The sequence below is a fragment of the Corythoichthys intestinalis genome, chromosome 2 (assembly GCF_030265065.1).
Source record: "Corythoichthys intestinalis isolate RoL2023-P3 chromosome 2, ASM3026506v1, whole genome shotgun sequence".
Classification (NCBI taxonomy): Eukaryota; Metazoa; Chordata; class Actinopteri; order Syngnathiformes; family Syngnathidae; genus Corythoichthys; species Corythoichthys intestinalis.
In genome coordinates this window covers 29,647,606-29,790,850 of record NC_080396.1, presented here as the reverse complement: position 1 = coordinate 29,790,850, position 143,245 = coordinate 29,647,606, and the positions used below count along the sequence as shown (strand labels likewise).

Sequence of the window (143,245 nt, the reverse complement as noted above, 5' to 3'; positions counted from 1 at the left end):
AAAATGGTCCTGTGGAACACTGGCATCCAATACACAGTTGACTGATTGCATAAAGTGTTTCTTCTCAGTACCTGGCGGGGCAGCTCTGCAAGGCTTATGCGGTAATGCCAATGATCCAGCCTCTTCTCCAACACCCGTGTCTGATAGCCGAAGCAGTCAAGGGTAGGTGCCACTAATGTGTAACCAGGGGTGAAAGTGGGCCGGAACAGTCCAGAACGCCATTCCGGTATAAGATTCGGGGCGGAACGGAGTTTGATCCAGCAAATATGACGGCAACTTTCAAAACAAAAAAAAACTACCAGGCTGCCACAAACGCATCTCATCTTCAAGAAGAAAACAATCTACTAACGTCAGATTTACATACACAAGTGTTAACAACAAGCAAAATAAAGTGCTTGTGTAGCATCATCCGTTTTTGCCGATATCTATTATTTATTTATTCCACGAACGGCACAGACATTTCCCCAGCTGCTGTAGTTATCGGAGACTGACAAGTCGCTTCGATGTGCCCATACGCGCAGCAAAGCAAACTGCCCTGGACTCAATTGTCCGTTCAATTGGTTGACATACTGACATGCGATGAACAGAGATCATTAGCTCTGATTGGTTCAAATGCACGTTTTCTGGAACAGCAGAAAAGAAAAAAGAACAAGCTGAAGCTTGTTGAATTGATGCGATAAAAAAGGGCAATGCAACAGAGAATTGATCAGATCTTTAAGAGAAAGGAAAGAGATGAAGAGGCTTACTTATTTTTATTTGCCCTGATGGGGATGTTCAGAGCATCTATCCTGTCAATGTGCACTTTGGACTTATTTTTGTTCATTTATGTTAGGCTACTTATTTATTTCCTTATAATTGAAAAAAAAAAATGTTGCAAATGTTTGCCTGATCTTCAAAATATGTTCCATTTCACTGTGCATAATACAAGTCATTTGTACCTTATTGTGTGACTGTTGTTACTCATATCTTTATTATTTAAAAAACGAAAAGTAAATGTTTACATTAGCTTCAATTTTAATGTACTTCCAATGTTCCTTAGTAGTTAAAATTGGGTTTTGCATTTACATGTGAGGAAATGAGGGAAAATTAAAATTAGGAGGTGGAGGTTGGGGTTACTGCTGTTTTTGTTGGATTTTAATCAAAAAAATATATAGATATAAAAAAGAATGAAAATAAATTATATTTTTGTATGGGTTATAGAAATTATTTCTTCTTTGTGCCTGTCCCCCAGATGTGAAATAATGCCCCGAGCTGATAACCTGACCGTCAACAGTGTGGTAGGACAACAACGGTAAAAGCGTTCATTTCCCAGAGCATCAATCATGGTTTCTTCATCATGGCAACCCATACTATTCCTCTGTGCATGTACAGCTGCTCCTTGCTTAATTCAGCCGAGTTTGCTGCATGCCACAACAAAGTCCCCGTCGAACCACACATCGATGCATGCAATCTCACCTTGAGTGCCTACCCTATGGTGGACAACCTCAAATGCCAGTTCTTCGAGGCTTATGCCCAAGTCTGCAAGATGCAGTATGACATCGACGTGGAAGACTGGAGGTCTTCCTTTGGCTGCCAGAAGGGTGAAAAGTCAAAAATTCTGCTCAGTAGACATACCAAACTTTTCACTGTGAAAAATGAATCCCTTTCAAGCATTACAATTTTCTTTTTAAGTGTTAAATAGAATTTTATTAGAAACCTGTTCATCTATTCGCAGATAATAATATGGCATATTGTCATAACCACGAGTGCAACGCTAATGAGTTCTGTGGCGACTCCAAGTTTAAAAAACATGCCTGTCTCTGCCGAGCCATATTCGCCTCCGAATACAACTTGAAAAAGACTCTGGGTAGGAAAAACATTATCTGCTTTTGTTTAATGCCTCAGCTAACCCTCCTTTTTGATCAGGTGACCCTCCCACATGCCGAGAGGGTGCAGGAACGGTCTCCTTGATTGGCTGCCTGCTGGAAGAGAAAGGCATCGACTACAAGTTGTTGCACCTCAACAATGAGACCTGCAAAGGCGAAAGGGACAGTGACACTCATTTGGTGACCTTTACGTTCGACTCACTCGACAATTGTGGGACAGAAACAGAGGTGGGTCAGCAAAAATTTATCAGGCTTATCACCTTTTGCCCACACGGATGAGCAATCTTTCTGCTTTTGACAGGGGAACAACACTTTACGCAACAGCATTATGACTGGTAATAATAATAGAAATAGACTCATCACTCGCAGCAACGTACATTTGGACATCACATGCAAATACAATAAACCAGAAGTCAAAACACTGCTCCTTCAAGTAAAAGCCACGTGAGTGGAGCATTTCATTGCAGCTCAGGAGCGTTACATTGCAGCTCAAACTCGGGTTACAGTCAAACATCTGACTACTTGTATCCCTGTGTGTGTGTTTCTTTTGCAGATCCGTGGCCCGTCAATTGCTATCAAAGACCATGAACTACAGTCTGGTCATGCAGGCGTACACGGACAGCGATCGTCAATTGCCGATACAGCCAAACGCACAATTAGATCTGAATCAGCTGATTTGGATCGAGCTGAGCTTAGATGAGATGACTGAGGATGAGTTGAAATTAGTGACTGAAACTTGCTGGGTGACGGAACAACCAGCACCCAATGACACTACTAGATATGACCTCATCATTGATGGGTGACGAAACACTCTCTACAAACTGAAGTGTGTCCGAATCATTAGACAGCACTTTGACAGACTTATTTTCTTGGTTCTGAGCAGCTGCCCGAACCCTGAAGATGGCACGGTGGAGACACACAACAACGGATTGGGGAAATCAAACTACTTCTCATTTCAAATGTTCCAGTTTTTGAATAGCACAAGCTTCTACCTGCACTGCGATGTGGATCTTTGTTATAAGTCGCAGTGTGAGCCTGTGAGTTGCATGCACATGCATTCTGTCCACTATTTTGAGAACAAAAATGTGCAGCGTTTCTTTCCTTGTCCCAACAGACCTGCAATGGCAATCCAAACAGAAGACGTAGAGCACTCAAGAAGAAGAAATTTGGAGATTTACAAGAGGGCTTAATCTCATTGGAGTGGCTGAATTAGGGTATCTGCTCAAGGACGGCTTTCATCCGTCACATTCTCCTTATATTTGTCAGATGTGAAGAGAAGAAACTGTGTCTGAGAGTAGAGAAATAAAACCTGGTTTTGTGTTCTCTGGTAAGTTTTGGTCTAACCCTTTAAGTTAAAGATGGGTTGATGGCCAGTAATTGATGACTACAGTTTCACAAATGAATTAAGTGTGGTTCTGGTGATTAGGGACAAATATTTATTGATGCTTCTTTCAAAGTTATATTAATCAGCAATGTTTTTACAATTAGCCTGTTATTTTTATGTGTGAAGTTATGCTTATATACTGTATTCTATATAAATATAGAATCTGTTTTAAAGAAACCGTCATGAAAAATTGATCGACAATGTCAGTCATCATAATAAAATGATATGGTGGTAGCAAAAATAAGCATGTGTTTCTTCGCGTACCCGCACAGCAATGACATGCATAGGGAACATGAACCAAGGAGCATGAACAATCCCAACAAATTCTGAGAAGTATGATCTCCCCCAATTATGGCATCATTTGTGCATTGTGTATCAGAACTGTTAGACAAATTACATTTTTCCCCCTTAGCGGATGATGACAAGACAGACAAAAGATGCAAAAATAGCCCCCTCACCCCACAGGCTCCACATTTGGATAGTCATTTCTTGATTAATTTTGGGGGGATAAAAAAAAAAGACTGCAGCTAAAACTATTTTTTTTCTAACATGATGTATGATTTTCTGAAAATTAAATAAAATACAGTAGTTATAGCTACAATCTCTTTTATTCCGAAAAATAAAATCAAGAAATGATGCCTGTCCAAATTTGGGGCCTTTTTTGGGGGGTCACCTTGTATACATCTGAAGATCTCTCTGCAGTGATCCTACATGTGGGGAGATAACAGTATTGGTGGGCACAGTGGCAATCTTGAAAATGGCAGCAGGCAAGGCAAAACATTGCAAAGAAATGAGACTGAAAACACCTGTTTGACTATAACGAACTAAACCATTTGTGTTATGCCATTTACAGGGCGCAAAAGATGCCTTATTTAGCCAATCAGTAACATGATGATATTGAGTTGAAGTACTTTTAAAAAACCAAATTGCTTTACAAGGATAGCCAAGACATGATATTCTTATGATAAAGTGATTTAAAATAAATAAATTAATTAATTAATTTTAAAAAAATAAATAAATTGGACCTCTTCCAAGAAGGACATGCGGTCAGGTGAGCAGGCACGGACCGGCCCATCTGTTTAGTCTGTCAATTTGCAGATGGCCTGGCTATTTATTGGCCTGTATGGTCCGTGTACCTTTTGGCCATTTTTTTTTCCTTCTAGTTTTGGAAGACAAAAAAACGAATGTTGAGCCCAAATCCACTTTTTGTTCACATATGTGTCATCATGTGGCATCATTATTAAAAACAAAAAACGAGAAAAGAATCGTCTCCCGTTTCCTGATTAAAAAGTGGTAATTCAGTAACTGAAACCGAGCCTTAAATCGTTTTTCCAATATTAGTTTATTGAACCAAAGTTTAAAAAATTTAAAAAAAAAAAAAAAAAAGAAATACTCCTGATATTTTTATTCCACCAAGTTCGCTTTTAAAATGAGCCAGGCCCGGCAGACTTTCTTCTTCTTATAAAAAGACAATACCCTGCTGCAGCCGCATTATATTCATAAGAAGAAAAAGAACTTCATCTTCTGGGTCACGGCTCATTGCAAAACCTATTAAATTTTAGAAAATATCACTGTTTTTGTAAAGAAAAAATCGCTAATTTGTATTTGCACGATGTTAACGCCTCCTGTGTCAACAGTTAAACTTTTCCATTGCAATAGCACCTTATTTAATGTGACCTGTTGGCAAGTGAGGTCTCAGTTGGTGACCATGTTATTAGGGGAAAAAGAAAACCCAACATATATATTTAATACATACATTTAATTTAAAGTTAAATATGCTACTGTTTCAATATGTTTTACTTATTGATTTATTTTTAACAAAACAATAAAAACTCAGCACCTCACACCCCGCGCCATTGGTCTACAATGCATGTTTTGGGGATGTGTGAGGAAACCGGAGTACCCGGAGAAAAGCCACTCAGGCACGGGGAGAACATGCAAACTCCACACATAAAGGCCGGTGCCCGGGATTCAGACCATGATCTCAGAATTGTGAGGCAGACGTGCTAACCACTCATTCACCATGCCTAATGATGACAATCATGATAACATTGTTGGTAGTTTTGCATGTAATGCAAATGCCATCACCTATAATATTCCTTTCTTTATTATTAAGGACTGAGCACCAAGTGGTGCAAGAGCCCTATTGTAATGCAAATGATTATTTTTAGGGCCCGAGCACCAAGTGGTGCGAAACCCTATTGTAATGCATAGGATTATTATTATTATTATTGCCATTATTATTATTATTATTATTATTATTATTAGGGCCTGTGCACCGAGTGGTACGAGAGCCCTTTTGTAATGCAAAGGATTATTAGGGCGCGAGCACCAAGTGGTGCAAGAGCCCTGTTGTAATGCAAAGGATTCTTATTATTAGGGCCCGAGCACCAAGTGGTGCGAGATCCTTTTTTGTAGAACCCTCTTCAAAAGGGTTTTTTTTCACGTAGGTGTGTGAATGTATCTCATCTCAGGATATACAAATACATTCCCACCAGCAGGAGACCCAGGGACTACCCAGGACACGCTGGAGAGACTATGTCTCTTGGCTGGCCTGGGAACGCCTTGGGATCCCGCCGGAGGAGTTGGTTGAAATGGCTGGGGAGAGGGAAATCTGGGCTTCCCTGCTGTTGCCCCCGCGACCCGACCCCGGATTAAGCAGTAGGTAATGGATGGATAGAAGGATGGATGGATGGATGGATGGATGGATGGATGGATGGATGGATGGATGGATGGATGGATGGATGGATGGATGGATGGATGGATGGATGGATGGATGGATGGATGGATGGATGGATGGATGGATGGATGGATGGATGGATGGATGGATATACAAAAAATCTCTGTCAACCATCCCAACACAAAAGAGGTTCATCACAAAAAAAGAGGTGAGTTTGTGCACATGTTTCTCATGGGATGATGAGAGGGGGATGATCTGCCACGTGCCCTGAGCTGCATGCCGTCAGAATTGTGTGACATCCGAATTGAGGCAAACTGTGAGGGCCCGTTCCGTCCTGCTTGCAGGCCTAGTTAAACTTATTCTCCATGTTTTTTTCAGCGCACCGCCCAGACAACACCCTTTGACCCACCGAGTTCGATGAGATCATTCAAATACTAAGATGCCAAAAAATACAGTCGAGGTACAGACACAAATGGATTACATGAAGTGGAAGGGAAAGACCAACAGAGGGTAGTAAGCCTCTACCTGTCCCTTTTGCTCCCTTGCCTCACTGCACTTCTCTGCCCCCTTCATTATTTTTTCAAATAAATCAGGGGTGGGCAAACTATTCCACAAATGGCCACAGTGAGTGCAGGTTTTTGTTCATACCCATCACGAGGACAGCCTTTCACCAATCTGATTTCTTACAAGTGCAATCAACTGATTGCCGTTAGGTGCTTCTTGTTTCCACTGAAACCTCATTGGTTAAACTGTCTGTGCTGAATCAGTTGGAACAAAGACCAGGACCCACTGACGCCCTCGAGGACCGGTTTGGCCACCCCTCAAAAAATAGCATTACTGTATAGGCAAGGGTGCACATATTTTTTTGCCCAGGTTCTCAGAGGAGGACCTGGAGATGTGACTTGGTCCTCATTGAGCTTGGGAGCCGACCCGCCTGATGCGATAAAATTATGACAAGCTTTACTTAGAGCCAATTACCTTTAATTAATTATATTAACAATTAATGCTTGATTAGCATCAACTGGCACAACAAAATTACCATTACTTTGAAGTGAAATGTAAAGAAATAAACATAAAAGCACTACTAATTCAAAATAAAGGGCATTATGCGGCTCCCACATTAACGCCGAGCCTTTGTAAAAGTGGGATGTCCTCCTCATAAGAGCTCATTGAACGTGCATGTTTAGCTTTGTGAAATGCGAGAAAAAACACGTTTGTCAGTGCAGGGCGATGTTCTTCATTAACTTTATTCCGCCACTTGTCATAGGGCGAGTGGGGTGCTGTCTGACATCGATAGTTTGCGTAATTGCCACATGCTCTGTTTTTTTCGTGCTTTTCAAGGTTTGGATGGCTGAAATTCTTTGACCCTACATAAAATGCGCTGCTCTTATCAGCGACATTGGGATTCTCACGGCAAATTTTGTACCACATTTCCGTGCGAGCATCATTTGCTTCTAGCCATGGTACCTCCTGCAGCCACATTTCAGCAAAAGTCCTTTTTTTTTCGGTAGCTCCGGTGACGTCTCTGTCATCTGTCTGTCTTTTGACGGGGGTGGGGGAACACGGAAATAATTACTCAGTGGGGCCTGCCTCTTTGACATTTTGAGAAGTGATTTTCTCGTGTCCGCCGCAAATGCAGAGGTCAGCCATCGGTACGCAAAAGCGAATGGAAGCCGTTGAGGGCCAGCGCGTTTGTCTAAGTCTTATTATGTGAACCCCTGTGTATAGGCTACATTTAGTAACCTACCTGTGACTGCATCATTGGCAGAGGCAGACAGATGAATAAAGTGTTAAATAATGTGTTGGTGAATCCAATCTTGATGCTTTAGAGGTGCATTCACCTGACTTTCACGCAGGCAGCACGGAATCGATTCCCATTAAGTGTGTTTGTGGGTACAAGTGTTTGTCTGTCTCTCTGTGTGTGTAGCCCAGGGGTGGGCAAACTTTTCCACAAAGGGCCTCAGTGGGTGCGGGTTTTTGTTGCAACCCATCAAGAAGACAGCTTTTCACCAATCTGGTGTCTTACAAATGCAATCAGTTGATTGCAGTCAGGTGTTTCACGTTTTCCCGGACCTCTCATTGGTTAAACTGATTGTGCTGGATCAGTTGTAAAAAAGACCAGGACCCACTGCGGCCCTTGAGGACCGGATTGCCCACCTCTGTTGTAGTCCCTACTATACATTGTTCTATGTACAGAACGTAGTGCATTCTCATGCAAGCAGCATTCAAGTACACACCACTATCTAATGTACAAGAATATGCAGTGCCCATGGCTTCATCCTTATGATCTACACCAGGGGTCAGCAACCTTTTTGGTGTGGAGTGCCACTTTCAAATTTTCTTGTCAATCAGTGTGCCACCCCAAGATTAATGACGCGCATCCGAATTTTTATATTCAGCAGAGCTGTAATTTTACTCCAAATAAAAAAAAAAAAAACATGGACATACATTTAATTTGTATAACTACCATTCGTCTTCATCAATTAACTAAAAACTAATGCATATTGTCGAAAATATCAAAACTTGAAAATAAGTGCAACAGTAATAAAAGCTGTACAGCTGCACCATTTTATGCAAAAATATCACACACACACACACACACCCCAGCACGCAAAGGGGAACGGGTGTGATTCTCAGTGCAGGTCTCTCACAGTACAGAGAGCCTTCAAAGTCAGAACAGCCGACTCTTACATTTTGTCTTGTTCACTAGCAACTTAAACAGTGAATTATATGCACAATTTTAGATTTTATATTACAAATATAAAAGATACCTACTTTAATGTGTTCCTTGGCCCTGCTTTCTATGAATTTTCATGTTTTGTCTCGTAGTGGCGTTTGACACTTGTTGTGCGACACACAACTCTCTCGAGGCATAATGCACAAAAAGAGCTACCAGAAGTAACCAGGCAACCAGTTGTTACCGGTATCCCCAAGGGGCCGCTGTCCCCTACAATATGATCGGCTTGCTAGTTAAGCGTAGAAGAATTGGGCGTCTGGGCGAGAAAAAGAGAGGGAGCGAAGGAAGGTGTTGAGAGAGAGCGGAGAGCGCCGTGAAAAGGAGAGAAGAGGCTGTGTCCCCCGCTGGTTTTTGTTTTGTTTAATAAAAGTCTCCAGTAAAACGCCATCCAACGCGTCACAGTGTTTTTATACACATTGCCACCTCTCCGAAGTAAGCACCGGATGAATCGACGGCAACGAGCCACGTTAATCGCCGGTCCATTCCATACTACAGTGCAAGCATCGCTTCACCCGCTGCCCTGACCTGACGGCTGGCAATCGGGGTCCAACCGGAGTGTTGCGATGCGCCGGGAAAGGGGTGTACAGCCCCGTATCTTAAGCGACCGGCCTCCGCGCCGGGGCGAGGGTGTGACATCGGGATCTCAATTCAAAGTTAAAGCGACGGGGCTCCCGGCGCGGACGCCGGCAAATCGCCGGCTGTCTACTCGCTTACTGGCCCGCCGGCCTCCACGCTGGGGCTTGGAGTAACAGTACCAAAAAGTGCAGATTGGTAACACTGTGTACTTCCACAAACTCTCTGACTGGTTGGCTTCGTGACACGTTAGTAGCGGGTGCTGAATTGAGCGCGCAGAATTGAGCGCGCAGAGGAAAAAAAAAAAAAAAACGAAGAGCGCAGGAATCGAGAAATTGAAGAGCTGCAAGGGTGCTCAAAATCCATAATTGTTCGCAAATAACGCTATAGGCAGAGGGGTCGGGAGGGACGCTCCTGTAAAGCCCTAAATAACAGGACGTGCAACTAAAAATGTCTTAATTTCAGGTAAAAAAAAAAATATATATATATTATTTTGCCATGCGCTCGCGTGTCACTGGTTAACACTTCGCGTGTCAGCACTGGCACGCGTGTCATAGGTTGCCGACCCCTGATCTACACATAAACCTCATGTCTCTCAATAATTTAAACTGTGCTTTTCTTCCTAAATGTCTTCCTCTTCCCTCGCCCCAAGTAAACCCTTCTTAGACCATTATCACCCAGAAAAAGAAAAATGTATGTTTATCTTTTAATCTATCACATACATATCTATATCTGCCGGCATCACTCGAGAGGAATTGATTTCAGTTCGCGCATGTACAGTAGCAATCCGTCGCGATCTGGTAGCCAAATTGAGTAGGGTGAATACCTGTCCGGTTTTAGGATGGACACTTAGCCTTTTCAGTAATGTGTCTGGCATCCGGCACAACCCATTACCCGGACGCACGGGAGGGTTTGGTCTCAACATTGGTAGGGACGATATAACAGCATAACCTGCATGTACACTATTTGCTGAGGACGGGCCATTGATAAGACCAAACGAATTATTGAACGGTGGTCTGGGCCACATTTCTCACGAATATGAACCTCATTAATTGATAGGCGAAATGATCAAAGCAAAATAAATCTTTTATACTAACTTTTATGTGTATTGGTTCACATGATACAATGTTTGATTCAAACCTTTGTTTTCAAAAACTACTAAAGAAACATTTTGAAGTGCAAGTCCCTTTATTAGAAAAACAAAAACAAAAAAAAACGGGGAGCTACCCAAGAATGAGTCAACTTCTAGGGGGACACTGGAACACCCCTAGACTCAAACTGAGGATGGCGTGGCTCAGCACTAGTGTAGTTGTTCTGCAACCCAGAGGTTGTTGTTTTGTTCATTCTCCCCACCGATGAACTCGCCTAAGTATCCTTGAGCAAGATACTGAACTGCGTCACCAGTAGGTAGGTGAGGATACAGTGTAAAGTGCTTTGAGGGCCTTAAAGGTGGAAAGGTGCATACAAGTACAAGAGTATTGTAATAGAAAAGTGATTTGGGGGGGGGGGGGAATCATGAAAAATATTTTAGATATTCAAGGCTCGATCTACATCTGAAACACAAACACTGAGTCTCAGGGTGCAGTCAGACAATATCTGACTTTTTTCGGGGGGGAACCCACATTTCAGAATGTGACTCCAATACTGTATATCACATTTTACAATTTAGTGGGCGTTTACTTTAATCATTCAAGCCATTGGTCAACAATCGCGTATTGCACGAATGCTATTTTCAGACCGTGACGTCGCATCGTAAACCGGAAGTGGGACGTTATAGACCCACCCTCGCATAGAAACAATGTTATTTCTGCTACTTTTCTCCGGTAATCTTTCAAAAACAAACATGCCGATGACACCTTGCTTTTTTGGAACTATTAGAAACGACTGTAGACATTACGACATATGAAGGATGTTTTCTTCATACGTTTCCCGAAACCAAAAACTCAGAGGAAAAAATGTGAAGAACTTGCCCGGACGTTTAATGCCAGATAGGTGAAGGCAGGGTGAAGCCATTCACATTTCATATGCAATAAACATTTTGTTGGGGTACTCCTTCAGAGAACAAAGGGGTAAGCCTCGTTGATATTTTTAACTTATTTTTTTAGCGTGGCGTTGTGCCGTGCTGCTACTGTCTGACAATGAATGACCTGAAAAGAATTAAAATGGTATCTGACTGCCACTGTTACCTTTTCTGTTGTGTAAAAAAAAAGGATAAAGAAATTATAGAATTAATATTTGTTATTAATGAAAAAGTTAAGTGTTCGTTGGCTCTCAACGAGTAGCATTTGCGATCGCTGCACAAAAATAGCAATGTAAAATTGCGCAAAAGAACGGTCAGAGACGTAAGACAACCAGAGGATATTATATATAAGATAGACAGGGCATGTGGTGGTAAAGGATAGATTGTTGAAACAGGAGAATGTCATTGTCAGTCACGCAAGAAAAAGGTGTCAATAAAAAAGCTAAGGCTATGCTTAAGTCGGCTCGTTTTTTTCCCCCATCTTTTTCAGAACTCGAAACTCTAGCCATCTCTTTAACCGAACATTTTTATGTCCTTCCACATCTTTACTAGTGAATTTGGCACCAGGGACATCATTTTCGGACAGAATTGGTAGGTTTAGCTCTGTGAACATCTCCTTCGTACACAATTTCCATTCATTTCCTATTGGGGACAAAAGGTATCGTGTCCCCCATAGCAACATTAGCTAACGTAATGAATATTAATGAGCGGAAGTGACGTGTAGCGTGCTGTACGCCATTCTGGGGGTTGTATGTGAGTTACCCTGATTTGATTATCAAAGACTTGAGCAAACTAAGGGGGATCATGTTGCACCTTTGTGTTCTTCAAGGGATTGATATATGTGGGCTTACTTTTATGACACCAAATGGTATATGTCAGGGCTCGGCAACAAAAAATGTTGAAAAAGCCACATTGGACCAAAAACAAATATGTCTGGAGCCGCAAAAAAATAAAAGCCTTACATTAGCCTTATAATGAAGGCAACACATGCTGTATATATCTGTATTAGCTATATTAGCCTACTATCAAAATGCCTAAGTTGGCTAAAATAACATAATTAGGCTTCATGATTAATGTTTATTTTCCCTGCAGTGCATCCAATGCACCACGGGACCATTCTGTTGAATGATGCCACCTCAAGTTTAACGTCATTACAATATGAATGAATTGTTTCATTGCTTTTATAAAATTAAAGAAATGCAATAAAGAAATCCGATTTTTGATGTCATTTTTATTTTGAGGTTTCGAAAAACAACAAAATGGAACGTGCATAACAAACCGCTTATCTAGGCATGTCTTTGATTTTCTGTATGATCTCAGTTTTGTTTTTAAGTCTGCAACTAGGTGTTCTGATATTTTGATGAATGTTTCCTTAATGTACTCACCATCTGTGAACGGTTCTCCACGCTCTGTTATCTCCTGGGTTGCAACAAAACAGCAGTAGTTGAGTTTGGCGATGCAATCCACTTCTTAAATCTATTTTTGTGCTCCTCTAAGTTCTTCAGAAGTAATTCAATCAAATTTTCTCTCACTCTCAACTGGGTACTCGGCTGCAAGGCCTAGCATATGCCTTCCCTGGAAATGTCTTTCCACATTACTAATTTTGTTATTTGACAACTTTTCAAACACAGAGCAAACCTTCAGGTAATCCTTCCGCATTGATTCGATCCAAGAAACGTTGAATCCTCTGTTCTCCTCAGTTATTTTTCTCTTTTTCACTTACGGATTCATGGGCCATCACACGGCCGCAAGTTTGTTTACAATAGCCACCTTCCTGGCATCCCGCCCTGCTGACGTGTGTCACAGGCTATGAGGCAAGTCTTCGTTGACAGAAATGTTGAAATTTAATATTTATCCTACACATTTTTACAGCATTGGAAAACGATAAGAATGTTTGTGTCATTTTTGTCCTCCTACAGAAACCATTTCAAAAAGAAAAATATATTTCCCTCCATCTTTTTCCATTTTCAAACATTTTTGAAAATTTTCCAGGGAGCCACTAGGGCGGGGCTAAAGAGGCTCTTAGAACACGGGTTGCCGACCCCCGGTAATTGTTCAAACTAACCAGAATGTGAATGCATGATTGCTTTGACGGAAAATAAAGGCCTACATAATCCATACAAGTGAACATAAATGTGAGTACATAACATTATGTTACATTATTTTTGCCCAGTCTTTATTTTTTTGTTCACAAATTAGGAAGTATTGTTTGATTCCCGAAGATTTTTTGAATCTTTTTGGATCAAATCTGATTCCATTAAAGGATTATTCAAAGCGGAAGACAAATGAGGACCCCTCAGGTTGATTTTTCTTACATTGTTAAGGATCTTGTCAAGAATGCCCTATTATTTTTTTCATGTTTGGTAAAAATAATTTATACATATATATATATTTTTTACTTTTATAATAACCAACCATGGGTTTCAGAAGAATACTTCAAGCATATTTGCAGTAGAATGTGGTTTAAACTGGATGGCCAACTTTTTTGTGGGTGGTGGACATTGCGTATTTTTTACAAATTCAGCCAGCGGTAACATTGTTACAATTTTTGCACATTTGAAAACCTGTCAAAAATGCGGTCCAGTACGTTGACTATATGTAATTAAAACTGGTTGTGTCTGGTTTGTGGTCACAAACCTGTTTTTAAAATCCCCATCTCGTCTGAGTACTGGTACAGAGGGGGCAAGTCCTTTATTTTTCCTGTTTACTAAAAAATGTGCACCTGAGAAGCAATCTTTTATCCACGCATATGAAGATACGACATGGGTGCCCAAAATTACCTAAAAGTATGCAATGATTGGGCAGGCTCTGGTTGTTTGCGTGGCAATTTGTCCTTTCAACACTACGACTTCATGATACCATCTCTTGTAATATTACAAGTATATGACACAGTGACCATAGGAAGTGACCACAAAAAATTGAGCTCAGTATTATGATATTTTGAGATATATTCTAATTATTTTTTTCAGCGAATGGTCACACTGTAAATTACAAAAACGACTCCCTTTTACCATAAAGAAGGTGAACACTTTTCACCTGTGCTCTCTCCTGATCTCTTGCGCACGTGTCCTCTGCGACGGCCCTTCTCTCATCAACATCCCTTCCCCCCTGCCTCTGTGACATCACTCGTGGTGATGTGTTTCCCTGTGGCTGTCCCCCCCCCGCCCCCCTCCCTCTGAGCTCTCTCAATTGTCTTCCTTAGAGGAGGAGTAAGAACCCGCCTCCCCTTTCATCCCTTTAGGTTCCTTCTTCATCGAATAAACTAGACTGCCTAACAGTGGTCCAGAAGGCATTGCTTTCTGTCTGTTATTTCTGTGGGCAGAAAAGCACAAAACAGGCACATGGGATGGCGAGGATAGACGGTCAAACAGTTTAGTTAATGCAGGCCTGGGGGTCCTTGGTGTGGAGACCCTGGGCGAAGGTACTAAATGACAAGAGGCGTAAGTTTCTAGGATAAAGCAAAAAGGTCGATGCTCATTTGAGTACACTTTGAAATAAATATTCACAACGCGAGACAGCACTAACAGTGGACTAAAAGAGGCAATCCAGCCACATGGTGGTGCTATGGCTGGTTTATGTAGGCAGTTGATGATGATTGCTGACACCTGCTGTTGCTCCACCCGTCAGGTGCTGGTCCAGTAATTGGATGACAGACACACCCACACACTCGCCTAGCCCGGGGCCTGACACTGTCTACCAATTCATGTCTTCATTTTAACAATTGTACCTCTGTACATGTGACATTGGCAGTGAAAATAAAAACATCTGAAATTCTGGTCCATCGCCAGAATCAAACCCTATAAAGCATTCATTTTAACTGCAGAAGTGGAGAACATAACCTCCCAAAACAGATAACTGAAAGAAGCTGCAATAAACTATGAATCCTTTGCACTGTTGTATATTCTGTATATTCCAAAATATTTTCACAGCAGTCATGTGAAAAATGGAACCCTGTGTGTTTCCCAACATATTTGGTCATATGGATATATAATATCAATTTTAACCGTCTTGAGAGATTTAAGTAATAGACCTAAAAAAACTGGAAAAAAAAGATTTTTTTAAACCTTCTGTGAAATGTAATTTTGAATAAGTGCAATTTCTGTTGAGGAATAAATTAGTACACCTCCACAATCAATCCCACTTGAAATGGTTAAAATCACACACAGGGGTATATGGTTAGAACATAATTACCCAGTGTTTTAAAGGAGGCTTGTCTTCTTTAAACCTCACATTTAGTTTGGTGTGCCCCTGACTATTGAAGTGAGAGAAAACACCATGGTGAGATCAAAGATCAGCTGTCTGAGGCCTTCAAAAAGAAGATTGTAGGCGCTTATGAGTCTGCTAAAGGATTTGAAAAGATCTCAAAAGAATATAAAATCAGCCATTCCACTGTCGGGAAAATAGTCTACAAGCAGAGGACATTCAAAACAACTGCCAACAAACCCAGGTCTGGCCGACCAAGCATGTTCATCCTGAAGATGCTAGAAGTCTCCAAAACCCCTAAATTGTCAGCACGGGACCTACAGAAGGCTCTTGCTACTATTGATGTGAAAGTGCATGCCTCTACAATCAGTAAGAGAGTTCACAAGTTTACCCTTCATGGGAGGTGTGCAAGGAAGAAACATTTGCTCTCTAAGAAGAAAATGAAGGCCAGACTGAAGTTTGCCAGAGTGAATGTAGACAATGACCAGGACTTCTGGAATAATGTTCTTAGGACAGATTAATCTAAATGTGGACACCAGAAAAGAGGACATGTTTGACATAAGCCCAACATAGCATTCCAGTTAAATAACCTCATACCAACTGTGAAGCATGGAGGTAAAAGTGTCATGGATTGGGGATGCTTTGCTGCAGCAGGACCTGGCCAGCTCACCATCATAGAATCCACCATGAATTCTATCGTGTATCAGAGGGTGATTGAGGAACATGTGAACTCATCTGCGAAAAAATCCAAGCTGAAGCGAAACTGGACCCTGCAACATGACAATGACCCACAACATCCAACAAGGACTCGTTGAAAAGGAAGAAATGGAGACTCCTGGAATGGCCGAGTCCATGCCCAGATCTTAATCACATTGAGATGCTGTGGGGTGACTTGAAACGGGCTGTACATGCAAGAAACTCCTCAAACATCTCACAGCTGAAAGTATTCTGCGTTGAGGAGTAGGGCAAACACTCTTCAGACTGATGTGAAATAACTGGTATTGGCTACAAAAAGCATCTCACTGAAGTTATTTCAGCCAAAGGGGGTAACACTAGCCATTAGGTCAGGGGTGGGCAAACCGGTCCTCGAGGGCCACAGTGGGTCCTGGTCTTTGTTCAAACTTATTCAGCACAGACAGTTTAGCCAATGAGGTATCAGTGGAAACAAGAAGCACCTGACTGAAATCTACTGAGTGCACTTGTAAGAAACCGGATTGGTGAAAGGCTGTCCTCATGATGGGTATGAACAAAAACCCGCACCCACTGCGGCCCTTTGTGGAATAGTTTGCCCACCCCTGCATTAGGTGGTAGAGTGTCCTAACTTTTTCCTCAGTTAGAATATGCATTTTTGTTGATATATTGGGTTTAATGAGTAAAACAATGTTAATTTTTGTTGTTTGCCTGAAATTAAATCACTTTCTTTTGCAGCAATAAAGAAAAACAAGATCAAACATTGGTATGTAAAAAATTCTTACTAATGAACTGTATATATAATGGGGTGTCCTAATTTTTTCACATGACTGTAAGACACAAAAGTAGCTACTTAATGTTGTATTTAAAAAATGAAGTAACTCAACTTAAAAGTGCAATATACTGTAAGTACAGCATTCACAAATGATGATTGTCAAATGATGTAATTAAAAAATTCACAGTGAACACTTCTTCTCCTGGGAAGAGTGTCAAAAGCATCGTGTCAGTTACCAGTACTATGCTTTTCTGCCAAGCCAGTTTGGGAGGTCGGAATATTCTAGGTATTTGTCCAGTGGCGTGCAGCTAGTGGGGGGCGTGCATTAAAAATCATGGCATAAAAGCAGATTTCCCGAGACAAAGCAGGAATCTAAAGAGACTTCACGTATCTCCACTCACCTGCACGTGGTAAGTCGAGCACTCTGCGTGAATTGGAGCGATGCAAAATCAATGGTTTAATTGAGAAGTGTGTCCAAAGGATATGTATGGAAAAGATGCCTACTGCAGCATCATGCAGTTGTTAACTAGTGGTGGGAATTAAAGAGTAATTTACAATTAAACGTCGCTGTTATATCAATAACATTTTCATTTTCAATGAAAACCTTCTGCCATTTACTTTGTATTATGGTTTCACAGTATGGGTAATTGATGAAGGTAAACTTAAATTCTCTAAGGACTTTAGTAAGTTGACATATGCCGTATGTAATAAATGTACTGTTTATACATAATAAATATATATTAAACAATTGGTTGTTTCAAGGTGCAGATATGAAAGCTGGATCTCATGTCAGATCAAATTACGACAATATTTCAGTGATGAAGGCCAATAGGTTACTTCTGCTGGCAGGTAAGTGAACGTCAACATCACTTTTCCGGGTTTTTTTCTGAACAACTGTTCACCACATTGCCAATGATTAAAAGGTCCAACTTGAATAGGTACTAATTTTGTTTTTTTGTTTTTCTCTTAATGCAGCTATAATCAGCAGCCAGTTGGTCCAGACTGATGCAGTTATACCTTTAACTCCTGTCAGCCTGAACCCGTGTTCTATTAGAATTTTTGGGCAAATGAAAAATGATTTAACAGTGAGTTCCCAACACGCTGCTCCCCATGACATGCAATAAATATTGTACGAGTAATTTGAATCGAATTTAATTAAAATGGTAATTAAGTTTTCTTTCCTTATAGATCAGCTCAGCTGATGGGTCAACTCAATTCTGCTTTACAGACGCAATCGTCACTGAATGCATTGAAATCTCTGGTGCCGATGAGGACACTGTGCAGACAGAGTTTGGGGTAGTCGACAGTAGAGTAGAACAATTGGTTAAGGCAAATCTGTCTCAGATCGAAGGCAATGCGACCTGCTTTTTGAAAAGCGACTTGCTCACTTCAGGCCAACTAACTGTGAGTCATTTAGGCTCAGATGTGCCGAATTAATTATTACCGATTACATTTTGTTGTTAGTCTTTCTATATTTCCGCAGAGAACTGTTACTTTTATAAGCTTTGGACCCCAAACGGTAATGAGTGTGACTCTGACATCAAATACCGACCCATTTGTTGTAAGTATGTACAGCTTATGCTGATATACCTTCATTTAACGGATCAAAAACTAACAAATTCACTATTTAACATACTAAATCTGCTAGAAATCTGAAATGTGTGAGCGTAGCAATCAAATTAACTTTGTTGCCTAAATCAGCTGCTCTTGTTAACTGACACATTTAACCGACAGAGGCTGCTACTGATTTTCCGCACCAGGATTGCTTTCAGAGAGGCTCTATAAAATGGTGTGCTCAACCACCAGTGCGTGCTCTCGTCTCCGCAGGCCTCTTAGCAATTTGTGTTTCTATGAGCATCTCTGTTTGTCTGTCGAAAATTTTATGCTGATTTTGGCACACAGTAACTATTCAGTGTGAAATAGAGTCGAGAGGTTTGTGGCGGATTTCATCAATGAACAATAACAACAATAACCCAAAACCCTGAAATAGGACGCGAACCCAGCACCGTTTGGAACACACATCCATCAACACTTAGTTCGGTGGGGGAATTGTGTTTGAATCATCACAACAGTGGATATGGGCCAAGGTCTTCAATTTCCAATTTCCAAGCTCTTGCTGACTTTAACACTGGTGAAAATTCTTAACTTAAATACATAAATACTTGGATTTGGCGTATCTGTGGGTCACTTCTTTGAAACCACTCTAAATGACCATGAAGAAAAATGCTTTATAGTAGCAGACAATTGGCAAAAACAAACAACCCAGCACACTTTTTGGTCCGTTAGATCGAAGTTTAACCATTGCCACCAGGTTGCCCAATGAGTGAAGCATTCTGATAGTCCGAGTGCCAATGTAAAAATGTAACACGGTACAACTGCCCTTGATGCCCCCGAAAAAGGCAATTGAAGTCAAGGAGGTCAACTTTACCAAGACTGCTGGGATTGAAACAAATTACATGGACCTCAGTGGTTGCAGGTCCCAGGGTATGTATATCGCTGCAGAGGGCCTCCAAACACTAAAGAAAGCATGTCACGCCAACACAAATGACATATAACACTGACCCAATCTTTTTCAATTTGCAGGAGAGATCCTCCTTCCGGGTTCATATAGACAGAGCACATCAGGAGATTGCACAATCATATCATGCACCAATCAGGGTCAACTCATTAACGAAACAACTTGTGGATCAATGGAGACTTGCGTTGCTAACACGTAAATAATTTTGCTGTCTGGTTCATATGGTTATTGTTATGCCGATTACCGATCCAAAGTTCTTGAGCTGGTAAATGTGTGAAGTGCCTTGAGATCACTAGTGTTGAAAATGGGGCTGATCAAATGACATCGATTAGTAAATTATTAGGCTTTATTACCCTGCATGGCTGACTTGGTTGTATCTCATTTAGATGCAAGCCAACGTACCGCGTGTGCACAGTGACCAGCGGCGAAGTGATCCAGTTCTTTGGCCAAGTGTCTACAGTTAGCGACCGCTGCCTTTACAGCCTGCTTGAGCCAGACGATGACAGCTTTAAGCTGTTGGCGGCTTTTGAGGATCGTCGTAGTCAGATACTTACCTTCTTGGATCACTTCGATTTGGTGCTATTCAACAACACAATTACTCTTGAATCAAGTGGAAGAGTTCGGGTAAGAAGATAACCAGTATGCTGATGTTGATAACTCATGTAGATATGAACTTGCCTGGCACAACCAGACTATTCTCCCTGTATTTTTCAAACACTGTGTGAAATAGTCTGGGACCCAGCCCATTAACGGCCTCTCAAGCAAGGTACAAAATCAATCGTCCAATCAGATTCGTTTATTTGCGTGACGTGTTTTTAACGAGTAACGTCACTCTTGCACACCAAAAGTCGTGTCTACAAAAACACAGATAACGAATGGGAGAGTCGAGAATATGTTCCAGTCCGCGGTAAAACCAGTTTTAAATTACCAAAAACACACCGAAACAAGTCATTGACAACAGTCAACATGGCCCGCGCTAGCCATGTTGAATAAACTTCTCCATTCTCCGCTCACGCTAATTACTTGTCGCTTTAACAACGTCACGTCTGCCCGTCGTTGATTGGTCCACTCCGCTGTCCATTTGCTGTGGCTTGCTCCACCCTCGGAATTTGATCCGCCGGACGGTCACCAGACTCAATCGCTGGAAGAGCGGTGAGTCTGGTATTCCAGGCAAGATATGAACAAGGTCAGCATGAGATCTCATCTAACTCAAAAGCATAAGGTCAACATGGGCCATGGCATACTTTCATTCAATTAAATATTTATTGACAGTATTTACACCATGAGTTCATTTAGGATGTTGTGACCTTGCACACGTTCAATTTCACAACTTTCAACAGTTCCGGAAAGGTTTTGATTTATTGTTCAAAACTGATGGAAAAAGCCCAGTCTTCTTTCCGATTAAAAGCCTATATTTTACTCATGAAGGCAACTGGATTTCCACCAAGAATCCCACATCATCAAAGAGCGACAAAAGATAATGCATTACTAGTTTGTAAAAGCTTTTTATACAAGGCGCGCTTCCAAACTGCCACACCAACATACTTCTGAATTTACATCCACCCCCGCGCGCAAAAAAAAAAAAATCAGATTTAATAATATTAATCGCATGGGCACAGTTTGTCATTTCAGTACTTTTCCCTGCTTACTTACTAATCAATAACAGTATGTCCCAGCGTTGCTTGGGTTTGTATAACGTGAACACAATACAACTGAATAGCAGATAATATATACTTTCCTTAGAGATACAGTTGTAATGTAGTAATAGTAAAAGGACAGCATAAACGGGTTAATGCGCAATCGCTTTTCCAACACTGTGTACAGTATTGTGGTGAGCGACGTGGAGATGAATGAGAGACAATTTTAGGGTTTCACTCTTGCTGCTCTTGTGCCCCATACACCGCACGGCCCCAAGAGACAGTATATTTTTTTAACAAAAAAAAAAAACAGTACAGAACAACAGCAACCATCACTCTCAATCAAAGTTGCCACAACTGCTCATGAACCATTGTGGGCGTAACACATAATAAATAAAGAGTCGCTATAATATGAATATCCAGCCAAAAAAAATCCCTTAGTAACATTCCCGAAAATGTTGTGGTAAGCCTACCTAAGTGTGTCAGTCATGTGGACCCATGTGTAGTGCAAGGAGCGAGGAGGTGACAAATTGGATGGTTTCCAAACCAGATAACTCTTTAGCCTCGCATGCAAACAGCACTTGACTAATTGGCTGCCGTTGGAGACGATAGACAATCCATTTGAACTGCCAGCCCTCTTAGTTCAAATAGCATGGACATCTATCTCCTCCATTGGGGCAAACAAGTTAAAAAATATAATGAATATATTTAGCATGATATCACTGAAATCAAATCTGCCCAGTGCTTCTTCTTATGATGCAGCTAAATGGCCAAATACAAACACTTAGTCCTGTGGCCACTGAGGTCTTAAACGGAGTGCTGCTTTCCAAAGACCAGACTGGCGTCACTTTGGTTATTTCAAACAGTGACGTTTTAATCTTCTTTGATGGCTCCACCGGGTACATTAAAGGTATGTGGAGTACAAAAAGTGTTCTGTTAAGTACAAAAAGTGTCCTGTAGAACACTAACATCCAATACGTAGTTGGCTGATTGCATTATGCTTCTTCTTCTCAGTACCTGACGGGGCGGCTTTGCAGGGCTTATGTGGTAATGCCAATGATCCGGCCTCTTCTCCAACACCGGTCTCTGATAGCCGAAGCAATCAAGGGTAGGTGCAGTGGCGCCACCAGGGGGTGGCCAGGGGTGGCCACGGCCACCCCTATAAATTGGTTGGCCACCCCACTGGCCACCCCACTTGCCAGTATATCGTTAGATTGTTGTAGCATCAGTTATGCAGTTCATCCCAAATGAATGCATTTATTTTGTTTTGTTAAATGTAGGACTGTCAAATTTATCGCATTAACAGGCGGTAATTAAATTTTTTTAATTAATCACGTGAAAATATTTATTGCAATTAACGCATTCGCAGTACGACTCATTCACGCATTGCCGCAAACAGCCTACAATGGCGTTGTTTTACTTCTATACAGAGATAAGAGGCAGTGTCAAGTGAATGGAGTAGATAAAAGCATTCATTGGGGCCGTGCTTTTAATTGGCAAAAGCTTTGTCATCTCTTCCACAGCAACTATAAATATTGTGGGAAGCGACGTGGGGAAGAATGACAGGAGTCGATCTTTTTCTTAACACCCTGTAGTGTACCCAACGCAGAGAAGATATAGCATTTGCAGCCATCACACACAGTCATGCTTGCACCACTTCCCATCATGCATTTGGGCAGAACAGTTAAGTCGCTACAGTATCATTTACTGAAAGCTCAACAAATACACTAGATGGCAATATTTAGTCACAATATACAAACTCACATTTATCCTTTAAGAATTACAAGTCTTTCTATCCGTGGATCCCATTCACAGAAAGAATGTTAATAATGTTAATGCCATCTTGTGGATTTCTTGTTATAATAAACAATTACAGTATGTTGAATGTATATATCCGTCTTGTCTTATCTTTCCATACCAACAATAATTTAGAGAAAAATATGGCATATTTTAGAGGTGGTTTGAATTGCGATTAATTACGATAAATTAATTTTTAAGCTGTGATTAACTCGATTAAAAATTTTAATCGTTTGACAGCCCTAGTTAAATGTACACCTTATGCCTAATATATACATAACACAATAAAACAGAATTGTTGTGGAACTCAAAATGTTGACTGGACAGTTACGGACTATGCACATTAAATCATTAGTAACATCAAATATTACACAATACACCAAAGTATATCAGTAGTCGTGTCCTTAAGTCTTTCTGATAGTTTTCCCCTGACCTTTTTACTGCAATAATATAATGAAAACCTGAAATTATAGCTTTTGGTTTTGGCCACCCCAAGATTTTAAGTGGCCCCATCTGGCCACCCCTATGAAAAATTTCTGGAGGCGCCACTGGGTAGGTGCCACTCTACAATGTGCAACACATCAAAAGCAGTAAGCTATCCATGGGGCTGAAGTATATCCTCTTTGTGCCCGTCCCCCAGATGTGAAATAATGCCTCGAGCTGATAACCTGTTCGTCAACAGTGTGGTAGGACTACAACGGTAAAAGCGTTCATTTCCCAGAGTATCAGTCTCCTGTTTTTTCATCATGGCAACCCTCACCATACCTTTGTGAATGTACAGCTGCTCCTTGCTCAATTCAGACGAGTTCGCTGCATGCCACGACAAAGTCCCTGTCGAACCACACATCCACGCATGCAACCTCACGCTGAGTGGCTACCCTATGGTGGACAACCTCAAATGTCAGTTCTTCGAGGCTTATGCCCAAGTCTGCAAGATGCAGTATGACATCGACATGGATGGCTGGAGGTCTTCCTTTGACTGCCAGAAGGGTGAAAATTTGAACATAATGCTCAATAAACCTTTCACTGTGAAAAATTATTCCCTTTCAAGCACAAAGCTGATTAATAGGATTTTAATGCAAACCTGTTCACAGATAACAATCAGGCGTATTGTCAGAACCATGACTGCAATGCTAATGAGTTCTGTGGAGAGTCCAAGTTCAAAAGAACCACCTGTCTCTGTCGAGCCATATTTGCCTCAGAGTACCACTTGAAGAACACTTTGGGTAATGAAAAACATTGATTACCTTTTTTTACGCAAAGGTAACATCAAACATTAATTCCTCATTTAACACTCGTGTTTGATCAGGTGACCCTCCCACATGCCAAGAGGGTGGAGGAGCAATCTCCCTGATTGGCTGCCTACTGGAGGAGAAAGGAATCGACTATCACTTGTTGCACCTGACCAATGAGACCTGCACAGGTCAAAGGGACAGTGACAGTCACTTGTTGACCTTCAACTTTAACTCAACCGACACATGTGGGACTGAGACCGAGGTAGGTTAGCAACACATGGTCGAGTTGACGTGAATGCGACATTTATCGGACTTATTGCATTTTCGGGTTGCCTGTGACAAAAAAATTGTACATTTGTACATCATCATTTTTATGTTTTTCTGCGCTTGACAGGTGAACGAAACCTTTGTGGTTTTCAAGAACAGCATTGTGACTGGTAAACCTCAAATTAATCGACTCATCAATCGCAACAACATCCAGTTAAACATAACATGCATGTACAGGAAGCCAGAAATCAAAACACTGCTCCTTCACGTTAAAAGCACGTGAGTTGAGCAGTACATTGCAGCTCAAAACGGGTCATCTTTAACATCTGGCGACTCCTATCTCACCTGGCTTCTCGTATCTCCGTGTTTCTTTTTTTGCAGCTCTGTGGTGCGTCAAATGATATCACAAACAGGAAACTATGCTCTGTTTATGCAAGTGTACATGAACAGCGAGCGCACTGAGTTGATGAAGCCGAACACAGAATTGGAGTTGAATCAGCAAATTTGGATCCAATTGAGCATAGACGGAATGGATGGGAGTGTGGTCAAATTAGTGACTAAGTCTTGCTGGGTGACGGAACAACCGGCACCCAGCAGCACTACGAGATATGACCTCATCATTGATGGGTGAGGACCAACTTGCTACAAACTGAGACGGGCTTGCCCGTAGCAAACATGTCAGACCAATTTTAGTTTCTCACATTTGTCTCCTTTCCCTAAGAGGAGCAGCAGTCGACTAAAAACAGAGACAGGACATCACATGGTCAAATCAGATGGATTGAGAAAACCAGAGTTGAACAATCCTTGAGAAGTAGGAACAACATATGAGACCCTTAAGTCTTATCTGTTTCTCTTACTGCTCAAATCTTGTGTTCTCAAATCTCAGTGATGTCTTGATTGTATTTTAACTCGTTTTTTGGTCCCAAGGTACCCGTAAAAAGTTAATTTAGAAAAAAAAAATAATCACAGAATTAGAGAAATAGGAGAAGCTCAAATTGATCTTATATGTTTGCTTTGGGTGTCTCAAGAGAGAGCACCTTATCAGATTTTTCTTGGTTCTGAGCAGCTGCCCAAACCGCGAAGATGGCACAGTGGAGGTACACAACAACGGATTGGGGAATAACAATTACTTCTCATTCCGAATGTTCCAGTTTTTGGACAGCTTGAGCTTCTACCTGCACTGCAGTGTGGACCTCTGTGTAAAGCAGCAGTGTCAGCCTGTGAGTTGCATGCATATTTACTCTCCCTGTTGTTCTGAGAGAAACAACAGTTTTTTTCCCCATTATCCCAACAGACCTGCAATGTCATTTCAAAAAGAAGACGTAGAGCCCTAAGGAATAATATGTCTGGGGATTTACACAAAGGCCTAATCTCATTGGAGTGGATCAATTAGGTACCTGTTCAAGAACCGCCCTGATCGGTCACATTTTTCTTAAATTTGTCAAATATGATGAGAAGATATCATTTTTGAGAGTTAGCCACTAATACCAACTTTTGTTCTCTCAGGTAACCCAGTTGGTCGATGAAGAGTTTGGGGCTTACAAACATCTTACAAAATGAGCTTGCTATGGTTCATGATTAGTGGCATATCCCATATATTTAGGAGATAATCTTTTGTTTTTGTGTTTCAGTTAATTATTGTCGCTTCTTTCAAAAATGTAATCTACAATTACTTTAAATTATTCTACGTCATAAATAGAGAACCTATCTAAAAACTGTCATAAATTGATTGATTGACAATGTCCATCACAATAATAAAATGGTATTGGTTGCAAAAATATGTGTCTTCCTTTGGGAATCGAAACTTCCAGATCAATTATGTTTTTCAACATTTGCGAATGATGACATGATACACACAAAAAAAGACATAAAAACGGAGGATATCAATGAAGTTTGAGATCCTGATTAATTTGCTGACACATCTCTTGAGGGGGGAAACAACAGGCATAGCAGTGACATGCGGGAAAATGAACTGAGGAACATGAAAAACATCAACATAATCAGAATTCTCCAACCATGGCATTTTTTGAAGATTTTTACTCACTTTAGATTACACTACTTATTTTATTTATAAACCTTGTACAGTACATCTATTTTTAATATTTTACACTTAGGAATGCTTGTGCTCATAGGCGGAGTTTGACTTTTGTGGCGGGGGGCAAAACATGTTGATGACCCCGAATCAGTGTCAGCAATAAAATTAACTTACAAGATATATGCTTGGATAGTAGCTTAGCCCATGCTCATACATACAGGCATCCCAGCTGTGCGTGTGTGAGCGCTTGCGTTTTCTGTTTTACCTAGTGGAGAAGTAGACGCAACATCATTTTCGACTGAATATTCCAGCCAGGAATATTTATGATAATATGTTGCAAATGAGCATTTTAATTGTTTCCCATCATTTTTTGAGGGGAATTCTAACTCAGGCTGCTTAAGGACTGCAATGGTTTTGGCCAAAGATCATTGTCCATTGAATATGGTACGCGCAGTGGTGGCTCTGTTGTACAATTAACGTCTTTAGTGGGGCAAACTGAGACTCAGCTCACCATTATGGCGGTGTTCTTTGGTGTTTCGTGGTCCACATCTTCAATCCTTGGTTCTCGCTCAGCTAAGCTTTTTCAAAGCATAGGTTTGAAAAAATTATGTATATCCATCTTGCCTCTTCTGTCCGCAGGTGGTTTTGGCTAAGCAAAGCAAATGAGCGTCTCTAAGGTGCTAGTCACATGATCTGTTCAAAAAATAATTTTGACTAATATTTATTTTTTTTGTTCATTTCATTCATTCTTTTTCTGTTTTATTGCTTTAAGCCTACAGCTTTTGTAGACAACATTTTACCAGCAAAGTCTTAATTTTAAATTCATATAGGCCTATATAGGAAAGTCAAGTACATGCAATGACATTTACGGCCAGTGGGGGGGGCTATGTCCCTCCCGCGTATGCTTGTGCTGCTGCGAATTTTCCCTATGGGGATCAATAAAGAATTACATTGAAGTGATGCTAATAAGAAAAAATCTACTTATATAAAATACTGGACGAGCACTGTATTTCTTATTCGTCAAGCTATTTATTCATTTTTGACTAAAAGAAATTGGCCAATTGAACTCCAAAAGCTTAAACCAAAACCCCTGATCCAGAGAATGTAAGAAGAAACTCCAAAAGCTTAAACCAAAAACCCTGAACCCGATAATTTAAGAACAGAGAAGAAATAGTTATCAGTTTGGAATAACTAAAATCAGCATTTAATAACTGCAATCTGTATTTTTCTTACATTGTTTTTGTCTGACATTTACATTTGTTGAGCTATTTCAAACACTACACTGGTACAAGTATGTAAACAAATTCAAAATGAACGGCAGCCTGGCTCCATCCCTAAACGTCTCATCAGCTCAGAGACATGAAAAGCACTATTGAGGAGCACGCATGTGCTCTGTTGGCTAACTCAGCACATTTGGGCAATTAACCGATAAAAAAATACAAGTGCGCAATGAATTAATGTTTTCAGCTCTAAAATAACAAACCGAGCACTGAGGATCGATGCGTACACATCCTAAGAATATAGTGTAAGGAAGACGCAGGCTTTTGCGCCCCCCTCCGGCAAAGGATCAGAGTCTGTTAGGCTGGTGATGGCAACCTTTGCCAGCAAAGTTATACAGTGGGGCAAATAAGTATTCAGTCAACCACTAATTGTGCAAGTTCTCCCACTTGAAAATATTAGCGAGGCCTGTAATTGTCAACATGGGTAAACCTCAACCATGAGCGACAGAATGTGGGAAAAAGAAAAAAAAAAAAAAACAGAAAATCATCATTTGATTTTTAAATAATTTATTTGCGAATCATGGTGGAAAATAAGTATTTAGTCAATACCAAACGTTCATCTCAATACTTTGTTATGTACCCTTTGTTGGCAATAACAGAGGCCAAACGTTTTCTGTAACTCTTCACAAGCTTTTCACACACTGTTGCTGGTATTTTGGCCCATTCCTCCATGCAGATCTCCTCTAGAGCAGTGATGTTTTGGGGCTGTCGTTGGGCAACAGGGACTTTCAACTCCCTCCACAGATTTTCTATAGGGTTGAGATCTGGAGACTGACTTGGCCACTCCAGGACCTTGAAATGCTTTTAACGAAGCCACTCCTTTGTTGCCCTGGCTGTGTGTTTGGGATCATTGTCATGCTGAAAGACGCAGCCACATCTCATCTTCAATGCTCTTGCTGATGGAGATTTTTACTCAAAATCTCTCAATACATGGCCCCATTCATTCTTTCCTTTACACAGATCAGTTGTCCTGGTCACTTTGCAGAAAAACAGCCCCAAAGCATGATGTTTCCAACCCCATGCTTCACAGTAGGTATGGTGTTCATCGGATGCAATTCAGTATTCCTTCTCCTCCAAACAGGAGAACCTGTGTTTCTACCAAAAAGTTCTATTTTGGTTTCATCTGACCATAACACTTTCTCCAAGTCCTCTTCTGGATCATCCAAATGCTCTCTAGCAAACCGCAGACGGGCCTGGACGTGTACTTTCTTCAGCAGGGGGACACATCTGGCAGTGCAGGATTTGAGTCCCTGGTGGCGCATTGTGTTACTGATAGTAGCCTTTGTTACTGTGGTCCCAGCTCTCTGTAGGTCATTCACTAGGTCCCCCCGTGTGGTTCTGGGATTTTTGCTCACCGTTCTTGTTATCATTTTGACGCCACAGGGTGAGATCTTGCATGGAGCCCCAGATTGAGGGAGATTATCAGTGGTCTTGTATGTCTTCCATTTTCTAATAATTGCACCCACAGTTGATTTCTTTACACCAAGAGTTTAACCTATTGCAGCTTGTCTTCCCAGCCTGGTGCAGGTCTACAATTTTGTCTCTGACGGACTGAGTTTGTGGACAGGTGTCTTTTATACCAATAATGAGTTCAAACAAGTGCTATTAATACAGGTAACGAGTGGAGCCTCGTTAGACCTCGTTAGAAGTTCGACCTCTTTGACAGCCAGAAATCTTGTTTGTAGGTGACCAAATACTTTTTTTCCCACTCTAATTTGGAAATAAATTCTTTAAAAAATCCAACAATGTGATTCTTTCCCCTCATTTTCTGTCTCTCATGGTTGAGGTTTACCCATGTTGACAATCGCAGGCCTCTCTAATCTTTTCAAGTAGGAGAACTTGCACAATTGGTGGTTGACTAAATATTTATTTGCCCCACTGTACTTGCGGCTGGAGCTGTACCTACCATTCTACAAAGAAAAACGAATAAAAATAAAAATTATATTCAATTGGGTTTAAAAATAAAAATGAAAATAAAATAAAAAAGCATCATTGGTGGCTTGTGGCCTTTAGAGACAGCCAGCCACGGCTGATGGTCTTTGAAAAGTTTGTCCCACCCCTGCATCAGTATCTACAACTCACACATACCAACTGCACTAATAGGTGAAATAAATATCTTTTATTATTCTTCACCGTCATATTAATGAACACAGAGCTGTCACATTACTGCAGAATTTGGCCAAAAATGTTTAACGGCACTACTGCATCGGTCTGGACGAACCATGCATAAAATTTCCCATGTGAAATAAAAAATATATATATTAAAAAATTATACATACCACTGATATACAGATCTGATATAAACAGGCGTATTGGTTACAAACCAATTAGAATTATAAACATGGCTTCTTTTACAAGACATACACAAACAGACTTTAGAAAAACAAAAAGATACATTTGGATTTACATTTGTACAAGATTTTCATCATCAGTGTCAGCCGCATAAGCTTAGAACACTGGCTCTAAGCTATTTGGGAGGCCCCAATTGAGCGTACACAGTAGTTACACATGCACTCACTCATTCACTAATACTGGAAGCCAAACGTTAATTGTGGCAAGCGAAGCAAACGGACACTTTACAATCATCGCAACACAACGCACTTGTGTAAGAAACAAAATCAACGTGCAAATAAAATGGAATTGTATGTATGTGTATATATATAAATATATACTGTATACATTATATAAATTATATACACACACACACACACACACACACACAATTAAAATCTTAAGAGCATGAAAGCATCATCCTGGGTACGTTCCCGGTCTAGTATGAGTAAAGTTTCCGAGTGAATGCAGAGCTGTATTCGGGTCACATCTAGAATTATGGCGCTACCATTGACAGCGATAGGGGTCCAATACATTTGAACTGGGAGGGTCTGGCAGTGAATGATCACTATCGCCGTCAATGGCACTGAAACAATCATTTACTGACAGACCATCTCGGTTCGAATTTGGGCGTCTATTGCCGTCGAAAGTAGCGAAGGAGTTCAAAGCAGCTATGGATCGGCAGGTGTTCCCATTTGCTGAAGGGAACATTGAAGGCATTTGAAGCCAGGTCAAGAGGCACAATCAAATGTGATGTGACAATGAGTGATCGTCCAGCAGCAAAGCCGAGCTGGAATAGGTTTCCTCCAGAAACGAATGTAAAAATATGACTACTCATACAGTTAATTCATCCAGGCAATGTTGAGAAACGAAAAAGGCACAAAGCAAGATGGCGACATAAGAGGGCGAGATGAAGGCAGGTGAGTGGAGTGTCAACTGCATGTTTGTTCCCCATTTTTGTTTTTGTTATTAGCAGCAAGCCCTGGTCATCAAAGGCGCGAGACTACATTCTGGGGTCGGGTTCGCGACGTAGACACCATCCCGCAGCACAACAGGATACATTTGAAGAGAAAGCGTTTATATTAAAAAAAACAAAAACGGAACCGTTTCCTAAGAATTCATACTGTCACAAGGGAGGAGTTGAGAAATCCTCACTTGAGAAATTAAGGTGCAAAAATAGAAGACCTGCGTCTTCTGCAGTTTTATACAAAGGCCCGGAAGCACCAAACCTTCTTCCTGGTCCAATATGGTGACAGCAAAGAAGCCCAGCTCCGCCAAAATAGCAGGAAGTTAATGTACAAAGATGTGCCTTAGCAGCTCGTCGGCACATGGGCGCTGCTTGGTCTCCACGAAGATACGTTTGAGGAATTCTCTGCAGTGGTCCGACACGTGGGCAGGTAACACGGGATTGGTGGGCTGCGTGGCAATCTTAAAAATGGCCGCCATAGCTTCAAACTCCGCCCAGGGGGGTCGTTGGGTCAACATCTCAACAACAGTGCAGCCGACACTCCTGATAGAACGGTTAACACAGACACGAAACGGCTCAAGATCCTCACTTGTATACATCATTCAAATCAACACAAAACAAATTGAACAGCTAATTTTTATCTATGAAGTGTTTTTTGTGTCAATCATAACCAGAGGTGGAAGGAGGAAATTGTCATGCGGAACAAAAATGTTGTGCGATCGTACCAGATGTCAGCCTTCCTGCCGTAGCCCTCACCACTGATTACTTCTGGACTCATCCAGTATGGCGTGCCCGTCACCGACTTGATCCCCGTTCCTGACAGACAAATGGTCTGCAGCCTCCGACTGGCTCCGAAGTCACCCAACTTGACATTTCCTACAGAGTCTCGCAGGATGTTGGCCCCTAGAGACAATAACTTTCTTCATTTGCCCATTCTCAAACAGACTTAACTCATTGGCTGCAGTATCATTTGATGCCAGCCCACCCAGTTCAAATGGCAGTAAGAATATCTTTAACACCGTTCATGATTCATTTGAATAATAAGTGCCCACTCTGTGCGAGACTATCACTTCTGGACACTGTGCTTTTATGTTACATATCTATAAAAAAAAATACATTTTAACATACATATTACCGAACATTATTTAGATTACCCTCTATACATGGGTATGAAAACGTTTGAGAACCTCTAACAATTTCCATTATTTTCATTGAAAAATCATTTGGTGTTTGGATCAGCAACCTGATATGCATATATAAATTAGGGCTGTCAAAATTATCGCGTTAACGCGCGGTAATTAATTTTTTAAATTAATCACGTTAAAATATTTGACGCAATTAACGCATATGTCCCGCTCAGTATTCTGCCATTTGGCAAGTTTTACAGCAAGGCTTTTTGTGCTGCAGCACAACAGCGAACTCTTGTGGTCACTTTGCGACATGGTTTATTTTTTTCTTGCCAGTTCATATGGCTGCACAACGTCTCGGGCTGACGCCTACGTTGTAATGTTGTGCTTATATGATCCTTGGACAAGATTTGTCCGTAAGTATGGTTGTTGTAAAGAATGTACAGTGCTGCTCGAAAGTTTGTGAACCCCACAGCGATGGTCAGATTTTTTGTAAAAAAAACTAAAATAACCTTATTAAATGTTAAGTTATACCCAAATCCACAATACTGACATTCCAAATAATGGACTGAAACAAAAGAAATAGTTATATTGTCATTCTTTATTTAACAAAAGTGGTTGATTTAAGAAAAACTCAGATATCATGTGTGCAAAAGTATGTGAACCCCTTCAGTTAATAGGATATTGCGCCTCCTTTTGCAGACATTACCTCAACCAAACGGTTTCTGTAGTGACTAATCAGTCTCTCACATCTACTTTGGGGGATTTTTGCCCATTCTTCCTTGCAGAACGCAGTCAGTTGAGAGAGGTTTGATGGGCGTCTGGCATGAACTGCTCGCTTCAGGTCCCGCCACAGCATTTCAATGGGATTTAGGTCAGGACTTTGACTGGGCCAGTCCAGAACACGAATCTTCTTCTTTTTCAGCCATTCCTTGGTTGTATTGCTGGAATGCTTTGGATCATTATCATGTTGCATGATCCACCTTCTGCCAAGCTTTAACTTCAAAACAGATGGCGTCAGGTTATGTTCTAGGATTTGACAATATTCCTCAGAATTCATGATTCCCTGGACTATGTGGAGTTGTCCAGGTCCTGAGGATGAAAAGCAAGCCCAGATCTTGACATTCCCACCTCCATGCTTCACTGTTGGGAGAAGGTTCTTTTGGTGGTATGCAGTGTTGACTTTTCGCCAGACATGGCGGTTTTGGTTGTGACCAAACAGTTCAATTTTGCACCTACATCAGATGATGAAAACTCTTTTTAATTTAGTCTCGACAACACAACTGTTAAAAAAAACAAACAAAAAAACTACTGAATTGATTGATTAGGAAATCAGGTTGAAATAATAGAAAATTCCAAAATGTTGAGGGGGTTCACAAACTTTTGAGCAGCACTGTACATATTATGTTAGTAAGCGAAATGTTCTATTTTTTGTATGAGACGCTTTTTGTTTATGTTTAGTGAACCTGTATAGCGTGCTAAGCTAACATTGTTGCTAAAGCAATGCTTGTGTACTTTTTTTTTTGTAGTTTTATGACGGTCTAAAGAGGACAATGGTTTGAGGCTATTTTATTAATAAATCAGATGAAAAAGGAAGAAGTCTGATTATTAAGGCGTCGTTCACTAGCTGTCTAGCTTTGGAAAAAGTAGACGCTTCGGAGTGAGGACAGCATAGACAGATTTAAATGACAGTAGAGTGAAATGCCCACTACAGTCCTTATGTACCGTATGTTGAATGTACAGTGGGGAGAACAAGTATTTGATACACTGCCAATGGATTTTCCCATTGGCAGTGTATCAAATACTTGTTCTCCCCACTGTATATATCCATCTTGTGTCTTATTTTTCCATTCCAACAATTTATTTTACAGAATATATATAATTTACAGAAAAATATGGCATATTTTATAGATGGTTTGAATTGCGATTAATTACAATTAATTAATTTTTAAGCTGTAATTAACTCGATTAAAATTTTTAATCGCTTGACAGCCCTAATATAAATATATAATATATATAATATATAAAAAAAACTGCTTGACAGAGTAATAGTGCAGAAAATGTGCAATATGCTTCAAAACAAGATTACACAGGTGAAAAAATGTGAGCAAACTTGTAACTCATGTTGCACGCAATAATGAGAAAATGTGTGACTTTAAGATGGCTGATTGCAAGTTTGTGTCACTGTTTGAATCGCTAGCGAAAAGAAACTAAATTAACTTGAATGAAAAGGTTGTTCGACATCATGGTTGAAGGCAGGGGTCAGCAACCAGCAGCTCTAGAGCCACATGCGGCTCTTCAGCACTGCCCTAGTGGCTCCCGGGAGCGTTTTCAAAAATGCTTGGAAATGGAAAAAGATGGGGTAGGGAAATTATACATATACATACATATATATGCTAGGGCTGTCTAACGATTAAAATATTTAATCGAGTTAATCACAACTTAAAAATTAATTAATCATAAAATAATCGCAATTCAAACCATCTATAAAATATGCCATAGTTTTCTGTAAATTAATAAAAATGAAAAGACACAAAACGGATATACACATTCAACATACTGTACTTGTTTATTATAACAATTAATTAATAATTAATTAATTAACATTATTAACATTCTGTTAAAGTGATCCATCGATAGAAAGGCTTGTAGTTCTTAAAAGATAAATGTTAGTACAAGTTATAGAAATGTTATATTAAAACCCCTCTTAATGTTTTTGTTTTAATAAAGTTTGTAAAATTTTCAATCAAAAAATAAACTAGTAGCTCGCCATTGTTGATGTCAATAATAATTATGGTGCTAAAACCATAATTTAACCATAAAATCAGTCGCACCCAAGCGCCAGCAGAGGGCGACAAAACACCATTAAACACAAGTAACAAGCACATAGCATCCGTCAAATATTTTAACGTGATTGATTGAAAAAATTAATTAATTTTGACAGCCCTAATATATGTGTGTGTATATACAGGTATATATATTTTTAATATCAGGCATGAAAATGGGTCAGGGGTTAAAAAGGTGAGAAAGGTGTGGAGGAAATATGTTCCGGCGTTCTGCCAAAATGTCCGCCGTCGGCAAAACGTCCTACATGTGGCGAATTTGACCATTTTAATTTTTCACATAAGGCTTAATATTCGAGTTAACGGGGGTTTAATTAGTTGAAGGAGTTGATTTCAACCACCATTGACTCGCGCTAGCTTAGCCACTCCGGAGCCCTGAAACTTACAAATAACTGTCAAACTGCACAGAATTTGTTCAAATCATTTCCAACTACTAATTAAACCCCGGCTAACTCAAAGATTAAGCCTAATGTAAAAAATTCTGAACTTCCCCTTTAAAATAAAGACCATTGAATATGGCCCTTAAAATGTTGTCTATAAAAGTTTTAGAGCAATAAAACAAACAACACGAATAAAATGAACAGGAATCCTTCAAAGTATTTCATAAGGGGTCCAAATTATTTTTCGAACAGATCATGTGACTATAGAACCTTAGAGACAGCCGTTTGCATTGCTTAGCCAAAACTACAGCTGAGGAGGCAAGATGGATATTTAGAATTTCTTTAAACCTAAGCTTTCAAAACCCTCAACAACAACTGAGCTTGAACCGAGGATTGAGCACGAGCAGTATCAAAAAGTCCTGGCTGTCGTGTTACCTGTTGTGCTGTAATTCCAAGTGGTGCTTGAATTGGATGCTTATAGCGGTGGACAGTCTTTTTGAGCCAGCGCAAAGTTTGCAGCGCACGGAGATATTTTTGTTATCTTTACTGGACAAAAATGTGAAGTAATGGCTGTGTTTCCAGTGTGCAAATGCAGCCGTTTGTAGTATATCTCCTGCCTATTTCATTGCATCCTGGCGAGGTAGCAAGGCTATGTTGTTTTGGCCGCAAACTCCCAGCGCTCACGCATCATGGTAATACACGTGACCCTTTTTGTTCCATCCCCGATTAAAAAATGTGACATGTGATGTCACTCCCATGACTACAGTATTCTTCATTCTACACACATTATGGGGCAATAACAAAATAGTAACGCACAGGCATCAAGGAAAGTAATTTTACTCAGATTACTGATTTAGAAAAATGAACGCGTTAGATTGTTCTTTACTGAAAGAAAGTAATCAGATTAGTTACGCATTACGATACCGCGTTATTGACAACACTGCTTTTATATTACCGTTAAATACACAAGCTTGACGCTACCTTAACGGGAGCTATTTTTTCACCGGACGCTCCGGTGTAGGCTCACTATCCTATTCCCCTCACTATCCACTCGCTCTCGCTATATGATTGGCCAAAGAGTCGAAATGCTCTCCCGTGATTGGCCGAAGAGTCGAAATGCTCTCCCATGAAATGCCTGTTTAAAAATGTTCCCGTTGTTACTTGTTGCGTTCGTTTAAAAGTGCTCATTTAAAAAGGAAAATCGATGGATGATACTACACACAGAGCGTATTATTAACAAATGCTAAAGTTGTATATTCATATAGCGAGAATAAGGAACGTCACTGACAAGCGCAGGCCCCCGCGAGTGGATAGTGAGGGGAATAGGATAGTGCGCCTACACCGGCAGTGTTCAACGCAAGCTGCAACGAACGGCAGTAACTTTGTCATACCACAAAATATGAAAACGAAAACCATTACTCACTAAATTCAATATGCTGGCAAATGCATTCCTCTAAAAACAATTGGGAGTGATACTTTACCTCCTCCAGCGAATGTGAATTTGTGCTCAGTACAAGATCATCTGTCGCAATTAGCGATCTTTGACGTTCTTTTTTTTTTTTTTTCCTCCCCGCATACAAACTTGTTTCTCTCTCAGCGGCTGTGATTAACCTCAATGAAGTTGCTGTCCTAGCTAAGCCTTGCCTATCATTCATCTTTGTAAGTTTTTAGTAACTTTGTGTATTGAATTTGAAAGGAAAATGTGTGTTTTGTTTTTGACGAACTTTTTCATGAAGCTAAACTGTTGAAGCTACTCACATGTGGAAAAATACGAAACTACAACGTTTTAAATGTATTCATTTGGTATATTTCAGTTACCACGATTTGAGAGATCAATAAATTGAAGAATTTACGCCTTGCGTTTGGAGTGCTTGTTTTTGGGCTTGCTGGAATAGCGTCACTGACACACGCAGCATCAAACAGGGGAAGGGGTAAGCGCTGCCGCGCCAAGCTAATTCTGGCTGCATTTTTGACACATGAAAAATAACGAATACGTACTACTGTATGACGGAAAATTTTAGTGGTTTTGTAACCGCGACGTTTTCATAGCATGGTAATCCGTGAAGGTAACTGGCACATGCCTACTAACGACCCCCCCCCCCCCCCCACTAAAAATTTTTCTCCTCGGATTTACACGATTCACGTAGGTCATCCTTTTTGACTTCAAAACGGCGAATTTCGCCGAAAGGTGAGAGATTTTCATGCCTGTAATATGGTTGTCTGTAGGAGGACAAACCTGACACAAACATTCTTCTAATTCATTAATAATGTAATAAAGTTAAGCTTGAGGCTGCATCGTACGTTTTTGCGGCTCCAGACATATTTGTTTTTTTGATCCAACAAGGCTGTTTCAACATTTTGGGTTGCTGACCCCTGGTTTTAGGGAAGGCTACAAAAGTTATCTCAGACAGTTCAGCTCTCACTATGAGGAACATAGTGAGGAAACGGACGACCACAAAGACAATTCTTGTTAAGACAACTACTTTCATTTTGCTGACTTTCAACAGTTAATTGTCAATATGAGTGCATACTGTACGTGTGCAAATCTAGCCATCTACCCCCTCAAAAAATATGGGCATTTCTGTTATTCGTTTAATCAGACAACCTGCAAAGTTTTCAGACTTGCTAGTTTTAAGTTTCAGACATTTAACATGCTTATTATTATTAGAGCTGGGAATCTTTGGGCACCTAACGATTCGATTACGATTACGATTCAGAGGCTCCGATTCGATTATAAAACGACTATTGATGCACCCCCCTCCTTTTTTTTTTTTTTTTTTTTTTTTTTTTTAAATAAAGTTTTGTACATTAGTTCCAAAATTGTTCAAAAATACTCTCAGGCTAAACCAAACTACTATTTCAGTATCAAGTTAACATATAGCAGTAAACAAATATACAAAAATAACATTAAATAAAAAAACTCCAGTCCCCATTCTGTATCAGCAGCTTTAAACTACATTCAATTAATTTAATGTTGTGAATCAACCATTAAAGTTGTTAAAATTGCTCCCGTTATTCCATAATTTCCCTTTTGTCTACTTTTGACATGTGAAAGTTTTAAAACTATTTTAAAGATAGAGTCAAGTCAATATTTTACCGATTTAGGAGTATTTTAGATAAAAAGTTAATTAGGTTTGCTTGGAAGGTTCGCTACAACAGCATTGCAGGGATGCTTTAAGATGGCGGCCGTTTACTAACGCCCGCATCTAGCTTTTTGCAGATGTGCTGCTACCGCTACCGAGTAGTATAATCCATCTAGTCCTATATAAATGATATCTACCGTAACATTATGTAACTTAGCTGTACTTGTAGCAGCTTTTCGGCAGCAGTCAGGTATGTTGTTGTGTTTTTTGATCTCGTGGCATGAGTTGAGCTAGAGCCGTGAGTTGAGCGTTGGCATTACCCGAGGGGCCGGTTAATGAGAAGCATAATGTTTAGCTAATCCCGCTCCGTTCCGTCCCGAAGTCCGCGCGGCGCGCTGAGTGTGTTGTACTTCCGCTTTACTTGGCATATTTCAATAATCGGAATTTGGATGTTTGTGAATCGTTCTCGAATCTTCCACGGCCGAATTGCGAATAATCTAAGAATCGGAAATTTTGCACACCTCTAATTATTATATGCTTATAAATTTGCAAAATCCATTAATATGACAGTCATCCAATATTTTCTACCATACCTTTGATATCCCTGTGAACAATCATGTTGCTGTGCAGGTAGGAAACTCCCTCAAGTATTTGCCTGGTGTAACGACGCGTCACGTTCTCCGTCAGTGCACCGTAGGACTTCACTTGGTCCTTTATGGAACCCTAGGGATATGGAGCAATCCTCAGTGGAGCATTCACAAGGAATCCCAAATTTGTCAGAACAGTGAAAACTCACTCCAGGCATGTATTCCATGAAGATGGAGAGCGTTCGCTCCATGGAGTCTCGCAGACAACCGTAGTACTGGACAATACGTTCGTGACAAAGGTTTTTTAACAGCTGGATTTCACACTCCAAAGCACTCACCTCCTATTCGGGACACAAGAACAATTCAAGCATTACTTTTAGATGTAAAGGAACAATAAAGGCCAAAGAAGCATTCTGACCTTGCTCGTCTCTGGACTCTCTGGATCGAACTGGACCTGTTTGACTGCTAGTTCTCGTCCAGTATCTGCGTCGTAGCAAAGGAAAACCCGTCCGAAGGCGCCCTGCCCGAGAAGCTTCCCAAGTCGCCAGTTGGTGGGCGCGCGTGGAGCTGAGCACACAAAATGTTACTCATATCTGGGAGTAAGGTTTACTTTGTTATGTAAGGTTAAACTCACAGCGGCTGGGCGGGCTGATGTCCATGACCGACAGGCTCGGAGTGCTGGACTGGTTTGTCTCAATATCACTTCCCCTGCGAGGCCGCCTGGCAGGCGCGGCGCCGTCTTCCAGGTCGGGGGTGAACACGCTGCTGCCGCTGCTAGTGCTGGGCGACTGCTCAGTGGGACTGAAGCTGACAGGAGAGCGGAGACCGTGTGCCTGCGTTCGCCGAGCACGAGGGAAGGTCTTCCTCCCTGACGCACGAAGAAGGAGATAATTTCCTGCTTGTGGTATATCGTTCACATTTTCAGGGGAAAAAAGCGAATGCTAACCATCACTGTAATCTTGCAGGCCGAAGGGAACGCCGTATCGCCGAGGGTACGTGCCTCCTTTTCCAGACTTGTCGAAGACAGGGATGTCGTATTCTGGAGGGATAGGGACACAATAAGAGCATTGTTTGTGACAGAACCTACATCTCACGCACACGTTGTGCACCTGGAAAATCCTGATGGTTGTCAGGGTAACTCTGTGCTCTTGGCATCCTTGATTTTGGGTATTCACTGTTTAACATGAAAAGGTCTCAATACACGTACATTACTATAGCCGTTCACGGCAGCATGCTTAAACCTAAATGTATCCACCTGTCCAATGGGCTATCTAAAGAAGGACAACTTCCAGACGCAGAGTTCTCCGGGCTGCTCATGCTCAGCGGGTCCAGCATCTGAGGAGAAAAAGGAATGCCCCACTTATATTTCCTGCTTGTGGAGTAGTGCACGCTTTTGAGAGATAGGGCACCTGGTCCATGCTCTCTGGAATGAACTCTCCTTCGCTGTTGATACTAGTGAAGGAACCGTTTCTTGCCACTTGCTGGAGTGCGTCAGGAATGTATCCGGGTGGAGGAGAGCTTCGGTCCGTCGAATGAGACCCTGAAGAGCAAGGACAAAACCGTTACTTTAGATATCAAATCATCACACCAACAGACTGGATTCACTGAAGGTCAAATTTTGTAAACCTAGGTAATGTAAGAATTAGGGATGTCCCTAATCCCTGATTATCTGTAAGAATGAGGGATGTCATTAATTTTTACAGTTGGGGTTGTAAGGTTTTTTTCTGATTTTTTTTTCTATTGTCAAAAGAAACAAAAAATGTATTGTAATTCGTTATTAAATAAATGAACAAATTGCCGAGGTATCGGATCGGTGTTGACAAATCCTCAAAATCAGGTGATTCGGACAAAACTTCAGTGCAAAATTATGTGTTTGTGACAAATCTACTAAGGACGATTTTGAACACCACCATTGTAATGGTCATTCTCTAACCTAGTGATGCCAACATGCTCTCCTTGTCTGCCACTCTGAATCCTTTGTTGTCCAACTCCTCGCAGGAAGGCAGGAGGCCCAGATTGCAAGAAGAGTTCTGGAAAAAGAACCAGAACCACAAAATTATTAAGAAAAAAAAATAGTCTTGGAGGGAAAGGTTGTCATAAGGTTCAACCCTAAAGACCTGCGAAGAGATCTGCAACACCAGGAGGATTTTCAGACTCTTCATGTGAACACTTCGATCTAGCAGCTCCACGGCCTTGTCCAGGTCATCTTGAACGGTAAGCGGAATCACCAGCTGTAGAAGTCAAGCAGCCAAGTTAGCGTGGAGAGCTAAAGGTTCAAGGGAAAACTGGTCTTGTCTCTACCTCGTTGTTGCTGTAGTGAAGGTCCATAGCCTGACCGAAAGCCACCTTTGCTTTTTCTCTCAGGTCGTCCAACTTGATGGGCCGAGAGAATTGCAAAATCCTGAACGGAAGAAGAGGAAAGGTCAATGTCAGGGAGTCTACAGTCACAGAGGAACAAAAATTACCAAGCCAGTTTGAGCTTTACCTCTTCTCTCCTTTGAATTCGAATTTCACTCTGACGTCATTCTGTCCAAAAAATCAAAGTCAAATCTCAGAAAAATAACATGCTGCCTTCTAGGCATTTTAAAATAAAAAAATTCTTAAAGTCATTCACTCTCATTGACAACGAAATCTAAGCGGATGAGTTAATTGTAAAGTGCATGTTAATCATAACTTCTTCCACTAATTGGAAATAACCCCAAATAAATTCATTTTCTGACAGTGAGGGTTTACCAAGTTCTTGGGAGAGGAGGCTTTGGGTTTGCCTAGGTCCGACAGGAACCCAGCAGGACGACTGGACCGGTGAAGTTCTGCCAGGTCCTGCATGATTGACTGCAGCGCCTCCTGCTCATCTGCCCATTTAGTTGTGAAAGGAAATTAACAGTCGTTAAAACAAAATAATTCATGTAATTTTTTGGCCGTGCGACTTGAGGGGTGTGTGACATTAAAAGTGAATTCATTCTTGTGTTGATTGGTTTACATTTTATGCAACGTCTTCAGTAAAGTACTTTGTTACAACTTTGTTGTAAACTGTAAGTACTGTATTTTTCGGACTATAAGTCGCACCGGAGTCGCATTTTTGGGGGAAATTTACTTGATAAAATCCAACACATAGAACAGATATGTCATCTTGAAAGGCAATTTAAAATAAAAATACAATAGAGAACAACATGCTGAATAAGTGTACAGTATGATAATGTTACATGATGAATGAACAACGAAATGTGAACGTGGTCGGTATGTTAACGTTACATAGCTATTAAGAGTTATTCAGACAACTATAGCATAAAGAACATGCTAACAAGTTTACCAAACCATCAGTGTCACTCCAAAACACCAAAATAACATTTGAAATGATATAATCTGGCAACTCTTTTCTTTATTGTATTGATATTTATTATCCAAAGCTATTAGTAAAACTCAATGTTCAATGGTCACGAAGTTCACTGGCAGTGACGGGGATTAATTTAATGGTTTCTTTTTGTTGGTTTTCTTTTTGTTTCTTGTTTTTTTTTTTGTTTTTGTTTTTTTCATTTTATTTTATTATTATGATTATTCTTTTATTTATTTGTGTGGGTGTTGGATGTCAGTCCCGCTTTTCATCACATTTTGTCTTTTCCTTTTTGAACTGGAAATCCATGCACAACTAGTGTGAAATTTTGGAAAATAAAGAGATTTTGATCTAGAAATGATATAATAATGTGTTAATAATTTTGCATATAAGTCACTCCTGAGCATAAGTCGCACCCCCAGCCAAACTATGAAAAAAATTGCGACTTAAATACGGTATATATCAGTTAGGTGGTGGTTCCACTGAACATCAATGCAGAGTTTTTGTTACATCTCATTTGATTAATGCCAACTTTGAACAATACTGCTAGCCCTCCCATTTAAAATGGATTGGACACCTATCACTGTCAATATCAGTTGTCATATAAAATGCATTTTTACATACCCATCATAATGGCACAACTTTTGACCCAAAGTGGCCAGGAAAGAGGATTCTCCCATCAAAGGGATACCTTCCTCCTGTAAACACAAGTTAGGGTAAGACAATGAAACAACACTGCTTCTGCATGCAGGACCATCTTAACGTGCACAGTGTTCATCTTCGATGGAAAAAGCACATATCCCTTTTTAATATGTTGTGTGAAAAATATGTTTTCCCGATCAGAAAATCTGTAAGCATTGGTCAACAACTCCCCTCCAAGTCATGGACTAATTTGACATACAGTGGGGAGAACAAGTATTTGATACACTGCCAATGCGTTTTCCCATTGACTGTGTATCAAAAAACTTGTTCTCCCCACTGTATGTTACTTTCACATTAGAAATTGCAATCCATCAATGTGTGCTTGAAAATACACAGGCGCAACATTGCGTTGTCTGTATTTGTACATAAGCTTGTTTTTTTTTTAAATTAAGTTTTAGCAGCCAATTGCAACACTATCAGCTCTTTATCAAAGACTGCTTGAAGCTTGTTTAGGCAAAAGAAAGCACTGAAAAATTATCAACTGTCATTTGTATGTCATATTAATACATAGCTTGAAAACAAAACATTGAAAGGCTAATGTTTTTTGAATATTTGTAATGGGAGTAACTGAGTCAACTCCCTTGTTCTGTGGCTAAGTATGAACTGTTTAATTGCTGGCCATTTCCCACGGGTTTATTAAAGGGATCCACCGATAGAAAGACTTGTAGTTCTTAAAAGATAAACGTTATTATGAGTTATTTGATATTTGAAAAGCCCTCTTGATGTTTTCATTTTTATACACTTTGTAAAATTGGTTTAACTAGTAGGTCACCATTGCTGTTGACATCGCAGGGCGGTGACATCACATGGTTACGCTGCCCGCCTTCCAGAGTATGACTAGCAACATAAACATGTCAACAGTTCAACCCTTTCAATTTGAACCTGAGAGAATCATTAATAAGCATGACAGTACTGTCGATATTTCACAAACAAGCAGCAAAAGCAAAATGAACAGGAAAGATGGATGAGACGAGACGAGAGTAGTGGGGAAAAAAACGGAGTTCTGTCAAATTGTGCTACATTGGTGAAAGGTGTTACAAGAGGCAAATTTGACACCCAAAGTACTACCGTCCGCTTTCAACTTGTTTTGTTTAGATCCATACAGACAGAACATACAAAAGATGCCTTAAGAAAATACTTAAACGTAGTAATATCAAATAAGGGTGCTTTAAATATTAGAGGCATACGAAATTTCCGATTCTTAGATTATTCGCGATTCGGCCGTGAAAGATTCGAGAACGTGTCACAAACAACCAAATTCCGATTATTTAATTATGCCAGGTAAAGCGGAACTATAGCACAGCACGGTCTTTGTGACGCAATGAGGAACGGACCGAAAGTAAATATCATGTTCAACTCATGCCGCTAGATTAAAAAAAAAAAAAAAGACCTGACTGCTGCTGACAGCCTCTACAAACAACGCCCAGTGCTACAAACTGAGGCAACATAATGCTACGGTAGATATCGTATGCGTGTAGAACTAGATGCGAAATGACAGACCCTGCGTCGTCAGCACATATATAGAGAACTAGATGCACAATGACAGACTTGCCGGCATTAGTAAACAGCCACCATCTTATAGCAGTAGACCTCTCTGGAAGGCTCTGTTGTAGCAAACCTAATTAACTTTTTAACTAAAACAGTGTTTTTCAACCTTTTTTTGAGTCACGGCACATTTTTACATTGGAAAAAATCTCGCGGCACACCACAAACCAAAAATGTTCCAAAATTATTTTCTGTACAGTATATTTAATTATAATTTCTCAGTATTAGAGGTGTGCAAAATTTCCGATTCTTAGATTATTTGCGATTCGGCCGTGGAAGATTCGAGAACGATTCACAAACATCCAAATTCCGATTATTGAAATATGCCAAGTAAAGCGGAAGTACAACACACTCAGCGCGCCGCGCGGTCTTCGGGACGCAATGAGGAACGGAGCGAGAGTAGCTAAACATCATGCTTCTCATTACCCGGCCCCTCGGGTAATGCCAATGCTCAACTCACGGCTCTAGCTCAACTCCTGCCACGAGATAAAAAAAACACAACAACATACCTGACTGCTGCCGAAAAGCTGCTACAAAGTACATCCACATAATGTTACGGTAGATATCATTTATATAGGACTAGATGCAATATAGATTCGGTAGCGTTAGCAGCACATCTGCAAAAAGCTAGATGCGGGCGTTAGTAAACGGCCGCCATCTTAAAGCAGTACACTTCCCTGCAAGGCTGTTGTAGCGAACCTTCCAAGCAAACCTAATTAACTTTTTATCTAAAATACTCCTAAATCGGTAAAATATTGACTTGAATCTATCTTTAAAATAGTTTTAAAACTTTCACATGTCGAAAGTAGACAAAAGGGAAATTATGGAATAACGGGAGCAATTTTAACAACTTTAACGGTTGATTCACAACATTAAATTAATTGAATGTAGTTTAAAGCTGCTGATACAGAATGGGGACTGGAGTTTTTTTATTTACTGTTATTTTTGTATATTTGTTTACTGCTATATGTTAACTTGATACTGAAATAGTAGTTTGGTTTAGCCTGAGAGTATTTTTGAACAATTTTGGAACTAATATACAAAACATTTATGAAAAAATAAATGAATAAAAAATGTTTTTAAAAAGGAGGGGGGTGCATCAATAATCGTTTTATAATCGAATCGGAGCCTCTGAATCGTAATCGAATTGTTAGGTGCCCAAAGATTCCCAGCTCTACTCAGTATGCATACTTACTCAGTGTAAAACTTGAGCCTGTTTAGATGAACACAAAGTCGATATCCTTATTCTTCAAGAGCTATCAGTCTTTCTCTGTTTTTATTTTATTTTTTTTTATAGCAGTTAGGCTTGAAAAAGCTCAGAATTATCAGACAGGGGGACTTGAGCAATGTCTTTAATCGCATCAGGGCCGAGCATCTCGCACACAATGGCTTTGCAGGCAGGTAGTATTAATGTGTCTGTCACAGTGTGGTATTTTTTGGATTTAGCAACAAGTTCAGCAACAAGGTAACTGGCTTTGAGGCCTTTGTAGTTTTTCTCACAAAAGTTGCCCGTTTCTCTGTTTTCATGAAGGCGAACAAAATAGCCCATCGACTTGTTTTGAAGCGATGGGTTTTTCGTTTGGAGTTGATGTTTGGAGCAATTTTAACAACTTTAACGGTTGATTCACAACATTAAATCAATTGAATGTAGTTTAAAGCTGCTGATACAGAATGGGGACTTGAGAATTTTACTGTTTTGAACTGTTAACTTGATACTGAAATAGTAATTTTTGTCAGCCTGAGAGGATTTTTGTACAAATTTGGAACTATTGTATGAAACATTAAACGCGAGGAGGTGGGGGGCGGGGGGGGGTCATCAATAATCGATTTATATTCGAATCGTAGCCTCTGAATCGTAATCAAATCGTTAGGTGCCCCAAGATTCCCACCTTTATTACCTCTATTAAATATGTTACGTGAATAATGAGGTCAACAGATTAACAATCTGCTTTAAAGCTGTCACTAGAAAACACGATGCTTAAAGGTATGAAAGGGAAACACATACAAAAAGTATTTTGAGGCAATGAAAAAGGTAATAAAAGACTCAATAAAAACACAAATGGTAAGTACTCTGTGATTTTAACCAATGAGCACATGTATTAGACACGCCGCGTAGAAGGAATTGCAGTAACCCAGTAGTATTCGTTGAGTGAGTGACAATCTACGTCATCACCCTTAGTGTCCATTGCAGGTATAAAACATGGCGCTAGGCGATTGCTTCAAAATCAGATTGATATTGTCGAAAATGAACGCCAGTCTAATCCAATATAGCAGACTGACGTTGAAAAGATTTTGGATCAACATTCCGCTGTTGATCTTCTATCGTTGAATAAACGTCACTTTTGAACCCTCAATTGATGTTGTTTTAACATTGAAATCCTTACAAAACCTAAACGTCATTTCGTTTTTTAATTATATTGATTATCGCTGAATTAATGTTATGTTTTTGAGCAAAACACCCGCTCATCCATAATTCAATGACTTTTCAATCTTTTTCCAGATCAATCATAAATCAACTATTTGTCAACATTAGATCACCAACTATAAAACAATGTTAACTAGAGGCGTGCGAAATTTCCGAATCTTAGATTATTCGCGATTCAGCCGTGGAAGATTCGAGAACGATTCACAAACATCCAAATTCCGATTATTGAATTATACCAGGTAAAGCAAAACTAAAACACAGTCAGCGAGGTCTTCAGGACGCAATGAGGAACGGACCAAGAGCAAATATCGTGTTCAACTCATGCTGCTAGATAAAAAAAACAAAAAATACCTGACTGCGGCCGACAGCTGGTTCAAACAACGCCCAGTTGCTAGTTGCTACAAATATACGGCCACATACGGCTATAGTAGATATCACATATTTGCAGAACTTGATGGTAAATGACAGACGGCGGCGGTGTTAGAACATATAAAAAGAACTAGATGCGAAACGACAGGCTTGCCGTTTAGTAGTTGCCGCGTTGTAAACAGCCGCCACCTTAAAGCAGTAGACTTCTCTAGAAGGCTCGGTTGTAGCGAACCTAATTAACTTTTTATCTGAAATACTCCGAAATCACCAAAATCTTGGCTTGAATCTACCTTTAAATAATGAAACAGTTTTAAAACTTTGACATGTTATAAGTAGACAGAAGGGAAATTAAGGAATAACGGGAGCAATTTTATCAAATTTAAAGGTTGATTCACATCATTAAATTGATTGAATGTAGTTTAAAGCTGCAGATACAGAATGGGGACTTGAGTATTTTATTTAATGTTTTTAACTGTTAACTTGATACTTAAATATTAGTTTGGTTAAGCCTAATAGGATTTTTAAACTATTTTGGAACAAATGTACAAAACATTAAAAAGGGGGGGGGGCATTGGGTGACATCAATAATCGATTTATAATCGAATCGGAGCCTCTGATATCATAATCGAATCGTTAGGTACCCAAAGATTCCCACCTCTCATGTTAACCCAACCATCGCCTGACATACCGTAGAACAATGGTGTTTCAACGTCACGTGACGTCTAAAATTTCGATATCAACCATACTGATGATTTTGATGGGGGGGAATACGTTTATTCAATGTCGGTCTGCTATCTGGGATCTTACCAAGCGTAATGTACAAGAGTGAGCTTGTCAGTGGAAAAAATGAGCAATCTTGACAAATCACTACCATTATTTAGTCCTGAGATAAATTATTTACAATTAAAGTACCATCAACTTCTAGTGACAGAGGGACCAATTAGTCTTCACATTGGCCTATGTGTCATTTTTTACATTTTACTCTTGTGGGTGTGCGATAAGATTTGTCTAATGTGAAACATGTGGTTAAGAAACACAACAACCACTACTAGCTTACTAGACAACAAACATTGCAGCCTGATTATGGCCTGGTTCGCAGAGAATTAGCCGAAATGCTATCGACGTGCCACGTCAACTTGCACCTGTTTAGTTAACCGATATTGGCAAAGCGGCTGCACTTCTTAACGATCCCGTCACCTTACGACATTCTACGGCGTGCTTGTGAAATTCGGACGACACTTAGATGGAAGTGAGCTGACAGGCCACGGAAGTTGTCAAGCTATGCTAAGGCTAATTTGGACCCACCGCGAAGCTATCCTTTCGCATTGCACTATCGTGTGAGGCACCGCTGTTAAAAAAACACTAACTTTGTCCTTGTATTTCAAATATAGTACCTGGATGGAATTGAATTCACCCCCTCATCCACAGGGCCGGAGCCTCGCGCCCCGGGCCCCGCGGAGAGCCGCAGCGAGCCGAAGTTTGGCAACGAGCTGACAAGTTCGGTGGAGAGCTGCTGACACGACGACGAGGCCGTCACTTTAGCCCCGTATTACCTGGAATACGGGCATCGAATGAAGCATTGAACCAGCAACGGAACTCTTTCTCTGTAGAATATTTTTTCTCATCAGCGAAGTTACTGAACTGCTGAAAATTTGTGCTACTTTTCACCGTCTTGCTTGACTACGGTTGCTTTTGCTTGCTGAGGCCTCAACAGAATCAAGTTATTGGATTTTGGACAGTAAAAGCCGGAAATTGCTTTACTTTACTAACAAAATAAACGTGGAATGTAATGTCCTAAGCTTACTGCTTTTCTTTTAGATCAGAACACAAGAAAATCGTATTATTTCGTATTATCGGTTACTTAACCTTTTGTAACCTTCGACCCTTTTGGAAGAGCGTACCAAAACACAATTAACGAATGACAAAATTATATGTACATTAATTGTAACGTTCCCTATGCTGATCTTTGTGATGATCACCCCCCCAAAGGAAAAAAAACTAGTTTTGTATTTCCAAAATAAATGGCCATTGCTTAAGCTAGGCATGTGCCAGTATGAGATTCTGACAGTATGACAACCTTAAACCAAAATTATAGCTCTAAAATATGTTACTTTGAGAAATCTGGGTTAAAAAGACAACAACAACAAAAAAAGACAAACAAACAAAAGTTTTTCCATTGAACAGGACTTTTATTTTTCAAAACATGTTAGCAAATTGGAACATAATTATAATCTTAAAATAAATCTTAAAAAATAACTGAATTTTTCTTAATTAAATTAAAATAAATGCAGTCCTCTAGGTGAGCCTAAACCCACAGCCACAACTTAACATTATTACCATCAGAGCAAAAATAATTGAATTATTTTCCATAAAACGCACATGTGTATGACTCGCATCATGTTTAAATTATACACACACGCTCTTTCTCAACACAGACAGTTGCCAGAGAGAGAAAAAAAACAAAACACGTTTTACTACCGCTAGACACACTAAACCAGGGGTGGGCAAACTATTCCGGAAAGGGCCGCAGTGGGTAAGGGTTTTTGTTCATACCCATCATGAGGACAGCCTTTCACCAATCTGGTTTCTTACAAGTGCAATCAGTTGATTGCAGTCAGGTGCTTCTTGTTTCCACGAAACCTCATTGGTTAAACTGTCTGTGCTGAATCAGTTGAAACAAAGACCCACTGCGGCCCTCGAGGACCGGTTTGCCCACCTCTGCACTAAACACACTGGAGTTAACTCTCGTAGCTGGTGGGAAATGTTCATGGCAGTGTTCACTAGCTTTTGATATTGTATAAATGCGAAATCATATTGGAGGTATTGCCCCTTCGGCAGCCACACTCCGCAAACGTGTTTTACATGTTGGTTGGCCCTTCTCCAAGCCGCAGCCGTCTGTAACTTTTCTGAAGCCGAAGTATTCCTGTACCAGTGATTTCATTTTCTTCAATGGAGGAAAAAGTTCAGGAGTTTCACCTTCTACAGCGATCATGTAGCACAGCTGACTCACTGACACTGAGCAACAACCGGTGGGGGAGGGTTGAGCCTTGCAGCTGCAAGCAAGGGATTTCTTCCTGCATTTTTGGGACATAAAATATAGCTAATACCCTGGGGAAGGTATGACGGTAAAATTTTGCGGTATTGAAACCGTGACATTTTCAGTCAACGGTATACCTTGAAACCAGTAATTGGCACATGTCTAGCTTGAACCCTGTCTGGGACAGTGGTCACAAGTGGACAGCTATTCAAAAGTTGATACTTAAGACCAGTAGCCCGCTATAAAATGTATGGTAAAGTTACCGATCATTATTTTATATGATTATAAATAAAAATATGACTTTAAAAAATGCTTATAAAACTAAATTGATCAAATTAAAATGAAAAAATACAGAAATAAATGCTGATTACCGCCCCAAGTAACACTCTTAAGTTTTTATTCAGTTTTGTTCATTCAAAATTAATTCCTAACAGTTTTAAAATGAACTGCTTTTTGGTATATATTACGAGGTTGATAAGTAAAGCTATTGTTTTTCAACAGAAATGGCATCCTTATTGTGAAATGTATCGTTGGCGTGTGTTCCCCTTGACTGTGTCTGACTCGCATATAGAATATTTTATTTTGAAAGCGCACTGTTGTTTTGCTTTATTTCCGCCTCCTCTGACTCACATTATCAACATCTCGTTGAGCTAAGCTAAGTGTGCTTATGTGAGCGCACAACAGCATTTGTAAGCCTCCCTCCACTAATTCTTTTGTTGCAATTTCCCGTCGCCTACGAAGAAAAAGATGTCGGATACGGTGAGACGAACTAATGTATTAACAAGAGTATTTCTTTATATGCATGCAACGCAAAACGGGGCTCCACATTGCTTGGCTGCCACTTTGTATATTGTGCTAAGTATGCTAAGTGGTAGCTAACGTAACTAGCCCAGGCCCCAAACTCCCTTAAAACACTTGCATAGTGAAACATATCAAACTTCCTACAAACTATTTTTGCAATCCGGTATTTAGCGGTCTTCTGAAAGTCAACCTACGTATTTAACCCATCTCTGTTCAATCGGAGGTTGTCCTTTCATGTTACTTTGGCGGCAGTTACATTTAAGAGTATAACCTCCTCTACTTTATAGGACACAAAACCAACGAACCAAGACAGTGGAGATAAGATGGATGGGGAGTACATCAAGTTGAAGGTGATCGGGCAGGTAGGAGTTATGGGAATGTATTGAAATTTTTTTTGCTTGTTATCTTTGCGTATTTTATGAACTTCAGGCAAGATTTGGGGGGGGGGGTTCCGGTCCGGTCCCAATTCTTACTCAGTAATAGCTTCATGTATGACACAACCACTCTTATGTCTACAGGACAGCAGTGAAATCCACTTTAAAGTGAAGATGACAACACATCTGAAAAAGCTGAAGGAGTCCTACAGCCAGAGACAGGTTAGAACATACTTTATACATGAATTTAAAGTTAAAAAAAAAAAAAAAAAGACCTAGCCTAAATAAATTTCATGTGAATTATAGTAGCACAATGAATCTATGAATCTAAATATGCAAATAAAAATTTTCTTGAAGCAGTCTCGTAACCTGAAACTTCCATAAGTATAGAGACAGGTTTTTCATGTAAATACCCTAATCCTTTCTCTTTCACGATTGTGCCTATCGTACTCTTGGTGACACAAAAACGCGAGGAGATATGTGCTCTAATGTTGTGAACTGTGTGCGGGTTTAAAAAAACTATGAGACAAAAGGGCAAGGATGCTTGTGCTCTTTTGACGAAGATGTCAAGCCCGCTATAACAACAGCAACACCGTCGCCCCTGTGCACGTCATCAACAATAGACCCTACTCACGTGACGTCACAGCCACGCCCCCGCGCCATGTTGTCCGGATACTAGTCATGTTAATGCATTAGCGCTTCGTAAATTCCTCCTATTATGGCGTGTTTTTCTGCTCGTTAACATTAATAATCAAAATGGTGAAGTCGTGTGTGGCGGTCGGTTGCAAAAACAGAGAAGATAGACGGAGAGACTTGAATTTTTACCGTATTCCGAGAGACCCGAAGAGGAGACCGAGATTGACTGCTGCAATTCGACGAGAAAACTGGGCTCCAAACGACTACCACAGATTACGTAGTAGTCATTTTATATCTGGTAAGATGCATTTAATATATATTTAGAGGGTTTTGGGCTGAGAACCACAATTAAGATCATTGCTAGGCTAATCGCCGACAACATACACTCAGACGTTGTGAATGAACTACCTGAAAATATATAATTATAAGGGGATAATCAGACAGTTGTCATACAATTAATTTACAATTTCACTATTGAGGTCAAAAGCCAAAAAATAAATTCAACTAGGGACAATCTGGAGTAGTGCTATCGCACTTCATATTTATTACGTATTATATATGTATACAGTGAGAGTGCTATCGCTAAACCATATAAACATTAAAAGCCCTAGCTCCATTGACAAATGATATGAAATACATTAGACTTGACAGTGGATGTTAGCAAGAACAAAAGATTTTGAATTGAAAATTTCGTAACTCACCTTCCGAGCACAAGATTCCTGCCGAATTTTCGTGTACGAGGACCTGTTTCACCCAACCAGCAACGTAGCATTTATAAGCCTCCAAGCTCTTAAAGTTTTTCAAACTTTCGTGAGAATAGGCTGATTTTGTGTGGACAAGATAGTTGTAAATATCAGGATATCAGATGTCAGGCGAAGCCAGCGGGTCGAAAAACATCGATTTAGGCATCAAATACAGATCTGGCGAATGGATAAACTGAAGCTTTTCCACGTAACGCCTTTTATGCAACGGATCCAATGAGTTTACAGCGTCAGATAACACCGGGGCTTCCATGAATTGCTCTATAACTTGCTCGACTAATTGAAAACAATGAGAATAGGTCTGAAAAAGAGGTACAATATGGCGGCCGGAAACAGCGACACGCCCATTTTGTGACGTAGGTGAGTAGGGTCTATAGGCCAGTAGGGCTAGGTTCATACCGCAGGTCTTAATGCACAATTCTGATTTTTTTGTCATGTTTATTTATTTTTTATTTTTTTATTTTTTTGGGGGGGGGGGGCGTGCTCATTCAGAATGCCTTTGTCCATTTAGCCCATTCAAGTATCACACATGCGCACTAATTAGCAATCTGACACGCGTTCAGCAAACTGACCCGCAAGCTCAGAAGCATCAAAACAAATAACTACACATTGTGCGTGCATGACGCGTAAGCCTGGCGCAATATGAAATAATTCCATTTACGGTACGGTAAATAAAAAATGAAGGCGGTATTTTTTACGCTGCGATTTATTGCCTTGCGTGAACGTGCTCTTAAAAGTTCGGCTTCCTAATTACCGACTACGCAAAATGCATTTTCGTTCTGGGTCCGGCAAAAAATAGCGCCGGAGCCAATTTGTTCCCGTTATATCCTATTGTTCAAGGTATACCGGCCGCGTCAGTGCTCCGGATTGACTGCGGGCCATCTCCGGCGTGCCAGAGCCCGCCGGAGGGTTTCGGCATTTTTTAGTTTAGTGCAGGTGGAGAAAAAAAGGAAAAGGTGACACTTCCCATAGAAATGAAGATGTGAATGATAGCAAAATATAAGCATGGTGTGTGCATCCATCAACTGGGTCGACAATAGGGCCGTAGAATGTCGATCTCGGCCGGCGGTCCTCCTCCGTTTGCTATAAGTTAAGGTGACAGTTCCTGTTGAAAGAAATCGCCAGCTTTGTCAGGTTTCTAATCATTTATTCCATCAACTCGCCGAGTGTCCACTGCTGTTGACGCCAGGATCGAAACAGAAAGTAAAATAGCGCTCTCCTGCTCACTGTCAGCCCCGCGGTGCGTTCAGGTACAGCAAAAAAAGTCGGCCACATTAGAACCCGATTCGTTACATTATTACAGGTACTGTACTGTATTATTATTATTATTGCTATTATTATTGTTATTCTGATTTTTATTCATATTTTTTTTTATATTTGCATTGCTCTTTGTAAGTGCTATTTGCGATAGTAACTGCAGTATTTATTAAGGATGTAGTGTGGGTTTTTGGGCTGTGGAACGAATTAATGGAATTATAATGTATTCTTATGGGAAAATCCTGCTCGACATACGACCATTTTGACTTACAATCAAGCTCCTGGAACGAATTAACTTTGTATGTAGAGGTACCACTGTATTGCACATGGAACGCCATAGCAGAAGCTATGAGAGAAAAGTTTTCATTTGCCTAGATGCTTAAATTATGAAGTGGAATTTTATTTTTTTTTCTTAAAAAACATTCTATTTGTTCTGTGTTTCTGTGCAGTATTAATATTGTTGTCTTTTATTTAAAAGAGGCATGGTCTATTGTTTTTAGTTGATTTCTTAAAAAGTATTTTTGAATTTAAGAGTAAACATTTATTGCGTTCAAATAGGTGTACGTGAGCTATTAACATATACTGTATTCTCAGTGTTATTGCAAGTTTTCTTTTTTTTTTAAATTAAATTGTGTGTGGGGGTGCAGTAATATCGCAAACCGCAATAATTTATGAAATAAATTATCGCACACTGAAATTTGTTATCGTGACAGGCCTAATTACGCGCACACATAAGCCTGATGTGTATGCTTCAGTTTGCCCCGACTCGGCCATGTAAGCAACACTGAAATATCGCTCATTTGGCACACAGTAAGAAACACCGCATTACCAGGCTTATCCTTCATTGTTTTTTTATATGACTGTGATCTAGCCCGCCTCCTGCGTAGTAGAAGCCGAGTTCAAACTAGGCGCTTTCGCTAACGAACAGCTACATCGCTGCCGTCTTGCGTGCTGCTCAAGGCTGATACCGATACGACAACCAATAATACATATATACGTATTACGTATATATATATATATATATATATATTTTTTTAAATATATATTCACCTGAGTTTTAACACCTTTAGGTCAAAGATACTAATGGTGGATTCAGTGTAGATTTGCCTTTGACCTAACCAGAATTTTCATAATGACATGAACACTATTATAATGAACAAAACAAAGAGAAGAACAGTTTTGACTTCAAATAAAGTGTCCATATTTATTTTTTCAAATAAATATAGTTTGAGTCAATCACAATCAATCACTCAATATAATTGACGATGTGTTCCCCTGAACAGTGAGCACTGAACTAAAACAAATATAAACCCAACAAGTATTGTGCTTTGTCAGCAAATAAAAACTTTGGTGCAACAGGAGAGGAGGCTTCTGTGGTCTTGGCCCACAAAAACAACTTTATTAACCTGGCAATTATATGACAGTAAGCCTATCAATAACCAAAAGGCCTCTCAAGAAGTTGTAAACATAACTCTGTAAAATGCAATCATTTGCTAATTGCCATAGTAAGGTTTATCACTTAGTGATGAAAAAATACGGCCTCTAGAACAGTAACAAAACTTTGCATACTGGCAAAACAGGAGTGGAAACAAACGCACACATCCTAATCGACCGACACTGTCCCAAATGTATTATATTTTATCGGGCCTATTAATGATGTTATCGGATTTATTAGGATGACGTCATAATTCCTATTATCGGACCGATAATTATCGTGCACCCCTACTTCTATGCGACTTGTCCCGTTCAGACCGTCAAGTTAATGCCTCACTCGAATTATTTAATCTTTAACATCTACTTTTACAGTACTGTATTTTTGCCTCTATTATCCTGAAATTTCTCTCGTATCAAGAGGTAATATTTTCCCATTGAAGCGTGTTGTAACCTGAAAATTCCATTTGTAGAGACGTTCGTAAGTAGAGGTACCACTGTACTGCGAACCTTTAAATTATGTGTTTTTTTACTATGTTAAAAAAGATTCTTTCAGCTATGATGCACTTGATCAAGGTCATATGTTGTGCTTGAACCTTAGAACAACAACAAAAATTATCGTTCATCAACTTTTTATACGTAATTCCTTAAAAATTCTATTCTCATTACATTTGATCTTATTTTAGTTTTAGCCCTTAAAAGTCGCACGTCTCCTCGGCGCATATCATCTTTGAATCTTCTACACGTTATAATTACGTCACCCATGTGCCGCTGGTTGGTCTCGTTGGAAAGTGCAGAAGTTGAGGTTTACTCTCGTTTTTACTTGAAGTCAATCGACCAAGGAAAACGTGAGCTAATGTCCTATACGTTTTATGATTTTATTGCCCTCTCAAATAAACATTAAAACGCAGCATGGATTATTTGTTTATGTCCATATTTCTATCATTTTTGGCCTTTTTCAAAACCGATAGCACCACTGAAAAACCACATATCCAACGAACCCTTCTGACGTCAGAATCAGGCATGAAAATCTCTCACCTTTCGGCGAAATTCGCCGTTTTGAAGTCAAAAAGGGGCAACCTACGTGAATTGTGTAGATCCGAGGAGAATTTTTTTGGGGAGGAGGGGGGGGGGGGGTCGGGAGGTTTTATTAAATTATTATTATTATTATCATCATGTGATTAACTTAGTACGTAAACTGATCGGTTCTTTAAAAAAGTGACACGGACAGTCAGCAAATCCTTCTATATGCTTCGCTGACGAGGACCAATCATCGGCCCAAGCTCCGGGCCATTATTCCAAACGCGCGCACTCCTTACGTGAAACAAGGAGTGCTCGGCGAGCCTTTGGTTGCATTGCAAAGCTGCGAAAACAAAAAAGCAGGCCTTATCCACACCGGGGCAGACCAGAGCGCAGCATACACACTTGCCTGTATTTGCCAGCAGATTGAATTTGGTGAGTAATGGTTTCAATCGTTTTCACATTTTGCGATATAAAAAAGTTAATGCCATTCGTTGCAGCTTGCGTTGAACACTGCCAGAGCTAGCCAAATCTCCCATGAAAAAAAATAGCTTCCGTTAAATTGGCGTCAAGCTTGTGTATTTAGCGGTAATATAAAGGAAGAAACACACTGTTGAGTCAAATTAAGCGGCATGCTCTCGGATTGAGGGGTCGCCTCGCATCGCATCGCTCCCGTCGTCCGCCTTAGGCGCGTTATTTTCGGCTGGGACTTGAGCTGACGGCCGGTGTCGGCACACCGGCCCGATGAGTGGTGGGAATGACTCTTGCTTCTTAAAGCTTTTCAGAAATACAGGGATCCCTCGTTTTTCGCGGTTAATGGGGACCAGAACCCGCCGCAATAAGTGAAAACCGTGAAGTAGCCCCCCCCCCCCCCCCCCCCCCCATTTTTTTGGTGTGTGTTCAATGTATTTATTCAGATTTTACACTGGGAAAAAAAGATACATATACATAAGACATGTTTTTTCACTTTTTTCACCAAAGTATCATTTATAAATGGTTTTCAAGCACTTCAAAATGTAAGAATTATGATAAGTTTTAAACATGTTACTGCCCCACCGAATTATTTTCAAACAAGAATAAAGTAGTAAGAAAATGCTTGGCTTTATTAAATGCTTCATACTGAGTCTACTCAAACCCTCTCAGGCTTTGTTAAACGGTGATTGACACATGTGCAAAGTTTTTCTTTTTATATATATTTTTTGTTTGAAGCAACTTATTTGATTGAATAATAAAAACACAAATGTCCTAGCCAAAATGTGGCCCAAACGCAAAACAACATTACTTCAATGGAAAAATTTGTTTCAATCAAGAAAAATAGTTTTCAAATGCTTTTTTTGTCTTAAATTTATTTTGCAATCAAAAACTTTTTTTTTTTTATTGAAGTGACTTTTGGGAGTAAAAGTATAACTGTATTTTGATTGAAGCAACTTTGTTTTTGATAGAAGTAACTTTGTTTTTTGATTGAATAATAAAAACACAAATCTACCTCCATCGTTATTGGGAGAGAAAGAAATTAAGAAAGCTTTAAAACTAAAACCCACCGGGGAGTCTGTTTTTTTTTTTTTTTTTTTTTTTTATATTTATATTTCATTACATAGACATGCCTCGTAGGGAAAGGAGATTGAGGGATAAAAAAAAGGAGTTGGATGAGGCTGCTAAAGGCAGCGGCTACCTCATCAGCTGGGTGAATAGCAGACCTGGTAAGAACAGGTTTGCAAGGATAGTCGGGTATTAAATACAATTATAAACACATTACAATGTTATTTTTCTATAAGATTTTATGTCATTGCTTTATTAATCATTAGGTGCTAGAGTTGTTAAGTATGGATAATAATGAAATAATAGTTTTGAGAAAACTGTGCTGTTGGTGGCTCAGTGACCATCTGATGTGGTTTGTTCTCAGATGAAGAAGTTGAGGAAGGAAGTTTTGATGCAGAGGTTGAAGGAAGAAAAGAGCTAGACTGACTGAGTCACAGCCAGAAAGTGTGGATGACAGTTTTGATTTCTATTCACTGTTGCCCCCTCCCAATTAAAGTATGTCACAGTCGCAGCCAATTATTATCTAAAGCTGGTTAAAATTGAAGTTATGTTGTTTTAAGGTGTATTAAATACTTGTTCATGTGCCCCTTTTGATCTACGAGCACCCGCCCCTCCACCGGTCTCTGCACGGCCCTGCTGAAACACAGTGTGGGTCGACAGAGCTCAATATTTTGTTGGGGTGTACAGTGTACTGGAACATATTTCCTCCACACCCTTCTCACCTTTTTAACCCCTGACCCATTTTCATGCTTGCAGAATGGAAGCACACAATGCAAAAATTTTAAATATACTGCAGAGCGAGAAGGAGGCGAGGTAGCGAAATTGGATCGCGCAAGCGACTTTGTGAATGAATTGAAAACTAAATTTAGTGCAAGCAGTTGCGCGTTTTGATCAACGCGAGGAACAGGATGGACCAAATTTGTCACAGTCTTCTTCGGATGAGTCCCCGAGTGAAGACCATGACTGATTTGAACACATGGGCGACGCCATCGACGAGGAGAGGTAAGACAACTTATGTGTGTTTGTATTTGTAGTGTATGTGTATCTCAGGCAGGCATTTACACTTTGTGTTGTTCTTCTTTCTATATGAAGATTAGGGATGTAGCACATATTCAGTTACATTTTTTGTTTTGTTTTTATAGATTTCCATTATTTATAGCTGCATATAGTCTGTTATTTTTATGAACAATTCCACATTTTTTTTTCCTGTACATGCCTAGTGATAATGAGCAATCTACACCCACTGCTCCACTGGAAAGGACATGGGAGAAGGGGGCAGCATGAAAGAGGGATGAGATGTCAGCGCTGGAGAGGCTGGAGAAGTCAATCACCACTGGCTTAGCCTATATATTTAAAAATAAAATAAAATAAAAAAATCCACAATCAGTCTTATCAATTTGTGTTAATACTGTAAATATGGGTTCAAGAAGCTTGATTGTGGGTACATAGTTTACATTAGGTGATGGGGCTTAAAACGAGAGAGTCCTCCAAACCCTTTTTGTGTTAGATGGTATATATTTTTTCACTGTTTTGCACTTTACGGTTCGCCACTGTACTCTACTGTATCTAACCTGTTTTGACCAGAGCATATATAAAGGCCAAAAACGCCTATGACTATACCTGCTGTTTATGTTGAATTATCAAATATAAAACTATTCTTTTTTTTTTTTTTGAATGTTCATCTTAACATGTTGAATACATATTATCAAGGTTCAAAACGGTTCGTTGAGCATTTTTTGTTGTCAATAAGACATCGATTTTTGACCCCCCCAAAAACTCTGTAAATGAACTGTCGCATGCTTTGAACAATCACGCACACTCCAAGGAAGATTGATTGTAACAATCTGTTTCACTTTTTTCCTCAAAAGCAGATAATTATTTCCTTTAGTTCTTCCATTCCAAGCAGTCTCATGCATCAACCCTGCCGTACACTACTTATACAAGGCTGTTATAAAACTGCCTGCCATTGAGGTGCAAGAACAAGTATCCCGCATTCACCAAACCGCGACAAGATCAAAATGAGTGACAAATGAAAGAAAAAAGAAAAAAGCTATGAATAGAAATTGTACCTTAAAGTCTGCATTTGTTTGTTTTAGGGTGTCCCAGCTAGTACACTCAGGTTTCTGTTTGAAGGCCAGAGAATTGCAGATAATCAAACTCCTAAAGAGGTATGAAAATTCTATTACTATGCACTGTTTTTTCTTCTGGTGTCTTAACATTAAACACAAACTTCTTTCAACAGCTTGGAATGGAGGACGAGGATGTCATTGAGGTATATCAAGAACAGACGGGTGGACTTTGGAACGATTAAATGTTTAATTGTACTTTTTATTGTTTTGTTTTTTTTATTATTATTATGAATGCATTTTGTCCTTTTTTAAATCAATGTTCACTTTCAAACCATCTGGATCAAAACTGGGCTTCCATGCTTTGGGACAGAACGGTGAGGATATGGACTGTGGAGGGTTGCGACTGGCTCTTGAGCTCACTATGTACAACAGGGGAGTCCAAACTATTCTACATAGGGCCGAAGTGGATGCTGGATTTCATTCAAACAAAACAAGATGACATCTTTTCACAATCTAGTCTTACAAGTTGTGCTGCTTGTTTTAGCAGAAACTTCATTGGTTAAACTGTCTGTGCTCGATTTGTAGGCACAAAAACCAGGACCCACAGCGGCCCTTGAGGACAGGTTTAGACACCCCTGGTGTACACTATGTTGAGTCACAGCTAGGGTCTGTATGGGAGTCTTTTTGGTTTCATCTCAATGAAGCCATGACCTTATTTTTCACCTAAGAAAAATTCAATTGCAACAATAAACGGCATTGAAGCATGTAAACAAGTGACATACAATTTTTGATGGGATTTATTTTGAGCATTGCATTTACCTTGTACAGAAATTAAAAGCCCTACATTTTGAAAACAAAATGAAAATAATGCAATAGTTTGTGGAAAAGACTGCTGTCTACATTTACCACTGTTTCCCATGAATTCATCATGAATTCTTTTTTTATATATATAATTACTGTTCTTGTACATGTTTGTGTCAGTTTTTGAGTGATGAAACTATGTTTATCTTCGGTGTGTTCTACTGCTCATAATGGAAGATTTCATAGTGTAAATAAAATGCTTGCTGTACCTGTTTGGACACACTTGGTTTGTTGTGCTGTTGGAATATTATACTCAAAAATGTGTACTGACAAAAAAATAAATAAAATCACACTCAGGTAATAGCATTTGAACGTCCAATTTAAGTGCATATGGGTCACAGTCTCCCGCAGCTGTGTGTGGAGTCCATACACAGTGGAACCTTGATTCAGATGGTTTGACATTCTGATGGGGTTTCCAAATAAAATATTTATGAAAGGACAAAGGTAAATCTTGTTTTATTTAACGTTTTGAGGATATGCTATACTAGATATGTCAAAAAAAGTACCAGGACTGATGAATATATACAGTGCCTTGCAAAAGTATTCGGCCCCCTTGAACCTTGCAACCTTTCGCCACATTTCAGGCTTCAAACATAAAGATATAAAATTTTAATTTTTTGTCAAGAATCAACAACAAGTGGGACACAATTGTGAAGTGGAACAAAATTTATTGGATAATTTAACCTTTTTTAACAAACTGAAAAGTGGGGCGTGCAATATTATTCGGCCCCCTTGCGTTAATACTTTCTAGCGCCACCTTTTGCTCCAATTACAGCTGCAAGTCGCTTGGGGTATGTTTCTATCAGTTTTGCACATCGAGAGACTGACATTCTTGCCCATTCTTCCTTGCAAAACAGCTCGAGCTCAGTGAGGTTGGATGGAGAGTGTTTGTGAACAGCAGTCTTCAGCTCTTTCCACAGATTCTCGATTGGATTCAGGTCTGGACTTTGACTTGGCCATTCTAACACCTGGATACGTTTATTTTTTAACCATTCCATTGTAGATTTGGCTTTATGTTTTGGATCATTGTCCTGTTGGAAGATAAATCTCCGTCCCAGTCTCAGGTCTTGTGCAGATACCAACAGGTTTTCTTCCAGAATGTTCCTGTATTTGGCGGCATCCATCTTCCCGTCAATTTTAACCATCTTCCCTGTCCCTGCTGAAGAAAAGCAGGCCCAAACCATGATGCTGCCACCACCATGTTTGACAGTGGGGATGGTGTGTTCAGGGTGATGAGCTGTGTTGCTTTTACGCCAAACATATCGTTTTGCATTGTGGCCAAAAAGTTCAATTTTGGTTTCATCTGACCAGAGCACCTTCTTCCACATGTTTGGTGTGTCTCCCAGGTGGCTTGTGGCAAACTTTAAACGAGACTTTTTATGGATATCTTTGAGAAATGGCTTTCTTCTTGCCACTCTTCCATAAAGGCCAGATTTGTGCAGTGTACGACTGATTGTTGTCCTATGGACAGACTCTCCCACCTCAGCTGTAGATCTCTGCAGTTCATCCAGAGTGATCATGGGCCTCTTGGCTGCATCTCTGATCAGTTTTCTCCTTGTTTGAGAAGAAAGTTTGGAAGGACGGCCGGGTCTTGGTAGATTTGCAGTGGTCTGATGCTCCTTCCATTTCAATATGATGGCTTGCACAGTGCTCCTTGAGATGTTTAAAGCTTGGGAAATCTTTTTGTATCCAAATCCGGCTTTAAACTTCTCCACAACAGTATCTCGGACCTGCCTGGTGTGTTCCTTGGTTTTCATAATGCTCTCTGCACTTTAAACAGAACCCTGAGACTATCACAGAGCAGGTGCATTTATACGGAGACTTGATTACACACAGGTGGATTCTATTTATCATCATCGGTCATTTAGGACAACATTGGATCATTCAGAGATCCTCACTGAACTTCTGGAGTGAGTTTGCTGCACTGAAAGTAAAGGGGCCGAATAATATTGCACGCCCCATTTTTCAGTTTTTTATTTGTTAAAAAGTTTAAATTATCCAATAAATGTTGTTCCACTTCACGATTGTGTCCCACTTGTTGATTCTTGACAAAAAAATTAAATTTCATATCTTTATGTTTGAAGCCTGAAATGTGGCGAAAGGTTGCAAGATTCAAGGGGGCTGAATACTTTTGCAAGGCACTGTATACATACATATATATATATATATATATATATATGGTAAAGGACAGCACTTATATAGTGCATTTATCTGCATGGTTACTATGCCCAAAGCGCTTTACATTAGATACACATTTACCCGTTCACGCACCAATGGGGCTGCTGCCATGCAAGGCGCTGTCAACCCATTGGAGGCAAATCAGGGTGCAGTGCCTTGCCCAAGGGCACTTCGACAGTGGGCAGTCGTAGCCGGGAATCGAACCACTGACCCTTCGGTCCAAGGACAACTTCAGCTACCAACTGCGCCATGGCCGCCCCATATATGTGTGTATATATATATATATATGCATATAAAGAATATATATAATATAATAATTTAATACATAATTTGTATATTAATTTATATTAATATATCATTTATAATAATAATTTATAATATAAAGAATATATTTCAAATCAAAAGTAAGATTTTTAACTTGTAACTAATCCCCTGTAGTCAAGACCCAAATTTGAAAAGACTTCAATATTTCTTCATCTTCAGAGCTAATCATGAAACTGGTCAACCAATTTTATCAGTCAAATGCTGGGTTATCTTTTTCATTAAATTTGTCACATTGTGGCATCTGGTGGTTTCTCTGGTTTGCATAAGCCATATATCTACAGAACAAAAGACCAGACAACACCTTGAGGAGCGTGCCCACCATTCCTACAGAGATGTCATCCCCTGCATGCTGAGAATCAGGAACCCGGGGCATATTGAACTCATGGGGGAATTCAATGGTCTGATTACCAAGCACTGAGCACAGTTGACATCGCCAAAGCAGACAAAAATAATACTCCAGTGATCAAGAAACAGCTGGGTAAGTTCTTCTCCAGACCAAAGTAGACTTTTCCAAGTGAGTAAACACTGCCACCGTTCCAGACCAATTCAACGATTTCAGACAGGAGTGTTCGGACCTGAGCTGCAGCGATCTCTGGCAATGTGAACGAAACTGTCAGGTTTATGGTACCGCTGTGCCTGACCATCAAACGGGGGCTCACTTGCGTGTGGCTGTTGAAGCATGTCCTCCACAAGCCCACCCAGGCTACACCGGAGCTGATGACTTTGCTGTAATAAACCAACCAAACCCTCCACCGCACCAGCCAGAGGGCTATGGCGTTTAGAATCCAGCCCCTGCAACCCAGCCATAAGGCACAGAGCTGAGAGTGGGATCGGCTCATTGCCAGTGTGCAACTTTACAAACAAGTCGGCATCAGGATAGTCAACTCCACTTCCACTGGGATCTTTGGTTGTGCTCCATCACTTGGATTCCAGTCTGTAATGAGCAAAACACACAGAAGATGAGGAAAGAAAGCCTTGGGCTGGCATTTGAAACCAGGTGAAGAGTCAAAATGGCCCCCTAAATTAGAACACGCACCCTTGATTTATTCAGTTCTTTCAAGGTTGAAATCATTCTATCAATACATTACCAGTGAGCTATTCCCTGCACCTGCTTTCGTCATTCTTGTAGCATGTTTCTGGCCTAAGTGAGTCGGATTTCCTTGTGTTTTGTATATTTACTTCCTCATCTTTATCCCGGTCTTTGATTGTTTCCTGTGTTGCCGTGGGCGGTTAACGATTGCCAGTGCCTACTGCTATTGTGCCTTGGTTCAGACTGTCATTAGTCATGCACAACACTCCTCTTTTGTCTTTGCATCGGCCCCAGACATGAATCATCAAATGGACTGGACAATGGGAAAATAAAAAGAAGTGGTCATCTGTTTCTTTTATTGCATTTGCTCTGGTCAGAGGGTGTGAGCAAGGTGTGGCTGCACAGTGGCGTGGAGAGATTGTTTAAAAGTCCTGGTAATGGACCAGACACAAGTACCCGTGGGACTTTTAAATGAGGATTTAGTGGTACGTTAAGTAACAGTTAAAACCGGTTTGTTACTAAACCTATGAATCTCTGAATCCTTAATCAGTTGAAAATAAACAACAGCATACAATCTCAGTTGGTTATAAAAGCAATAAAGAATCCAAAATTGTTCATTTACTAACATTTTTTCCCATTGAGACGGAAAAATAACAAGTCAACATTCCAAAAAATGAATGATTTGTATAACTCGGAGGTAAATATTGGCAATCATATGCACACTATGAGAATGAACCTGTTTTGGTTCCTCTGTATTCTGTTGCGCCTTCCTAGATCAGGTACAGTATAGTTGCACCATCGAAAACACAGATGAGAAGCATAAATGCATTGATGGAACCTCAACTGCATCTCCATATACTGCATCAAACTGAAACGTCTTATTTGATAGAATGAGAGTTTTCAGAGTTTATTCCATCTCACATTTCAGAAAAGATTTTCAAGAGACATAATAAATAATCATTAATCTCTCTGAAGTCACATCATTCTAGAGTGCATTGATTCTGTGTTCAGCACTGTCAAATATAGTTTGTGCATTCAAGCATGACATATCATGTGCAAAAAGAAAAGTCAAAATGTAAAACGGGTCAGGGTAAACATAAGAGTGCTTCAAGTCCAGAGGTCGATGGAGAGATCTTTTTGTATTCTGGGTCTAGAGCAAGAGGGTTAAAAGTGCAACCTCTGCTCCAATGGCACACTGTCAATTAAGCACTTGAGTTGCTCCTCGCCCAGTTTGATTTTGTCCTCCAGTTTGCGTTGCTCGATAATGAGGGCAGACTTCATCTTGACAAAATGTCGATAGTCGTCAAGCTGCTCAGGGTCCAAGTGGGCCTCCATGATAGAAGACACGAGACGCTCCCGACGGTCCAGGTTTTCCTTCAGCTCCTTGGCGTCTTCATGTTGCTGCATAAGCAGTTTGCGTTTCTCAGTCAGGGTGCGCTGATAAGAGGAGAAAAGAGACATGTATCAAGTATTGAGGAATCTCATAACATGGTAGACAATCCACACTGTAAGCCTTGGGCTTCTATTAGAGATGGCGGACACTGGTCTTATGTTAATGACAAAATGAAAAATGTCAGAAAACATGGATGTAAAACCATGAATAAATAATACATGGCTAAACCATGAATAAATATTACCTTCTCCTCTGTGGGTGCTGCGTTTTCCAGACTGTTTAGAGCATTCTCCACCCTCGCCAGACGACCCGACAATGACAGAAGCAAGCTCACGACTTTGTCCAAGTCACCCACAAACATCCTGAACTTGTCCAGCTGGTTGGGCTGGCAGACGCGTTGAACAGTGCTCTCCACCTCACTGCCTAAAGCCTCGTTGTCCTCGACATCTTCCTGCAAGCTTTGTCGGGCCTCCCGTAGCACCTCCAGCTTCTTGGCCAAACTTGAGATCAGCTCCTGCTGGAGAGATTTCAAAGAGAAGCTGCTAGAAAAAGAGGTCTTTAAGACAGTGATTCTCAACCAGTGTGCCGTCACAGATCATCAGTTGTGATGCTGGAAATAATCCAGTTTGAGTTCAGCAAAGCGATTGGTAGAACAATGAAATGCTATACCACTAGATGGCAGAGTGTACATAAAATTACTATCCGTCCACATTTTGTGGTTTTGTTTTGATGAGCTCATGATTTTTTAAAATCAAAATAAATCATTTGTAAGTCATTACAAAACAAATTAAAACACCTAGCTTTAAGGTCATCTATCTTCAGATGTGATACCTTTTTAGTGGCCAGGTCCACATCCAGCTCATCCTCAGAATCCTGTTCCAGCAATTGTTCCTGCATGTCCTTCATCTTGATCAGGAGCTCAGCTTTTGGAGCTGATGTGTTGTAGTAGGAAGAACTTGGAACCAGTGAAGCTGCTGCAGAAATATCATCCTCATCCCTCCTAGCAGTGTGAATAAATACACGGAGGCAGAGTAAGGTCAGTCTGACTACACTTCTGCTGTCATGTATATACTGTAAGTCAGATGTGTTGAGTTACCGTGCTTTTTGCTTTTAGCCGCGGGTACATAAGGTATTATAGAGTTAATAATTTCTTTTATTTTGGTTTGTATGCGGTGGACTTAAAGACAAACCTGCTTGTGGTGGGCAACCTGGAACCAATCGAGGTTCTCCTGCGTTGATGGGCCACCTCCAGGATCTGTCTCTCTTGGGGAAATAGGCCCTCCATCAGGTCCATTGTGGTCTTCCTTCCACTCTGATCTAAGATCTCCACCAGGGATTTGTCTTTGCCCATAATGTCCCTCACAAGCTGTTGCGTCTTGGCGTCTTCATCACCTGTAAGATTTTCCACAGGAATGCTTTCCTTTACCTTAAGCTGCTCTAATTCAGGTTGCTGATCCCTGGTAGTTTGTTTTTTGCATTGTGTGATGGTTGAGGGGGGCCAGATCTCATTGGCACCCATGGAGATGCTGTCAGAGTGGGTCTTTAAAACAACAGAAGTTCCACTGTCCTGGGCGGGGTTGGCTGAGACCACTCCAATACATTTTCTCCCTGAATTGCTCACATCTATCACAGCTTCTGAGAGTTTACAGTCTTTTTCGGACCTGAAAAGCAACATAATCCCAAGATCTAGTAAAACGACTTTTGCAGAAATGTGGTCCTTTCACTGAAAGTGACATCACTAAAACAACAAAACAAAAAGGCAAGGTGGTGATGCAGAATTTAAGCACTTCAAATAAGCCGCTTACCAGAGAGGTGCATCCTCCAGCACAGATGCAACTGGCAGTCTGTCCCTTTCCCTCAAAGACGGAAGAAGTGGAGGAGGCGAGTGAGAACGTTTCACTGCCAGAACAGATAAAGAGGACGAAGATGCTGACTGCTCCTTCTTGCTCTCGATATCCCCTGGTCTCCTATCAGACTGAGGAATTTCATAGAGTTGAGAACAGTCAGGAGATGTTAGGGTCTTGGTAGTGGTGTCCAAACTAGACAGGGGCTGAAGTATCATTGGGTCTTTAGGTGCCCCAGAGAGGAAATCCTGGGGCAGAGAAGTTGATTCTGTGCCCAAATGGGGCTTGGATGGTGATACAGCATTGACTTGCGGAGGCTGGGTTGGTTCTTGGGCTCCTGGGACAGGGCGCAGATTACAAGGACCAGAGGAGACTGCAACGTTTTGCTTAACAGCATCAGAACTGGACTGTTGGTTGCTCTCGGTTCTAATAGTCAAATGAAAAACAAACTTTCAGACATACAACCCAGAGATTTGTGATCTCTGGACTTTTCTTTTAACTCCCTAAGACTGTAAACAACAAAATCAAATTTTGAATTATTCTGAGAAATGTTAAATTGCTTTCTTGGAATGATCAAATAAATAACGATGCTTTCATGTAGACTTTAAGAGACTTTTTATGTATTTTTCTTGGTTATCTGGTTTCCTCCCACAGTCTATAAACACTAAATTACCATAATTACATTATTATTGGATTGTAATGTTTGTACTTTCTTCCCAAAACAAATTTTCTCAAGTCTTACCTTGCGGAGTAATTGCTCTGCTTGGCCTGAGGATCATTCCACATGGTTGGTATATTCTACGGACGCAATTAAAGAATTTCAGCCATAGCAACTGGTTGAAAAAAAAAATGATATAAAAATAATCAATAAAACATCATTGGCTTACCTGAGTACAGATGTCTGCAGAGGGAGAAGATCTGGATCTCTCGTGGATGTACGCTGCCACCTCTTCAGTTTCATTATCCAAGATATTCTCTGCCGAGTAATATCTGCCTTGGATCTTGGGCTCAGATGCCCTTTTCTGTTTGTTCCACGTGGCCTGGTACTCAGCAAAGGTTCCAAGCTTCTGTTGTTCCAATGGGACCTCCTTTTCTGAGGGTGTGAGGCATCCGGGTTGTCTAGCTGGATGAGTGTCTTGAGCCTCCCCTGATAAACAGTTCTCTTTGGTTTCACTTGGCTCACCTGACATTGGCATCACCATTTTAGAAATTGCTGGTTTTACATGAGAGAACTTCATTTGGTCAAAAGGCGCATCTTGATGCTCTCTTTCCACTCCTACCCTATCGATCTTGTCAGGTTCTGAAAAGGAATGCATACGTTTGGCTAAAGGGTAACGCTTACGTCCTTTAATGCGTCCATTAGATGCTTTTTGTACTGCCGCCTCTGTTCCAAGGGGTTCTAGACCACGTCTTTGGAAAGAGGTAGCCTGGAGGACCCTCACCTGTGCCTCTTTAAGATTGTCTTTGTAGGTATTTGATAAGGAGATGCAGCAAGTTTTAGAAGGCTCATTATAGTTCCAGTCTGACAGGTCATCATTCTGGACATCATAAGTTAACGTTGCAGCACTACAGCTTTTTTGCAACTGGGCTCGCTTCTGCCGTACTTCATTCCGTAGTGTAGTAGCATAACGGTCACCACGTCGACTGCCTTTTCCGCTAATTGAGTCGTAAACATTACGGGATGACAAATTACTCATTGATGTGACGTCCGTTTGAATTCTATGCTCTTGTGCAAGGAGCAAGGAGGTATTCAAAGGGGATTGCTCTTGGTCATCTTGTGGCACCCAAGGGTTATTGAGCCTTGAAACACTCATCTTGTGATTACTACTTTGATGAGCTGGGAAAATTCTTTTCATATTGTTAATATGTCCATCACTTCTCTCTGTGGCATCCTTTGGGCCAAGGCATTGTAAGTGTTCAGAGCCTTGGGGTTTGAGGAGGTAAATATTTTTAATAAACCCATTATGACCTTTATTTTCTGTGTGTGGCATCTGGTGCTTTCCCTTTTTGTTTACCGAAGTAGAGTATCTGTCCTCTTCTAGGTTTGCGGCATCCATAGAAGCTGAGGAGCACTCAACAAATTTACGATTTGAAGCGTTCATTGGCAGGTCCTGTAAACTGCGATAGTAACTTCCAACACTCTGAATCTTGGTGTGAGGAGTTATGGCGGTCTGGAGATGGAAGTTGCTCTCATCACTGTACTGTTTCTGGTGTGCAAGTCTGTTGGTGTAATGAAACTGTCGGACATCAGTGCTTGACAGTGAGAAATGTTTGTTTGGGTGTAGTTGGTTGTGTTCATCTGCTCTGCTGGGATGGAGAATATCTTTTTCTGACAGAGAAGTGATGCTACATCTGGACTTGCTGTTTTTTTCTGGGTGAGATTTGCTCCATTCAGCAAAACTTTCAAATGACCTGCGGTGATTGTTTGGATTTTTTTCTGATCCTCCTAGGTATGGAAACACCCTTGAGGTAGCACAACTATCATTGCGCATTGTGGGATGTGGTGGAGGTGGCTTTGTCTTCCTCTTTTCCGGTACCTGCCACACTGAGCCAACGCTTGGCCTAAATCTACTTGAACACCAAGAGGAGTTCTGCTCTTCCAACTGTGACCCCTTCTGGTAAAGCATCTGCAAGTACTCGGGGCGCTCCACTGTAAAGTGCCCTTCACCCTGAAAACCCTTGAAAAAAATGTTTTCAACACTGGTTCCCTTCCTGCCGGGTGAATTTGAATCTAGAACCAGAGTGTTGGAGTCACTGGAAAAACAGATAAATGTGTCTCTTTTGCCTTCTGTACCAATCTCGCTGCTGCCGGTGTATTTAGTCGGGGAAACACATTCCAGTGGGAAAGGATGAACAGGACGCTCCAGTCTCTCCATGTTGCTCTCTAAACTGAGCTGGCCAGTTTGCATATGCTGCTTATTCCGGTCTGTTTGACATGACGACTCTTTCAGTCTGTTGTTTAAGGTCAGATGAATGTTTAAGGTTAGAGCACATTCATTTCCAACAACATTACCATCTTCATTGTATTGCTCTCCATAACATTTACTAAGCGATGTTCTCTTTTGAAAGAAACTTCGGAATCAATTGCACACTGTACAATCTAGTTAGGCCCACCTGGCTTCTTTTTGGTTCCACACTGCTACTGGAGTGGTCTCTTTGCCAAAGGGGTCAGGCTCTTCCTCTGTTAGTTTTTGGGAGTGCCAGGAATGAGGCCGTGAGCTCAGATCATTCTTCCTTTGGAGCAGAAAGCCAAGACATCATTTCACCTGTTCCAAATACCGTCAACATTGCCACACATTTAAGAATGCAACACTGCAAACTGTATAGAGCTTTAGCTCTGTCTGACATCCAGAGGAGGATTAAAATATGATGGATTATACATGATTATTATAAAATCTGTAGGTGTAACAACATACTTTGGTCTAACATACCCTTTGAAGCGATTCTTCCTGGGTTGCATGTTGCAAAAGAAGACATGATGCTTTATCATTCTTGTGTGAAAGTACTAAAATGTCAATTATAATGACAAGCAGTCTTGACACACGGGGAATGAGCTAAGTATATGAAATCTAATAAGTCAGAACAATGGAGGATACATCATCCATAGTTCTGCTTTGGTTGCTAAGTGATCAGAGGGCATCAGCTACAATATGTACTGTAATTGTACCTCATAGAGCTTCGCAAAATCTTGGTGAGAAAGCACCTTGCCACAAGAACCTCACTTTCTGATGGCATGATGTGTGGTGATACAACATCAACCATTTTAGCCCTGATCATGGCAAGCAATGAAAGAGAAAAGGGCAAAAAGAAAGGATGATTTCACTAGTGTTCTCATTCCGAAACTTGTTGACATGTGTACACTCGCTGTAAACAAGGAAACAGTGACAATTTCCCTGGATCTTTCCTCATTATTGCCGTCTGGGTTTTAATATAGTCATTAAATTCTCCTACCCGAAAGTGTGACACTGCCATGCTGTGATGTAAGCACATTCTTTCCACTGAGGAATGCAGGGAGGTATTTTCCCTTTCTGCCATACTAGGGCTTCATTTGGAAACTTTCCTGACTGGCGTTAAAGTGATCAGGCTAATTTATTATTGTTTACAAACCACATGGAAACGCAAAAGAAGTAGAGGGAAAAACACACAACAATCTATGTACATATAGTATATGATAGGAACAAGTCTACCTAGCATTACCCGGAATAAAATGGTAGGTATTGACGCATTGAGACATAAAGTGCCGCATTAATTGCCGCTTGGGTAAAGGTGGTACTTTGATATTCAAACATAAGTGACAAGAATCCTTTTGTTTTTACAGTATTAACTTGGGAAACTACTGCAATGTACCAAAGCACAGGGTGATCAACTTGTAGCATCTGACGGCAAACTGTCTTCGACCAATCAAAACAAAGAGAAGAAGAAAGAAAGAACAACTCACCTAATTTTTGGGCCGTTTTTTTGTACTGAAAGCTCAGATAAGATCCACTATGTTCTTGTCACTGAAGGCAAAAATAGGTTACCAGTGAAGAAGTTATACTTTCACACCAGTGTGACACAAGATACAGAAGCAAGTACAACTCACCTTATGCTGCTGGCAGATCCCTGCAGGGATTATAAAGGGGGATTTGAGAGAAGGGGAGGAGTTATTGTCCTGCACAGTGTCCTTGTTGTAATCTAGGATTTTGGAAAGTAGCTCGAACTCAATCAAAGGTAATAAGTCTGTCATATACTAACTTTTAACAAACAAATGTTACGTCCTGTGGCGAGTCAAGGGGTCACTGCCTGGAACGTACATTTTTCCCAGGCCGGTGTTCTGTTTTCCATCTGATTTTGTGTCCTAGTGAGCAGGCAGGCACAGACGAACAGGAATGTTTACCCTGTGGAGATAACAGAAAATTATTTTGAAAGCCCTCCACTAGAGGAGGAGACTGCACACTTGAAAATGCAGCCATTTCATCATCCCGTCACACAGCATCTCATGTGGATTTGCATTTCAACTTCAGTCACCTGAGCATCTGAGCGTCTAGATTCAACAGCCTGCTGACAACAGGGCCCAAAAATGCAGCCTACGGGGCCAAAGGGCCCCTCTCATCTACAAGCACAGCAACACAAAACAAAATGCCACAGTCATCACAACTGGGCTTATCTCAGTGCCATTGCCTGTATCGCTAAATAAAGCATGAGAGTAGGACAATAACATATCGTGAACGCATGTCAAACCACACACCACTACATTTGGTTATTTTTAAACACTTTTAAACAAAGCACCCAACACTTAACCTAAAAGTTCATGTGTTATCTAGCTGTTATCATCTCTTACTCACACAATACAATTTGATTGAATCCCTCCTCTCCTGCTCATAATTGTATCAGCGCAGATGAACGAAAACCACAATGTATTGGAAGGAAATAGTAAGTGTACCTGTGAGTACAATCCCAACATGTCCACAAAGGTGGCCTCTCCGTCTAAGCGGTCCACTCACCTAGGCAACATGGACCGTACCATTCTACTGCTGAGCAGGAGGATGTTTGGTCACACGCACACCTGAGGCAACTCAAAAACCTCATTTTACAAAGTCAAGCGCTTCCTATCAGCAGCCTTATCATCACGCTCGTCATTACATCAAGTCCATTTGTCTCTCCTGGTGAGTAGATCCCACTATCTTCATTCCCCAGAACGATCCATACCCCCACACCCACCTCCAAAAGGTGAAGCCCAACCAGTGGCTTTGCAGCTCATAATTGGATTCAAGCATCACCACGCTAAGCAGCCACACTCTGAAAAATGTGAGAGTACAAAAGAAATACAGGGGGAAATGGCTGCATGCTCTCTTTATTGAGATGAAATACCTAGTTCTTCTCGTCATATGACAGTATATAAGAACATTACATACTGTATTGTAACAATATTAGAAAATAAAATCGGAAAGTATCAAGAAAGAAAAAGACAGAAATTAAAGTAAAATGAGTTGTATTTACAGTATATGTACAGTGTATCACAAAAATGAGTACAACCCTTGCATTTCTGCAGATATTTAAGTATATCTTTTCATGGGACAACACTGACAAAATAAAACTTTGACAGAATGAAAAGTAGTCTGTGTGCAGAAAAGTAGTCTGTGTGCAGCTTATATAAGACAGTTAATTTATCTTCCCCTCAAAATAACTCAAAATATAGCCATTGATATCTAAACCCCTGGCAATTAAAGTGAGTACACCCCCATGAAAAAATGCACATCCCTAAATGTCCAAATTGAGTACTGCTTGTCATTTTCCCTCCAAAATGTCATGTGACTTGTTACAGGAGTGCTGTCAGCATTGCTGCAGAGATTGAAGAGGTGGGGGTCAGCCTGTTAGTGCTCAAACCATACGCCATACTCTACATCAAATTGGTGTGGATGGCTGTCACCCCAGGAGGAAGCGTCTTCTGAAGAGTTATTTTGAGGGGAAAATAAATTAACTCTATTATATAAGCTGCACACAGACTACTTTTTATTGTGTAAGTTTAATTTTGTCAGTGTTGTCCCATGAAAAGATAAAGTTAACTATCTGCAGAAATGTGAGGGGTGTACTCACTTTTGTGATACACTGTACATGTTTAAAGTTAAATTGCATTGTCTGTTAATTACAGTATAGCAAAAATGTCCTTAATTTTCACCTATGTAAATTTATTTCATACAGTGCCTTGCAAAAGTATTCGGCCCCCTTGAATCTTGCAACCTTTCTCCACATTTCAGGCTTCAAACATAAAGATATGAAATTTAATTTTTTTGTCAAGAATCAACAACAAGTGGGACACAATCGTGAAGTGGAACAACATTTATTGGATAATTTAAACTTTTTTAACAAATAAAAAACTGAAAAGTGGGGCGTGCAATATTATTCGGCCCCTTTACTTTCAGTGCAGCAAACTCACTCCAGAAGTTCAGTGAGGATCTCTGAATGATCCAATGTTGTCCTAAATGACCGATGATGATAAATAGAATCCACCTGTGTGTAATCAAGTCTCCGTATAAATGCACCTGCTCTGTGATAGTCTCAGGGTTCTGTTTAAAGTGCAGAGAGCATTATGAAAACCAAGGAACACACCAGGCAGGTCCGAGATACTGTTGTGGAGAAGTTTAAAGCCGGATTTGGATACAAAAAGATTTCCCAAGCTTTAAACATCTCAAGGAGCACTGTGCAAGCCATCATATTGAAATGAAAGCAGCATCAGACCACTGCAAATCTACCAAGACCCGGCCGTCCTTCCAAACTTTCTTCTCAAACAAGGAGAAAACTGATCAGAGATGCAGCCAAGAGGCCCATGATCACTCTGGATGAACTGCAGAGATCTACAGCTGAGGTGGAAGAGTCTGTCCATAGGACAACAATCAGCCGTACACTGCACAAATCTGGCCTTTATGGAAGAGTGGCAAGAAGAAAGCCATTTCTCAAAGATATCCATAAAAAGTCTCGTTTAAAGTTTGCCACAAGCCACCTGGGAGACACACCAAACATGTGGAAGAAGGTGCTCTGGTCAGATGAAACCAAAATTGAACTTTTTGGCCACAATGCAAAATGATATGTTTGGCGTAAAAGCAACACAGCTCATCACCCTGAACACACCATCCCCACTGTCAAACATGGTGGTGGCAGCATCATGGTTTGGGCCTGCTTTTCTTCAGCAGGGACAGGGAAGATGGTTAAAATTGACGGGAAGATGGATGCAGCCAAATACAGGAACATTCTGGAAGAAAACCTGTTGGTATCTGCACAAGACCTGAGACTGGGACGGAGATTTATCTTCCAACAGGACAATGATCCAAAACATAAAGCCAAATCTATTAATTCAGTCTTTGCTGTTTTTTTTCTATTTTATATGTAGATGGTTATTAATGTGTTCCATTTTTTATTGTATTATTACTTTGTTAGGAGGTTTTGTTAGCTGTTAGCATTGTTAGTTTTGCACGAGTTGAAAAAACACCAAGAAATAAAATTGTTCACTTTAAATGTTTTAAGCTGACTTAGGTAAATTTCAGTCCGTAATTTTATGTATTCATTCATTCATTCATTTTCTCAACTGCTCATGAAGGCCGCGGGGGTGCTGGTGCTAAACATTATTGATTGATTTATTTTGAACTTAAGGAGTTGAATTTATTCTAAAGTTTAGTTTTAATTTTAACAACTCAGAGCAAAACATAGACTTGAAACAGAACAGCTGAAAAAGTCATTGTAGATGGCTTGGTGGCATCCTATGGTGGTTTTAAATATAATAGGCTATGAATGCTTTTGCTCTACGGGTCATAGGACCCCATCTCTGTGAGAGGTTGGGTACACCCTGAACTGGTTAACTGGTTGCCTGCCAATCGCAGGGCACGAATAACCAAACCACATTTTATTCACACATTAAGACAAAGCATAGTGTTAAAATGACCAACTTGGCTATGTTGGAGGAAATCAGAGTACTGTAACGAAAACCCGACATCAGCACATGGAGAACACACAAATGGCACACAGGAAAGCCGAATACTAGGTTTGGACCCTTGATCCAAGAACTGTGAGACAGATCTTCAGAGCGGTCACGCACTGTGCTGCAAAAATGCACTTCATGACCCTGATTACCAGAAACATTAGTTCCTGGGACTAAAAGCCCAAGCGACACATTTTTTTGTTTTGCATTCACTTCAAAATCGGGTTAAATGTGTTGGAATATTTATGGCAATCGGGTCAAGAACAGAAAATGTAAAAAGTCTACACACCCCTGCCTAAATGCCCGTTTTTTAATTTTTTTCATTTCATTATTTGTCAGCCAATTGCATTGTCAGGGTTTTGTGATATTTAATTTTGAAGCTTTTTCATTAGTGTGAACTTTAATCTTTAAAACTTTTTTTTTTTTTTACATTTAGAAAGAGGAAGAGAAAATATGCTTTGTTAAATAGGCGTTGATGTACTTTACTGTATTTATACAATAAGTATTTTGGACTGCACTTTCTGATGGTCTAATTTTCTCTCTGACTAGTGTTGTAAGTGTTCCATTTCCAGCAACAAGTTGTTGAGGGTTGTCTTGCATAAAGAAATCGCTGTTAACTATCATCAGGACGCAGCATATTAAACAAAAAAAGAAAACATTGCTACCTCTTTAAGTCTGCTTTGAGGTCAAAAGTGGACCTTCCAGGCAGCCAATCATAGAGTCTTGAAGGCAGAGACAAAATCATATCACATAGCGTTACACCACTAACCACTCGAGTCCAAGATGCTCCTCTTGCTCAGTGTGGCCGCCCTTCTCTCTGCAGGCTTGTCTGGGGAGCTAAACCAGACCTCCGGGTTGGTGGCGGACAGCACTGAGTCGTGCTCAGCCTGCGAATTCCGTGAGCACAGCAAGCAGATGAGACTCTACAGCATCAAGTCCCAGATTCTCAGCATCCTGCGGTTGGAACAAGCACCGAACATTAGCAGGGACATGATCCAGCAGCTGCTCCCCAAAGCACCGCCTCTCACACAGCTCCTGGATCAGTACGACCCTCGGGTGGAAGATGAAGAGCACGCCACCACAGAAACCATCATCACCATGGCAACCAAGTGTAACTAACTAAACTCACCTGATACAGTCTTTTCATAGAAATGTAATTGTTATACAATGTGATCTTTTGAGTTCAACAAAAAGACAACAAAAAGTTTATCTTGTGGCCTCAATCTGATTCACATTTGAATTTTCCTAAAATAATGTGTTACTAAGAGTTATGGTTGACTTGGTGAGCGCATTCATGTCAATTTGAAGTTGAATTTGGACCAGAAACTAAACTAAACTAGAAAAAAGGTAGAGCAGCGATACACATAGTGGTACATGTGCTCCCTCTTGTGGTATAAAAAAAAAACAGTTCAGAGCGATATCAGATACTTTGAAAATGTGAAATATAACCAAAAATTCAGAAGAAGAAAAAAAAAAAAGAAAATATCAAATGAAGTTCAAACTATTTACAAGTTTGCAAGTGCATTTAAAACCACTACAGACAATAAAGAATAGAGGAAACAACCGAAGTAAAATTCAGCAGTTTTTAACTTTTAAGAACAAAACTTTTAACCGCTTCAAAATATTTACACTTTTACTGGAGTTCAAACAGATTGGGCATCTATCGGTGCCTCTGGCAGCAAATTAGTTCATGTTATGATATGATATTGTTTTTTTGTTGTTGTTTTACAACAATTGCGATAGAGAGGCTGCAATTGGCTGGCAACCAGTTCAAGGTGCAACCAGCCACCTACCCATAGATAGTTTGGACAGGCTCCAGCACATCTGTGACCCTTGTGAGGATAAGCGGTACATAAGACAGAGGAAATGACTGTTGATACTAATATACGTTTTTTTTTAATGAGCATGGAAGTTGTTGATATCTAGTTAAACACTTGCTGTGAATGATGTCTTCCAGCAGACTCCATTGCAGATGGAAGGTTGTCCTATTGTCTGTTCAGCCTCAGTCCTAAAATCCACACTGAGAATATCCTGAGTGCTCAGCTTTGGGTTCACCTACGGCCAGTCCACATGGTCACAACAGTCTTCCTGCAGATCTCTCGACTCAAACCTGGCAGGGAGGGAAACAACACCCGGGTCAGGGTGCGCTCTTTGAAGGTGGACACAGGTGTTGGCGCAGGCTCCTGGCAGAGTATGGACATCAAGTCTCTGCTTCAGGCATGGCTGCGACAGCCGGACACTAACTACGGTATCGACATCAATGCTTTTGACCCTCAAGGAGAAGACCTGGCGGTCACGTCTGCAGAACCTGGAGAGGAAGGCCTGGTGAGTGGACCTTACATGTTTTCCCAAGACCATCTCTGGTAGCCTCAGCAATTGGATTTTTGTTATCTCATCTTTTTGTATAGTGTGAATAGAATACGAGCAAGTCTGGGCAGTGTCAGCTATTACACAAAAAAAATGTTTTTGAAGACTATAATTAATCCTATTTTATCCATCTTTATTATCAACATTACAGTGTATCCCAAAAGTGAGTACACCCCTCGCATTTCTGCAGATATTTAAGTATAGCTTTTCATGGGACAACGCTGACAAAATGACACTTTGACACAATGAAAGTAGTCTGTGTGCAGCTTATATAATAGAGTTAATTTATTTTCCCCTCAAAATAACTCATAATATAGCCATTAATATTTAAACCCCTGGCAACAAAAGTGAGTACACCCCTTAGTAAATACGCACATCCCTAAATGTCCAAATTGAGTACTGCTTATCATTTTCCCTCCAAAATGTCACGTGACTCGTTACAGGAGTGCTGCCAGCATTGCTGCAGAGATTGAAGAGGTGGGGGGTCAGCCTGTTAGTGCTCAGACCATACGCCGCACTCTACATCAAATTGGTGTGCATGGCTGTCACCCCAGGAGGAAGCCTCTTCTGAAGGCGGTACACAAGAAAGCCCACAAACATTTTGCTGAAGACATGTCAACAAAGCACATGGATTACTGGAACCATGTCCTATGGTCTGATGAGACAGGAGGGCTTTCTTGTGTACCGTCTGCAGAAGGGACTTCCTCCTGGGGTGACAGCCATGCACACCAATTTGATTTAGAGTGCGGCGTATGGTCTGAGCACTAATAGGCTGACCCTCCCCACCACCTCTTCAATCTCTGCAGCAATGCTGACAGCACTCCTGTAACGAGTCATATGACATTTTGGAGGGAAAATAACGAGCAGTACTCAATTTGGACATTTAGGGATGTACGTATTAACTAAGGGGTGTACTCACTTTTGTTGCCAGGGTTTTAGATATTAATGGCTATATTTTGAGTTATTTTGAGGGGAAAATAAATTAACTCTATTATATAAGCTGCACACAGACTGGTTTTCATTGTGTCAAAGTGTCATTTTGTCAGCCTTGTACCATGAAAAGATACACTTAAATATCTACAGAAATGTGAGGAGTGAACTCACTTTTGTGATACACTGTATGTATTCATTTTATTTACTTCAACTTTTTTATTTATTGATAACATTATAGAACACTAACGGTTCTCCAGAGTATGGCCAAGATTGGTGACTTGGTCCATGAGTCTCACGTCTCCATTTCTGGTTGAGTAATGATGGGTTATGCTATCATTTTTTAGCATTGTAACACTCTGTTGTGCTGCCCCTGTGCTCAACAACAACAACAACAAAAATCCATCTCCCACTTTGCCTGAAATTGGCTGTGCTAGTGTTTTGAAACACTTTTTAGATACTGCTTATCCTAGACAGTATGTTCTAAGGGCAAGTCTTATATTCAATTGGCTTGTCCAAAGATAGGGTCGTGTGATTTATACGCAATTATCACACGAAGCGGGGAATATCACAATTTTATAACCAATAATTGTGATAGAGTTTCATCAATACTGTTTATAGTCAAATACAGTATCTTACCAGTTGTCAGACCTATTACAGTTTATGATCAATTACTGTAATAATGTGGCCTATGGGATCGAGGAAAATCGGCAACACACACACACACACAAGGCTCTAACACTTCTCTGCGTTAAACAAGCTGCACATTTTATTTAACCCACAGAATAGAAGCGTGACAAAATGCATAGGAGTAACACAATGCACTTCAGTGTATAACCGCTCTAAGCAATGTCAAAAGCTTAATTACCGTGTGCTGGAAGGACGGAGAGCCGGGTTGTCCTCAGTGAAGTTGAGCGGAAGATACCTGGCTGCACGTCGATGCGTAAGACCACAGCAGACTCTCAGATTTAACACTGCTCCCTCCTTTACTTATATACTCTCGCCCCTTCCGCTTACACTATCTGTTTTCCTAGAACTCGCGAGTTGCAAGTTGTTTACACCTGCTGCAACAGAAAGTTCATAAGTGCAACAGATCCACCACGAGTTTGCAAGTTCATAAGTTTCGTTTTGAATCAGCGTTGAAGAGGGCGAAAAGCAACATGTCTTTAATTTTCACTCCATTCCACTCCTGGTGCTTTTCGACCACTTACAACTTATTTCCTAATTAATTAAACCTTGCGCGTAAAATCTCCAATTCATTTGAATCCATTGGAGCCAGGGATCTCCCCATAAATTGGCGTATGCTAGCAGATCGTGGTCTGATACTATTATTTCCATAGCTGCAGTTAACATATCTAAGCGATTCTCATGTTGTTCTATTCTACGATAATAGAAGCCATCCCTATTATCCTGATAATCAATTATATGCCCCTCTACCTCCGGAAATATATCTATGCAACATGCTGTTTGTGCGACAATGTTTCCTCGCGCCCTTATGTAAATATTTCACGGGCCAACATTCTTTTAATTCGTCTGACATAGCAACAAATCCCAATATTACAAAGCGTAGTTAAAGCAATGGCTATTAATACCAAAATCATTGGCGGTAATAACGTCACTCTAGCAGTATATGATAAGCCTGAAAAAATATCCCACCAATGGTGAGCAGATTGTTGCTGAATAATTTTAACTGCATGCAAAATTTCTCCTTTAGCCACTAATGTTGATATCATCAGTTGGGAAACATTAGACGCATGGGACTTAATCAATTTCTGGATCTCGGTGGACTGTTCCAATGCGCATTTGAAACGTTCCAAGGAGATTGACCATGGGGTGCGGAGCACCTCCCATTGCACAGCCGTAAACCGGTTAGCAACCGTGTAATTTGTCAACTGATACGTCCCGTTTCCCCACTGGAAGAAATGAACATCATATAGGCATCCTACGAATGGAACTGTTGGCAGCATGGAGTGATTTTGGGCCGTGGCCACACAAAGGGTGTGTGGTCCCACCTGCCACAAAATGTCCCTGCTGGGTTCCCTAGACCAGTCGCATAATACAAAATCTCCTGCTTTGATTAGACACGGGTTGATAATTTCAACATGCAATGTACAAGCTAGTCCTTTATCGGTTGTCTGACAAAGAACGGTATCAAAGGTTTGGTTTGTTTCTGGGTTAAACCATTCTCCTTCTATATGTAAAAACCAATATCCTAGTTTAGTTATAACGGGTAGTATCAGGAATTTGCATACCGTAACGTTGGAGGCTACTTTATAGGTTGTCCAATTTCCCCGGCATTCGGTCCCATTACAGATAGTATGTTCCGAATGCAGTTGTAACCATAACGTCGAAGATATATTCCAAACCCTACGCCACTCCTGATAATTTCCTGTAGTCATTATTCGTTCAAAGCGTTCTTTCTGCGCCCTTGCATTTAAGTTTTGTATACTACATGTAGTCCAATTTAATTGTTTAGTAGCGTTGGTTAATACCTCACTAGTCGCATTCCATACCGTTAGTTCCCATTTAAATACCTTTTTCCATAATTCAGCATTCTCCTTTTGACCCACTATCGCATTGGGAAGCCACATTCCCACTTTTACCAAGGCATCATGAGTGCCTTGTCCAGTTCCAGCTAATTTTGAGCGGGTTACTTCGTTATCAATAGTATTAAATACCCCTAATAACGTCCCTGTTCCCCCTAAAAACGTGTCATACCACTCTCTCTTCCTCCGAGCACACGATGAAAAATACAACTTTCCAGTGCATTTTCGTAGTTGTCACTGATTGTGTCAAAGGTGTAATTTCATGTTAAGTACCTGTAAATTACTAACAGTCATATTCAATGCATTAGAAATATTGGTTAATACTTCTTGTGTTGCATCCCACATCTCTTTATCCCATGACAATTGTGCTAAGAAAGACGCCGCTTCTTCATGAGGCGTGATAGATGTGGGCATCCAAAGCCCTACGGTCGAGAGACCGTGCGCAATGTCACTTCCGGTGTTGGACAACATAGTTCTGGTGACTTCTCCATCAATCGGGTTAGAGATGCTTAACACGATTCCGGTTCCACCCAGAAGGGTGTCGTACCATGCACGCTGTTTCCGTGTGGCACATGTGGGGAAAGGGGGAAACAAGACGATCCAGTGAATCTCCGTGTGCGTTTTCTTCAATCTGGCAAACAAGGGGGCAAAGGGCCAATAGGGGGATCCAAAGGAACAGGAGCAGCAAATATGGGCCATAGAACCCATCCGATCCCTCGAACTTTCGTGCTGTTCGAGATCCATCGGTCAGACGTGACCTCGGTCATCCACTCAGTGCCATTGCGTGAGTGACACGTTTTGTTGTCGAGATGCCACAGAACGACAGGTGTTTCAGACGTGACCGTGATGAGGCATCCTGCAGCCACCATGGGAGCCCTGCGAACCCTTCCTGCATTGTTGACTCCTGAGGTGCAGGGGGGGGGGGGGGGGGGGGTCCAGAGGAGCAGGGACGACCTTCCCTGGACACCGGACTCCCCGGGCGTCCTCCACCATGCAGAGCCGTAGCGATCTCCCAGCAGATGTCCCAATAAACCGCCTCCACATCACATTACCAATTGTCAGGCTGGAAGAAGCAGAAGAGATTTCAAACGCTTCGGACCAGACACATTTTTGTAAGTCAAATTGTATATGACAACCCCCAATTCGCCTTGATAATCAGCATCAATAACCCCCAGCAAGTATAGTTACCCCTTTAAGTGACAATCCAGATCTAGGTAAAATGTGCCCGTAGTGTCCCCTGGGACATTTGAGTCGTAAATCAAGACCAGCCGAACCCGGAGTAGCTCGAACAGGTAACTCGGCGGTTTCTGCAATCTTATAAGTTGTCCTGTATGTCTTCCACTCACATTCCCTGGCTAAAGGTACCCTTTGATGGCACAGAAAGCACCTTCTTTCTAACATTGCAAAGTCAAAATCATTATAATTATTTCCACTTGGCGAAGCGCCAATATTCACTTCTCTCTTCAGATTGTTCAATTCCGTCTTTTGTAATTTACTGTAATTCCATACATTATAAATTTTGCCATGGTCACTCATTACAAAATTGGCCACTATTCCACGTGACGACAAAATCTAGAATTGTCTATTAGCCATTGAGGTCACAGCCGAACAAAGACAGCCAAATTCCATCAGCATGCGATCCAAAGGCCGTAAGCCTAGACAATATTTCGTATCTTCAAAATTCCTTAAAAAAAAAATTTCAAATTCAAATTATCAATAAAGCAACTCATGACAGTCAAATTCAAGTTATCAATAAAGCAACTCATGACAGTAAGTGTACATTATTAACCCTTAAGTTGCCAATACCACACCTCAACTGTTACAGCCGCATCAAGGTGAATAATCACTTTATCACTGTTCCCATTAACATAATTTGTCAACACTATCAATAATCCTTGTTGTTTTGAACTTCTGGGCGGGAACTGAAATACCGTCATCTGTTGATCAGGCAGATGCTGGCATGCAGCTGTCCCCACCCTCAGTCATATTCGATTAATCAGTTAATCAAATGTCTAAACACAGTTTAATCCATGAGCTTGTTGACAATTAAATTAACTACCCTTAACATTCTATAAATTTCAATGGAGCTCAACAATCTATTCTCATCTCTAATGAAATTCCATTTCAAAATCATTTTTGTTTTACCTGTTTTCCCAATTTGTTTCTCAATTTTATCCTAAATAATATAAGGAAAAGGCTGGAATATTCCCAGCTGCAATCACAACCTCCCCTTATAATCCATTTGGGCAAAAACCCAGCGAATGCCGTCGAGGACCCCATGTTGCAAATAGGGGCCACCGAAGGGCCGCACTCCTCATGTTGAAAAACGTTCCCTTCTTCCCATTTTGCGCAGTAAACGGTCAGCTATTCACACACGATCCCACGCAAAAAAAAAAAAATCATAATCAGTCACGCGACAATAACTACAATTATACACACGCAATAAACGTTTAACTATTACACATGAGCTTTCCCAAAAAGAATCATGACGCGACGCAGCCTCACGTTCAGTCACACCACAACAACCATCCCCAATGACTTATCATACAGGACAGCACAATTTCAAATACAAATCAAAATTACCGTACATTCTACCAGTGGCTCACACCAGACCAAACATAAAAACATACAATTTGAGCTCAATGACAAACTAACTGTCAACACAGATCCACAGAAATTCCAATTTATCTGACGATAATTTTGGGTAGATGGACGGGATCGTTTCTGGTGGCAATGTTTTTTCATCCCCGTCCCCCCACAAATTTCCTTTCCAGCCCTCGGGCTGCCATTCTTTTGACAACTCGCGAGTAAACACGCGCACTGATTTTGGTTCAATGTGGCGATTCACTTTCCGCTTACTCGCCCGAATTTTCTTGGAAATGTGCATTACGGTAGTGTCCAGGATCACATTAACCCGTTCTACTTCCTGTTTTAGGCGCTTTATTTCCTCGGATTGCTCGTCAATGATTTTCTTTTGCTGCGCATCAGACACTATGGCCTCATCTACCGCTTTGTTACGATCTTTCCATGCCTCTGCACAAATCCACATTATTTCCCTTACACCCCCTAAAGGCGCTCTTTTACGGACTTCCACCGCATTTAGCATATCTTTAACCAAAGTTGGATTAGTCCCCTTTACTTCACGCTGTCGCGGTCCAGGGCGTCCCCCGTTACGCCGCAGCAACTTTCCAATCTCCCTGTACTCATGACTGTCCCACCCCGGAACCTCCGAGACACAGTCCTCTGCCGAACCCTGAGGTTCGTCCAAAAGTTTACTCTTACTCAGACAACAAGCCATACTCTCTGTACTCACGATTGTCTCACCTCGGTATTTCCTTCCCGAGACGCAATCAAATACAACTGTCCCACCCCGGTATGTCCTTCCCGAGACGCAGTTGTCAATCAAACACGACTGTCCCACCCCGGTATTTCCTTCCCGAGACGCAGTCTTCAATCGAACCCAGCGGTTCGTCAAAAGTCTAGCCACAAGATGTATTAGTTGCAGTTTTCCTACAATCCCATCCTCGTCGCCATAAAATGTTTTGAAACACTTTTTAGATACTGCTTATCCTAGACAGTATGTTCTAAGGGCAAGTCTTATATTCAATTGGCTTGTCCAAAGATAGGGTCGTGTGATTTATACGCAATTATCACACGAAGCGGGGAATATCACAATTTTATAACCAATAATTGTGATAGAGTTTCATCAATACTGTTTATAGTCAAATACAGTATCTTACCAGTTGTCAGACCTATTACAGTTTATGATCAATTACTGTAATAATGTGGCCTATGGGATCGAGGAAAATCGGCAACACACACACACACACAAGGCTCTAACACTTCTCTGCGTTAAACAAGCTGCACATTTTATTTAACCCACAGAATAGAAGCGTGACAAAATGCATAGGAGTAACACAATGCACTTCAGTGTATAACCGCTCTAAGCAATGTCAAAAGCTTAATTACCGTGTGCTGGAAGGACGGAGAGCCGGGTTGTCCTCAGTGAAGTTGAGCGGAAGATACCTGGCTGCACGTCGATGCGTAAGACCACAGCAGACTCTCAGATTTAACACTGCTCCCTCCTTTACTTATATACTCTCGCCCCTTCCGCTTACACTATCTGTTTTCCTAGAACTCGCGAGTTGCAAGTTGTTTACACCTGCTGCAACAGAAAGTTCATAAGTGCAACAGATCCACCACGAGTTTGCAAGTTCATAAGTTTCGTTTTGAATCAGCGTTGAAGAGGGCGAAAAGCAACATGTCTTTAATTTTCACTCCAGCTAGTTGCCAACCTTTTTCTTTACATCAGTTTTGAGACAGCATGATATTTTCATTTTGGAATCAAGGTTCAACCAAGTGAGTAACGTGGTTTATTAACTTTGTCTAAATTGTTGACAAACGCCAAGAAAAATGTTATCTACAACAGAAGCTCTGAAGTAAAATGTCGCAGTTTAACAATTGTAATTGATGAAACGTACAGAATCATACCCCAATCTTCAGAACTATGAGGAAAATCTAACCTTCTACCAATCTTGTAAATGCTACAACTGACTCCTTTCCAGCAACCGTTCATTGAAGTCAAGATCCTGGACAGTCCAAAGAGATCCCGACGTGATTCAGGTCTGAACTGCGACGAGGAGTCAGCTGAGACACGCTGCTGCCGTTACCCGCTCACCGTCGACTTTGAGGAGTTTGGCTGGGACTGGATCATCGCACCCAAACGCTATCGGGCTAATTACTGCTCAGGAGAGTGTGAATTCTTGCATTTACAGCAGTACCCGCACGCACACCTGGTAAACAAGGCAAACCCACGTGGCTCGGCAGGACCCTGCTGCACGCCCACCAAGATGTCACCCATTAACATGCTCTACTTCAACCGGAAGGAGCAGATCATCTACGGAAAGATCCCATCCATGGTGGTGGATCACTGCGGCTGTTCCTGATGCAGATAGCACGTCAGCATGGGAGCATTATTTCTCAAAACCATTAGATATGCTTTTGGCTTTGTAGAATCTTTAGAGGATTAAAAACAATAAATACAAGTACATAACAGAACACTGCTATTATAGAGTGCTACCTTGACTTACAAGTACTCCCATTTATACGCTCCTTTCGCTGCTGTTGACGGCAATGGTCGTCCAAACCATTTGAACGGTGATCTTTCACTGCCAGCCATCCCTGAAAAATTTAAAGATTTTAATATTTTTGTTTGGGGATTGGATTTCATTTCCACTGGGAAAACAAATGTACCTCCATTTACAAGCCAGAGTTGAAACTAAACTCATAAGTCAAGGTACCACGATATTTGGTTTGAAACAAGGATGCAAGATCTGTGTAGGCCATGTTTGCTCCCTGCTGCTTCCTGTCCTTTCTCGCTCCTTTGAGCTTTAGCCAAAAGAAAGCCTGCAGGGTGTCAATTATTTGCTTTTATTTGACAAACAATGAACTGAGTGCCCTTCCTTGCTTGAACATGTTTGCAAACCACACACTGAGAATCACACACCATTAATTTATCAGGAGATGTATGGAGGTTGTGCACAATTTATAATGACTTTAAACTATATACTTGAACCATCTGTGTTTGAATTTGCCACAAAAAAAGATCGGAGCATTCTTTTAGGCACTGCACCAATATTATGACATTTTATTTTAGCTTGGTGGTTGTTAGGTTTCCAAATGCAAGAGTGGGGCATAGGCCTACTGAGCATTTTATACGACTGGTGAAATTGCAGAAAATGTACAACCATATTTTTTTGGGTGATGAGACGCTAAAAATTCTTTATTTTTTTCCCCCTTTATTTTTGACAGTGCACCTTAAAATCCATGGTGCCTTATGCATTAATTCTGGCTGTGCTTAATGAGCTTGAACCTATTTTGGTGAAGAATAACTGCGTTATATTGCTCCAGGAAAGTGTTAAGTATACACATTCATCATTGATCAAACCTAGAAATAAAATAAAACAAATAATAAATAAAACTATAATTACAGATTAAAAGTTGCAAATTAAAATTTCCAGAACAAAAGGCAAATGCAATACATTGATGCACTAATGCACCTTATAATCACGTATGCCTTATGTATGAAAATTAATTTGTTCATTGATGGTGCGTCTTATAGTCAGAAAAATATGGTATATGTAGTGCTTTGGTCCTGTGGCTACAAGAATTAAATGAAAAAGATTAAGAAAAAAATCTCAGAGGGAGGTTTGGTCTTAATTTGATGCTGCGTGCAGATGTCCTGGTTGTTGTTGTGCTTCATGGGGATTTGTGACCCAAACGATCTCTTGGAACATTGTGTCCACAAGTGACATTTCTCTTATTGCACTCAACTTGAGTTCACATTCTGTGATCCCAAACTTAAGCCAAAAAATTTCAAAAAATAAATAAATAAATAAAAAGCAGAGTATATTAAAAGCATTACCTGACCTTATTGGGCTAATATTGGGAATTGACTTTTCAGTGTGAGAACCTTTACATTTATTTATAGAGTGTGTTTGGGGGTGGTTTAAAATTATAATTGATAGAGAGCCTGTTTAAAATTCAGAGGGGAAAAAATATCACGGATCAAAAATCTCTTTTACAAAAGTGTTCTGGTCAAGACAGCCAATAAACAAGCATACGGGTGTCCATATGTAACTTGGCACCAGTACACTCTGGGCCACAGTTCGATGATTGACTTTGTAGTCTTGCGGCCGCATGTCAACCGATCACCACCTGGTGGTGAGTTGGATACGATGGTGGGGGACGATGCCTGTCTGGCCCGGCAGACCCAAACGTTTTGTAAGGGTTTGCTGGGAACACCTGGCGGAGTCTCCTGTCCGTATTTCAACTCCCATCTTCGCCCATGTCCAGGGAGAGGCGGGGGACATTGAGTCCGAATGGACCATGTTTCACACCTCTATAGCTGACGCGGCTGACTGGAGCTGCGGCTGCAAGTGGTCGGTGCCTGTCGTGGCAGCAATCCCAGAACCCGTTGGTAGACACCAGCGGTGAGGTATGCCGTCAAGCGGACGAAGGAGTCCTATCGCGGCAATCCTAAAAAGCGTTGGTGGACACCAGCCGTGAGGGATGCCATCAAGCTGAAGAAGGAGTCCTATCGGACCTATTTGGCCTGCAGGACTCCAGAGGCAGCTGATGGGTACCAGCTGGCCAAGTGGCACGTGGCTCGTGTGTGGTTGCTCAGGCAAAAACCTGGGCATGGAGGAGTTCTGCGAGGCCGTGGAGAATGACTTCTGGATGGCTTCAAAGAAATTGTGGTCCACCATCCTGCGTCTCGGGGGGGAAAGCAGTGCATCACCAAGACGTGGTGGATGGGACGCTGCTGACCTCGACCTGGGATGTTGCAAGTGGTGGGCCGAATACTTTGAAGATCTCCTCAACTCCACCGACACGCCTTCCCATGAGGAAGCAGAGCCTGGGGACACCGAGGTGGGTCCTCCTATCTCTGGGGTTGAAGTCACTGAGGTGGTTAAAAAGCTCCTCAGTGATAAGACCCCGGGCGTGGATAAGATCCGGCCGGAGTTTCTAAAGGCTCTGGATGTTGTGGGGTTGTCTTGGTTGACACTTCTCTGCAACATTGCGTGGACATCGGGGACAGTGCCTCTGAATTGGCAGACTGGGGTGGTGGTACCTCTTTTTAAAAAGGGGGACTGGAGTGTGTGTTCCAATTATAGGGGATCACACTCCTCAGCCTCCCTGGAAAGGTCTACTCAGGGGTACTGGAGAGGAGGGTCCATCTCTCAGATTCAAGAGGAGCAATGTGGTTTTCATTCGGGCCGTGGAACAGTGGATCAGCTCTATACCCTCAGCAGGGTTCTTGGGTGGACATGGGAGTTCACCCAACCAGTCTACATGTGTTTTGTGGACTTCGAGAAGGCGTTCGACCGTATTCCCCGGGGAGTTCTGTGAGGGGTGCTGCAGGAGTATGGGGTATTGGAATCCCTGATACGGGGGTCCGGTCCCTGTATAACCGGTATCAGAGTTGGTCCGTGTAGCCGGTTGTACGTCAGATCCATTTCCAGTGAGGGTTGGACTCCGCCAAGGCTGCCCTATGTGACCGGTTCTGTTCATAACTTTTGATGGAAATAATATCTAGACGCAGCCGAGGCGTTGAGGGGGTCCGGTTTGGTGGCCTCAGTATTGCATCTCTGCTTTTTGCAGATAATGTAGGCTTGATGTTGGCTTCATCAAGCTGTGACCTTCAACTCTCACACGAACGGTTCGCAGCCGAGTGTGAAGCGTTCGGGATGAGAATCAGCACCTCCAAATCCGAGACCACAGTCCTCATTCGGGAAAAGGTGGAATGCCCTCTCCAGGTCAGGGATGAGGTCCTTCCCCAAGTGGAAGAGTTCAAGTATCTCGGGGTCTTGTTCACGAGTGATGGAAAAATGACACGGGAGATCAACAGGCGGATTGGTGCTGCGTCTGCAGTGATGCGGACTCTGGATCGTTCCATCGTGGTGAAGAAGGAGCTGAGCCAAAAGGCGCAGTTCTATGTTTACCGGTTGATCTACACTCCTACCCTCACCTATGGTCACGAGCTGTAAGTCGTGACTGAAAGAACAAGATGCCGGATACAAGCGCCTGAAATGTGTTTACTCCGTAGGGTGTCTGGGCTCTCCCTTAGGGTGAGAAGCTCAGTCATCCGGGAGATGCTCGGAGTCAAGCCGCTGCTCCTCCGCATCAAGAGGAACCAGATGAGGTGGCTTGGGCATCTGATTAAGATGCCTCTGGGGTGCCTCCCTGGTGAGGTGTTCCGGGTACGCCCCACTTGGAGGAGGCCGCAGGGCCGCCCCAAGACACGCTGGGGAGATTATGTCTCCCGGCAAGCCTGGGAATGCCTTGAGATCCCCCAAGAAAAGCTGTATGGAGTGGCTGGGAAGAGGGAAGTGCTTCCCTGCTGAAGCTGCTGCCTCCGCGACCTGACCTCGGGTAAGCGGGAGAAAATGGATGAATGGACACTTTTGACCTCATTTTTCCTTTTTAGTGATCTAAATTTAGAAGTCTCACTAGTTTTATCCAGCAAGCATTTGAAAACTATGCACTAACCAGCAGTATTTACAGCAATATCTAGCCCAATAAAGCAAGGCACCAATATCAGGAAAGAAACCTTTGTAACAATCACTGCATGAATAATGCACCAATACCCAGGAAAGAGAAACCTTTCTATGAATGTACAAAAAGGCCAAAAGTTTGGACACACCTCATTCAATACAACACAAATGAAGGTCCCAACCCCATTGATTAAGCAATAAATTCCACTTATTAACACTGAAAAAGCATACCTGTGAAGTCAAAAACCATTCTAGGCGACTCAATCTTGAAGCTCATCAAGACAATGGCAAGCGTGTGCAAAACAGTAATCAGAGCAAAGGGTGGCTACTTTGAAAATATTGGAATGCAGTATTATAAATGCTTTTTATTTTTTGCTAATTACATAATTCTACACATATTAATTCATAGTTTTGTTACCTACAGTGAGAATTTACTATGTAAATAGTCATGAAAATAAAGAAAACGCACGAATGAGAAGGTGTGTCCAAACTTTTGGCCTGTACTGTATGTAAACAATATGATGTGGAACGTGAAAACACCTCCATATCAAATCACTGGCCTTGTTAACCAAACTAACTTCAAGTAGAGAAATGTCAGTATAGAGTATGGATATTTTTTTAAGTGTAATGTAAACGATTGAGTAGTACGTTTTGTGTCAAACACTACATTTTCCCAGCACAATACAGTTTCGTTTAGCCAGTGTCCGCAAAACCGTAGGAAGTTAAGTTTCGATTTTGGCTTGTTAGTTCCTTTCGTTTTTCCCTGAAATCACGTGTCTTCCACTTGGCTGTTCTATGAATTGATACCCTCCACCCTCTGGTAAGTCTTTTTTTTATGTTTATAAAATCCAGAAAACGTGTACTGTATTTGTGTCTTCACCAACAAGAATACCTCAGAAGGTCTTTCGGTGGTTACGGTGGTCTTGTGTTGTCACAAAACGTAACGTAAAAACTCTGCTAAACATACTAGGAGTTACAGGGGAGCGTTCCTAAGAACAGAATAGCCGCTCATCGCCCGTTTGATTGGCTGCCTAAGAAAAGGGCAGCCCACTCTTATACACGCATGGCTGTGATTGGTTACTTCCAGTACATTGCAAAAGCAGGTTCTGACAGTCAGACTCTTTTGACAGAACAAGAAACAAGCATAAGGAACTAAAGCAGAACCACTAGCTCTTCGATCCGACTGAACCTACTGCATGATTATTAACGGTAAATTTTAGTCGTTCTCTACCTTCGCCTCGTGGCTTTCGTAGGGTTTTATGCGTAATCGAGTCAGTTACTTACCTGTAAGGCCGCCGTGCACTGGTGATGTAACTTAAATCGTCATATTAATTATAATTTATGCCATGTGCAGTACCTGATTACCGAATGTTATGTTGAAGTAACTTGAATACTGTAGAGTTTTCCTTTCTTTTTCTGACAACTGTCACTACTGCAGTTGATCTGTAATTTACACGCCCTACTTTGCCAAACTAGGCAACTTCGTGCAGAATTAATCCTTGTGTTTATGTTGCCAGAGTGGATTTTCACGTTCCAGTGTGACAACGTTCACGTTATAACGAAATCAGATTAACATTACGTGTTAAATATATAGTCTTTTAACGTAATAAGTTTCATATTTATTATGATGATCTTATCATATTTTAACTTGTCAAATTTGAAGATTTCATGTTTTTATATCATTTTGTTTTTACTAATACCAAGGACAATGTTATTACGGTATAACGTGATAAGCAACACGTTGTACCGTGTTATGAAGTTTCATGTCATAATGTGATAACTTTAACCTTTTCACTTTAGAAATCTCACATTTTAATAAGATGAGTGTCATGTTTTTGTTTCATTTTTGTTTAGATGTACACCAGTGTCGAATTTGTTACATGTTAAACTTATGTACACTGTGTGACTACTTTTTGTATCTCTGAACGGTGGACGTATTTTTAAGAGAAGACTTGATTCTGAGGCAGCACAGATCTACGATCAAAAATTGCATAGTAAACAAAGAAAAAAAATGTAATGTAACAAATCATCGTAGTTAGTTGTTTGTTAAAGTCACGTTCATTTAATGCTATGACCGAAGCCTTGACTGTTGAATTTTGTTAATGGCTAGGAGATGGCTCAGTGGGCTCAGCTTCAGATGCTGGACTCCAAATACTTGGAGCAAGTGGACATGCTGTATGACGACTCATTCCCAATGGACATCAGAGACTACCTGAGCAAATGGATCGAAAGCAATGACTGGTGAGATCACTCAGGACAGCATAGTAGACAGATTACCACAAGAAACCCTGGAAATCGTCATGCGATATTAATTAAAGCAGTGTTTTTCACGGCACGTTTTTACATTGGAAAAAATCTCGTGACACACCACAGACCAAAAATGTTCCAAAATTACTCTCTGTACAGTATATATAATTATAACTAGGACGTAGGTTTGGTCTCAACATTGGTAGGGATGATATTACTGTAATGCACATAATGTAAACAATGATCCAAACAAGGGGCAGCTAGCTTGACTTTGTTGTTCCTTGTGGAGGCTGGCCTGACCGCAGTAGTTTTGCAGGTTAGCAAACTTAATGTTATGCTAACTCTGATGCTGGTCAGACTTTCAGTAGCAAAATTAGTGGTGTTTCCCCCACTGCCACAACATTAACGTCTTTTTACAGTGGTTGCTGCTGGGCGTAAAAAACAAAAAACAAAAAAAAACTTCTAATATCCCTCAACTCCGAAGGGGACGCAGGAGGCAGCATCTTGTCGACATGAATTTGTCGGGATGTGTGAGTATGTGTATGTGTCTTTCTGGTGGGACGGAGGGCTTCAAGTCATCAGTCAGCCAAACGTTTGTTTGGGGGGGAATGGACGAGCACATTCAGCAAGTGAAAAGGGATAAATGTAAGTCTGAACATAATGAAAATAATTCACTTAATAATAGTAGGGTCTATTTTATTATTACAGCATATGGGTAGACAATCTAAATTACCTATATAACTGAACTCTTTATATAATGCAAATAAGGTTGCTTAGAAGTTAAAAGCTGGTGGAGACAATGTGAGCACCCTGAAAAGTTGGTAGTGTTATGTCCTTACTGTCCCTATGCAAACCTACGCCCTTGAATTATAAAAAAATTCTCAATATTTATACTTACTCAGTGTGAAACTTGAGCCTGTTTAGATGAACAAAAAGCCGATATCCTGCCACGAATTGAAGAAAGACACAAACGAAGCTCTTTTTCAACAACTCTTAGTCTCTCTCTGTTTTTATCTTCTATAGCAGTTAGGCTTGAAAAGCTCTGAATTATCAGAGAGGGGGACTATAGACCCTACTCACCAACGTCACAGAATGACGTGTCGCTGTATCCGGCTGCCATATTGTCCGTCATTGTTTACCCGTATTCTCAATGGTTTCAATTTGTCGTGCAATTTATAGTGCAATTCATGGAAGCCCCGGTGCTTTCAGACTCTGTAAACTCATTGGATGCGTTGCATAAAAGGCGTAATGTGGAAAAGCTTCAGCCTATCTTTTCGCCAGATTCATATTTGATGCCTAAATCGATATTTTTCGACCCGCTGTCTTCGCCCTCTCTTCCTGACATCTGCTACCCTGATATCTACAACTATCTTGTCCACACAAAATCAGCCTATTCTCACGAAAGTTTGAAAAACTTTAAGAGCAGCACTCTAAGCAACATTACCCCGTGTGACCCTTTACTTCCAATTTTCTAAAATGGCGACAATCAATCAAAAAAAAAAAGTTGACTGCGATAGCCGACGCTTCAAGGATAGGTGGATATCGGACTATTTCTTCAATAAAACACGCAACAACTGTGTCTGCCTCATTTGCAAAGAGACAGTCGCTGTTTTCAAAGAGTTCGAGGTGACGCGGTAATGATATTACCGAACAAGACACGCTGACATGTACGACAACATTACAGGGAAGATACTCAGCGAGAAATGAAAGCAACTTGAAGCTAGGTTAATTTCACAGCAGCAGTATTTTGCAAGAGCCCGAGTGTCGAAAGAGAACGCCACAAAGACGAGACTGTTGAAATTATGAATTAAAAAAAATAATAAAGCAAACGTGACACACAGAAGGGCTTGCTAAAATTTGTTTTATTATTATTTATTATAATTATTATTTGTTTTATTTATTAATATTGTTCTATGTAAATCAGCCAAGGTAGCCCCCGCATTTTTACCACACCAAATCTGGCCCCCTTTGCAAAAGGTTTGGACACACCTGTTTAACTGATGATCCGTAGACGAGGCCAGCTTCTTTCACTTGGTACCAGCTAAATATTATTCAAAATGTAATGATGGGGGAAGAAATAAGCATCTTGAATTTGAAACTGTATGTTGTCGGCGATTAGCCTCGCAATGATCTTAATTGTGGTTGTCAGCCCAAAACCCTCTAAATATATATTAAATGCATCTTACCAGATATAAAATGACTACTACATAATCTGTGGTAATCGTTTGGAGCCCAGTTTTCTCTTCGAATTGCAGCAGTCCATCTCGCTCTCCTCTCCGGGTCTCTCGGAATACGGTAGAACTTGAAGTCTCTCCGTCTATCTTCTCTGTTATTGCAACCAACCGCCACACACGCCTTCACCATTTTGATTATTAATGTTAACGAGCAGAAAAACACGCCATAATAGGAGGAATTTACGTAGCGGTAATGCGTCAACACGAGTTGACGGACAATATGGCGCGGAGGCGTGGTTGTGACGTCATGTGAGTAGGGTCTATAGCAATGTCTTTAAAACCACATTAGGGCCGAGCACCTCACTGACAATGGCTTTGCAGGCAGGTAGTACCCTATTGGCCCGAATATAAGACAGTGTTTTTTGCATTGAAATAAGACTGAAAAAGAGGGGGTCGTCTTATATTCGAGTGTCATTTAAAGAAAAACAAACAAATGTAGGTTTCTACAGAAAGAGGGCATGGGCCAGAAAAAAAGAATATATTGAGTTTGAGACTTGCTCCCGTTCCCATGTATGTATTCAAAGTGGTACATCCGCTCACATGCATATTTGCCACACGCTTCGTTCGATGTTTCATCCATTGCAGACATGAAATTACACAGAGTAAATCGCAATATAGGGGCGCTGTACATATTTTATCTACATGTCTTGGGCTGAGGCGCTATGCTTTGCTGGGACGGAACTGCTCGCACGAATCTACTGTATTTATGTAAATGTATTTTCACCGTGAGCCAAGAGCTTTTGTGCATTTTGATTGGCTTGTTTCTTCACTCAAGTACAATTTAAATTTTGAATTCCGACAAAACTAAATGCCGAGCATTCAACTATTTATGGAAACTGTTGTCAAACCCTGAATATTGCACTGGAGTTCAGTCAGGTGCGGAGCGCCTCTCCCACAGCCCTGGTTCTCTTCGGGTACAAAACTTAAAATTATTGGCCCAGTGGTTAAGATTCACAGCTATAAAAGATGGGCGTAGGATGGCTTTTGATGGTACAGCACAATTTGCAATGTAATGAACATCATCTGGACTTATTCATATTCAATTCGTCATATTCAATTAAATGATACAAAACTTTGTGGAATAAATTTCTGGGAAAAGATGAATACATTTTCATGGAATAAATAGTACTACAGTGTTACCTCTATGAAGTTAATTCGTTCCAGGACATGGTTTGTAACGAACCGGTCGTATGTCCAGCGGGATTTTCCCATAAGAATACATTATAATTTTATTAATTTGTTCCACAGCCCAAAAAACTATGCTAAATCCTTAATAAATACTGCAGGTACAATTTACTAATAGCAAGTACACGTAGCAAAACAAATAAATCTACAAATCGGAATAATAATGATAACAAAAGGAAATTTTTAAAAAAGCGTTTTAATTATTAATTGTTAATTAATAACTTATAGAGACTGGCGAACAGAGGTGGGTGGAGACTATTGCGTCTAATTTAACAAATGCATTAAGTAAGACACATGTAAAACAAATCAATTATATTATATTATATTATTATATATATGGCGGGAAACACTCAGGTGACTTGAAGTTCCGCTCTGAGACCCCCAATTTGGCCAAATTTCAAAATTGTCCGATATGCATGTGTGATACGTAATTGGAAAGCTTAAAGTCTCAATTTTCTGGGGGAAGAAAAATTATGAACAGGAGGGCATTTAGAAAAAAATAAATAAAAAATTAAACAGCAAAACCCTATCTGTACGTGAGAGCACGCGAGAGCAGAATTACAGATGCCAGGACTTTAACGAGATATTATCACGTACTTCTCTTGTTTCCATCCAAAAACTCCATGTAGCATGTATCACCAAGTGTCAAGACACAGCTGTGAATGGCCGCAGATGGATTTTTGGGGGGATTGTATGGGTGAAACATGGTAATATAACAAGGATCGCGATGCAAAAATCGCAGACATCAAGGAGTGGTTGAGATGTTCTTTTTCATATATTTACCCTTTTAAACGTTTTTTTTTTTTTTTTTTTTCCAATTTTTCTTTGTTTGGATCGATTATTTATCATCTAACATCGGACAAAATGCAACAGTAACAAAAAAAAAAAAATACAATTAAGCGATAGTTATGAGGTAGATATTTTTTTTATTGTGACGTCATTTGTTTAAAAGTTTAAAATATACGAGTGAATAATATTTTAAAGTCGTTTTTTTTTTTTTTAAACGAAATAGTAGACATCAATTAATGATTCTAAGCTACAAATGACAGGCATTTTGAATATTAATATTCAATAATTAATATAATTAATTACCTTCGTTTTATGGGCGTGTTGAGTCAAAAGCGGTTGCGCGACGTCTGTAAACGGGGGTTTCCTGGGTAAAAGGGACAAATTAAAAATAATTTGGGGGCTTAATGCGCCATGAATCTGCTATGGCAGCATATAGACATATTGTTCTATCAAACACAACAGTTGTTTTGGCTTAAAAGACAGTAGTGTCTTTTAAAGAGGAGTGCAAGAGCTTTTTCACTCTTGTCAGTTATATTACATATCAAAAGCGTTTTTATGGTCACCTTACTGGCCTTACTGGCGAACGGCGGTCGAAGGGAGGAGACAACGGTGTGTAGTTAGGGGCGGGGGATGAGCTGCGTTGTCTAGCCAGTTCACTCATACGCACACCACGCTCATATTTTTCAGTTATTTCCTTCTTAATTTCAATGGTAAGCGTCACTGTTTTCCATTTTTCACCACCTGCACTAACCTTCTTGGGACCCATGTTGATTTCTCTCACACAAAAAAATCCACCCTATGTCTGTCTTGCGGTAAAACAATGAATTTCCGCTGTCATAAATCATCGTATTTCGAGCATGTCGTCATATGTGGAGACAAATGACGAGTCAAATTTTACGTCAAATGCCGAAAGGATCGTAAGTTGACGCGATCATATGTCGAGGAACCACATATACAGCACATATTGTTTTTTACTCATTCAACTCATCTGTATTTTTCGACATCCTCAGGGACGCGGTGGCAAGTCAAGAATCTTTAGCGGTGGTTCGCTTTCATGAGCTACTGACTCAACTGGATGACCAACACAGCCGCTTTGCTCTGGAGACCAACTTTCTACAGCAACACAACTGCCGTAAAATCAAGAGGAACCTGCAGGTCAGATTCTGCTAGCAGATATAAATCACCTTCCTACATTGCTATTAATGATGGCAACACTTTTATTTCGGTAGTTTGTGCAATTCTGATTTCACTTATTTTTACAAGTCTGAGTTTGTGTCATGTTTTGGCCACCTTACATTTTCTTACACGTGATACACTGACATTAATGACATTCTATTTTGCTCCCTTCATTACATTCTATTTTGCTCCCTTCATCAATTATTTTCCAGGAAAGATTCCAGGATGACCCGGTGCACATGGCAATGATAATCTCAAAGAACCTGAAGGATGAGCGCATGATCCTTGCCTGCGCAAAGAGCGCGATGGTAAAACTACACTTGCGCTTGCACATCTTTTAAGGATGGCTTTAAATGTGTAACTAATAGACTCTAGTCAAATCTGTAATTTAAATTTGCAGCAAAATGTGGGAACTGCATCAGCCATGATGGTGGATAAACAGAAGCTGGGCATCAAAGTGAAGGAGATGAGGGACAGAGCTCAGGTGACACATTTATTACACGAGTTCTACTTCAGATTGAACTATTTTACTATGAGCTATTTCAAATGTTTGTCACAAATTTGTGAAAATGTAGGTGGCAGACCAAGCCATAAAAAATCTGGAAGATCAGCAGGATGAATACGACTTTAAGTTCAATTCACTGAGGAACAGAGGTGAAACCAGCCTTCAATGAAAAGATAAGTACATGTTCCATTGTGGAGGTGAATAATGGTCGTCTGTCTTTCCAGAGAACGAACGTAACGAAATGTTGCCAAAGGAACTAGAGAAGGAAAAGATGATCATCTGCAGGATGTGTTTGGATCTGAAAACAAAACGGCAGGTTGGTTCATCTGTAGAATAATTGCTACCGAAATTTGATATAACACAGACTTAATAAGCGCCAAGTGGGATATTTTCTACTTAGACCAGAAGACAAAAAAGGAAGTCCTTAGTCTTACGAACCTTTATCAGGCATGAAAATCACTCACCTTTCGGCGAAATTCGCCGTTATGAAGTAAAAAAATTTTGACCTACGTGAATTGTGTAGATCCGAGGAGAAACTTTTTAGGGTGGGGGTCGTAAGTCTATCTAACTTCTATCGATATGTTTTATTGAAGTGGCTAAGCCTGTCGCGATATGCAATGAGTCCATTAATCGCAAGGTAAATAAAAATGAGGGCGACAATTTTCACCGCTGCATTTTATCACTGCGTGCGTGCATACATTTATGCGTGCGTGTAGATGACATATGAGACTCCAGTTGTTGTGTCCAGATGTTTATGGGTCAACAACATGGCATAGAATTACAGTTCACACGTAGAAAATAAGGAAACACATCTACATTAAACACTGTAAACGTTAGCATTGCTACACTTAGACTAATGGGGAAAAAGGACAACTTACTTTAGCCTGCTATAAAACATTGGCAGTCTTTTCCAAAACGCAAACTTGCAGTTAAAAGGTGACACTTCAAACATTAAAAATCGCTGATTAACAGCATTTGCAAATGACAAAAAATGGGAAAAAAATCTATTAGTGACACCACAAGCAATGACGAAACGTGCTTTTTGCGGAGTGTAAAGTTGTTAGCGGTTTAGCGAACGTACTTCCGGTGAACATTTCAAAATAAAAGCATGTCACGTTTGTCATATAAATAACGATTTCTGGAGTTTATCCCACATACTTCAGAATTAATACTATAATATGTAAATACTATAACACTACAGAATTCAGATTTTACACTAAGAATAACTTTAAAATGACACCCTTTTTAAAAAATTGATTGGCAATTGATATTATAATTATTATAATACTGTTATATGTAGTAGGATACTATAATAATAATGCTAGACATTTTTTTTAATAAGAATTGTTTTGAATAATATTAGAAAGGCGAAGTCAATATTCTGAATCTGTTTACATTCCATTCTTTCGCACTAGCAAATGCTATCAGCTAAGCCTGCACAATATATCGTTTGAACATCGCCATCGCAATGTGCGCATGTGCAATAGTCACATCCTAGGACGTCCAATATTGCTTTTTTTCAACATTTAAATTTTGTTTTACTTCTTGAACGCAGCAAGTGTGCAGATCCTGGATTAAACTGAGTTATAAAAATTAGGGCCGATGGCGCCATTTTTCTGAGCATCGGAATTTAAAAACAACAAACATTCATGTTTTTCTGCTTCAATGCTCATACAGCACCACAATGTCTCACTCTCCCTCCTGCTAGGTAGTGAGACCAAACTGTTTTTCTTCATCAACAGTGCAGCTATCCCGAACGGAGCTATTCAAGTTATTTGGTGAAAATTTTCTCGTTTTAATATCGCAATATAATATCGCAAACTCCCCAAAAATCGCAATGATAGTTTTTTCCGATATCGTTCTGGCCTAGCATTTGACCTCAGTGTTCATGTGTGATTAATTATTGTTATTTACATGTTTATTTGTATTTTAATAAAGAATTAAGTGTTCCAAAATGTTTTTGTGAATTAATAAGCGTCAACAAAAATTTCATTGCTAAATTAGTAAAAAAATAAATAAAAAATTAGTCGACTAATTGTAAAAATAGTCAGCTGACTAATATGGAGAAAATTAGTCGTTTGGGACAGCCCTACCGGAACATATTTCTACCACACCCTTCTCACCTTTTTAAACCCTGACCAATTTTCATGCCTGTTTACGTAATCAGGACATGGTGCTGCAGCTGTCTGATCTTCTGAACGTCACTCAAGCTTTAATGTCGGACCTGATCAACGAAGAGCTGCCCGAGTGGAAGCAGCGGCAACAGACAGCCTGCATTGGCGGGCCGCCCAATGCCTGCCTCGACCAGTTGCAGAACTGGTGAGCTCAGGCACAACCTTTATATCATTGGCTGAGATTGACATCCAAATTCTTTAAACTGAGTGGGCTGGCAGTGAAGGATTATGTTTCAGTGACTGATCACTGCCAAACTTCCCGTTTAAAATACTTGGACTTGGAATAATTGGACGCCATTTAAATAAATATGTAGGCTATCCGCTGGTATCTTGACTTGCCTGTTCATTTTTTAAATATGTGATTTTATATGGAAATAAAATAGATTTTCTCAATAAAGGTTCACGGCAGTTGCGGAGACTCTCAAAGAGTTTCGCCAGCATCTGAAGAAGCTGCAAGAATTGGAGCAGAAGTTCACATATGAAAACGACCCCATTACCCAGAAGAAAGACTTCCTCGAGGCTCGAGCCCTGGAGTTGCAGAAGACCCTCCTCTCCAAGTACATACTAATCTTCTCCTGGTCACTTGCTCATCCATTGCAGTGATACGTCATGAGGTTGTTGTCTATGTGCAGTGCTTTGGTGGTAGAGAGACAGCCCTGCATGCCCACTCACCCTCAGAGGCCACTAGTGCTGAAAACTGCCATTCAGTTTACGGTAAAACTTCGGTAAGGAGCAGCTTTGCTGGGCAGGCAGCGAAAATAAAATAAAAGCTTACAAAATGACATCTGCGCTGTTTGCTTAGGTTCCTGGTGAAGCTGCCCGAGTTCAACTACCAACTGAAAGTCAAGGCCGTATTCGACAAGTACGATCTGCGCACCAAGTTAAGAAATTAGTTGTTTAAATTTTTCATTAATGAACCATTTTGCTCTTTTTCAGGGATGTTGCAGACAAGAAAGGGTATGTGTGCTAACCCTGTACTCATTTTATAATTGGCTGCAATTGACAGTGATACTGTAGATTAGGGGTGCCCAAGTCCAGTTGTCCAGAGCCCTTATCCAGCTTGTTTTCCATTTCTCACCTCCTCCAACTCACCTGAATCAAATAATCAGGATCGTTATCAGGCTGCTGCAGGGCTTGCTGATGAGCTGATCATTGGATTGAGGAGTGTTAAACAAGGGAGACGTGGAAAACTAGCTGGATAGAGGCTCTCGAGGACTGGACTTTGGTACCCCTGCTGTAGATGACCCAGTGGCTTTAACTCTTTATAGGGCACTTGTTTAAATGCTAATAATTACAAAAAAACCTTGAGTTTTATTGAGTACTATCTAGTGATATCCACTGGTAGTACCCCAAAATGAACAGGAAGAGACCCCAAATGAACACGAAGTCATTCCAAAATTCCCCCAAAGCATCAGGAATATAGACCCTACTCACATGACGTCACAACCACGACTCCGCACCATATTGTCCGTCTACTCGTCGTGTTGACACATTACCGCTACGTAAATTCCTCCTATTATGGCGTGTTTTTCTGCTCGTTAACATTAATAATCAAAATGGTGAAGGCGTGTGTGGTGGTTGGTTGCAATAACAGAGAAGATAGACGGAGAGACTTCAAGTTCTACCGTATTCCGAGAGACCCGGAGAGGAGAGCGAGATGGACTGCTGCAATTCGACGAGAAAACTGGGCTCCAAACGATTACCACAGATTATGTAGTAGTCATTTTATATCTGGTAAGATGCATTTAATATATATTTAGAGGGTTTTGGGCTGACAACCACAATTAAGATCATTGCGAGGCTAATCGCCGACAACATACAGTTTCAAATTCAAGATGCTTATTTCTTCCCCCATCATTACATTTTGAATAATATTTAGCTGGTACCAAGTGAAAGAAGCTGGCCTCGTCTACGGATCATCAGTTAAACAGGTGTGTCCAAACCTTTTGCAAAGGGGGCCAGATTTGGTGTGGTAAAAATGCGGGGGGCTACCTTGGCTGATTTACATAGAACAATAAATTTAAACACATTTTAGCAAGCCCTTCTGTGTGTCACATTTGCTTTATTATTTTTTTAAATTCATAATTTCAACAGTCGTCTTTGTGGCGTTCTCTTTCGACACTCGGGCTCTTGCGAAATACTGCTGCTGTGACTAGCTTCAAGTTGCTATAATTTCTCGCTGCGTATCTTGTCAGCGTGTCTTGTTCGGTAATATTATTGCGTCACATCGAACTCTTTGAAAACAGCGACTGTCTCTTTGCAAATAAGGCAGACACTGTTGTTGCGTGTTTTATTGAAGAAATAGTCCAATATCCACCTATCCTTGAAGCGTCGGCCATCGCAGTCAACTTTTTTTTTGATTGATTGTCGCCATTTTAAGAAATAGGAAGGGTCACACGGGGTAATGTTGCTTAGAGTGCTGCTCTTATCAAAGTTTCGTGAGAATAGGCTGAGTTTCTCTGGACAAGATAGTTGTAGATATCAGGGTAGCAGATGTCAGGCAGAGACGGCGAAGACAGCGGGTCGAAAAATATTGATTTAGGCATCAAATATGGATCTGACAAATGGATAGACTGAATCTTTTCCACATAACACCTTTTATCCAACGCATCCAGTGAGTTTACAGCGTCTGAAAGCACCGGGGCTTCCATGAATTGCACTATAAATTGTACGACAAATTGAAACCATTGAGAATACGGATAAACAAAGACGGACAGTATGGCGGCCGGATACAGCAGGGGTCCCCATCTGCCGGGCCGCGGACCGGTCGCGGCCCGGCAGATTAGAATTGATCCTAAATCAACAAGAAGTGACCCATAAGCGTGTAAAAGTACCTTGAAAATCCATTATTAATTACTAATAAAACAATAACAAATTTATTTATTTATTAATCTTTATTCATTCATTTTCTGAGCCACTTATCCTCACGAAGGTTGCAGGGGCGCTGGAGCCAGTCCCAGATAACTATGGCGGTAGGCGGGGTACACCCTGGATTGGTTGCCAGCCAATCACAGAGCACAAGGAGACCAAACAACCATTCACGCATACATAGGGACAATTTAGAGTGTTCAATCAGCCTACCATTTTTGGGACATGGGAGGAAATCAGACTACCACAGAAAACCCACACAGGGACAGGGAGAACATACAAACTCCACACAGGAAGGCCGGAACCCGGGATTGAACCCTTGATCTCAGAACTGTGAGGCGGACATGCTAATCACTCTACCACCATGCCGCCTAATCATTAATAATATCAATGTTTATTTATATCATCAAAAATAGTCACATCCACAAAAAATGGTTGAAACTGAAAGGTTTTACATTAACCACTCAGTAACTGTGGCATATTACCACATAACCCCTTCACACCTGCACTTTTTTCTGCTGGGCGAAAAAAAAAAAATTCTGCGCTGATTTTACTCTACTCAAACACCAGAACAAAGTGCAATTTTTTGGTCGGGAATATTTTATGCTTTCATTGGTTATTTTTAATCTTAATTTGGTTTTAATGAGAAATGAGCACTTTATGTTATCCTTTTTGAAGTTGTGTTTGGCCAGCCATTTTCAAAGAGCCAAAAATAGCAAACAGGGCGGGCCAAACCTCATGATTTTAATGGGTAAAGTTTCATCCAATCATCACCCAGAAGTGGCAATGGCAACTAAAATCTGTGTATTTATTGGTTTAGAGACGCGAACGCGTCATGTCAGCAGCATGCTTCGGTCTGAAGGGGTTAAAATATTGAATCTCAGGGAACAGATAAACTTCCTTCCTACTGCTCTAATATCTTTAATGTTACTTATTGGCTGCCATAGCTAGCGATAGATGTCCAAGCCATTTAGACTGGAATGGAAATGATTGCTGCCAATCCCTCCCAGTCCAAATGGGTTGGTAGTTCCTCGACATCAATGTCACTGAAACCTGATGATTCAGTGCCAGCCATCCCAATTAAAATGGATTTGATGTCTATCTCTGTCAATGGCAGTACATTTTTCATGTTGAGCATCAGTGAGAAAGCCATGCGTGTCTCTTAGTTTCCGCAGGTTCAACATCTTGGGAACGAACACAAAAGTTATGAACATGGAGGAGTCAAATGGCAGTCTATCAGCAGAATTCAGACATCTGGCAAGTATTCGTTCTTGTTACAGTTGAATTGGTGAAATTTTAATAAAGGTCTACGTGAGACGTGTACACTGTGAATTGCCCACGTTCCAAACCCTTTTATGAGCATTTTATGTGCATAAAAGTCCTCTAAAAGTATGTTTTGTTTTCCACACAGCAATTAAAAGAGCAGAAAGTAGCAGGAAACCGAACCAGTGAGGTGAGATTCTTTCTTCTTTTTTCCGCATGGGTTGGGATCAGAAATTTATGGACTCGTGTGCCTTGGTGAGTGTAGGGTCCTCTGGTCGTCACAAAGGAGCTTCACTCGTTGAGCTTCGAGTCAGAGCTGCAGCTCGGCCAGTCCGGAATCAAGATCAAGCTAGAGGTGAGCCGATGCGAGTTGCGGAGCACGGCCAAAGTAGATGATTGATTTTGATCTCTGTCTCAGGCTCTGTCCCTGCCTGTGGTGGTGATCTCCAATGTGTGCCAGCTGCCAAGCGGCTGGGCATCCATCCTGTGGTACAACATGCTTACCACTGAACCTAAGGTGACCACACGAGAAAATGTTAGAGAAGGTTTATTTCGAAACTTCCCCTCAAATCTTGATACGGTGGTACCTCTACATACGAAGTTAATTGGTTCCAGGACCTAGTTTGTAAGTCGAAATGGTCGTATGTCGAGTAGGATTTTCCCTTAAGAATACATTATAATTCCGTTAATTCGTTCCACTGCCCGAAAATCTACACTAAATCCTTAAAAAATACTTCTGGTACTACTGCAAATAGCAATTACACAGAGCAAAACAAGTAAATTGTGATTAAAAACTGGAAAAATAATATATTAATAGTAGGGCTGTCAAACGATTAAAATTTTTAATCGAGTTAATTACAGCTTAAAAATTAATTAATCGCAATTAATCGCAATTCAAACCATCTATAAAATATGCCATATTTTTCTGTAAATTATATATATATATTCTGTAAAATAATTTGTTGGAATGGAAAGATAAGACACAAGATGGCTCTATACATTCAACATAAGGTACATTCGGACTGTAGTGGGCATTTCACTCTACTGTCATTTAAATCTGTCTATGCTGTCCTCACTCCAAAGCGTCTACTTTTTCCAAAGCTAGACAGATAGTGAACGACGCCTTAATAATCAGACTTCTTCCTTTTTCATCTGATTTATTAATAAAATGGCCTCAAACCACTGTCCTCTTTAGACCGTAGTGAAACTACAAAAAAAAGTACACAAGCATTGCATTAGCAACAACGTTAGCTTAGCACGCTATACAGGTTCACTAAACATAAACAAAAAGCGTTTCATACAAAAAATACAACATTTCGCTTACTAACATAATATGTACATTCTTTACAACAACCATACTTACTGACAAATCTTGTCCAAGGATCATATAAGCACAACATTACAACGTAGGCGTCAGCCCGAGACGTCGTGCAGCCATATTGAACTGGCAAGAAAGCAATAAACCATGTCGCAAAATGACCACAAGAGTTCGCTGTTAGAGAGCACAAAAAACCTTGCTGTAAAATTTACCAAAAGGCAGAATACTGTCTGAGCGAGACATGTGCGTTAATTGCGTCAAATATTTTAGCGTGATTAATTTAAAAAATTAATTACCGCGCGTAAACGCAATAATTTTGACAGCCCTAATTAATAGTAATAATAATAAGGACACCTGTAATAATGACACAAATCAGGTTCTAATGTGGCAGATGTATTCTTGCGTGGTGTACCTGAACGCACCGCGTGGTTGATGTGCCAGAGTGAGGGAGGACTTTTCACTTTCACGTTACATGGTCAGCTGCGGGGGACTCTAGGCATGTTGTGTCGCACAAGTTGATGGAACAAATGACTGGAAACCTGATGAAGCTGGCGATTTCTTTGGCGATGTTACCACAGTAATAATTATCACCTTAACATATAACGACTGGCGAACGGAGGTCGGAGGAGGACCGTCGAGAGTAGACATTCTACGGCCATATTGTCGAGCCAGTTCACTGATGCGCACACGACGCTCATATTTTTCTATTATTTCCAACTTCATTTCAATGGTAAGCATCACCTTCTTCCTTTTTTTCACCACCCGCCCTAACATTATTGGAACCCATGTTGATTGCTCACCGTGCGTCCGTCTTGTGGGGAAAAAAGAAACTGCGCCGCTGTCATTTCGAGCATGTCGTCAGATGTGGAAACAAATGGCGAGTCAAATTTTACATTGGATATCGAAAAGATCGTGTGTCGAAGCGATCGGATGTCGAGGTACCACTGTATTCCTGTATGATTGTTTTTTTTTCATTTGCTTTCACAGAACTTGCAGTTCTTCCTGTCCCCTCCCGCAGCCAAGTGGTCTCAGCTCTCTGAGGTTCTCAGCTGGCAGTTCTCCTCCGTCACCAAGCGAGGCCTGAACCAAGAGCAGCTGAACATGCTGGCTGACAAGCTGCTAGGTTGAACCTAAGACTACCACTTGCATGAACACCAAAATATACCACAAATAAATGTGAAGTACAAACTATCATTCAGTGTCTTCTTGCAGGTCCCAAAGCTCAGAGGAACCCGGAAGGGCTAATTTCGTGGAACAAGTTCTGCAAGGTGACACACACACAAATAATAAAACAGCTTTTTAAAATTCTCACACGTGGTGCTGGTAGATGGATTTGTTGTCTCCACTAAGATGAATATTTCTTTAATTTAGACTCAAAATAGCAACGATAAAGGGTTTCCCTTCTGGTTGTGGATTGAAGGCATTCTGGATTTGATCAAGAGACACTTGCTTGCCCTTTGGAACGATGAGTGAGTTCTTCCTCTTTGTAATGGTGCTATTGTCACTTGATAGATTCAAGGAAATCAACTGAACATTCACAAGCACTCGGCAAAAAACATCCAGTAATGAAAGAATTTAATACAGCTCCAAAACATCACTGCTCTAGAGGAGATCTGCATGGAGGAATGGGTCAAAATACCAGCAACAGTGTGTGAAAAGCTTGTGAAGAGTTACAGAAAACGTTTGGGCTCCGTTATTCCCAACAAAGTGTAAATAACAAAGTATTGAGATGAACTTTTGATATTGACCAAATACTTATACTCCACCATGATTTGCAAATTAATTCTTTAAAAATCAAGCAATGTGATTTCTGTTGTTTTTTTTTCTTCTCCACATTCTGTCTGTCATGGTTGAGGTTTACCCATGTTGACAATTACAGGCCTCTCTAATATTTTCAAGTGGAAGAACTTGCACAATTGGTGGTTGACTAAATACTTATTTGCCCCACTGTATATATATATCTCGGTAACCTAACTGACGTAAATTTTCTAATATGAAGTAACCGTCTTTATTCTAATTCCTGTTTGCACGTAGCTTCATCATGGGCTTCATCAGTAAGGAACGTGAAAAAGCTCTTCTGAGTGACAAGTGTCCGGGCACCTTCTTGCTTCGGTTTAGCGAGAGCAGCAAAGAAGGAGCCATTACCTTTACGTGGATCGAATACGACATGCACAGTGAGCACAAAACCCTTATACCTACCCTCCCTTCAAGTGTGTTTCCTTCATCACCATTTGATCTTTTCTCCAGACCAACCCAGCTTCCATTCAGTGGAGCCGTATTCAAAGAAAGACCTGACTGCCGTCTCGCTGCCGGACATCATTCGCACTTACAAAGTGATGGCGACTGATGACATCCCGGATAACCCGCTGCGCTTCCTCTACCCTGACATCCCAAAAGATGTGGCCTTTAAGAAGTACTATGCCAAAAACGAAGGTAATGCATGAGAATTCTGATCATATGTGTGCCTAGATTTTTAACTTATGTCTGACTGGCACATCTAGCTCCAGAGCCTATGGACGTGGAAAACACAGTGAAGAGCGGCTACATGAAGACTGAGCTCATATCCGTCTCCCAAGTGTAAGCTTTCAAATGTTCGGTGTATTCCATCACTGAGCTCGGAGTTGATAACCTTTGTGGCCTCGACGCAGACATCCGGCACGGCTGCAGGAAAAGATGATGCCCATGTCGCCTGAGGTTTACAGGTTTTTGGAGCAGTCTGTTAGTACCCCAGACTTTGAAGCAGTAAGACAAAAATACCCTCTGGATGAATTCAGTGCACTTCAGGGTGGAAAATTAAACTGATTTTTTTGGTCTATTATTTTTTCACAGATGGTGGCAGACCTAGAGGATGAAAGCTGAGCTGCTATGTCCAGGTTTCCCCCGTTGTGAAAACCTTTTGTTTCTTAAGATCATCTTTTTGTGTATATACAAAATATTCACTCGATTTGAGAAAATGTGTTTAAAGTACATATTATAAAGTACGTAGTATTTATCCTAGTGACTCACCATTGCGACCAGGCAAGCTGAAAGTTATATTGGTTGACCACATGTCCAAGTTAATATACATGTTTCTACTGCATTAAGTGATTACTAATTGCCTGACTTCTATGTGTGCCCTGAGATTGACCAGCAACCAGTTCAAGCTTTTGACCAAAAAAGCAGAGAACAGCCAAAGTGTTACACATATATTTAATCTACGAAAACGTTTTCCAAAATTGATACATCCATTCACAGGTGGCTATCAGCGAAGGTCCATTCACCCTTCCTGCAATGGCGCTACCAGGGGGTAGCCACGGCCCCAATTACTGTATAAATTCAGTGGCCACCCCACTGGCTAGTATAAATTGTACCAGGGTCTTTTATGGCAGTACTTCCATTTTCCCCGGTAGTGGTTTTGTTTACAACAAATGCCCATCTTGTTCATTACACAATAAAACACAATTGTTAAACTCAGAATGTTATGTGTACCGTTATTAGGCTGTGAACATCAGTGGCGCCACCAGGGGGTGGCCACGGCCACCCCTATAAATTGGTTGGCCACCCCACTGGCCACCCCGCTTGCCAGTATATCGTTAGATTGTTGTAGCATCAGTTATGCATTTCATCCCAAATGAATGCATTTATTTTCTTTTGTTAAATGTAGGGCAGTCAAATTTATCGCGCTAACGGGCGGTAATTATTTTTTTTAATCACGTGAAAATATTTATCGCAATTAACGCATTCGCGGTACGACTCACTCACGCATTGCCGCAAACAGCCTACAATGGCGCCGTTTTACTTATATACAGAGATAAGAGGCACTGTCAAGTGAGTGGAGTAGATACAAGCATTCATTGGGGCCGTGCTTTTAATTGGCAAAAGCTTTGTCATCTCTCCCACAGTAACTATAAATATTGTGGGAAGCGACGTGGGGACGAATGACAGGAGTTGATCTTTTTCTTAACACCCTGTAGTACCCAACGCAGAGAAGATATAGCATTTGCAGCCACCACATGCAGTCATGGTTGCACCACTTCCCATCGTGCATTTGGGCAGAACAGTTAGGTCGCTACAGTATCATTTACTGAAAGCTCAACAAATAGACTAAATGGCAATATTTAGTCACAATATACAAAACAAACTCACATTTATCCTTTAAGAATAACAAGTCTTCCTAGCCGTGGATCACTTTCACAGATAGAATGTTAATGCCATCTTATGGATTTATTGTTATAATAAACAAATACAGTACTTATGTACAGTATGTTGAATGTATATATCCGTCTTATCTTTCCATTCCAACAATAATTTACAGAAAAATATGGCATATTTTAGAGATGGTTTGAATTGCAATTAATTATAATTAATTTTTAAACTGTGATTAACTCGATTAAAAATTTTAATCGTTTGACAGCCCTAGTTAAATGTACACCTTATGCCTAATAAGGTAACACAATACACATAACACAATAGAAACAATTGTTGTGGAACTCAAAATGATGACTGGACAGTTATGGACTATGCACATTAAATCATTAGTAACATCAAATATTACACAATACACCAAATTATATCAGTAGCCGTGTCGTTCTGATAGTTTTCCCCTGACCTTTTTACCGCAATAATATAATGAAAACCTGAAATTATGGCTTTTAGTTTTGGCCACCCCAAGATTTTAAGTGGCCCCATCTGGCCACCCCTATGAAACATTTCTGGAGGCGCCACTGGTGAACATTAGCAACATTAAATATAACAAAATCAGCAGAAATACATAAAGCATATCTGTAGGCATTTACCAAAGTCTTTGTTTTTACTGGCCGGTTTACTACATCAGTAGTATAATGATATCAAGGTACATAAACAAATAAAGGTAAAACATGTTGAAATTATGGTTTTTACTTTTGCCGTGCGACCCTGCCAAGATTCTAAATGTCCCCATCTGGTCCACACCCTGGGGCGCCACTGCCTTCCAGTCTGCAAAACGTGTCAAAAAATACTGCAATTTTTGTGCTTCTACATTGTTTTTGTCGTTTATTAAACTTCATGTATTTAACTCATCGGCTGCCAGTATAGAATAGACTGGGCGTCTATTACCAATGGCAGTCAATGAGTTTTCCCATCTTCCTGAGTCATTTACAGGAAAAAGTTTCCGAAACAATCGCCGCTACAAAATATGTAAAACTGTCACAACACTAAATAAAACATCAAACAACTTCAGCACAAACCTTCATTTTAAGGGAAGGGGGATTATTGGTAGTTGTACTGTCACTAAAAACGACCTGAACTTTGGCTCATTGTTGACATTTGTTACACCAGGTTTTACAGATTAAATAGCCAGTAATAAAAATAAAAACGTGGTGAATGTAAACAGCAAACACATTTTACGGTCAGAAAATCGGGAATGGCGACTTGTTCAAGGCTTAATCCACCACAGTGCAACATGGATAACCACTATAGAACTATTTTAAAACACACACACACACAACTTTTATCTTTAAATACATTAATAAATAACACAAACACACCAAGTGTTCGGAGTTACATTCCAGCAGGTAGCGATGTTTCAAATGCAATACAGAGGTAAGGTCTACTACACTTGTCTGAAAAAAAACAGTGAACCAGCTGACACTAAATGAAGCCAGCATTCAGCTTTTGGCTGGTAACATTCTAGAAGATACTACAAAAGTAAAGCTGATGGGAAAAAAATACAGTAAAACTATTCCAAGGTACATAGACAGTAGTACAACACCAGCTAACAACAACAACACGATTAAGAGCTTTTTCTCCAGTGCCAACATTTGCTGTCATCAGAACAAACCTAAATAAAGTTCTGTGCAACATGCTTTGGAGTGCTGATATTCCGTCTCGTCATGTTACAACATGCTATCTAGGTTCTTCTCTGCATTCTCCTTTGCTGCTGGAGTCTCCTGAGGACTGTACAGATTGTGGTAATCGCGTAGGATGGTGACCACATCGTGGTGGCCGAAGTGAACCGCCTCGTCCATCGGTGTGTTGCCCCACCTGTGACACCATCCCCAAAAAGTGTTTTGCCATGATTAATGGAAATCCAATCAGTTATCAAATGAATTTGATTGTTGCTTAATTGTTTAGCGACATCGTTAACCTTTGAATTATCTGAGTTCTCTTTGTTATTTGTTTGTCAATAAACTTTTAGTTGCCATTGATGGCAATAGATGTAAAATACATTTGGCCAGTCAAAATGGATTGAAGGCCTATCCCTGTAAATGAGTTAATTGTAAATATTTAACGGTTATTAAATATTCACTTTTTTTTTTTTTTTTTGAAAGGAAAACAAAATATTCTCAATTTTTTAAAAATATATTTGTCAAAATCGGGTTCTGCATGAAAAAAATCGTATATATAAACTTATAAAGGTTATTATAAATCAAATTTAAAAACAAACAATAGTGTCATTTTTTTTTAGACATTTTATGTGTTTTTAATTTAAAAAAAAAACAATGTATCAATATGTAGAATACAAATATTCCCTGATTTCTTTGACAAACAGTAAATACCATTATCTATACGAACCGATAAGTGTTAGTAAAAATGGTTGTTGATTAGTTAACTATCAAAATAATCGTTTGTGGCAGCCTGACTGCCGAGTAAGACTGAACCAAAAGTTGGGCTTAGTTTGAATTACTTACTCGAATTCGTTGCCCTGTATAAATCGGTGTATCGTAGGTTAATTCCTAATTGGTTTAAGCATCTAAAATCGGAACACACATAACGACTCGTTATTTCATTTCCCGTTTCCAAAAAAGGAAAACTAATAACGACTCCATTTCATTTTGCGTTTCCAAATAAAAAATTTCAGTGTATCATTTGTTCATTCCATATGTGTTTTAGAATCCAAAGTCGGAAAACTGATAACGACTTCATTTCTCATTTTCATATCGAAAACATCGGAAAACAAATTATGGCCTATTTTTCACTTTTTTGAAATATAAATATGAGTGAATGGAATTTTCATGACATTTTTGTTGTATTCCTTTTTGGTTTGTCTCATTTTCAATGTGTTGTGACCCGGAATTTGAGTTTTTTTCTTTAACCGCATGGATCTGGAAACCTGTTCAGAGTGATCAAGCCTCTGTTCGTGAGAAAAACTTTAAGTAATTAATAATTGTAAAACATTGGCTATCAGGCTGCTGGATTCACCCATCAATGGAATCACTTGGTAGAGACCGACCAACCTTCCTGAGAAAAAAAAGTCATCAACTTTCAGGTCACAACACATAGAAAATGATACAAACCCAAACAAAGATCCATAAACAACAACATAGAACAAAAATACCATGATAATCCCATTCTTTCATATTCTTAATTTCAAGACAAAATCAAAACAGTAAAATAAGCCGTTGTTTTCCGATTTTGGAGACATGATGATACAACAAATGATTTTTATTTGGAAACGAGAAATGAAATAACGAGTCATCAGTTTTCCGATTTTGGATTTGAAAACGAGAAATGAAGTAAGTCGTTACCCGTTTTTCGATTTTTGATTCTAAAACCGATATAGAATGAACGTGCGACACGCAGATCTGTACATTTAGAATCACTGCTCTTGTAGTTACCTGTCTCTGGGGACCGGGTTCACCTTACAGGCCTCGAGCAAAAAGCGAACCACCTCAGCATGGCCTGAAGAACATGAAAACAAAGAAATGCAAACTCATCAGTGGGAAACTCTCCAACAAGCTCTCGGAGACTCACCTTCAGCGGCTGCCACATGCAGCGCTGTCCTGGAGTCGTAGTCCCGCTGCTCCATATCCATGGAGGACAAGGCAAACCTGGCGAAACAGAACAATTTGTGAAAGGGACGCAAGGTGGAAGACCCAAAAGCCACAAATGCAATTAAGCCGTCTTGTATTGAAAGTTTCTAAAATGATGTTGTACCTCCTCAGAGCTGACACGTCTCCTGTGTAAGCAGCAAACAACAGATTGATCACAGACTTCACCTGAAACAACCCAAGGAGGCAAATCAAAGAAGCACTCAGAACCTTGAGTGAAAGAATTGATTTTCCTGTAGGTGGCGCCTCAGAGACGAGGAGACAAGTCAGATGTGTCATCACTCACCCTCTGGTCTCCTCCCTCCCTACGAGGATCCAGTTTCTTGGCAAAGTGTCTCAGATTATCATAGTTGTGAAAGTTGAATAGAGAAACCAGGTCCTGCAACAACATTTATGAGGCATTTTATCTTGTGCAATGAGTACAACACATGCCCAAAAGACTAATGCCGCAAATTTACCGTGCAGAACTGGATGCCTCGCACACTGTTGCCCAGTTTATCGAGAGGAGGAGACCAACACATGACACCCATGACGTTTGGAACAACAAGCAAGATTCCGCCTGCGACGCCAGATTTTGCCGGGAGTCCCACCTAAAACCATTATTTCTGTTATGTCCTCGCAGCTCATGATAAAACAGTCTGACAACCCTGACCCCAGCGGGAGGCAGATACTTGCATGAAAGGCGAACTGTCCAGAGAAATCATACATTCCACAAGAGTGCATTAGGCTGAGGGTGTTGCGCACTGCTTCTGGGCTCAGCACACGCTCTCCTGTGATGGGACAGAAGCCACCGTTGGCAAGGGTTGCCGCCATGACACTGGCGCTCTCACAGGTCACCTCAATGGAGCACAACTGGAAGCAAAACCATCGTACTGTCAGTATGTCTGGAAATCAACTTTTGTGAGTTCAGCATTTCGTGCCTGGAAGTAGAAATCCAAGATGGACGTCATGTCTGTTCCCTCGGGAAAACACTGGAAGTAAAGAAACACAGGCCAGATCATTTTTTACCGAAATTGCCATTTTTTACCATTACCATTTGCACAAGAATTTCATTTAACCAAAAGTGATAGCCCTTCAGCTCAAGCTGACCTTCTTTTCCTTCAAGTAGTATCCGATGGCAAAGTTTCTGTCTCCAGATTCCCGCTCCGACTGGAACCTGAAAAACGGATAGCACGGATTACCTTTGTCCTAATCTCTGTTAAATATTGATTCCGCGCTGTTGAACTCACGTGGCGTTGCTGAAGCCGACGTACTCGTTTCCTGCCAGCTTGTTCATGAAGTTCATGACCTGCAGAGTTATCACTCAGTCAGGATATTTTCCACTAAGTAGTAGTAACACAGTCCCTGACAAAAGTCTTGTCGCTTATCCATTTTGTAGAAACAATTGCTAATAACCTGTCTTTTAATTATTCAATTGGTTTCATAAATGGCTCATATGATGATGATTTTGCCACCACCAAACTTCACTTTTTGTGGCATAAGGTGAATTTTTCAGATGAATCTTCCATTGAATTACACCACAGTCGCCGCAAATATTGCAGGAGACCTACTGGAGTCCGCATGGATCCGAGATTCACTCAGAAAACAGTGACGTTTGGTGGTGGCAAAATCATGGTCTGGGGTTACATCCGGTATGGGGGTGTGCTGTGCGAGAGATCTGCAGGGCGGAAAGCAACATAAATAGTCTGAAATATCAACAAATCTTAGCTGCCTCTTAAATTCCTAACCATAAAAAGGGACAAATTCTGCAGCAGGATGGTGCTCCATCGCATACTTCAATCTCTACCTCAAAGTTCCTCAAGGCAAAGAAGATCAAGATCCTACAGGAATGGCCAGCCCAGTCACCAGACATAAACAGGATGAAAGGGGAAGCATGGACGTCGAAACCCAAGAATGTTGATGAACTCTGGGAGGCATGCAAGACTGCTTTCTTTGATGTTCCTGATGACTTCATCAATAAATTGTATGAATCCTTGCCGAACCGCATAGATGCAGTCCTTCAAGCCCATGTAAGTCATACAAAATATTAAATTTGGATCTCACAGCACCACTACTTAATTCACTTATGTTATGTAACATATTTTTGTATTTGAAGTACATTTTTTGTTCAACTTTCACACTACATTCTGTAGGTGACAAAACTTTTGTCTTGCCAAAATTTGACCTTTATGTTTTCATTAAATTATCAATCTTTTTTCAGTGAAACAAATATATTTTTGTACATTCAACATCATTTGGGAGGGTCTTAGCTTTCATATGAGACATTTCTGAAACCAATTGAATCATTAAAAGTCAGGTTATTCGCAATTGTTTCTATAAAATGGATAAGCGACAAGACTTTTGTCAAGGACTGTAGCTGTAAGACGTATGTAGTGATACTCACGTAGTCAAACTTCTCAGCATTGCTGGCTCCTTGCTGTAACACATTTAGGATTTCTATCAATTTCTTCATCTTTATTTAAGAAAAACCACTACAATATTTTACTTTTATGTGCCTCACATTACAAGCCACCAGTAATTTTCAGACAGTACAGCAGGGGGCACTTTTGAGTGTGGAATTGTAGGTGACGATGTTTTGTGAGCGTGATTGCACGTGATGCGCATGATGTCAGGGTTACATTGCATTCCACCAAATCCCCTTTCAGCATGATTATAACCTTAATCTGCCTGAGTGCACTAATCTGAGGTTTCTGAAAATTTGCCAGACTAACTCAAATTCAACTTCAAGCAACATTGGGTTTATAAACAATAATTCTGGTTGCTTACCTTGATAAGAGAGGTGCACACGATGGCGCCGGCATTCACCATGGGGTTGTGTGGTTTGTCTGTGACACAAAATTTCAGATTAACTCAGAGATCATGCCTCTTCAAGAAAAGACATTAGATTTGTAGCTTCTATCTGGAAAAACTATTTTTACAACAACAGATGCTGCACTGTCCCTGTACTTAGGTGACATCGCAAAATTCTGAAAACTTTTCAAATCCAGAGACTTTGAAGTCAACATCCATGTTTATGTTTTTCTTTTATTAATACAATGATTGATTGACCAAATACTTAAAAGTCAAATTCTATTTACAAATGAATCTGTTAAAATGTCATGCAACTTAGTTTCATCCATTTATTATCTAATTATGTCTGCTTCTGACAAAAACATCTATTTTTGCTAAATTAATGATGCCTGAAAATAGCAAAAAATCCATTATCGGTTTTCGGTCAAAATGTTTGGAAGTAGAGGTGCAACAATTAATCGATTAATAGACAACTATTTTGATAACCAATTGATCGTTTAGGATCTTCTTCACTTCAAACTTGTCTAAATTATAACATACAGTGGGGAGAACAAGTATTTGATACACTCACAATGGGAAAACCCATTGGCAGTGTATCAAATACAAGTATTTGATACACTGCCAATGGGTTTTCCCATTGTGAGTGTATCAAATACTTGTTCTCCCCACTGTATATACAACCTTTCAGTTGTAAACATTATCAGATTTGCTCATTATATTTTTGTTAAGTCAAAGTAACACATGAAAAAAATCAGCTTTTACTTTGGAAAACAACAATTTATATTTTTGCCAATTTTCAGACATCTTCCTATCTAAACGAGCTTCTTAATGTGGCTGCAACAATTAATCGATTATATCGATTAAAATCGATTAGTATATTAGTTGCCAACGAATTTGATAATCGATTTTTGCCGGCAGCTATGAGAAGTCCCTTGTTTGTGTGTAATGTGAGGCTGTGCGCGTGTGTGCCATTGATTAGAGCAAGAGAGAGAGTTCACTGCTACACTAAGGTTGAGTTGCTGAATCAATAATATAGCGAAATGTCAAGTTTTAGATCGTCTTTTGTCTTGTTAGATCCTGTGTGCCTCCGTCAGAGGTGAGTATATGAAGCCAATTGCATTGCTTGTTTTCTTTGTTGATGGGACGTTACTACCTATCACGGAGCGCTGAGCTAGTTAGCGATTATGCTAATCAGCGTCCAAAGCGTCCATTTGTATTGTGTCTTGGAGAAACATTGGCGCTTGAGATATTGTTACATAATAAAGTTGAAAGTAAATGTCTTTTTGTGAAGAAACCACACATATACAGTGCTGGCAAAAAGTAGTGGCACCCCTGCAATTATGTCAGATACTGTAATGCTCAGTTTCTCCCATAAAATGATTGCAATTACAAATGCTTTAGTAGTAATATCTTCATTTATTTTGCTTGCATTAAAGAAAAAAACACACAAAAGAGAATGAAAAAAAATCATTATCATTTTACACAAAACTCCAGAAATGGGCCGGAGAAAAGTATTGGCACCCTTTGAAAAATCATGTGATGCTTCTGTAATTTGTGTAATGAACGGCACCTGTTACTTACCTGTGGCACATAACAGGTGGTGTCAATAACTAAATCCCACTTGCAGCCAGTTAAAATGGATTAAAGTTGACTCAACCTCTGTCCTTGTGTGTACCACATTGAGCATTGAGAAAAGAAAGAAGACCAAAGAACTGTCTGAGGACTTGAGAAGCAAATTTGCGGGGAAGCATGGGCAATCTCAAGGCTACAAGTCCATCTCCAAAGACCTCAATGTTCCTGTGTCTACTGTGTGCAATGTCATCAATAAGTGTAAAGCCCATGACACTGTGGCTATCTTCCCTAGATGTGGACGGAAAAGAAAAATTTACGAGAGATTTCAACGAAAGATTGTGCGGATAGTGGATAAAGAACCTCGACTAACATCCAAAGAAGTTCAAGCTGTCCTGCAGTCCGAGGGTACAACAGTGTCAACCTGTACTATCTGTCTGCGTCTGAATGAAAAGGACCTCTATGATAGGTGTTGAGTTAATTATCGAGGGTTGATTGAATATTTGCTTGATTGATTGAATATTTGCTTGTGCTCATACATACCTAATACATACATAATACATATTGCCATATTTTTTCTTATTGATATAACCAGTAAATGATTATTGCTTGCTATACTAGGTTGTAGTATAATGTTTAAGTGTTACAAAGAGTAAAGAGGGTCGGGATGACAACTGCCTTGCTTCATGGCCGCAACATTGCGTAACTAGACCTTCTAGGACATCTTCAGCATCTTACGTCTAGACTTTCGAGGACAATTTTCCATTCGAGGACATCTTCCATGGCCGCAGCGTTGCATAACTCAGGCATGAAAATGGGTCAGGGGTTAAAAAGGTGAGAAAGGTGTGGAGGAAATATGTTCCGGCGTTCTGCCAAAATGTCCTCTGTCAGCGAAACGTCCTACATGTGGCGAATTTGACCATTTTAATTTTTCACATAAGGCTTAATATTCAAGCGGGGGTTTAATTAGTTGAAGGAGTTGATTTCAACCACCATTGACTCGCACTAGCTTAGTTTCAGGGGTCCGGAGTGGCTAACAAATAACTGGCAAACTGCACAGAATTTGTTCAAATCAACTCCAACGACTAATTAAACCCCGGCTAACTCAAAGATTAAGCCTAATGTAAAAATTCTGAACTTCCCCTTTAAAATAAAGACCATTGAATATGGCCATTAAAATGTTGTCTATAAAAGTTTTAGAGCAATAAAATAAACAACAAAAATGAATGAAATGAACAAGAATCCTTCAAACTATTTCATAATGAGTCCAAATTATTTTTCGAACAGATCATGTGACTACAGCACCTTAGAGACAGCCGTTTGCATTGCTTAGCCAAAACTACAGCTGAGGAGGCAAGATGGATATTTAGAATTTCTTTAAACCTAAGCTTTCAAAACTTTCAACAACAACTGAGCTTGAACCGAGGATTGAGCACGAGCAGTATCAAAAAGTCCTGGCTTTCGTGTTACCTGTTGTGCTGTAATTCCAAGTGGTGCTTGAATTGGATGCTTATAGCGGTCGACAGTCTTTTTGAGCCAGCGCAAAGTTCGCAGCGCACGGAGATATTTTTGTCATCTTTACTGGACAAAAATGTGACTTAATGGCTGTGTTTCCAGTGTGCAAATGCAGCCGTTTGTAGTATATCTCCTGCCTATTTCATTGCATCCTGGAGGGGAAGCAAGGCTGTGTTGTTTTGGCCGCAAACTCCCAGCGCTCACGGCTCACGCATCATGGTAATATACGTGACCCTTTTTTTCCCATCCTTGATTAGAAAATGTGACATGTGATGTCACTCCCATGACTACAGTATTCTTCATTCTACATACATTATGGGGCAATAACAAAATAGTAATGCACAGGCATCAAGGAAAGTAATTTTACTCAGATTACTGATTTAGAAAAATGAACGCGTTAGATTGTTCTTTACTGAAAGAAAGTAATCAGATTACAGTTACGCATTACTCACATAACGCGTTACTGACAACACTGCTTTTATATTACCGTTAAATACACAAGCTTGACGCTACCTTAACGGGAGCTATTTTTTCACTGGACGCTCTGGCAGTGTTCAACGCAAGCTGCGACAAACGGCAGTAACTTTGTCATACCGCAAAATATGAAAACAATTAAAACCATTACTCACCAAATTCAATATGCTGGCGAATGCATTCATCTAAAAAAAAAAATTGGGAGTGAGACCTCACCTCGTCCAGCGAACGTGAATTTGTTCTTAGGACAAGATCATCTGTCGCAATTAGCGATCTTTGACGCTCTTTTTCTCCTCCCCACATACAAACTTGATTCTCTCTCAGCGGCTGTGATTAACCTCAATGAAGTTGCTCTCCTAACTAAGCCTTGCCTATCATTCGTCTTTGTAAGTTTTTAGTAACTTTGTGTATTGAATTTGAAAGGAAAATGTGTGTTTTGTTTTTGGCGAACTTTTTCATGAAGCTAAACTGTTGAAGCGACTCACACGTGGAAAAATACGATTGTACAACGTTTTAAAGGTATTCATTTGGTATATTTCAGTTACCACGATTTGAGAGATCAATAAATTGAAGAATTTACGCCTTGCGTTTGGAGTGTTTCTTTTTGGGTTTGCTGGAATAGCGTCACTGACACTCGCACCATCAAACAGAGGAAGGGGTAAGTGCTGCCGCGCCAAGCCACTTCTGGCTGCATTTTCGACACATGAAAAATAACGAATACGTACTACTGTATGACGGAAAATTTTAGTGGATTTGTAAATGCCACGTTTTCATGGCATGGTAAACCGTGAAGGTAACCGGCACATGCCTACACCCGAGCCCCCCCACCCCCCTTAAAAGTTTTCTCCTCGGATCTACACGATTCACGTAGGTCATCTTTTTTTACTTCAAAACGGCGAATTTCGCCGAAAGGTGAGAGATTTTCATGCCTGATAACTGAAGTGTCTGGGTCATTCTGACCACTTTACCTGTGCCCTTGCTTACACACGTGTATTTAGTTAGTTCCACCTACATGCTCACACATAGCCAGTCAAAATCAAATGGGTGTCTCCAGCTTGCTTTCCCCCTCCCTTTAGGGTGGCACCCTTCTGTGTTAGGACAAACCCCTAATAAAAAGAGCAAGGAGGTTTTTTCCTTAGATCAATTTTGGTGTCTATACAGCATAATCTAGCATTTCTCTGTCTAGTCCCTCTTTGCTCTCCTTGGCCAAGAAAACTGAGTGTCTTCTCTCCTTATTTTGGGGTAATTTTACAAATGTCTACCTAAGGGTCTATTTTTGAACTTGACAATAGGATACCCAGGAATACCCTACTTCTGACCCAGAAAGAAAAAAGCCAGGCTAGAGTTTGCCAAAACTTACCTGAGAAAGCCAAAAACGTTTTGGATAAATGTTCTCCAGTCAGATTAGACAAAAGTAGTGCTTTTTGGGAAAAGCCATCAACATAGAGCTTACAGGGAAAAAAACGAGGCCTTTAAAGAAAAGAACACGATCCCCACAGTCAAACATGGCAGAGGTTCCCTGATGTTTTGGGGTTGCTTTGCTACCTCTGGCACTGGACTGCTTGACCGTGTGCATGGCATTATGAAGTCTGAAGACTACCAACAAATTTTGCTGCACAATGTAAGCCCAGTGTGAGAAAGCTTGGTCTCCCTCAGAGGTCATGGGGTCTTCCAGCAGGACAATGACCCAAAACACACTTCAAAAAGCACTAGAAAATGGTTTGAGAGAAAGCACTGGACACTTCTAAAGTGGCCAGCAATGAGTCCAGAACTGAATCTCATCGAACACCTGTGGAGAGATCTGAAAATGGCAGTCTGGAGAAGGCACCCTTCAAATTTCAGAGACCTGGATTAGTTGGCCAAAGACGAACGGTCTAAAATTCCAGCAAAGCATTGTAAGAATCTCATTGATGGATACCGGAAGCGGTTGTTCGCAGTTACTTTGTCTAAAGGTTGTGCTACCAAGTATTAGGCTGATAATACTAGGCAATACTTTTGTCCGGCCCACTTTTGGAATTTTGTGTAAAATGATAATAGATTTTAAAAAAAATTCTCTTTAGTGTTTTTTCATTGCAAGCAAAATAAATTAAGGTATTACTACCTAAGCAGTTGTAATTGCAATCATTTTCTGGGATAAATTGAGCATTATCTGACAGAATTGCCGGGGTGCCAGTACTTTTGGCCACTACTGTACTGGAAACCGATTCATATAACAACTTTGAACCTCAACACAAACTCCCATTCAAACTGTAAATTGTCATACAAGAGAGTGTGCTTTGAAATTTGATCTTGTCTTCATTGTTACTTACAAGATGCCTAAAACAACTTCAAGTTAAACTGAAGGTAATTGAAAAAAGTGACATTTATCCAGTTAATCGTTTAATTAATTGGCTGATTAATCAATTATAAAAATAATCGTTAGTGGCAGCCCTATTTGACGAATGAACGTGTTTACACCGAATAATGTGAAGAAGAACCTTAGTACTCTGGTGATGATGTAATCAAAACACGGTGAGAAGCAACACGCTGGCTGACACCGTCTTGCTAACAGGTTAGGGTGTCCGCTGTTTGGGAGTATTTTGAGGTATCAAAGAAATTGTTGTGCCGAATTGTCTCGAGGGGGTACAACACCAAAGAATTGTTTCACTTCAGGTTTGATCTGCCACTTGTCCAATAAACACGCAGAACAATATGGCAAGTATAAGAATCTCGAATACTGCAAATGTAAAAAAAAAAAAAAAGTAGTGTGTGTGTATATATATGTATATATGGTGGAAAACATAGACAAGGCTGAAAAAACAGTTTCTGCTCTTGGACCCCTCTTTAAAATAAACTGCTGTATTTCAAGGCAAAAGAACTGTTGTGTTTGATAGAACAATATGTCTATATGCTGCCATAGCAGTATAATGGCGCATTAAGCCCCCAAACTTTTTAATTTGTCCATTTTACCCTGGAGACCCCCGTTTACAGACAATGCACGCCCGCTTTTGTTTCAACCCAGCCGTAAAAAGAAGGTGAGTAATAATATTTATCATTCGAAATGTCTATCATTTTTAGGTTAGAATCATTAATTGATGTCTCGTATTTAGCTAAAAAAAACAAAAAAAAAAACAAAGACTTTAAATAATTACTCACTCGCATATTTTAAACTTTTCAACAAATTACGTCACAATGAAAAACATAGTGCCTGTAAATAGGTCACGGATATCTACCTCATAACTATCCCGTAATTGTATATATATATATTTTTTTTTGTTAATGTCGCATTTCCCCGATATGTTGGATGATAAATAATCCATCCAAACAAAGAAAAATTGAAAAAAAAAACATTTAAAGTGTAAATATTTGAAAAAGAAAATCTCGACCACTCCTTGATGTCTGCTTTTTCTACATTGCAACCCTTGTTATATTACCGGATTTTACGCATAAAATACCCAAAAAGTCCGGCTGTGGCCATTAACAGCTGTGTCTTGACACTCGGTGAGTCATGCTACATTGAGTTTTTGGATCGAAACAAGGTAAGTACGCGATAATATCTCACTAAAATCACGGTGTCTTTATTTATGCTCTCTCATGCTCTCACCTCAAGTTAGTTGTTTCGTTTTTTTTTTTTTGTTTTTTTTTTTTTAATGCCCTCCTGTGCAAAATTGTCCTTCCATCAGAAAATTGAAATTTTAAGCTTTCCAATGATTGAAAATTGGCCAAATTGGGGGTCTCAGAGCAGAACTTATATACTGTACCGCCATTATATATATTATAAATATTAATGACTAAAATATGAGGAAGACTACCAAGTATTTTCGTCCAAAAGACTACGACAACAATTAAAACAGCTGCCAAAAACAACAAATTGATTTATGGAATATTTATGTAGTACATTGTATTTTTCCCCCCTCTGTTTTAGTTTGGGACTAATCTTACAAAAAACATTCGACCAATCCATCCATTTTCTACAGTGCTGATGCTCATTGGGTTTGCGGTTAAATGGGGAACCTATCCAGCGAACTTTTGGCAAAAGGAGGTCTACACCTTGAATTGGCCACCTGCCTTTCGCAGGACTCATATGGACAAAAATTTAGAATCACAATGACACTGAGGAAAATTTAGAGTCTTCAATAAAGCTAAAAAAAACAAACAAAAAAACACATTCAAAACAACTGCAAGGCCGTGCACTCGTTCCACGTGCTGCCCGTTCTCATCAATAATTCATCCCGCCTTCACAACAACTCAGTGCAAGAAGGCTCCACTTTCAGATGGCCACTGCAGTACATCCAGAGGCGTGCCAATGTTTTTTTTTTCTTACCATCCTCATTCAAGAAGAGCTTGTTGAAGCGCAGGCCACTGGGCTCTTTGCCGATAAATCGGTGCACATACTCAGTGCCGTGGTCGTGAACAGCGATGGCGTATTTCAGCGGCTTAACACAAGACTGCAGACAGAAGGGCACCTTGGTGTCACCTATCGTGTGCCTGGAACAAATACGCACATGTACGTTATGGTGGTACGCAGCCATGAACTTTGAAAGGTAGTCTCCCCCATTACAAATTAAAGCTATACCTCTGACCGTCCACAGTGCAGAGGGAGACGGCCCACAAGTCTGGGCTGAAGCGAGCCAGTTGGGGAATGTAGTCAGCCACCTGCAGAAACACTTCTTTACAACACTATCAAATGACCGGTTTTAGGTAGAAAGGTTTTTGAATAGTCAGTCACCTGCCCTCCGGACATGTTCTTTGCATTCTCGTAGAGCTCGTCCATGTGGCGGCAAAAAGGTTGGAAGTCCGGGATAACAAATTTCTTTCGAAAAGCTTGAGTGAGCAGCACAATGTTGCTCTGCACACATCTGCACACAACAGAAAGCATGCTGTATTAAATAGGGCATACAGTAGCATGTTTCGACTGGGGATGTCCCTATCACATATGTTAGCATTCTCGTTTGAGTCAACTGATTTTGAGGATCTACCGATACCTCAAACATGTATTCAAGTGAAAAAAAAAAACATTCCAAATGTCTTTTTTTTTTTTTCCTCTCCAATTTGAAGAACGCTACCCTAACACTATATCCATATTAGGGTTATGAGTACAGTGGTTTCAACGAAGCAGGGAAAAAATTACGAATCCCTCTTTTTTGTGAAAACTACTTGTGTAGCACAAATAAACTTATTTAAAAATAAAGTTTGCGTCATGTAGAATAGGTAGCATTTTTATTTAATGGTGTTAACTAAACATTGTAATTTGCTGCCAGCCCTCACAGTTTAAACCAGACGTGACCAAAGTGTGGCCCGGGGGCCAAATGCAGGCCGTGGTCAAATTTCATCCGGCCCCCAGCCTCTGTCTTCGGATCAATAACGTGTGGCCCGCACACAGACTTAATAAATTGGTCAGCAGTACTGCTACCAGCATATGAAGTAGCTTACACACTAAATGCTGCTCCTCATTTACCCACTAAAAGGCAGCAACACTCTCAGCAACATTACCCCGTGTGACCCTTGACTTCAAATTTTCTAAAATGGCGACAATCCACAACAAAAAAGTTGACTGCGACGGCCGACGCTTCAAGGATAGGTGTAAATTTGACTATTTCTTCACTAAAATACGCAACAACTGTGTCTGCCTCATTTGCAAAGAGACAGTAGCTGGTTTTAAAGAGTTCAATGTGAGGCGATATTACCAAACAAGACATGCTGACATGTACGACAAGATTACGGGGAAGATACGCAGCGAGAAATTGGCGCAACTTGAAGCTAGTTTAATTTCACAGCAGCAGTATTTAGCAAAAGCCCGAGAGTCGAAAGAGAACGCCACAAAGGCTAGTTGCGAGATTGTTGAAATGATCAATTAAATAAAAATAATGAAGCAAATGTGACACACAGAATGGCATGCTAAAATTTGTTTATATTGTTCTACGTAAAGGATGTCAGCCAACGTCGGCCCCCCACATTTTTACCACACCAAATCTGGCCCCCTTTGCAAAAAGTTTGGACACCCCTGGTTTAAACTGTCAAATAACCTTGAATATTTCCACTGCTCTGAGTTGTTTCAGCCAATAAAAACAAAACAAGGCAGTGATGTGGAAGTTTCTCGGGGATTTGTCTCTTTGCTATCTCTCTGGCATCACTTGCTGTAATCCCGCTAGCGTGGGATCCCTGTGGGGAAAACACGCTACACTCCACCGGCTGCTCACGTGCCGAGCTCTATAAATAAGCCCCGGAAAACGAGGCAGTGGATCAGGGCCATGAGCCATCATACTTCTCCTGGCTCGACGAGCCAACATCGTCTGTCGGACATCATCGTCACATTTTTGTGCACATCTTGCTCGAGAACAACATCACTATAAAATCAAGACAAAAAACTCAGTTGTGGCAATTTAAAGACATACTTCTTGAAGAGATGTCTATCCAGGGCTCCGTCTGAGGTTGTTTTCATTGTCACCTTCAGCATTTCCATACATTCTTTTAGCCGGGGGTCTCCTGTTCGAAGCCCCGTGGCTTTGAGAGCCTAAGGGATAGTATGGTTGGGGGAAAAAAAGAGGGAAATCAACAAATAGAAATTTTCTTGGTTAAGAACTCGGGGTGTGAAGGGTAGGAAGAATAATCGTAGACTTTCATGTAGGTTTTTTTTTTTTTTTTGCTTAAAAGTATCATAATTGAGTAAATATACAAAGACTTTGTCATAAGCAGATGGCCATGCAAATAAAATAATGAAAAACTATGCCATTCCAATTTATGTATTTTAACTATATTCAGTGCTATTTACATTGATAGACATCCAATCAGGCTCCAAAGCCAAATGTGGCTCTTTTCATCTTTCTGCTTTGAATTTAAATTTAGTTTGTCTCCATAAAATCGTAATTTAATTCTGTCAATGGAGGCCAATGAGTTAAGTAAAACTTGATCATGTTATAAATACTGTATTGAACAATTGATTATTGAATAGAAGAACAAAAACATGAATATCAAGGTATATTACTATAGTTTTTGGACTATAAGGTGCACCTGACTATATGCCCCACCCACCATATGTCACAAGAAAATGGCATTTCTTCATAGCATCATTTGCACTGGACAATAAATCGCAGGTGTCCACATTGTATTATGGGATATTTCCCCTAAAAGACATTCAGCTGTAAGCATGTAAAAATCCATAAATTAGCCACACTGGATTATAAACCGCAAGGTTCAAAGTAAGGGAGCTACAGTACAGTAGTTGCTTATAGTCCAAAAATTACAGTATGGTACTCTAACGCAAATGCTCCCATCCAAAAATACACACAGTGTCCTACTCAAATCAGGAAAAAAATAATAGCATCCTCCAGTTGTCGTCTTTCTAATCAACTGCACTTGTATGAAATCTTGTTTTAGTCTGCATTGTACAAGTAGAAGTGTATTGCCTGCAACTATACTGTATGTTTGTAGAGTCCGGTGGAAATGTTTGAATTTCATAAGTGTTTACAAATCAATTCTAATTTTCCGTCCTCACGCGAGTCCCGTATTTTTACAAATTAGTGACCAACCTAAATCGATGAAAACACTGCGCTACTCGCTTTGTACAGGCTCTACAAATATGTTTTTCTATTTATGGCGAAAAACACAGACAAGGCTGAAAATGCAATTTCTGCTCTTGAACCCCTTTTTAAAATAAACTGCCGTATTTTAAGCTAAAAGAACTGTTGTTTTTGGTAGAACAATATGTCTATATGCTGCCATAGACTCTTTTTAACTTGTCAGTTTTACCCTGGAGACCCCCGTTTACATACACTGCGCAACTGCTTTTGATTCAACCCAGCCATAAAAAGTAATTATATTTATCATTCGAAATGTTTATCATTTTTAGCTTAGAACCATTAATTCATGTCTGATATATAGTTCTTCAAAAAAAATAAAAATAAAAAAAAAACTACTTTAAAAAATTATTCACTCACATATTTTAAACTTTTAAACAAAATACGTGACAATGAAAAAAGTAGTGTCTGTAAATAGGTCACGGATATGTACCACATAATTATAACTTTAATTATAACAATTTTGAAATTTGGCCAAATTGGGGGTCTCAGAGCGTTTTCCGCCATATATATATAACTATTGTAATATGTGATTTCCTCAAGAGCCACCATTCAATTTTGTATATATAACTATTTTAATATGCAATTTCCCTGTTAAGAGCCAGCATTCAATTTGTTCCTGGTTTGTTCATATTCATTTGCTTTATTTTTGGAAAGGTTCCAATTTTGAAACTTCCTGGAATTTTGCAAGCCTTTTAAGGACTCACTGTGGTGAATTTGTGTGCTGGGATCTTCTCTTGGCCTTCAGCTATAGTGTAGAAGAGGAGATCCTCCAGGCTAGGCAGAATGCCTGCCTTCCTTCTCCTGCATGAGCAACACACAAGGACAGACAGAAAGACGAGTGAGATGAGACCCGTTGCAGACAAATGAGAACCTCCCAAACTCACTGTGATGTAATGTATCACATGTTGAGTTATTTCATGTGCACCAATGTGTTACATTGCTAGACTACCAGCCAGGGAATGTCAGTGACTCTCATTGTGTTACCATTTTCCGATCAATTGCAAGCACAGTTTGCATCAGTGCAGCAGTAACAGTTGGGACATGATGGTTGAAGGTCAAATCAAAGCAATGCAAAATAATGACTGGAATGGTCAAGGGGAAATGTTCCCACAGAAAATAACCTGGCTGGTAGATGCAGCATCAAAAAAAGAGAGTTAGTCAGGTCAGGAGAGCGCGGGGACACTCAGCTACAATTCAAATCAACATCTGATTAGATTTGCACAAAGCTGTCTGCTCACAGGCTGCTGCAGGGCATTATGGGAGACAGGCCAGCGTGCTGGGAGAAACAAACCTGGTGAAACTTTGGACACTGAAACATTTTCCCTCTGGAGTAATGATGAGGATAAAGAAGGAATACAGACAATGCATGTTGAAGGAGTGAATGGTTAGGGTGGATGAGGCAAAGAAGTCAAGCAGCTGCTGGGAGGATATGAGTTTATTTGAGAGAAATGATGAGGGCGATGATGGGGCTACTTCTACTGATGGAAAACACACTGAAAGTCAAATTAAAGTAGAAACATACTTACAAAGCAAAGCGGGCAGATCAACATAAGGAAGAGAATGTGCAGAGGAAATATTAATGAATTTGTGACAATGAAAAGTACAACAGGTCAAATTTACAGAACTTTAAGTCGAGGACAGTACATAGCAAACAATTGAGCCCACTACTATTTTTGTGGGATTGAAGTATCTTTTTTCACAGCAGGCATTAAAAATGGAAGAAAACTCCAGATCCGATACCGTAAAAAAAGTTTTTTTTAACAAAAAGTTCCAAACATGTTACAGTACAGTACTGTTTACAGTAGGGCTGCAGCTATCAATTATTTTAGGAGTCGATTAATCGATGAACTAGTTAGTTCAAATAATCGAGTAATCGGATAAGGAACATGAAAAATTAAAATACCTGAGTTGAATTCAAACGGTATAAAAAGAAAAATAAATGAGGCTCTATAGTACAATTGGCTAACTTTCATAGCAAAAGTCCACTAGCTTTAATGCTATAAAATGCAAAAATATTTTTTTACAATGCTCTGAACAAATGGTTCAGACACATATTCCCACAAACAACGGCTAAATATACTTATAAATTAAATTACGAATGCATTAAAAAAACATTAGCTCAAACACATACTTTGCTTATATTGGTCTTAACAGGGAGCAGCTGGATTCACCCATGTGAAATGAGGCAGACCAGAGGGCAGTGTATCCAACCAAATCAATAAAACTAAATGCAAACACTTTCAAAATAAACCATTACACTTTAATTAAACGGATACTCGAAGCAACAAAATTTACTCCGAATCTTTTTTTCTAATCGAATACTCCAGTTACTCAATTAAACGTTGCAGCACTAATTTACAGTACTTCCTCTTCCGCCTTTTCCGGGACTGATGCGAAGTACGGCTGGGCGATATGGCCTTAAGTACGTATTATGGTAAATTGAGCAGATTCACCTCGATAACGAATCGATAAATGACGATTAATTCGCCCAAGCGGACTGTTATATAATTGAAAATCTGAATCAATGTACGAAATACAAATTAACCATTTCTCGTTGATTTATTTACCAGCTTTGAATTTAACAAACAATTGTACATGCAGTCTAAACATTGAGTGCATAAAAATTTATTGTCGACAATAAGAATTCAAGTATGAACATTTATAACAGCTTGTATGACTTGAACAATGTACAACATTATAAAAATCAATATTACGACTGCGCAAACATGTCATTGTAACACAAATGCCTTACAGCTTAAACAGTACACTTTAAACAACTTATTGTTAATGGCTGCTGTGACATAATTACTCAACACAAGTGTTTACTTCAAGGTTTTAGGTTTTTTTTTTTTTTTAATCTGAGCATTTTATGTAATACATGCTCGCACACAAGCACCCCCCCCCCCCACACACACAGACACACACACACATTAAAGCTATATTGCTCTTATGCCAATGAAACATTTAAGATTTTATGATGGCAGTAATGACACAGTATAAAGCAAGCACATACAGAAAAATAGCTGTGGACATTAAACGGTCACTGTTGGATTATAATTCATGCTGAATGCTTTACCATCATATAAGATATCGAAGAAATTACACACACACAGAAACATAATAACGTGACATACTAATTGCTAGATGCAGTCCTTGCACAATCCACTCATTAAATTCAGCTGTTTTGACAAGGTTAGACTCCATCAGACTCCATCACGTTCATCTGCAGCTGCTGTTAGCCGCTAGCGTTAGCCTGTGGACTGGCTACCAGTAGAAAGCACTGAAAGCACACGCTGCTAAAATCGTGAGAGCCAGGGAGGAAAGCGGGTAGAAGCCCATCTGGACGCCGACAAGAGTCTACCTAATGTCGGGTGAAAGTTTGGCGAAGATCCCTTAAGCCCGTCTCCATCAATCACGTTTGCTTGTAACGTTAGCCGCTAGCATTAGCCACTAGCGTTAGCCTACCAGGATTCTGTTTGTTTAGTTCCTGATAACCATGTGACGTCACACGTAAGCACACTGACTGCTTTCTGAAAGGGGAATGAACATAGCCGAACACAGAGTCAAAGCGGGATGAAAAGACTATATTTTTTTGTTTTATTAAATTACCGAATTACCAACAGTCAAAATTACGTCGGTCATCGTGAAGAATTTCGGTAACGGTAAATTTCCTGTATACCACCCCGCTCTTTTGCGAAGTATAAAACGTATATATTTTTTGTTTCTTTTGGCAATACCAGTGTTTTTCTGGCTTATTATGTTACTTTTTAGCACTTAAAAAAAGATAGTATGTTTTCTAATTAGAAACATGATCCTTTTCACCAGATTCCAATACTCTGAAAAATGGCCTGATTTGCGATCACGTGATCGGATCGGGAGCAACCCTACTGTTTATATACCCCCTATGAAATGCACTCCGGGGCTGTCCAGTTTTGCCTACCTACCTACCCACAGAGCCTGTGTTCCCCCTGAGTCTTTGGGGTGGAAACTCCAAACCAAGTAGCCGTATTTTGTATCCCAGACTATGTACTTGTGTATGGTGTGTCCATGTTGTTGTTGTTTTTTTTTTAATTCTGTTTTTTTTTTTTGTCAGTGAGTGTGTGCACTGACGGCTGCCTCCATGTCAATCTTTGGATAGCATTAATATTCTTTTTTTTTTGTCTGTTCGTGTACATGCTATTGTATGTTGCTTTGTTATGATAAAACCATTAAAAAGATTCAACTAAAAACCCTAGTGTCAAGCTATTTTTTAGTTACCAAATATCAAACTGAAATGGTGCAGTTAATGTAGCCTTGCATCTAAAAGTATACAAAAACATGACCAGTTATTGTGAAAAGCTGCACAAATATAACATGAGCTTCACCAAAACACTGATTTTACTTCCAGCAAAAAAAAATTTTTATGACCTTAATGAGGCTAGAGTTTATTTTAAGGGTGGAACATCTGCAACACCTAGAGCAGTCGGACTTATTAGCACTTGCCTTTGTTTCACAGCTCAGTTGCTCTAAATTCAAGTGATGGACATTGAATTGATATTTGTTATTGCGCTCACGATGAACGGAAAAAGACAGCCGCTTGGCAGCAACCTAAAAAACAACCTAGGAGTGACTCGTATGCTGCTAAAAGTCATTAACAGCAACCAAAAATTCTGGGCAGTGTGACAGCTACCATTTTTCGCTACAGTAAGTGTGTAAAAACTATGGCGGTGAGAAAAGTCAACAACCATTGTAATCGCAGACAGAGATGATGCAGGTCATTGTGTAAGCTGCAAGGATGCCAATGAGACGGTTGATAGCGGTTGATAACTTCATAGGTACAGTGCAACATTGACTTACAAGTTTTTTGTTTACACAACAAAACTCATAACTGAATTTTTAACCATTTTTGCCAATTTTCTTTTCTTTTCTTTTTTTTTTTTCTAACACCTTACCCCTTGGCTGTGCACCCAGTCCAGCAATGTGGCCACACAGCACACACTAGGACTGAATGATATTGGGGGGAAAAAAACCTACTTTGAGACTTATTTGGGGTTTGCTATATATTGCAATATTAAAACTAGAAGAATCTTCACCAAATGACTTGAATAGCTTTGTTTGGGTTGACTCACCATGACCACATTGTACTCAAATAATACAGTTTAGTCCAGGCTAAGGGGATTCATCTGTGAATTATGAAAATTAAAATTAAAATTAATAACTCGTATATGATCTCATATTTTTAGTGATTTTGAGGCCATTTCCTGACCAATTGCTTTACAAAAAAAGAAATCTTTCTTTCTGTGTCGAAGATACTCCATCCTCCAAGTTTGACGACGGTGCGATTCATATTCTGTTTAATGCCAGTAGGTTTAGTCTCAACATTATGGTATAACAGCATAACCGGCATGTACACTTTTTGCTGGGGACGGGACATTAGTAAGGCCAAAAAAGATTGGGTGAAGGGTCAGAAAGATTGGGTCAGGGCTACATTTCTCACGAATATGAAACTAATTAATTGATAGGCTAAATGATCAATACAAAATACATCTGTATTAACTTATACTAACATTCATGTGTATTTGTCAGGTGATCCACCATTCGAGTCAAACCTTTGTTTTCAAAAGCAACTACAGAAACATTGCAGAATAAATGTCTGGATTTTATTACCAAATTATTTATTTATTATATTATTGATTAAATTGCAGTAATTGAACATAAATTATAGTAACATACTTACATATATACTTTTTATCTCGACTATGATTAATGGATGAATATCTGAAAAAATGTCTGCATGGGCAGCAAATAAAAATACATACATTTTAAATAAATGCAAGTCAAAGACTTCATAATGATATTGACGGGTCACATCCGTCATACACTGCGCCTCGCCTTCTAGTAGTGGGCCTGCCCACATCAAGAGGAGTAATTCTCAAACACACACAGGCAGCGATCTAACGCCGGATTTAGGTTGAAAAAGTATGAAAGCTGTACCGCATACAAATAGGAAGGATTCTCTCAGGAGCGAATTGTTGGAGGATTCAAAGTAATTATTATATTTTTCGTACTATGCATGCATTTTGAAACGTTGTGAAAAAAATCAATGGGAGAAATTAGCCGCTACGGCATTGGCATCATAGTTCGCAATATTTACGTAAAATAAATGCTAACTGCACGTTTTTTGTTTTTTTGTTGTTGCTTTTAACCAAGAATCGAGACTGTTATACGCCCATATTTATACAGAATTCATGGATTTAAGCATTTATTCACAAGCATTTTCAACGGAAAAAGCTCTTTGTTTTCATAAGGCGGCCAGAGCAAATTTGACATATTTACGTAAAATAAATGCTAACTGCCCGGTTCTGTGCTCTTTTAACAAAGAATCGAGACTGTTTTACGTCCATATGTATAAACAATTGAGGGATTTATGATTTTATTCACAAGAATTTTCAACGTAAAGAGCTCTTTGTGTTTCCACTCGGTTAGCTTTGACGGCGATAGGCCCCCTATTAATCTGCTCCGCGCCCCGTGAACCCGTCAATATCATTATGAAGTGTATGTGCATGTCATCAGCCAATCAAATGTGCATTTGAGGGGTAAAAAATGGACCGGCACATTCAGCAAGTGAAAAGAAGTCAATTTAAGCATTTGGGAAGACAAAATTACCAATATAACCGAACTCATTCCTATATGGAAAAAAGGTTGCTTAACAGTTGTTGGGGAAATTTTGAACATCCTGAAAAGTTGCTAGTGCAGTGGTTCTTAACCTTGCTAAAGGTACCGGACCCCACGAGGTTCACAGGTGCATTCACCGAACCCTTCGGAATTTCAAAATAAAGCCTTTTTTTTTTTTTTTTTTTTTTTTTTTTACAAATTCAAAACCTAGCAAGCTAACATCTTAGTGAATCCCTCTCCAAATTTCTCCCAGGTTTTAAATGTACTCCAAATAATTTTGCCTTTTGCAGTTGATTTTCATTTTGGAAAATGAAATGAAACTAATTTAATTTCAAACTGTTCCTTATTTTTTTTCTTGTCTACATTCAGATTTTATTGTCGCATCCTTGCATCGCATACTATTTTCATGGTGTAAAGTGACGCAATTTTTTAAAATGATCTAAACCAGTGGTGTCCAAACTATTGCGCATAGGGCCGCAGTGGGTGCTGGATTTCATTCCTACAAACCAAGATGACATCTTTTCACCAATCTGGTGTCTCACAAGTGTAATCAGTTGATGGCAGTCAGGTCCTGTTTGTTTTAGCACAAACTTCATTGGTTTAACTGTCTGTGCTTGATTGGTAGGAACAAAAACCAGGACCCACAGCGGCCCTTGCGGACAGGTTTGGACACCCATGATCTACACCACAGGTGTCAAACCGATTCAGGAAAGGGCCAAGTGGGTGCTGGATTTTGTTCCAACTAATACAACGCAGAGCGTTTAACCAATGAACTTCCTGCTGAAACAAACAGCACCTGACAAAGTTTAACTGATTACACATGTAAAAGATCTAATTGGTGAAAAGATGTCCTCTTCATTGGTTGGAAAGCAAACCTGCACCCACTTGGCCCTTTCTGGAATCGGTTTGACACCTGTGATCTACACAGTTCAAGCTGTCTGTAGGTCTGTTATACTTCCTCATACTGAGTACCAGTCTACCTTCCACTGAGCAAACCGATCTCTCCCCCCATTAGATATAGAGCAAGCAGTTAAAAGAAATGGAATAGAGCCTGTAAATTGAGGGAAAACCAGTCCAAAACCTGGTCTAAAATGCCACTTTGCCTAGATTTAGTCAGTGTACAATATTCGGCATTGTATTTCTTATCAGTCACCGAACCCCTGAGGATTACTCACCGAACCCCTAGGGATCGATCGAACCCCAGTTATGAACCACTGTGCTAGTGTTATGTCCCTACCGTCCCTATGCAGACCTACGCCCTTGAAAGCCAGTTAGACAGATTCTGGTGAGTTACAGTACAGTATAATGATTATCTACTGGTTTTATTCTAATCACTAAAGATGGTTTGATAAGAAACAAGTGTTTTGAGTTATACAATGTGGTAAGAGATTTAATTTTGTATCTCAAGGCACCAAGATACAAGTTACCTGAAAGTGCACAAGCAGTACAGTCTCAAGGCACAGTAGCCAACAACTGGCACTCTACCATCTTAAAATAAATGTATGTCTGCGTAATCATAAATGTATGAGACAGGCTCAATTATATTAAATTGTGCTTTCTGCTAAAATCAAGTTGAGGAAGGCTGGCTAGCATCCGCCACGCATCGCTTGACTCACTTCTCTGTTGAAGATTCTTTGGTGGCCTCATTGTGTCCATCTGCTTTGGAACAAAAACGTCTGGCGTCGCGGTGCTGGATGGCTCCCCGCCTGGTTAGCTCCGCTCCTGTGACCGGAGAGCAGCTGATGTAGCCGGCTGAAGGTGGCGCGTGGACTCCGCCTGCCAAATGTCGCTTCAGCTGCCTCTGTAATATCTCCTTGAGCAATGCTGTTGGCCGTAAGTGGAACATTTCAATCTCGTCGATAAAGGGCGCCCCAGAAGAAGAGCGAGTCTAGCAGGTTAATGAATGTTCCAGAGGTGGGAAGCGCGTTTCTTGTTGGAATAATACGGAGGATAAATGGAGTAACTGCGGAGCGAAGCGGGAACGGGCTCCCGGTGAATGAACAGCAACTGCTCGTCATGCGCGGATTTTGATTGGTTCTTGGAAAACGTTACTTACGAACACCGACTGGTCAGGAAAGCCGTCAATCATAAACGCGTTTCCGTTTACTGATGTTTAATAAAACACAGTAGTCTACTGTATTTATTTATTTACAAAAAAAAAAAAAAAAAAAAACAGAAGCAATCAAAAGGTCCTTTAAGGCTGCTTATTATTTCAAGGGACTAATAATAATAACTGAATTTAACAAAAAGTCCAGATTTTGAAGTTGCCTAAAGTATTTTAATGACCTACATAAATTGCATTAACATAGTGCACACTATTTGTCATTGGACGTTACGTGAATTATTCATAGTGCACAACTGCACACATTCTCAACGGACGGATTCTACCTAAGTACTATGTGCACAGCACCACCCTCTGGTAAGATACTGTTTAGACATATTGTGCTATATTTGAAGTGGGTATTAAAATAGCTTCTGCCAAACGTGCATTCCCCACAGCAACGTTATTTCTGAAAGTCTATGAATCATCAAATATTGCTTGAGCACATTTGCTCCACATGGCTTAAAAGTATGATATTCACCTTGTTACACATGGAAATTTATCACTCTCGACAGATAACCCAATCTCTGCAAAAATAATAATAATTATTATTTTAATCGTTCATTTATAATAACCCTTGATAGGGCAAGGGACTATTTTTGGCCATTTAAAAAACGTAACCTTATTAAACCTAAACAAAAATATTTCAATATATACACATACATACTCATGCATACATACATATATACATACTAGTACATACAGTATATGTGTGTATGTATGTATATATAAATACTTATTATTAAATATTAACATATACAGTGCCTTGCAAAAGTATTCGGCCCCCTTGAATCTTGCAACCTTTCGCCACATTTCAGGCTTCAAACATAAAGATATAAAATTTTAATTTTTTGTCAAGAATCAACAACAAGTGGGACACAATCGTGAAGTGGAACAACATTTATTGGATAATTTAAACTTTTTTAACAAATAAAAAACTGAAATTGGGGCGTGCAATATTATTCGGCCCCCTTGCGTTAATACTTTGTAGCGCCACCTTTTGCTCCAATTACAGCTGCAAGTCGCTTGGGGTATGTTTCTATCAGTTTTGCACATCAAGAGACTGACATTCTTGCCCATTCTTCCTCGCAAAACAGCTCGAGCTCAGTGAGGTTGGATGGAGAGTGTTTGTGAACAGCAGTCTTCAGCTCTTTCCACAGATTCTCGATTGGATTCAGGTCTGGACTTTGACTTGGCCATTCTAACACCTGGATACGTTTATTTTTGAACCATTCCATTGTAGATTTGGCTTTATGTTTTGGATCATTGTCCTGTTGGAAGATAAATCTCCGTCCCAGTCTCAGGTCTTGTGTAGATACCAACAGGTTTTCTTCCAGAATGTTCCTGTATTTGGCTGCATCCATCTTCCCGTCAATTTTAACCATCTTCCCTGTCCCTGCTGAAGAAAAGCAGGCCCAAACCATGATGCTGCCACCACCATGTTTAACAGTGTGTTCAGGGTGATGAGCTGTGTTGCTTTTCCGCCAAACATATCGTTTTGCATTGTGGCCAAAAAGTTCAATTTTGGTTTCATCTGACCAGAGCACCTTCTTTCACATGTTTGGTGTGTCTCCCAGGTGGCTTGTGGCAAACTTTAAACGAGACTTTTTATGGATATCTTTGAGAAATGGCTTTCTTCTTGCCACTCTTCCATAAAGGCCAGATTTGTGCAGTGTACAACTGATTGTTGTCCTATGGACAGACTCTCCCACCTCAGCTGTAGATCTCTGCAGTTCATCCAGAGTGATCATGGGCCTCTTGGCTGCATCTCTGATCAGTTTTCTCCTTGTTTGAGAAGAAAGTTTGGAAGGACGGCCGGGTCTTGGTAGATTTGCAGTGGTCTGATGCTCCTTCCATTTCAATATGATGGCTTGCACAGTGCTCCTTGAGATGTTTAAAGCTTGGGAAATCTTTTTGTATCCAAACCCGGCTTTAAACTTCTCCACAACAGTATCTCGGACCTGCCTGGTGTGTTCCTTGGTTTTCATAATGCTCTCTGCACTTTAAACAGAACCCTGAGACTATCACAGAGCAGGTGCATTTATACGGAGACTTGATTACACACAGTTGGATTCTATTTATCATCATCGGTCATTTAGGACAACATTGGATCATTCAGAGATCCTCACTGAACTTCTGGAGTGAGTTTGCTGCACTGAAAGTAAAGGGGCCGAATAATATTGCACGCCCCACTTTTCAGTTTTGTATTTGTTAAAAAAGTTTAAATTATCCAATAAATGTTGTTCCACTTCACGATTGTGTCCCACTTGTTGTTGATTCTTGACAAAAAAATTAAATTTCATATCTTTATGTTTGAAGCCTGAAATGTGGCGAAAGGTTGCAAGATTCAAGGGGGCCGAATACTTTTGCAAGGCACTGTATCATATATAATTTATATAATAATGAAAAAATACAATACTTTAAAAAATACATGTTTAAAAAATCAACACAATTAAAATGAATAAAAACAAAAATACTTTCTGCTTATGCCCCTAATAACACTATAAAGTTGATTTCTTTCAATTTTCTTTTTCTTTTTTTTTTTATTGGACAACAATAGACATCTATTTCCTTTAAACTGGGAGGAATGGCTGTGAATGTTCATGTTTCAGTGCCAATGACTGCGTTAGACGTCCAATCTATTTTGAATGGGAAGGATGCCAGCGATCCGTTGTCAGCCCTCCCTGTCAAATCGGATTGGACGCCTAGCGGCATCAATGGCAGCCAATAAGTTAAGTGCCCTGTAATGCTCTAAAGCAGGGGTGGGAAAACTATTCCTCAAAGGGGCACAGTGGGTGCGGGTTTTCGTTGCAACCCATCAAGAGGGCACCTTTTCACCAATCTGGTGTCTTACAAGTCTAATCAGGTGCTTCTTGTTTCCCCGGGCCCCTCATTGGTTAAACTGCCTGTGCTGGATCAGCTGCAACAAAGACCAGGACCCACTGCGGCCCTTGAAGACTGGTTTGCCCACCCCTGCTCTCAAGGGTTAAATAGTCTCGCAGACGGTGATGCTAATTTCGGCACCGTGAATATGAAAAGCGCGATGTGAAACTTGTCAAGAAAAGTGCCACTTTTCTCACCTCCCTAAAGTTCATTATTGTGTAAAATTTTTCTCCACATGGAATCACATCATTTCTACTCCCACGCCTTCTGTAAAGCTTTCAAAGTGAGGGTGATGGGTGCGCTCTGCAGATCCCTCCCACGTTGCTTAGTGGCTGGCTGCCGCCCACCACCAGGCCCATGGAGCCGCCCACCTCCAACCATTGCCACGGCAACCCATCATCATCATCAGTGACTTGAGCTGGAGGAGGACAGGGAGGAGGACACAGAGGGGAGGGGTGGCCGTGCAGAACAGGGCTGCCACTGAACAGCAGCGGGCGTGGGCGTTCATGAGCCGAGCGATTCTCCTGAGAAAGTCTGTGTGTGAGTTCATTTGTGACTGTGTGTCTGTGCGCACGCGCTTGTGAGGGAAAGGATGGGAAGTATGTGAGCAGAACCTGCGTCAGAGTGAGTCATCTGCTAGTTTCACAATGTCTTGATGTGACGTGAATGCAAATAGGCGACGCGGGGCTTTAACCACAACCAACCAAGAATCATTGGGTGGAGGTAATTTTGTGACCTGGCAGGCTGGACTTCTGTAGCTCAGTTGTTTAAGGTGTAAAGGTGTGGGGGGTCTAAACCATTGAAGGTCAGAGCACATACAGGCGGGATTGATGTCAAGTGGGTTGTGCCAATGAAATCATAGAATGATACCAAGTTAGTGCTTCCATCTTTGTTGTAGCTCAAAGGAAAATTAGGGAATGTTTTATTAAACGGCACAATGTTCAAAGGTCATGGGTTCAATTATAGGCTCTGGAAATAGCATGTTTCCTTCCACATTCTGAAAACATGTATCGTGTAGTTTACTGTAATTAAGGACTGTAAACAATGAGCCCGTCTGCCAAAACCAGACACTTGGTCAGCAATTAAAAAAAAAAAAAAAACACACAGTCAGCTGTCTTTGTTGTGATTTTAACAGGCTGTCCAAAACCTGAATAGAAAATTTGATATTTGTTTAGTTTTATTTGTTTTTTATAGAATATATTAATATTTATAATTAGAAGTGATGATATAATTGCATCCCCCCCCCCATTAAATTAGAGGAAACACATATTCATAAAATCTGAGAAAAGGGCCAAAACACATTACACATGTTTGTCTTTCAAAAGTCCTCAGCAACCACCAACTTTAGGACGCATTGCTCGATGGCGAAGTTTCTGAGGTGAGAGTTTGATTATCTAAAAAACATACCCTGGTTCAGGCTGCACAGTTGCAGCGTTGTTACCACTTCGGCCTCATAGTTCTGAGATTGTTGGTTGAAATCAAGCTCCGGCCTCCCTGTGTGGAGTTTGCATTTTCTTCCTGTGCCTGCGTGGGTTGTCTCTGGGTACCCCACTCCCACATTCCAAAAGCATGCATGGTAGTGCTGATTGAACACTTCAAATTCCGTGAGAGTGTGTGTGAATGATTGTTTCTACTGTATGTATGTACCCTGTGTCAGCCTGGCAACCAGTTCAGGCTCCACCCTGCCTCCTTCCCTTTATCAGCTGGGATAGGCTCCAGTACCCCCGTGACCTTCACAAGGATAAGTGGTTCAGAAGATGAATGAATAAAGACCCCCGTCCTTTTTTTAAAAAATATATAACGTAGACCAGGGGTGCCCAAGTCCGGTCCTCGAGAGCCCTTATATGGCTTGTTTTCCATGTCTGCCTCCTCCAACACAGCTGAATCTATAATCATGACCGTTATCAGGCTCCTGCAGAGCTTACTGATATTTCAGGTGTGTTAAAGGAGGGAGACATGGAAAATAAGCTGGATAGGGGCTCTCGAGGACTGGACATGGGCACAGTGATGTGTCGTTCGCGAACGAAGCGGCTCTTAGAGCCGGCTCTTTGAAGTGAATGACAGGAGCTGCTCCTAATAGGAGCCGACTTTTTTTTCTCCTGTCCCCCCCCCCCCTTCGGTTAAAGCCGCATGTGACTGGTCAAGATCCGTGGTAGAAGAGGGAGGGGAGGGTTACACACACACGCTGCAGTGAGGAGAAGGGGGAGGGGTTAGATCTATACTAATCTCTATATAATATAGTATATATATGTATAATATACTTAGATAATATATGGTTATGATATGGTTTTTCTTCATGCCAATCTTCGGTAAAGACTAGCTAAGACTTCTACCTGGATGCTGCTTTTTTCTTTTTGTTTTACAAATTTTAATTTATAATTTGTCGTGTGGTTCTCAAAGCTTACTTAAGTTGTTTTACTGTAAATAGTTAAAACCTTATAAATATGACGGAAAACACAGACAAGACTGAAAAAAGCAGTTTCTGCTCTTGCATTCCTCTTTAAAAGAAACTGCTGTATTTTAAACCAAAACAACTGTTGTGTTTGACAGAAAAATATGTCTGTATGCTGCCATAGCAGATTCATGGCGCATTAAGCCCCAGAACTATTTTTAATTTGTCCGTTTTACCCTGAAAACCCCCGTTTACAGACATCGGGCAACCGCTTTTGTTTTAACCGAGCCATAAAACCAAGGTAATTAATTGTATCTATTATTCATGTTTTAGCTTAGATTGCTTAATTGATGTCTAATATTTCGTTAAAAAAAAAAAAAGACTTTAAAAAATTATTCACTCGCATATTTTAAACTTTTAAACAAATGACGTCACAATGAAAAAAATGGCATCTGTAAAAAAGTCACGGA

At 40.3% G+C, this 143,245-nt stretch overlaps 9 protein-coding genes and 1 pseudogene across 24 annotated transcripts in view; 5 read left to right on the top strand and 5 right to left on the bottom strand.

The window, feature by feature from the left end:
* LOC130929305 (uncharacterized) overlaps positions 1-3,287 on the top strand; it is an 8,508-nt gene extending 5,221 nt beyond the window's left edge. Inside the window, exons 8-16 of the mRNA XM_057856411.1 lie at positions 69-162; positions 1,232-1,291; positions 1,372-1,580; positions 1,715-1,846; positions 1,906-2,093; positions 2,167-2,309; positions 2,419-2,664; positions 2,749-2,902; positions 2,980-3,287. Of these exons, the coding sequence (XP_057712394.1) occupies positions 69-162; positions 1,232-1,291; positions 1,372-1,580; positions 1,715-1,846; positions 1,906-2,093; positions 2,167-2,309; positions 2,419-2,664; positions 2,749-2,902; positions 2,980-3,078 (1,325 nt within the window). The 3' untranslated portion in view covers positions 3,079-3,287. The remainder of the gene's footprint in view (positions 1-68; positions 163-1,231; positions 1,292-1,371; positions 1,581-1,714; positions 1,847-1,905; positions 2,094-2,166; positions 2,310-2,418; positions 2,665-2,748; positions 2,903-2,979) is intronic.
* Positions 3,288-19,311: 16,024 nt separating this feature from the next.
* LOC130929290 (uncharacterized) lies at positions 19,312-26,061 on the top strand. Its single transcript, XM_057856385.1, has 14 exons — positions 19,312-19,411; positions 19,511-19,640; positions 19,832-20,069; positions 21,845-21,992; positions 22,097-22,190; positions 23,520-23,579; positions 23,661-23,869; positions 23,974-24,105; positions 24,189-24,376; positions 24,509-24,660; positions 24,763-25,008; positions 25,448-25,601; positions 25,676-25,774; positions 25,888-26,061. Exons 1-13 carry the CDS (start codon positions 19,312-19,314, stop codon positions 25,772-25,774), a joined length of 1,950 nt encoding a protein of 649 aa, XP_057712368.1. The 3' UTR covers positions 25,888-26,061.
* A 3,537-nt stretch (positions 26,062-29,598) lies between these two features.
* On the bottom strand, positions 29,599-49,156 carry map3k2 (mitogen-activated protein kinase kinase kinase 2). Its single transcript, XM_057829674.1, has 17 exons — positions 48,781-49,156; positions 42,970-43,043; positions 41,748-41,866; positions 41,500-41,540; positions 41,316-41,415; positions 41,132-41,245; positions 40,948-41,044; positions 40,424-40,554; positions 40,270-40,349; positions 40,124-40,188; positions 39,961-40,053; positions 39,649-39,882; positions 39,433-39,581; positions 39,224-39,355; positions 39,021-39,150; positions 31,720-31,897; positions 29,599-31,537 (listed from the first exon to the last, which is right to left on the bottom strand). The coding sequence occupies exons 2-17, from the start codon at positions 42,974-42,976 to the stop codon at positions 31,318-31,320; spliced, it is 1,890 nt and encodes a 629-aa protein (XP_057685657.1). The 5' UTR covers positions 42,977-43,043; positions 48,781-49,156; the 3' UTR covers positions 29,599-31,317.
* A 1,882-nt stretch (positions 49,157-51,038) lies between these two features.
* sumo1 (small ubiquitin like modifier 1) lies at positions 51,039-61,623 on the top strand. Its single transcript, XM_057830659.1, has 5 exons — positions 51,039-51,182; positions 51,512-51,586; positions 51,743-51,820; positions 60,339-60,410; positions 60,485-61,623. Exons 1-5 carry the CDS (start codon positions 51,171-51,173, stop codon positions 60,551-60,553), a joined length of 306 nt encoding a protein of 101 aa, XP_057686642.1. The 5' UTR covers positions 51,039-51,170; the 3' UTR covers positions 60,554-61,623.
* Positions 61,624-63,864: 2,241 nt separating this feature from the next.
* On the bottom strand, positions 63,865-64,702 carry LOC130929285 (claudin-34-like; annotated as a pseudogene).
* A 690-nt stretch (positions 64,703-65,392) lies between these two features.
* On the bottom strand, positions 65,393-73,395 carry LOC130912570 (protein Shroom2-like). Of its 12 annotated transcripts, none has more exons than XM_057830739.1 (15): positions 73,364-73,395; positions 72,949-73,033; positions 72,676-72,818; positions 72,524-72,543; positions 72,380-72,440; positions 71,609-71,710; positions 71,373-71,390; positions 71,056-71,175; positions 68,829-70,893; positions 68,684-68,739; positions 67,903-68,367; positions 67,288-67,758; positions 66,929-67,097; positions 66,342-66,614; positions 65,393-66,141 (listed from the first exon to the last, which is right to left on the bottom strand). In XM_057830739.1, the coding sequence occupies exons 6-15, from the start codon at positions 71,701-71,703 to the stop codon at positions 65,869-65,871; spliced, it is 4,005 nt and encodes a 1,334-aa protein (XP_057686722.1). In that variant the 5' UTR covers positions 71,704-71,710; positions 72,380-72,440; positions 72,524-72,543; positions 72,676-72,818; positions 72,949-73,033; positions 73,364-73,395; the 3' UTR covers positions 65,393-65,868. The 12 variants fall into 12 exon arrangements, with proteins under 12 accessions (XP_057686722.1, XP_057686729.1, XP_057686726.1 ...); XM_057830746.1 differs by having other exon boundaries at positions 66,342-66,611; XM_057830743.1 differs by having other exon boundaries at positions 72,524-72,615; positions 72,735-72,818.
* Positions 73,396-77,170: 3,775 nt separating this feature from the next.
* Positions 77,171-88,437, top strand: LOC130930653 (growth/differentiation factor 8-like). 2 transcript variants are annotated; one of them, XM_057858657.1, is made up of 3 exons: positions 77,171-77,504; positions 78,354-78,718; positions 86,802-88,437. In XM_057858657.1, the coding sequence occupies exons 1-3, from the start codon at positions 77,177-77,179 to the stop codon at positions 87,180-87,182; spliced, it is 1,074 nt and encodes a 357-aa protein (XP_057714640.1). In that variant the 5' UTR covers positions 77,171-77,176; the 3' UTR covers positions 87,183-88,437. The 2 variants fall into 2 exon arrangements, with proteins under 2 accessions (XP_057714640.1, XP_057714634.1); XM_057858651.1 differs by having other exon boundaries at positions 78,351-78,718.
* Positions 80,136-86,509, bottom strand: LOC130930646 (uncharacterized). The gene is made up of 2 exons (XM_057858639.1): positions 86,206-86,509; positions 80,136-83,299 (listed from the first exon to the last, which is right to left on the bottom strand). Exon 2 carries the CDS (start codon positions 82,279-82,281, stop codon positions 81,184-81,186), a length of 1,098 nt encoding a protein of 365 aa, XP_057714622.1. The 5' UTR covers positions 82,282-83,299; positions 86,206-86,509; the 3' UTR covers positions 80,136-81,183.
* Positions 88,438-92,365: 3,928 nt separating the features above from the next.
* Positions 92,366-110,507, top strand: stat1a (signal transducer and activator of transcription 1a). Its single transcript, XM_057858587.1, has 24 exons — positions 92,366-92,501; positions 93,403-93,533; positions 98,758-98,902; positions 99,136-99,231; positions 99,324-99,407; positions 99,499-99,577; positions 99,653-99,744; positions 101,596-101,747; positions 102,001-102,159; positions 102,235-102,327; positions 102,405-102,464; positions 102,539-102,559; positions 105,637-105,727; positions 105,882-105,923; positions 105,999-106,088; positions 106,152-106,250; positions 108,039-108,174; positions 108,264-108,319; positions 108,423-108,520; positions 109,086-109,225; positions 109,299-109,484; positions 109,553-109,628; positions 109,700-109,793; positions 109,881-110,507. The coding sequence occupies exons 2-24, from the start codon at positions 93,406-93,408 to the stop codon at positions 109,908-109,910; spliced, it is 2,247 nt and encodes a 748-aa protein (XP_057714570.1). The 5' UTR covers positions 92,366-92,501; positions 93,403-93,405; the 3' UTR covers positions 109,911-110,507.
* A 1,779-nt stretch (positions 110,508-112,286) lies between these two features.
* LOC130930625 (glutaminase kidney isoform, mitochondrial-like) lies at positions 112,287-137,409 on the bottom strand. 4 transcript variants are annotated; one of them, XM_057858617.1, is made up of 19 exons: positions 137,016-137,144; positions 129,984-130,266; positions 129,450-129,546; positions 127,561-127,679; positions 125,895-126,024; positions 125,742-125,821; positions 125,490-125,653; positions 117,605-117,663; positions 117,222-117,254; positions 116,068-116,126; positions 115,928-115,994; positions 115,759-115,809; positions 115,514-115,690; positions 115,297-115,428; positions 115,125-115,217; positions 114,945-115,006; positions 114,762-114,838; positions 114,626-114,689; positions 112,287-113,051 (listed from the first exon to the last, which is right to left on the bottom strand). In XM_057858617.1, exons 2-19 carry the CDS (start codon positions 130,061-130,063, stop codon positions 112,904-112,906), a joined length of 1,692 nt encoding a protein of 563 aa, XP_057714600.1. In that variant the 5' UTR covers positions 130,064-130,266; positions 137,016-137,144; the 3' UTR covers positions 112,287-112,903. The 4 variants fall into 4 exon arrangements, with proteins under 4 accessions (XP_057714600.1, XP_057714582.1, XP_057714593.1 ...); XM_057858599.1 differs by lacking the exon at positions 129,984-130,266 and having other exon boundaries at positions 137,016-137,409; XM_057858610.1 differs by lacking the exon at positions 129,984-130,266 and having other exon boundaries at positions 129,450-129,540; positions 137,016-137,409.
* Positions 137,410-143,245: the final 5,836 nt, after the last annotated feature.

Coding starts and splice junctions, on each gene's coding strand:
- LOC130912570 (XM_057830739.1), bottom strand. CDS start 71,703: ATGGTTGATGTTGTATCACCACACATCATGCCATCAGAAAGTGAGGTT. Junction 68,368..68,683: donor CAGAGCAATTACTCCGCAAG/GTAAGACTTGAG, acceptor TTTGACTATTAG/AACCGAGAGCAACCAACAGT. Junction 67,759..67,902: donor CTGGAGGATGCACCTCTCTG/GTAAGCGGCTTA, acceptor GTTGCTTTTCAG/GTCCGAAAAAGACTGTAAAC.
- LOC130929290 (XM_057856385.1), top strand. CDS start 19,312: ATGCCCCCGAAAAAGGCAATTGAAGTCAAGGAGGTCAACTTTACCAAG. Junction 19,412..19,510: donor CAGTGGTTGCAGGTCCCAGG/GTATGTATATCG, acceptor TTCAATTTGCAG/GAGAGATCCTCCTTCCGGGT. Junction 20,070..21,844: donor AATCAAGTGGAAGAGTTCGG/GTAAGAAGATAA, acceptor CTTATGATGCAG/CTAAATGGCCAAATACAAAC.
- LOC130930653 (XM_057858651.1), top strand. CDS start 77,177: ATGCTCCTCTTGCTCAGTGTGGCCGCCCTTCTCTCTGCAGGCTTGTCT. Junction 77,505..78,350: donor CATCACCATGGCAACCAAGT/GTAACTAACTAA, acceptor GATGTCTTCCAG/CAGACTCCATTGCAGATGGA. Junction 78,719..86,801: donor AACCTGGAGAGGAAGGCCTG/GTGAGTGGACCT, acceptor ACTCCTTTCCAG/CAACCGTTCATTGAAGTCAA.
- stat1a (XM_057858587.1), top strand. CDS start 93,406: ATGGCTCAGTGGGCTCAGCTTCAGATGCTGGACTCCAAATACTTGGAG. Junction 102,160..102,234: donor CAGAAGACCCTCCTCTCCAA/GTACATACTAAT, acceptor GTCTATGTGCAG/TGCTTTGGTGGTAGAGAGAC. Junction 108,175..108,263: donor GCTGGCTGACAAGCTGCTAG/GTTGAACCTAAG, acceptor GTCTTCTTGCAG/GTCCCAAAGCTCAGAGGAAC.
- map3k2 (XM_057829674.1), bottom strand. Junction 41,045..41,131: donor TGTTGCAGATCTCTTCGCAG/GTCTTTAGGGTT, acceptor TTCTTTTTCCAG/AACTCTTCTTGCAATCTGGG. Junction 31,538..31,719: donor GGCAGGAAGGCTGACATCTG/GTACGATCGCAC, acceptor CCGTTCTATCAG/GAGTGTCGGCTGCACTGTTG.
- sumo1 (XM_057830659.1), top strand. Junction 51,587..51,742: donor AGTTGAAGGTGATCGGGCAG/GTAGGAGTTATG, acceptor TTATGTCTACAG/GACAGCAGTGAAATCCACTT. Junction 60,411..60,484: donor ATAATCAAACTCCTAAAGAG/GTATGAAAATTC, acceptor TTCTTTCAACAG/CTTGGAATGGAGGACGAGGA.
- LOC130930646 (XM_057858639.1), bottom strand. CDS start 82,281: ATGTGGCTTCCCAATGCGATAGTGGGTCAAAAGGAGAATGCTGAATTA.
- LOC130930625 (XM_057858599.1), bottom strand. CDS start 137,245: ATGTTCCACTTACGGCCAACAGCATTGCTCAAGGAGATATTACAGAGG. Junction 115,429..115,513: donor CTGGACAGTTCGCCTTTCAT/GCAAGTATCTGC, acceptor TAATGGTTTTAG/GTGGGACTCCCGGCAAAATC. Junction 114,690..114,761: donor GCATGTGGCAGCCGCTGAAG/GTGAGTCTCCGA, acceptor CATGTTCTTCAG/GCCATGCTGAGGTGGTTCGC.